Source organism: Mustela putorius, unplaced genomic scaffold (genome assembly GCF_011764305.1).
Source record: "Mustela putorius furo isolate JIRA1106 unplaced genomic scaffold, ASM1176430v1.1 tig00000129_pilon_pilon_pilon, whole genome shotgun sequence".
NCBI classification, from domain to species: Eukaryota; Metazoa; Chordata; class Mammalia; order Carnivora; family Mustelidae; genus Mustela; species Mustela putorius.
The window spans coordinates 5,525,804-5,652,332 of record NW_025421290.1 but is presented as its reverse complement, the minus strand read 5'-3'; the positions used below and the strand labels follow the sequence as shown (position 1 = coordinate 5,652,332).

At 36.3% G+C, this 126,529-nt stretch overlaps 2 protein-coding genes across 6 annotated transcripts; one reads left to right on the top strand and one right to left on the bottom strand.

The window, feature by feature from the left end:
- Positions 1-7,652: 7,652 nt before the first annotated feature.
- Positions 7,653-116,916, top strand: MAP4K5 (mitogen-activated protein kinase kinase kinase kinase 5). 5 transcript variants are annotated; one of them, XM_045069292.1, is made up of 34 exons: positions 7,653-7,808; positions 8,905-9,121; positions 33,263-33,320; positions 50,766-50,856; positions 51,277-51,341; positions 55,819-55,874; positions 61,663-61,710; positions 61,805-61,847; positions 62,908-62,980; positions 67,379-67,510; positions 69,587-69,649; positions 71,880-71,961; positions 72,888-73,004; positions 78,705-78,783; positions 84,274-84,332; positions 85,352-85,419; positions 87,075-87,117; positions 87,968-88,178; positions 89,086-89,183; positions 89,375-89,416; positions 90,304-90,388; positions 93,859-93,938; positions 94,237-94,297; positions 96,691-96,693; positions 97,461-97,575; positions 98,166-98,224; positions 100,686-100,789; positions 101,751-101,928; positions 105,393-105,461; positions 107,369-107,461; positions 108,254-108,291; positions 110,453-110,523; positions 113,878-113,933; positions 115,296-116,916. In XM_045069292.1, the coding sequence occupies exons 2-34, from the start codon at positions 9,014-9,016 to the stop codon at positions 115,430-115,432; spliced, it is 2,685 nt and encodes an 894-aa protein (XP_044925227.1). In that variant the 5' UTR covers positions 7,653-7,808; positions 8,905-9,013; the 3' UTR covers positions 115,433-116,916. The 5 variants fall into 5 exon arrangements, with proteins under 5 accessions (XP_044925227.1, XP_044925242.1, XP_012911482.1 ...); XM_045069307.1 differs by having other exon boundaries at positions 7,654-7,808; positions 87,968-88,121; XM_045069302.1 differs by lacking the exon at positions 7,653-7,808 and adding an exon at positions 8,513-8,650.
- Positions 47,489-49,069, bottom strand: LOC101678398 (voltage-dependent anion-selective channel protein 1-like). The gene has a single exon (XM_045069321.1). The coding sequence runs from the start codon at positions 49,016-49,018 to the stop codon at positions 48,167-48,169; it is 852 nt and encodes a 283-aa protein (XP_044925256.1). The 5' UTR covers positions 49,019-49,069; the 3' UTR covers positions 47,489-48,166.
- Positions 116,917-126,529: the final 9,613 nt, after the last annotated feature.

The window sequence follows — 126,529 nt, the reverse complement described above, 5'->3', positions numbered from 1 at the left end:
TCAAATACCATTCACCAGTAAATGTGCAACCTATTTGATAAATATGTATATGTGTATCCAACTAAAATTTAAGAGATCTCGTACTAAAGAAAGAAGTGAAAGAGCTACCTGGCTAGCTCAGTTAGAAGAGCATGATCTTGATCTTGGGATCGATGAACTTCATGTTGGATACAGATATTACTGAAATAAATATTTTTTTTAAAGAAGGGAAATGGATTTTTGAGAATACCAGAAGACTTTGCGACAAGGTCTAAGGTTGAATTTTATCATCCTTAGTGTGTAGACTTATTTTGTAATGTGGGCTCTTATCATCGTGCCAAAATGGCATCTGCCATTCCAGTCACCAGAAGCAATTAGCCATGTCTAGAAACAAAAAAGTCATGCCTACGCCTTGTGTACCTTGTTAAAAGCAAAGAAGATCTTCCAGAAGCACTCCCACAGACTTTACCTATGTGGTATTATCTAGAATTGCCAGTCCCTTAGTAAGAGAAAAGAAGATAGGCCAATTGAGATTTATCCCCTAGCATGGGGAGGGGTGAATCTGATGGATACAGACACTCAGAAAAGGTTAAAAAAAAAGTGGTTCTGATAATAAGGAAAGAGAAGATAGTTTTTGAACACAAGGCCCAAAGTGATAGTCAGAGCTTCCATTTTCTCCTTATCCTCCATTTGTATCTCCTTGATGGGGTGACCTAAAACTTACTTCCATAGGTCCATGACCTTAGTGGCCTTATCTTTACTGGGTTGCTGCAGTTTTGTATTGTTCAATAATGTTAGACATGTGAATTCCAAGAGGTATCTTAGTACATCCTGGGGTCTCAGTCATAGGCCTTGTTTCTCTGTGGAGCAATAATCAATTCCCCTTGGTAAGGAGGACCAGTTGCCCCAATCAGTACAATGATCCCCCCCTAACTGTTGCCCCAATGGTTCGAAGGCCCCATATGGGCCACGTGACAGTTTCAGTTTCCTGTTTAATGAAATTGTGACTGGTTTATCTGGGGGTAGTATCTGTCCCCTCAGCCTTCAGATCCACCAAGCCCAGTGATTTAAAGACAAAGTTGTAGAGACGATAATTCTTCAAGTGAATTGTTAGGAATAGAAGAGCCACTACTCCACACTTTGGTTCCTCGGCCCATGTACTCTAAATGTGAGGAAGATAGCAACATATATTGTCTATTGGGTTAAGTCCTATCTCATATCCTCACTGGGTAATCGCCCAGCCAGCATCACAACTGATCCTTCAGTAGGCTTTTCCTCCATTCCCTCAAACTAGCTGTTCCTATGTTATGGGTTTGAGGTAAGACCAGCTAATTCCATGATCATGCTTTCATTGCTCTATTTTCCTCAAAGTAAATGAATTTCTTGCCTAAATCTTATAATACATGATGATGGAAAAAGGCATTCTGTAAATTCATGAATTGTGGCACTAGTACGGAAAAAACTTTCCAGGCAAGCAACATAAACCTGTATCCCTGAGGATGAATCCTTCTTCTCTCCATAATGGAAGGGACCTAGTATATAAACTGCCACCAACCAGGTGGTTGACTGGTCTGTCTAGGAAATACTGTCATACTGGGGCCCAGGCCCAATAGCCCTGTTATTGGCAGGTTAAAAACTCCATAGTGGCAGTAACTATTATCCTTGGCAAGTAGAAGTCCATGATATTAAATCCACATTTGGCCTCCATTCCTTCTGTACATGGGCCCATTGAACTAGTAACAGGGTGATTAGGTAGAGGCTAACATCTGTAGGATAGATCATCTTGTAAACCTGATTATTGGAATGAATTCCCTCTTGTGGGCAGATATGTGGTTCACAGATATTTTCACATTCTGAGTTCCTTTTGAGAATCTATCTGTATTATCTCTCCCACTGACTTCCTTGTCTCAGATATTCCTCCTTCCAAGTTAATTGCCCACCTCCTGGCCACTTTACATTCAGACAGATCTATACTTCAGGCCACCTCTCCTTCCTAGCAAAGAGGACAACCAGATGATCTATTCAATGTTATGCCAATGGGGAGAATTTCTCAAAACCACCTCATTATGGGTAGGGCCATAATTCAGAGGCTGAATTCAACTAGGATGCTTCTAGTTGGTGTTAGTATATATCATGAAGACTATTAACAAATCGGGTGCAAGCTTTTCCTTCCTTTGCTAAATGATCACGAGCCCATAGAATATGTTTAAAAAAAAAAAGTGGCAAAGAAGTAGGGACAGGTATAGAGAAAGTCGGTTCATGTAATTTATACATGCCTTCCATATCAGCTCAGGTCACCCCAGTATATGACTTTTCATTTGACAATGAAATTCTGCTGCCCATGTTCAATTTAGATAACACCCAGTTCCTAAAGAGTAATTCCCATCACACAGTCACTTAGTATCCCACAGTCAAGTGTTTAGTTTCTGCTAAGGCTTGGTAGCAAGCCAAGGGTTACCTTTCAAATGGAGAATAGCTGTCAGGAGATGAGGGCATGTTCTTATTCCAAAACCCCATCAGGGCAGCTTGTGCCAATAACCTGGACCATCTGTAGGGCATTCTGTTTCTCCAAGTCAGAGGAAAATCTGGCAGTCATATAGTTTACATGGTAGATGGGTCAGAGAGCAGCACATGCAGTTGGCGGCTTTGAAATCCAAACAGGCCAAGCAAGCACTGTGTATTGTTCTTTAAGGTGGGTGATGGAAGGTAGAGCACAATAACTCCACTGTCAGAAATTTTACTATTGCACAGGTCCCTGAACTGGGTTTATTTCTGATCCTCTGATAGAAGGGTCTTTTTAAGGTATCCAGGGCAATTGCTACTTCCTGCTCACCTGTCAGTTTGTACCACATCATCAAGGTTATAGAGTAACAGGATGTTCTATTGGGTAACAAGAAAACAAAGATCCCTCTGGGATGATACTATATTATAACTGAAGTGTTTACAAAGACCTGAGATAAGACAATGACAGTGCTATCCCAGTCATGTGAAGGCAAGCTGCTTCTGATCATTTCTTTTGAAGGGAACTTAAATCTGCATTCTAGGTTTCAAGTCAATAGCTACATTCTAGGTGCCATGGCCATGTTGATTTGCTCTAGTGAAGACTCCACATGGAGAAATACAACTATGAGGCTTCTCCCTCAATTAAGGTTACAGTTTAAGAATTGGGTGATATATATTGAATCGTCATTACAGTGACTTGAGTTACTGCTCATCAGACCTAAAATCTTCCTGCTTACATATATCAAGTAGCACTTCAATGGACTGTTGGTTTCATGCATTCCTTGACATTGATGATCGTACAGAACCATCAAAGATCCTTGTAGTCAAACACCCTGAATATCGCTTCCTCTTGAGGTTTATCACGGTAATTACACTGAACGTGTCTTTTGACAGTTAAGTCTTACCCGGTCTCTACCAGGATTTCAATATTCCCACCAAAATCATGGATCCTGATATCATTTGGGCATCTCCATTATCAATTCCAACCAATAAGGACAGCCACCAAAAATTTTTTCAAAGGATATCTGTGGCTCTTTACTCAATGCCTTGATAAGGTAAATTTTATGGGCCGAGATAGGGATGGTATGGAGAGCATTCCTAAGCAGGATACACATAATAGGGCAAGTCCACCATTCCCATCTCCCTGAATCTTCAGATTCCTTCCTCTACAGTATACCCTGGAAGTTCTGTCATTTCAGTGTATAGACTATCAGCTTCAAGTAAGCAAATCAGAAAGACCACCAGCTGCTCAAGCCAACCTGAAGCACAGGTAAGTATTTGGCAAGATCCCGTAATTCCTTCAGTGCATAAGTTTTCTTCTCAAGAACAGGTCCTGTCTTTCTCCATCAGCGCTACGCTAAAATCTCTCTCTTTTTTAAAGTTTTAATTTAAATTCCAGTTAGTTAACATATGGTATAATACTAGTTTCAGGTGAACAATATAGTGATTCATTACTTCCGTACATCTGGTGCTCATCTCAAGTGCTCTCCTTAATGCCCATCACCTTTTTGGAACGTAACTCTTGTTCAAAGTTCTCAGCCTCATTTATAGCTACCCAAATGATCCATTCTCTGTTGCAGGGTCCCAGTACTTCTCTACCAGGGCTCTTACCTTAGCATAACAGATCTAGGTCTCCCATTTAATTAATGCTGCAGCTTGATAGCCTTTACTGTTCTGTCATGGGCTTGATTCTCAGCCATTATCTTCCCTGCAGCTAGATGATAAATGTTTCTTCAAAGCTGTCAAAGAAGCTTCTACTCATGTCTTAAGTTTAGAATTCAGGCCATTTGTCTTTTTTCCCCATGTATTCTCTCAGAGGCAATCAGAGCAAATGACCCCATGATTTTAGTAATCATCACTATCAAAGCTGCTAAGTGCAAGAGATTGGTCTCCCAATGCTGTGCCCTTCATCAGCACTCCATCTCTTGCCACTACCAATGGTTATTTCAGTAATCGTGGTGTCATTGTTTCATTTTCCGTGGCAAGAGATTTATGCATGTAATCATCAGATTATGTGAGTAATACCATCCCACAAAGCAAGGGTTTCTTTCCTGAGGCTTCTTCCAATTCCCGTAATTATCAATCAGGGTTCTGGCAAGAAAGATAGAGTGCAGAAAGAGAATCTAATGAAAGGACTATTTATAAAAATGAGGACAGGGTTAAAGGAACCAATAAGGGAGAATGAAACACCATGAGACTAGCAACAGGGGGATGCCCTTATCATACACATCTTAAAGGGGCAAGGGAAAAGAGAGCTAGTTAGATAAGAGTGATACAGCTGTAGGATCGGGCCACAACCATGCAAGGTAGTCTCTTCTATACATTAGGGCTTCTTGGAAAACTAGTTTATATGACATGCAAGCAAACTTGAAGCATCTCTTCTGAATGTTATTTTACTGTGAGGAAATCAACAAGGAACAACAGGATTATTTATAACTTACATTCTTTCTTAGCTACTGAATACACAGGTAGAACCAAGTTGAGAACCGAATACGGGAACCCTGCTACCAGTCTTCATAAAAACCTAAAATCTACCCTGGGAATCAAGGTTAATAAAAAAAGCATTTTAACATATCAGATGATCATTTCAAGCTGGATAAAAAAAGGAATGCGCATTGCCTTCCTCAACTCTTTTTTTATTTAAAAAAAATCTTATTTACTCCTATATTTTTAAAAGATTTCATTTTTAAGTAATTCCCAAGTGGGGCTCAAACCTACAACCCTGAGATCAAATGTCACAAGCTCCATCGACGGAACTAGCCAGGGACCCCCAATTCTTCTTTTTTTAAAACTCTCATCATAATGACCTGATACTGATTCTGAATGAAATACATGTTCTACTGCTGTCCAGAATTCAAAATAGAATTCTTTTATACTTTGAAAACACAGCTCATCAATAGACAACTGACCCTAATTAGTAACAGAAAGAATAGCTGAACTATTTGAAAATCTAAATCATAATTGTGGCAGATGTCTCCCAAGATTTAATTAATTTCTATCTAACAAATCCATGGAGCAATAAACTCAATCACCCAGAGTAACATTTTGCAACTAGGTGATGCTGGGAGGTTCATCAGGAGATTATATAGATTAAGCCTATATGTTTCATACACAAAAGTTATTGTCCTCATGCTCTGTTCTGTCACACTTAAGAGTTTTAATTAGCCTTTCTATCTTAGCTAGTAACTTGTGAACCTTACCTAGGTAGAAGTTAAAAAATTTTATGTCCCTGTTTTTCTTTTGTTTATTTCAGTACCGGATAAAGTTGAAGCCAGAAACCACAGATTATAATTAGCATTTTACTGAAGAACCATTATAGGCTATTATATAGATAAGAATAAAATCTGGAAGATATTTACACATCAGGTATCATAAAGACAGAAAAAATACATGATATTGAAGCTGGGATGAAGGGCCTATCAGGCTATATTTATTCTTATTCCATACCTTGTTATAATATTGTGTAGTTTGTAAGAAACTCTCCTGTGAGCTACAATTTTTTAACTATTATTTTCTTTATATTACATTATTTTTCAAAGATTTTTAAAAAGCTTTTATTTATTTATTTGAGAGAGAGAGAGAGTGAGAGCAAAGGGAGAGGGAGAAGCAGACTCCCCACTGAGCAAAAAGCCCCCTTGGGACTCCATTCCAGGACCCTGAGATGCTGGCCTGAGCCAAAGGCAGACGCTTACCCGACTGAGCCATCCAGGTGCCCCACATTATTTCTTTTTATTATTGAAACTATGTGCTTGATTGTTTAGGCTGTAAAATTAAATTTATGTACCATATGTTTATTTTATGGAAACTGAACTTGAATTTCTCTGCCAACCATGTAATATTTAACTCACTAGCTATGAATTCACTGATCTTGTTTAAATGAACTCAACCAGTATTTTTAAATCCTTAAGATTCTTTTGGAGTTGGAATAAAGCAAATGTTTTCCTGTTTGCATCAATTGTGGTACAAGTAATGATTATAACAGACACATTTTTTTAAGTACCACGTAGAATTTCAACTTTTTACATGCTGTCCACCTCCGGGTTGATGGTCAAAGCATATGGATCTGCCATTGCTGGCAACATAAAAACATCTGCACTCCGCTGTTGAAGCCTATGACCTCAAACTTTTTATTGCCCGATTCATATCAAACACTGTGTTTCAAGAATAGCATCCTTGAAGGATTATCAGATATTTATCCTTGTTTCAAACTGGGAATTCAGAGTTTCCAATTTATGCAGGCTCATGAGGTAAACACTTTTTTAAAGTCTTCGTATCAGAACAAGATGTGGCTGTCTTGATCAATTGCTTCATTGTGATCTCAAAACCACTATAAAACCCTCTGCTTTGACCAATTTGCTGCATTGTTCTGGTATCCTATTTTCCCTCTCTTTAGCAGCATACCTATTTCTTCATTTATTTACTTTTACCTTGTAGTATAGTATGTATTTTCTGTATGCTGCCTCAAATTCTCTGGAATAACTCAAGTATAAATAAGTAAGAATAAATTTCAGACTAGAGAAAGGATCAATGCTTATAGGGTCAAAGGAAGAAAGAAAGAATCTACGACAGTAAACAAGTACTAGGATACCAATAGAACATTTGAAAAGATTTTGAGTCATTGAAGCCAAAAGTATGTGCCCACCAAAACAAGTGCCAAGAAGCTTTGAAAGAAGGAACTGTTCTTCAACAATTTTTTCAATGCAGCAAACACATAGGCTTTGTCCATAGAGCATGTAAGTCTGAGCTTACTTATGTTCCCTAAATAAGTGCCCTTTGTGCGCAAAGCACAAGAAAATACATAATTCCTTGTCCTGTTAAGGTATAAATTTAATTTCTACATTATACAGTTAATTACAATGGTCACCAACAAGGAGTGTATTGCCCAAGGACAGAATTGAATTGGATGTTCTAAACCACAAGCCCACCATCTGCAACCTGCTCTTCTGTGATTTTTCAGTTACTAAATGCATTGGCTGAGTGTTTCTCTGGCTTTTCTGTTCAAAGCCTCTACTGAACTCTAAAAATACCTTTGCCAGTATACATAAATCTGGCAACTTTCTTTCTACTTTCAGAACAGGGCTGGACCCGAAACTGCAAAAGAGCTTGTGAAACACCAGCCAAATTACTTCCTCGAACTCCTGTTCCATATTCTGGGCACTGTGAAGCATAATCTCTTCCACTTGACAACCTTTTTTATAATCCTGTAAAATGCCTTATAAACACTCTCTTGGATGTCAGATGCAAAACCTTATCCTCTTCAAGCTGCAGATAACGATACTGAGATACCACCAAATATGATGTCTTGTCCCAGATCACATACTGAGAAGGTAAGTAGATTCAGAATCCCTTTGCGGTCTCTGCTTTTGTTTTCGCTTCTGCAGAACACCCGGTCTCATTCAAGGAGCAATCCCCGCGGTGAGGCACCGCGCGGGGCCCAACAGGGATAAAGGCCACTGAGACTTTCTGGGAATTCAGGCTTGCAGAAATGTCGTGGAAAAAACTCGGCAGAAGACAGGTTGTGCAGGTGTGCAGGGAAGCCTCAAACTGGTACCACTGGGAATGATTTGCAAAACAGGAAGGTACAGTAGGGTGTGCCGCGGCTTAGTTCACCCGGCACTCCCCCACCTCCTTCCCTGGCGCCCCACGGCCAGGTTACTTCTGGCCCAGTGCCCTCAGCGTACCTTTTCCGTGTTGAACTGGAAAGGCTGCCCTCGTGCCCACCCTTGTCCCTGTACCCGTCACCCTCCAGATTTACCTGACGCAGCTGGGGGCGGCTTAGCGGAGGCCCGTCGGTTCAAGAATGCCCGCGGGCGTCCGTAATCTCCGCGGGTAGCACAGCCCGGGCCCCGAAAGGACGCGCCCGGCCGGGGGGCACGGCGGCCTGGCGGCCGGGAGGGTGTCGTGTCCCGACCAGGCCTCAGGGCGGCACTCTGGTCCCGCGGCCGGCACGCTCGGGCGGGCCGCTGGGCGCCGACCCACGCTGGCCGGGAACGTTTCACCCGGTGACGCAGCCCCGGGTGGGGGACGTGGTGCGGCGGCGGCGGCGGCGGCGACGGTACGCGCCTCCGCCGCCTGCGAGAGGACGTGCGGTGCGGCGGGAGGCGGCGGCCCGGAGACCTGGAGTGGCCGGCGGGCGCCGGGAAAGCGGGACGCGGGCGCCGGCGAGGAAGTAGGTCCCAGACTCGGCGCTCAACAAAGAGCGGGGCCGCCCCCCTCGGATACCGAGCGGGCCCCCGGCTCCCGGCGGGCGGGGAGACCGGCCGGGCTGTTCGCGGGCGGCCAGGAGGGGGAAGGGCCGCGACCGGGCCGCGACTGCGGGGCGCCGGGGACCCTCCTAGGCCCGCTTGTCCGCGGCCCCCGGCGGGGCGGAAGGGAAGGGGCTGGGCCGTTCGGGGTTGTAGTGGTTGCTTGTCCCTCGTGCAGGCGGAGCTGCGGGCAGAGGCTCCATGTTGGAAAGCGGCGCCGCTCGTCCTCGTTAGCGGGAATCGGGGCGCCGCGGGCTGAGCCGGCGGGGGCCGGGCCCTGAGCGAAGATGGAGGCCCCGCTGCGGCCTGCCGCGGACATCCTGAGGCGGAACCCGCAGCAGGACTACGAGCTCGTCCAGAGGGTCGGCAGCGGCACCTACGGGGACGTCTACAAGGTGAGGCAGGCCGGGCCCGGAGCCGGGCTCCTTTCCTGAGGTCGGCTGGCTCTCGGGAATAGGGCCACTTTCTGGCGGAGTATGAGACGTGGGGAAGATGCCTTTATTGTTGCATCTTGGGGATGTAGCGGCCTGGGTTCCTTTTTTACTGCGCTCAGAGCACTCTGTGTTCATTGCTTGCTCTGATCGCCACCAACACGCAAAACTAACCACACCTTTGCAAACCACGGTGGTACTGTGTGTGTGTGTGTGTGTGGTATAAAGGCTTTTTATGTCTTTTTTGTGGCATTGAGGGAAGTTCGAATCTGCTTTTAGAGTTGCACATGAGGATGTGCTAGTCTTAGCATGGAAAAATGCTTCATGGAAGACAGTAGATGAGAAGAATATTGACATTAGGCATTTGCATTTAAAGAAAAAATTCTTAAGTGGATGAGCTTGATTTAAAAGTCATTATGAAACCAGGTCTGTCAATTTTAATTGTAAGCAGTGTAATACCAATTAAAATGATGTGTGCACGGATATTATTCTGTGGAGAATTCAGCTTTTCCTGGCAGATGTTTCATCATTTGTATTTGGTTGATTTTCCCCCCCTACTTTAGCAGTTCCTCTCTCAGGGATTTAGAACATTCAATGACCAAGAAGGGGTAGGAGCTGTTGTCTTCTTAATTGTGCTCTTTTGCATTATTTGAGATAAATGGGGAAGGGAAGGTACTTTTAATTTGGGATTAAAGAAAAATTATGGAGAAGCAAACTGAATTCTGTAAATCCATTGAGTTCTTGAAGGATTAAAAAGAAAGAAGATTGTTTCAGATTGTTTTATGGTTTTGTTTTCTATTTTAAAAGAAGCGTTAATGCAATTCATGTGGCTATATTAAAGGACATTTCCTTTGATTTTTGCAACAGTTTGTTTATTGGGTTTAATCATGATATATGTTCCATTATTCCAAACAACACTCCTGCATATAGCTGAAATGGCCTCCTTTCATATGGGTAATTTACTGTCCACTCCTCTGGGGTATGTTATTGTATTGCACAGATGGTAAAATGTAAAGAAAACATCCTTTTTTTCCCTCCTTTTCTGCTTTTATTATTCCATTAATAATAATGATGCCGAGTGGTATATGACAGCTCTAGTACTGTGTCATTTTACTGAAATGGACTGTGATGGATAGACTTTTTATTCGTTAAAAGGGCATTTGAATCTTCTGTGTAGGCACTGTTCTAGGTATGGGGTGGTGAACTATAAGGAAAGTCCCAGTTCTTGCCCTATGAATGCCTTTGAATTCAAAGTGGATAATAATGACAGGATCCTCTTTATGTAGAATTAGAGGTAATTAACTCTTCATTGTTTAGGTATGGATTAGCCATTTTGTGGAATGCTCTTGAAAAAGTTGAAATTCCTCTTTTGCCTTCTTAGTCCTATTTTTTAGCCATTTTCATCTTATGATTCACTATGAATTAGATCAGTTCAGTTCATGTTAGTGAAATAGTCTAAATTCCAGTTCTTGTATATTTTATCTTCTCCATCTATAAGAAAATTTAAAGTGTCTTCCCCACAAAAGTCTCAAGATTTCCACTTTAAAAAAAAAGTATAGGGACGCCTGGGTGGCTCAGTTGGTTGGGCAGCTGCCTTCGGCTCAGGTCATGATCCCAGCGTCCTGGGATCGAGCCCCACAAGGGGCTCCTTGCTCTGCAGGGAGCCTGCTTCTCCCTCTGCCTCTGCCTTCCACTCTGTCTGCCTGTGCTCGCTCTCACTCTCTCTCTCTCTGACAAATAAATGAATAAAATCTTTAAAAAATAAATAAATAAAAAATAAAAATAAAGTATAATAACTATAGCAATTCTCTGGAGAATGATTTTATTCTTGCCAGGAAAAGCAAAGGGTTACAACCCTTAAAGGGAAAACTAATGCTTGTCTTTGACCCTGGAACTTCCCTGCCTTGTGTCTCTCTTCCACAGCTCCTAAATGGAGGATCAGTGACTGAATATTTATCATACATCATCTTCCCCTCCCCACCCCCAGCCCCATCTCCTTCCTCACCACATTCATGCCCTCTCACAGTCATATATATATATATTCTTGGCCAGCCTCTGATTCCTAAATATCCTCAAAATCCTGGTTCCTTATCTTTTGTTTTCCTTTTTTCTAATTACCTGGAATCACCTGCAACCCTACCTTCAAATGTTGCTATCTTTCCTGTCCTCAAAAGCACTTAATGCTTTGTTTATCTGCAGTGCCTATTATGATATCCTGCTATGTATTTTTTGTACAAATTTTAATTATTTGAATTCTCTAGGAAAACTGTGGAAAACTATTTCATAGCATACCCATTTTCAGCTAAATACCCATTTTCTCTAAATCCTACAGATTGTGTCAGCTGTATTTACTTCCTTTTATATACCTGAAAACGTGTAACATTCAGAATGTAGTGCTGAAGTTTTGAAGCTCAGAGTGGTTGGAGTAATTTTGCTATTTATCGCTGTTTCTGATTAGCTAAAAATCTTTGGAAGCTTTAGAAGTATTTTCAGTCAGTGATACAAACTAGTAAAATACTAATGGTAGAAAATAATGAAGGCAAATTAGTTGCTCTTCTAGTCAGGTACCACCTATTTTTCTTTATAAATACTACAACTACAGCAACTATTTGGAGCAGGATTTTATTCTTGCCAGGAAAAGCAAGTATCTTATGAAACAGGAGCTTTAAAAGGACTGCAGCTTTGAGACTCTTTGTGAATTATGTGTATGCTCTTCAAAAACACAGGTCTCCTCTGAAGCTCCAGTCTTCGCTGAGAATCTCCAGTAGGGGAGGGCTAGGCTATTCCCTGGTTGAAACGATAAGAATTCTTTTAGATAAATAGAGAAGAGCAGGAAATGGTAGAGGGGAAAGAAACAAAAGAGAAAAGAAATGTGGTAGAAGATGGGAGAAGGATTAGATTTCAGCTGAGCAAACTTTATTTGTAATTAATGTTAATATTCAAAATCTGCCAACAGGAAGAGGAAGTCTGGAGATTTAGTGTTTTCACTACATTCTGTCCACAGAAGAATTAGACATGTCAAATGATCTAGACAATTATAGTACCATGTTACAGTTTATAATTAACAGTACAAGCCATTGAAGTAGTCTTTATCAAAATGTTTGTATCAAAATTTTTCCCAACTTCTATTCCAGAGAAGGTCTTGAAATCTTTTTTGTTTGTTTGTTTTTTAACCTTTTGTGGGCTATAAATTCAGAGTGGGCAAACCCATGCATTTTTTTTTCTAATTTTCATGCTTTTTCTGATAGATTATACAAGTATGATTATACAAGTATGACATGTCTAGCTACAAGAGGGAAGGAATAGATGCCTCTTGCTCATCACTGTGTAATAGCAGAGAGATAGATGCTCAATAAGTATTTGTTGAATGATGTTAGTTATAGAAAATTACCCAGAGCTAATACAGTTAATAATTCAATGTAGTTTATTTCAGGCTTTTTTTCCCTAATATTTTTAAACCAGTATGTTTCTAAAAATGGCTCTTATAAAATAAGGGTCACATTATATATCTTTTTCCTACTTGAATTGGAATGGCTAGCATTTTCGCTGGTCATTAAATATTCTTCAAAAATAACATTTTTAGGGGTGCCTGGGTGGCTTAGTGGGTTGAGCCTCTGCCTTTGGCTCAGATCATGATCTCAGGGTCCTGGAATTGAGCGCCACATTGGCTCTCTGCTCAGCGGGGAGTCTGCTTCCCCTCCACCCCCCTACCCCCCCCCCCACTATTTGTGATCTCTATCTGTCAAATAAAAACAAACAAACAAATAAACATTTTTAAAGGATCTGTTAAACACTCATTTAGTGAATCTAAGGTTCATATTTGCTTTCAATTAGGAAATTTTTTTTGCAATTATAAATAATGTATAATTTGTATTCAAATCTTTGTCATGTAGTTTTATAATTTCCTTGGTTTCTTCTGGATGCTGGATGAACTGGGTTCACTGGGGCAAATCCCTCTTATATATACCCTCCTTTTTTCTCCTTTACACCAGAAATCACGATTCTGGAATGACTTGAGGCATTTGAATCATGTTTCAGGATCCCTTGTATAGATTCATTTATTCTGGAAATATTTATTGAGTACCAACTAGATGTTAGGGTATGGGATAGAGATGCAAGAAAGAGAAAGTACACTATCAATAAGGAATACGTAATTTAGTCAGGAAAACAGATGTGAACACTTGTAATAGTGGAAGCGCCATAGTAGAAGTAAAGTCAAAGAAATACCTAATTCTGTCTTTCTTGGGAATAGGGGAAGGGAGGAGAGGAGAAAGAACTATGATGTGAACCAGGGAGGATTAACAGAGGAGGGGGCATTAACTGGATTGTAAAAGAATGCAGAGTGATTTTTCAGGTGGACACAAGGGGAAAGATATTTCAGGCTATGGGAATAGTGAGTGCAAACACCTGGCATCTTGGGAAACCATGATGAATTTTGAGGGATCTGCATCTCCAGATTTGGTTTGACCAAGGATGGCAGAGATGTCATCAATAGAGAACACAGGCGATTTAGGGGCAGAAAAGGACCAGGTAGTGGACCTTATACATCATGTCAAGGAATGTGGACTTCTTTCTGTAAACTGAAGAAATACTGAAGAAGACAATCTTTCATGTTGTAGAGGATGGATTAGGTAAAGTTGCTGGAAGTATAAAGACCAGTTGTTGAATTATCCAAACGGGAGTTCGTGCAACCTAAATTTAGGCTCTGGAACTGAAGATAAAAGGAAGGGATAGATCTGAGTCATATATAGAAGATGATCAAAATTACCTGGTAATTAATGGGGGGGGCAAGTAATCAGTGGCATTTAAAATTCTGACATGGGTGATGATATTGCTGCCATCAACAAAATTAGAAAATACTAAATGTGTGGGTCTGGATCTTGTGTCTGGTTTTGGACATATGGCATTGCATTAGTGGGTATGTAGTATAATAGATGGTAGGAAATGTAGCTCTGGCCTTGAGAGATGAACTGAGGATACAGGTTTGGGAGTTATCATCACTTTATGGGGTGATACCTATGAAGTATAGGTGAGGTCATCTAAGAGAGTTTATAGGAGAATTGAGGAAATGCTGCAGTGTTAGAGTGGTGGCAGAAGAAAATGATATATTGAAGGTGTCTGAGAAGCAACAAAGATGGATGAGGAAGTTCTTTTCATAGAAATCAAGATTTTAAGAGTTCATGTCTGTCATCTCCTGCATCCATTCTTTCTCCCTTCTGCTCTGACTGCAATGAGGAAAATATATTGATCTTCAAAAATTATAAATCTGAAGTTTTGTGTAATTTCTCCTTTATTCTCCATGTCCATGGAATAAAACCTTAGAATAATATACACTTTAATGCCCTGCCTATCCTGATGTTCTAACCATACGGAACTTTATTCAGTTCCTTATATGTTCTGTACTCTCCATCCTTCAGGTTTTTACTTTTCCTTTTATTAGAATTTTCATCCTCTTCTTTCTCCTCTATCTTCTATTCTTCAAGTGTTTTGTTTTTGTTTGTTTTTTTAGATCTGCCTGTTTGTTTATTTGAGAGAAAGAAAGCATACAAGTGGGGTGGTGGGCAAAGGGAGAGGGAGAGAGAATATCTCAAATAGACTCCCCGTGAGCATGGAGCCCAAAGAGGGGCTCAGTCTCACCACCATGAGATCATGACTTGAGCCAAAATCAAGAGTTGGCCACTTAACTGACTGAGCCACCCATGCGCCCCTGGGTTTGTTTTTAAACATTACATTTTCAGGGAGGCCTTTTGTGTCCTTTAAATGCAATCATATCTCTTTGCTGTATAATTTCTTACCCTAATACTTATCATTCATCACATATCATTGTTGCTGTCAGTCTTCCTGTTCTGTTTGAACTGCATGAGAACAGAGATCTTGTGTTTACCATTGAATCAGCTAGCCTAGCATAGTGCCTACCAGATATATGTGCTCAATAAATACGTTTTGAAGGACTGAGCAACATATTCGTCATACAAATAAGGAGTTGAAAGGGTTCATTAAGAGCAAAAGATTCAACATCTGTAATCATCAGGAAAATGCAAATCAAAAGTGCAATGAAGTATCACCTTACACCAGTCAGAATGGCTGGTATCAAAAAGACAGAAATAACCAGCGAGGATGTGGAGAAAAAGGAATCCTTTCACACTGTTGGTGAGAATATAAATTGATATAGCCACTATATAAAACAGTATGGAGGTTCCTCAAAAAATCAAAAATAGAAATGCCATATGATCCAAAAATTTCTGGGTATTTACCCAAAGAAAATGAAAACACTAATTCAAAATAATATATGCATCCCTGTGTTTATTGCAACATTATTTGTGTAGCCAAGATATGGGAGCATCTCAAGTGTCCATCAATGGATAACGAAGATGTGGTATAGGTATACACAATGGAATATTAGTCAAAAAAAGAATGAAATTTTACTATTTGTGATGACATTGATGGACCTAGAAGGTATTATGCTAAGTGAAATAAATCAGACAGAAGGACAAATACTGGGTGCCTGGGTGGCTCAGTTGGTTAAGCCACTGCCTTCAGCTCAGGTCATGATCCTGGAGTCCTGGGATCGAGTCCTGCATCAGGCTCCCAGCTCCACAGGGAGTCTGCTTCTCCCTCTGATCTTCTCCCATCTCATGTTCTCTCTACTCTCTATCCCAAATAAATAAATAAATAAAATCTTAAAAAAAAAAAGGACAAATACTATATGATTTCACTTATATGTGGAATCTAAAAAACAAAACAAAAATGAATAAACAAACCCAAAAAGCAGAAACAGAGCCATAAGCACAGAGAACAACTGGTGGTTGCCCCAGGGAGGGGGCATGGGGCAGGAGATGGACAGAATGGGTAAAGGGAAGTAGGAGGTACAGGCATCAAGTTATGAAATGAACAAGTCATAGGGATGAAAGGTATAGCATAGGGAATATAGTCAGTGGTATTATAATAGTGTTGTGTGGTGACAGATGTATTCCTGTGAGCAAAGCATCATGATAGGATTGTTGAATCGCTATGTTGTATACTTGAAACTAATGTAACACTTTGTCAGCTATCCTTGAATTAAAAATAGAATAAGTTTTTAAAAAGCAAAATTGTTGAGGTAAATGGAAGGAAGTAGAGGGAATGTAGACCCCACCTTGAAGCAGTGTAGCTATGAAAGGAAGAAGCAATGAGACACACAGAAGTTTTTTCCACTGTTTTTTTCCTTCCATTGAGACTGATTACAGCTTTTCAGTTATTATTCTTCGGGATTGTTTTATTATTCAAATAGCCAGGAGTGTAGCTCAATTTAGAGAAGGAATTCCACAGGGAATGAAATCAAGACAAAGGATTTGGGAGTAATTGAAAATTGAGAAAGATTAAAGGCAAAAACTTAAGATGGAATTGTTAGGGACTTAGATAGGAAATACTTTTAAAGATTATTTCCCTCCCTTTTTTCTACCTTCACTCCTTTTTTCTCTCCCTCTTCCTCTAAAGTAGAGCCTCCATTGATTTCCAGCCCCAGTTGTTTCCCTACAAGTGTGGTTAGGATGAGGCACATTGATGTATGGGGAACTGGGATGGAGCAGGGTGATGACAGGGTGGAAAGGGGTATTTAACATTCAACCAGTATTTAGAGAGGACCTTTTATGTGCCAGACACTGTCCTGGGGCCTTGAGAAACATAGGTGAACAAAGTAGACAAAGATTCGTGTTCTCATGGAACTTACATTCTAGTAGGGGGAGAGAGAGACGATAAACATAGTAGATAAGCTGTGTATATGTTAGAAGGTGATTACAGATATGGAAAGAAGGAAAAGTTGAACAGATTAAGGGATTGCCAGGGTGTGATGGGGAAGGTTGAGGGTTGTCAGGGTATGCCTCATTGAGGTTAGATTTGAGTGAAAACTTAAAGCAAATGAGGGACTTAGCTATGTGGATATCTATGTAATCAGAAGAAGTCTTAAATATCTTTCTTACTGAATCACCTGACCCTATCACTGCAGTTAAATTGTAAGCTTAGGGTCAGGAATTAGAACTAAGACATGATCATTGACATTATCCCATCTTATTGGCGGGTGCAAAAGTACGGGTCATTATGATTTTAATTAGATGAGGTTCATCTGTTGGATGTGTTACCCATTCCTCTGTTTTGTTTTGTTTTTTTAAGATTTTATTTATTTGACAGAGAGAGACACAGTGAGAGAAGGAACACAAGCAGGGAAAGTGGGAGAGGGAGAAGCAGGCTTCCCACTGAGCAGAGAGCCTGATGCAGGGCTCGATCCCAGGACCTTGGGATCATGACCTGAGCCAAGGGCAGACGCTTAATGACTGAGCCACCCAGGTGCCCCCCTCTGTTATCTTTTAAAAGCATGATTTTGTAAACAAATTTGTAGCTGCTTCTACTGTGTCTCGACCAGTATTCTCTAATCTTTGAACTCTAAAAGTAGGCATGCCTAATGGCCCCAAATATGAAGGTGATAGAATATAGATGCATGTGCTGTTTATTTTCTCTCTGACATTTGATATCAAAACATTACCTATTTTCTCTCTTTTTTGATATTAATACCATTTGTTTGAATATACTGTCGTTTCTGTGCCATGGTAGTCTGGCATAAGAGATTATTGGGTTTTCATGTTAGGGTGAGAGAGGGTGAATAACTTGCAAAAATGGGTTAACTGCAAAAAATAAGGACTGTGCTTCAAAAATCTTATTTAAAATTACATGTTTTATTAAGCTAGTGGATATCTTATTAAAAGCTGTTTAATTAGATGTTATGTTAAATATTGTGTAAGGTTACTGTGAAATAAAGTGTGTTATTAGGATGAAGTGTACTATTATGGATGTTTACTATTTTATAAATCATCTAGTTAAATCTTTTTCTTCTTTAAATATTTTATTTATTTATTTGTCAGAAAGTAGAAGCCGGGGAACAGGAGGGAGAGGGAGAAGCAGGCTCCCTGCTGAGCAATGAGCCCAATGTGGGGCCTGAGCTAAAGACAGACACTTACCTGACTGAGCCACCCAGGCGCCCCCAGTTAAATCTTTATTTAGTATTTCTTACTCTGCAGAAGTAGGCTTATTTTATGACTGCCTTAAAAAAGAAATATGGCTCTAGTTATAGATATGAAGCTCTGGGCCATGACTGGAGGCAAATTATTTAAAAACTCTTCTACCTTCATAGAAATGTGAAAACTATAGAAGTCTTTAAAATATTTTCATCTTGGTGAAGATAGACATGAAACAGTGTCATCACTGCTGCAGCTGTACAAATTATAGTTCCAGAATTAACTTGTGGATATAGCCTTCATGTTAGGCTTATAATACATTTTAATGTTTTTGTTGTTTTTATTACTTAGGTTCAGCATTTTTACTTTAACCATCATTTCCAGTGTTCTTGGTAAAGACAAATGGGATAGATTGCAGATTGACTTAGATTTCTTATTCTGCTTTTGCTTTCAAAATTTATAAAAGTTTCACTTCTCAACTTTAAATTGTGGTTTCAGACCAAATATACAGGAAGAGAAATATGAAGGTTATTAACAAGTGATAACCTGTATTTTCAGGGCAATTTTTTTGTCAGTTGTCAAATTGTTAATTTGAGAAATGTCAGTTGTCAAAATTGTCAATTTGAGAACTTAATCCAAGTTCATATTAATTGGAGCAGGCACTTTCACCTGGCTGTGCTGGACTAATTGTACATTGGCTATTGCTCTCCAATTATGTGAGGTACTATTTAAGTTAATGTAGATAACTCTCCGTAGAAGGGCAAGATGAACTTACGTCGAACGTATCTTTATTTCTGTTAAATGTCATCATCTTCCACTGAGATTTTGATAAATGAATTCGGAAGCCAGGCAAATAGCCTGATCTATCCTTGGAGGTGTTTGGGCCCATGAATCATACCGGCCCCCACCTTCCAACATTTTTACAGAAATGAAATCGGATTAAAATGACTAAGAGTGACTAATGTTAGTTTAGCTCTTTCATAATCAGTATATTATTTGTTTCTGACAATAATCCTATGAAGTAGGGAGAGATTTATTATCATCACTGATTTACCCCAAAAAAAAAAAAACCCTTACTATTTGTCCTAGATCTTACTGTGAGTAAGTGGCAGTATGAGGATTTGAATTCAGATTATCTGACTCTGTTCTTTCCACTATTCTCAGCTGCCTAGCTGCCTGGGGACTGTATCTTTAAATTCACTGGGGGCACACAGAGCCCTTAACACGTTATTTACCGCATAATAAGCTCTTAACAAATTATGGTCAGATGAAACTTTGGTGGCCTCACTCCTCTGCTGAGAGATGAGGGATTTTTTTAGATAGATTTGAATATGCACATCAGCTTCAGTTTGTGGTACTAATTTTAAGAGACACCTTTTCTTGGTTACCCCTTCTGGTCATTACTCTTATCTTCATATTTTCCAAGTTGGAACCCAACTTGCCTTTACTATGGAGATGACTCGGCTCATAGTCACCCCACATTGTAAATAACTAAAAAGAGAATCTGTCCTTTTTCTTAGTTTGGGACACTCTTCCTGCTGTGCTTCTCTTGCCCTCATTTTGTCTGGACTTTAAACTTACGGGTATTGTTATCTGGATTAACTGAGTCCCATAGATGGTACTGTGTAATGCTATTATGAATTAAAATAAAATACTAATTATTTCAGGCAGTTATCATTAATTAGTTACTTCTGTGTGCTATCTAATTTAAGGTAAATAGGACTGCCTGAGAAGGATTTGACTTTTAGCATTGTCTTGTGAACCACTGTGTTACTTCTCCTACACATGCACCTCCTTTATTAGATGAGCTGTGCCTTCTTCCTCTCTTTTTTTAAAGATGTATTTATTTTGGGGGCGCCTGAGTGGCTCAGTTGCTTAAGTGTCTGCTTTCACCTCAGGTGATGATCCCAGAGTCTTGGGATTGAGCCCCCACATCAGGCTTCCTGCTCAGTGGGGAGCCTGCTTCTGCTTCTCCCTCAGTTCATTTCTGTTTCTCTCTCTCTCTCTCAAATAAATAAATAAAACCTTTTTTAAAAAAGGGATTTATTTATTATTTTGAGAGAAGGAGAGGGAGCATGTGTACAGTAGGGGAGAGCAGAGGAAGAGAAAGAATCTCAAGCAGACTCCCCGCTAAGGGAAGAGCCCGAGTGGGGCTTGTTCCTAGGACCCTAAGATCATGACCAGAGGCAAAATCAAGAGTCAGCTGCTCAACCAACTGAGTCCCCTAGGTGCCCCACAACTTATACATTTTAAGTTTTTTTGCTACTAATTGTATTATATGATGGAGTTGATTGGTTCCCTACCAGTTTTTTTTTTTTTCTAGGAAAATTTCCCATTATACATTAGTCATAATAAATATAACACATATATAATATACAATATATTCTATATGGTATATATATGATAATACAAGTTTTTTTTCACTTTAACAATATATTACAAACAACTTTTTATGTTAGTAATTATGTACATTTTATATTTGAGTGTTATTTCTTGTATTATTTTACAATTTAAAAAAAAATTTTGACATAGTTTTCGCTTAGAGCTTTGACTTCATCGTACAATTTTTAATCCATTATCGTTGGATTATCTCCAGGAGTTCCTTATTATAAGCAATGCTGTGATCAGTGTCCTTGAACAAATTCTTAACACAAAAATAAAACTGTTTCTTTAAGTTTTCTGAGCTTTTTGAAATTTTAGTGAATTTTGACTATAACTTCAAAAATGTGTCACCTATCAACAGTGGTTCCCTTTCATCTTAAATCCTTTCTTCCTTTTACTTTGCCATTAGGACATCCAAATAATTCAATTTAAGTACTCTTCTGGATGGAACTCTCCTTTTAAAAAAATCAATCTGTTCTAAGAAAGGGTTAAGAAAATGCTTTTCACAGGCAAGTAAGTGTCCTAACAGGCCAAGGCTTTAGTGTGTCCTGAGATGTTAGTCATGTGGACAGATTTAGAGTAACCCTAACAGGAAGGCCCCAGGCTCGGACTATGTCTGCCTGGGAGTATGTCTGCTGGGGAATGCTGCAGTGCAGTCTCCTATGGCAGTAGGAGCACCTGTCTAGACCTGTGTAACTGTGTGGAAGGCAGCTTGGAAATACTCCACAAAAATTAAGGAATTTATGAGTTGGCAGGGGCCTCTCACACAGTGCAAAAATCCCAAACCCTGTCCTTGACAAGTGGCCATTTAACTTATTTAAACAATAAGGACTTACTCTTTTAAAAGCAGTCAGTTCCTTTTTTAGGTGCTATCTGTAATCTGTCCCATTGAAACTCAGACAGGGCAGGTACATCTTTGTAATTCTTTGCTCCTATTCCAGCAATACTACCTTCACATCTGAAGTATCTGGTGCATAGGTGGTGCTCAATGAAAAAAAAATTAAAATAATGAATGACTAATCTTTATTTTAAATTTTCATGTGAATGTTATGCTATAAGTGACTCTACCCTTATTGTATTTTGTTCCCATAAACTTAATAGTCTTACTGGAAGTATTTTCCTTGAAATTTATGTAACAATTTGTATATGTATACTATGCCTAGTGTTTATAACCTACCTTTTTCCTTAAAGGATTTATAAGAGGAGTAAAATGAAGCACTTTACTTTGCTATTGTCAGAGGATAAAATATTCCGTTTGGTTTTGAATATAACACTTTTAACATTTATTTTTCAATTTTAAAAATATCATAACTTTATAGAAATTCAAAAAAAGAAGTCTCCTTTATTGCCATGAATCTATTGTTATAAGTGCTATCAAACTTTGAGCACTTAGTCAAAGTACATAGTAACCAGAATAGCAGGAAGGGTCTGGAAACTGTATGTAGTATTTTGAAGGGATTGGATGTTTGTAGTTAGAAAGGAGCCCATGTGTGTGTATATGTGTGTGTGTGTGTGTGTGTGTACACATGTATACATATATGTGTGTATATACACATATATACATATGTATGCTTACATACAATATGTATATATTATACACACATATATACATATATATATAGACATATACATACATACATACATATATATTTTAAGGGTTTTATTTATTTGAGAGAGAGAATGCGAGCGGGAGAAAGAATAGGAGTAGAGTAGTGGGGAGAGGGATAAGCAGAATCTGCACCAAACATAGAATCCGACACGGGGCTCTATTCCAGGACCCTGAGATCACGACCTGAGCCAAAACCAAGAATCCAGTGCCTAACTGAGTGAGCCACTCAGGCATCCCAGCTTTTATATTTTTTAATCTTAGCAGGGTTAAAAGTAGAACTAGCCCCTGACTGCCATAGGCTCTCAATAAATACTTAATAAATTAATAAATTTAGTTACCTGAAATTTGTCACAGTAGGAGGAATATGCTAAATCAGTATTACCTCACAGTCCAAAACTAGGGACTCTGAGGAGAAATTATAGGAAAGTAGATTTTGCTTATCATAGAAAAGCCTTCATTCAACTAAAGTTATCCTAAAGAATTAATATATCAGATTGGCCAAATTACCGCTGCAAAGTAGAAGAGAATTGTTTTTTTAGAACAAAGTTGAATTAGATGATTTCCAACAGTTTCTCTGAACTGGGTTTCTAATAGAACAGTATCTCTGGAGTGGTTTTGGTTTTGTCTGTTTTCACTATTCCTTAATATGGGTGATTTTTTAATATCCCATTCTTGACTTTCTTTTCTTATTCTCCACATTCTTCCTAAGTAATCTCATCTACCTGGCTTGGATTCAGTAATGTTGATGGTGCCCAAATCTATCTCCAATCCAGGTTAGCTCTTGAGCTTGAGGAGCTATTAAGTGGCTTACAGGGTATCACTAGTAGGTTTTCCATCGGAACCTAAAATTTAAATATGTTCAAATTTGAGCCATTCATCTATGTCCCTTCACTACCTTCCTGTCTCGAGCCATAAGGTGTGTTCATCTTCTTTGTCATTGTAGTGAATGGGACCACACTGTCCACTCAGTTGCGCAGTCCACAAACTAGGGGTTATGCTAGGCTTGCTGTTTCTTTGCATCTTACATTAAATAGCTTACCAGTTTCTAATGGAGACAAGCTTGAACTAAAGTAGAACAGAGGAGGTGAAGGGACGTGAATGGATTTGATCTATATTTTTAAGTCATCAGGATTTGCTTATACATCAGGTGTAAAAGTAAAAGGAAAGAAATGAAGAATGAAGTTGGGTTTGGATTTAAGCAACAACTGAATGCATGCAATTAATTTTATTTAGATTGGGAAGATATGGGAATGAATGGGTTTATGGAGTAGGGATAATCGAATGTTCTATGTTAGACATGTTAACATTGAGATGCCTTTTAGGTTTCCATGGATTTAGGAATGTGAAGCTGAGTAAGGAGAGATTTGTCCTGGAGATGGTTGTTAAAGCCATAAGACTACATAGGAGAATGTCAGATAAAGAAAAACTGAAATTTCGTCATTACTCAGGATAGGTAAGAAAAGAGGGAGTAATAAAGAGGCTGAAGCATTATTGAAGGTTTGAAGAGGAGAGTAAAATAGTCCTAATGAAGAGTGGGAAATAGCTTCTCCTCGTGGAAAAGTTGTAGTTTGAAATTTGTGTTGTGATTTCAAAATAAGATCAGTTAACATAATTTTAAATTTGTTTCCAGCAGCATTAGCTGGCTAGCTATTTAATACCAGCATGGAATGAGTGGATTATGTTTAATCAGATTAGGATTTTGTAAAGCTAGTGTGATACAGGGCAGGATGGGACAGGAGTTAAGGGAGTTTGTGAGAGAGTGACTGGAAATGGAGTGATGGACTATGGAACCCTAAAAATTGAGGGAATGTGAGGAATTGAGATATAATTGGTAGCCATAAGAAACTGCTCTGATAAGAATGGAAGGACTGGGACTGAAAGGGTAGATCATCAGCAGGAAGTACAGTGTTTGAAATCAAGATTCAGATAGGAGGTCAAGGAATGAAAAGTCAGGAAGTAGGTCTGGAGGCAAGAGAAGGAATGGAGAAGAAGACTGACCCAGAGACCATAAAGTCTTGAATGAACAAGGAGGGGGGGTGACCAAGAAGTTAGTAGGTGGTAGCTCCAAGAGAACAGTGGTTGATATAGTCTGTCTTGAGCTGCAGAGGAATCTCGATGTGTCACCCTTCCCTTATTTACACTATTAAGTTCCCTTACCACAAGATAGTTCTTCTTTGAGATGCCCGTGTTTTCTCCTGTCTTTACCATGTTGTCTGGAATTCTGCCATAATCATCACCACCACTACCACCACCATCATGCTTCTTCTGCAGCCCCAACATCTCTTTTCAGGTCTCAGGTTAGATTTACTTTCTCTTGGAAGCTTTCTCCAGCCAGCTTTGAATGGGGTCAGAACCTCCTATGTTGTCTTATGTCACCTTTGAGGGCACTTGTGACACTGTATGGTATTTACTGTTCACTTCTCTCTCTCTCTCTCCAACTGATAAAAGCCTTGGAAGACAGGAACTTTTTTGTTTCATTAATTCCCCAATATCAACAACAGTACGTGATGCATAGTCAGTAATATTGGTTCAATGAGCCAGTCAAAAACAGTGTTCTAAAACAGTATACCAAAAACAGGTATAGAGGTTTTATAGCCTATGACATAGTTTACTTTTTTTTTTGGATGAACCAGTACTTCACATTCTTCAAACCTTACAGATGCTGTGTTGCTACTTTTGTATTGTAGTTCATATTCTTAAATCTGGGATGCATAATCCTGACTGAAAATAGTCACTGGCCACTAGAGATAGCTTGTTACATACAGGGATATCTCAATTTTCTGTAGTTATGTTAAATAATATTTTTGGAAGAAGGGGGCATATTTAAAACTGGTGCCCCCAGTTGGCTTTCCAGAAAAGTTTTTGTGACCCTAAAATTATGCTGGAAAGAAGTTAATTGGAGATAGGATGAGGGGCCTAATGTGAAGAACAATAAAGTTGTGTATAAAGGCTGAGCTCACTTACCTTCATGGTGACTGTCTTGGTTGCCATAGGTTTTAAATGACTGTCATTAGTTACCAGTTTTATTTTAGATCTAATTTTTAAAAATTCTCTTCTAAAAAATTCTAACTTCATGGCCACAGAGGTGTAATATTTATTATTAAGTATTCTCTCTCTTGTTCTTTCTTGAAAACTTGCAGGTAAATGTGTAGACACAAGACTTTTCCTTTAATTATTTTTAATCACCTTAAAATTTTCACAGCATGTGAAGAAGTTCATGGCTGAAAAAACTGGCAGCTGCATGGTATTATTGAAATAGAAATGGCTTGGTCAGCATTTTTTTTTTTTTTAACCTTTGTGCAAGTGGAACTCTAAGGATAACTTTTCACTGTGAATTTAAAAATCAAAGACTGGACAATTTGAGTTAAAACACTTCTCTGATAGTAAATTGACTTGGAAATATTAAGATGTTAAAGGGAAATGCATTAGCAATGAGAATAGAAAATTTAACTGGAAAGGCTCTTTCATGGATTTTATTATTACATTGATCCCATTTATTATTAGTTTATCTTTCCCTACCCAGTGATTTCAATTCCTAATTAATAAGAGTTAAATAATAGATAAGCAGGACTCCTGGGTGGCTCAGTCTGTGTTACATGTCTGCCTTGGGCTCAGGTCATGATCTTGGGGTCCAGAGATCGAGCCATGCCAGGCTCCCTGCTCAGGGGGAGTCTTCTCCCTCTCCTTCTGCCCCTCCCTCCTGCTTGTGCTCACGTGCATACTCTCTCACTCAAATAAGTAAAATCTTAAAAAAAAGAGATTAGCTGTAGTGACATTTTCTTAGAGTTCTGGGTGTTTATTATACTTTTAAGTCTGATTAGTGAATACCAGTAACCTACTAAAATACACAGGAATCAGAAATATATTTAGATCCTTTTTGTAGAGGTGCTTTAGTACATTCCATTATTTCCTACTGCAGGATTTTCGAATTCTTGTGTGTTAAAAACAAAAATACTTGAGAATATTGCATTGAACTTGTTGGAGAGAATAGTTGGGTTTCAAAAACCAGTACTATGTATGACTCTTCTGGGTTATAGTGTGAAAGTATATAGTTAAATTTCTGAAAGATCTCTTTAGCAAATTGAATCTGTAAAGTCTCTGTTTAGATCTTTTTTTTCTGAAAGCCTCTTTGCATTTTATTATAAAAGAGCCTGGTACTGCTTTCTGTTTTAAAAATTCCAGCTGGAAAATTACAGAGTACGAAAGTTTGCCCATCGTTGCTTCATTTGGAGAGAACAGAAGTATGTCTTCAAAATGGAGAATGACATTTAAGATATCTGTTAGTGGGAGTTTTAGCTTATATTATTTTTCTTTACTTTTTACTTCTGTTAATCATATATTTTGGCTTCTGCCTGGTACAGCTGAATACCATTTTTATTTTATGTGGTTCTATAATTATTGTTCATATCCTCCAATGAGCTGTTTCTTTCTGAGCCCCTGAGAATCTAAAAAACAAAACAAAACAAAATACCCAAAAAGGTGTTCTCTGTCCTTGTGTCTTTATTTTGGTTCTATTAAATTGAAACAACATATCTGTGTTGATTGTAATCATGAAAATTGACTCTTAAATGTGTCTGAAAGTATCCTATACTTAAAAAAATAGTTTTATATGTATTCTTTTAAAAATAATCAGTAGAGTTAATTTTAAGTATTTTAGTTTTAGATTTACAGAATAATTGAGCCAATAGGATGTAGTTACATTCATCTACCCCCCAACCACCTACCTACCCATGGTTTCCCCTTTTATTAACATCTTTCATTGGTGGGGCACATTTATTACAATTATTGAACCAGTATTGATATATTGTTATTATTATTATAGTCCATACTTGACATTAAGAGTCACTTGTGTTGTACAGTTTTATGGGTTTTGACAGATACATAATGATATGTATCCATCATTACAGTTTCATGCAGAAGAGTTTCACCACCCTAAAACCTCCTATGCTTTAGGTATTCATCAGTCTCCACCTAAACCCTTGGCAACCATCATTCTTTTTATTCTCTATAGTTTTACTGTTTCCAGAATGTCACATACTTGGAATCATATGGTATTAGACTGATGGCTTTCACTTAGCAGTAGGCATTTAAGTTTCCTAACTTTTCATGGCTTGATAGCTCATTTTTTTCATTGTTTTTTTATTTATTTGACAGAGAGAGATCACAAGTAGGCAGACGGCAGGTAGAGAAGGGGGGGAGGGAGCAAGCTCAATGCAGAGCTCTATCCCAGGATCCTGAGATCATGACCTGAGCCAAAGAGAGAGGCTTGACCCACTGAGCCACCTAGGCGCCCCTCATTTTTTAAAATCACTAAATAATATTTAGTATGGATGTACCACAATTTGTTTATCATTACCTATTGAAAGACATCTTAATCATTTCCAGTTTGGGTGATTATGATTAAAGTCTGCTATAAGCATTCTTGTACAGGTTTTTGTGTGGATGTAAGTTTTTAACTTAATTGGGTAAATGCCAAAAGTGGGGATTGCTAGATCATATGTTAAGACTGTGTGTTTAGCTTTGTAAGAAACTGTCAAACTGTCAGTATATGTGTTCCTTTTTTCTTTTTTTGTTTTTTTTTTTAAGATTTTATTTATTTATTTGACAGAGAGAAAAAGCACACAAGTAGGTAGAGGGCAGATGGAAGAGAGAAAGAAGCAGGCTCTCCACCAATCAGGGATCCAGATGCGGGGCTCAGTCCCGGAACCCTGAGACCACGACCTTAGCTGAAGGCAGACGTCCAATCAGCTGAGCCACCCAGCTCAGTATATGTGTTCTTAAGAATCAACTGAACAAACCGAGGCGCCTGGGTGGCTCAGTTGGTTAAGCCTCCGCCTTTGGCTCGAGTCATGGTCTCAAGGTCCTGGGATTGACCCTCCATCGGGCTTTCTACTCAGTAGGGAGCCTGCTTCCCCCTCTCTGTCTGCCTACTTGTAATCTCTCTCTCTCTCTGTCAAATAAATAAAATCATTAAAAAATATATTTAAAAAATCAACTGAATTGGGGCATGTGGGTGGCTTAGTCAGTTGAGCCACTGACTCTTGGTTTCAGGTCAGGTCATGATCTCAGGGTTGTGAGATCTGCTGAGGATTCACATTCCCTTCTCCCTCTGCCCCTCCTCCCCACTTGATCTCTCTTTCTCTCTCTAAAATAATTAATTAAAAAAAAAGAAAGAATCAACCTACTTAAAAACCTGGAAGGATATACTCTAAACTATTAACAGTAGTTACCTCAAGGGGATGAAAGTGGGGAGATGGGAGGGACTGTCATCTTATTTTATAGTATTTGAATTTTTTAAACAAAATACTATTTTGTAGTAATTTTTTACAATAAAATTTTTCTCTAAAATATTTAATGCATGGTAATAAAAATTGAAATGAGGGGCACCTGGGTGGCTGTCTGTTAAAGTGTCCGACTCTTGGTTTCAGTTCAGGTCGTGATCTCATGGGTCATGAGACTGAGTGTCCCGAGTCAGGTTCTGCGCTCAGTGGGGAATCTGCTTGAAGATTTTCTTCCTCTGCTCCTCCCCACTGGTTTACACCCTCTCTTTCTCAAGTAAATAAGTAAATCTTTTTTAAAAAATTAAAAAATGAGTTAACATAAATAAAAGAAGACCATTTAAAGCAGTATATTATCAGTTTCATAGCACTTCCTAGTTGTGGAGAATTTTAATATTCTCAACCTTTAAGTAAAGAGGATAATTACTCCAATCGTAATTGTCCGTTCAACAAATTTATAGAACCATCTACCCATAGCATAGTCCTTCATAGAATCCTCCTCAGAGCTAAGAAGAGAACACACTTCATCCAGCCTTGGGATGTTAGGCAAGACTTCCTGGAGGAGGTGATACCTAAATTGCATTCTGAGGGAGAAATCTGAATTAATGAGACTAATGTGGAGGGTAGGGGAAGGAGAATGTACCAGAATGAGGGCAGTGTTTTCAAACTAGAGACCAAGTCATTTGCTTCTGGTTAATCTGATTAAATCAGAATTAATTGTTTCACAGTCTCAGAGAAGCATATTAGATCTTTTCATGCTCTTGGCACTTGTTTGATAAACTGTAATTGGGAGGTGTGGGCTCATATTTTCTTTTGGTTTCTAGTGACTGGCAGGGTTTATTGCCCTAATCCTGTTTTGCTTGGAAAACTGGAATAATGAATACCCTGAAGATATTTTGTTGCTAGAGATGTGTCAGCATCTATCACTGTTGCATGAGTTAAACATTGTACTCTCTTGAGTTTTAGAACCTTGAATGGTTCAACTGTCACTGTTTGTGAGTGTATATACATATTACTTTCTTGGGCCATCTATGTCTCTTATAGTTAAATCTTTCTTCCCATATGTAAATCTCCACTATATACACATAGATATTTTATGTTTTCTATATTCCAGGGAAACTTTAAAAATTATCACTTAGAGAAATGCAGAAAGAGGGGAAAACCGGGAATGTAACAACGTGAAAAGATCGTAGTGGATTATGTTTGCTAGATTATGATGCAGGAGCCTTAAAAGAAGAATTAGTTGAGTCTTGTCAGTTGATAATTTTCCGAATCCTGTAAGTTAAGAGTTTAAACATTTTGGAAAGCTACTGACTTTTATTTGGTATCTTTTTCCAAATTATTTAAAATAATAGGGGCACCTGGGTGGCTCAGTGGGTTAAGCCGCTGCCTTTGGCTCGGGTCAAGATCTCAGGGTCCTGGGATCGAGTCCCGCATCGGGCTCTCTGCTCAGCGGGGAGCCTGCTTCCCTCTCTCTCTCTCTGCCTGCCTTTCCATCTACTTGTGATTTCTCTCTGTCAAATAAATAAATAAAATCTTTAAAAAATAATAATAATAATATTTTTTCTTGGTTCAAATTCAACTCTCAAATTATTTAGGACCTTAAATATGAAAGAATTTACGATCTCTAATGTTGAAAATCATCATAGGAAATAGTTTAATATAAAATATGAATAGTACATTACCCTATTTTCAACAAAAGTCACCCCTGAGGTGTGTTAAATATTATGAAATTAATACTTTTCTTTGGTACCTGTTGCATTTAAAAAAGGAAAACAGAATTCTCATCTGTTGAAAAAGCAGTGGAACATTGACATCAGAATACATTTACTGGGTTCTTACACTGTCTCTTGCCCCTGGCCAGCAGAATAGCCTTGGGCAAGTCCCCTAACTTGACCTAGCTAAGTCTTTGTGTTTAAATAAATAAAGTAATGAATATGAGAGTTCCCCCAAACTATAAAGCAATTATAGATATAATTTGCATCATTATCATGGAATTTATCTTCCAATACACATTTATAACCCACTGAACAGCATTCCCAAGAAGTCAGTTATTACTGCTTATTTTATAACTTCTGGCCATGTTCTTTTTTTTTTTTTAATTATCATGTAATGTATTATTTGCCTCAGGGGTGCAGGTCTGTGAATCATTAGACTTACACATTTCACAGCACTTACCATAGCACATATCCTTCTCTAGTGTCCATAACTTAGCCACCCTCTAGCAATCCTCAGTTTGTTTTATGAGATTAAGAGTTTTTTATGGTTTGTCTCCTTCCCAATACCATCTTGTTTCATTTTCCCCCCAATCCTCCTCAACCCCCTGCCCTGCCTTTCAAATTCCTCATATCAGAGAGATCATATGATAATTGTCTTTCTCTGACTTATTTCACTTAGCATAATACCCTCTAGTTCCATCCATGTCATTGCAAGTGGCAAGATTTCTTTTCTTTTGATGGCTGCATAGTATTCCATTGTGTGTATATATATACCACATCTTCTTTATCCATTCATCTCTTGATGGACATTTAGGTTCTTTCATAGTTTGGCTATTATGAACATTGCTGCTATACACATTTGGGGTGCATGTGCCACTTTGGATCTTTAGGGTAAATACCCAGTAGAGCGATTGCTGGGTCATAGGATAGCTCTATTTTCAACTTTTTGAGGAACCTCCATCCTGTTTTCCAGAGTGGCTGCACCAGTTTGCATTCCCACCAACAGTATAGGAGGGTTCCCCTTTCTCTGTATCCTCGCCAATATCTGCTGTTTCCTGACTTGTTAATTTTAACCATTCTTTTGGTATGGTAGTATCTGATTGGTGTATGGTAGTATCTCACTGTGGTTTTGATTTGTATATTTCCCTGATACTGAGTGATGTTGAGCACTTTTTCGTGTGTCTGTTCTGTCCATGTCTTATATACCAAAATCTCACTGGCATGTAAAATGTTGAGCAGTGGACAGCCTAATCTGTGTACACATAATTTTCTATAACCCATGGCAGGACTGAAATGCTGAAAGATCTTAGGAACTGGGACAACACCTAAGGCTAACAGATAGTTCTTTTGTCCAAGTGCAAGAAAGCAGAAAGGATAGTTGTGGTGTGAAGCTTTTGGTTGACCTGTTCCATGTCTTTGAATGTGTTTGCATTTGGTTTAGGGATAATTTGGGGGGGGGGTTGGTTAAAATGTCTTTTTTCCTCCCCAGACCACTCCTTATGCTAATTTACCATGATAGATGAGGAAAATATGAACTTCTTACTGTATTTGAGACTTGTGTAGAAAATCCTTTTTTTCTTCCTGTTTGTGTTTCTTTCTGTATCCCTCTCCCCCATTCGATTCATTTTTCGCACCTTCTATATGTCTTTTCTAAAAGTATTCCTTTGAAGGTTGTATTCCCTATATTCTTTGTCATTCTTTATTCTTTTCCCTTTTTTCCTCTTGTAACATTACTTATTTAATCCAGCAAATTGGTATAATTTTACTTTCTTGTTATTTTATATGCTTATTTTTTTATGCCAAGTATGAAAGTTTATATTTGATTCTAATAGAGTAAGTGAAAGCCTTGTGAATTACTAAATTGCATTTCCACATATGGCGTACCACTTGATGTAAGGGAAATGAGCACTCATATTAGCAATGATAATGTAATAGTACAATGCTTTTAGATCATTTTGATAGTATGTGCTAATGGCCTTAAATGCTCATATTCATACCCTTGGGCCTAGTTAATTTCAAACCTTAGAATCCATTTGAACAAAATAATCTTAAATAATGAAAAGACTATGTGTAGCATCCTTAACGTCTAATGATAAGGGAGAATGATTTTTTGGACTATTATGTAGCCATTTAAAATTATGTATAACATGAAGAAAGTTCATAATTTTAAAAACAATTAAAATTTGGACCAACAAGAGAAGTTAGCAAATATAGATTTCACATCCAAGGTTGGTAAGAATATAAATTCACACAGTTTTGTTAAAGGGCACTATGGCAGTGTTTTCATTTAAAATCCACGTACTTTTTGACCTAACAAATATACTTGTAGGTTGCCATACCGTTAAACTGTGGTATGTGCCAAAATATTTGCAGTTATAATCATTGTAGCACTAATTATAAGTCTGTCCAGGGCACTTGGGTGGTACAGTTGTTTGTGTCAGCCTCTTGGTTTCTGCTCAGGTGGTGAACTCATGGGTCAGGGGATCCAGCCCCATCTTGGGCTCCTTGCTCAGCTGGGAGTCTGCTTGAAGAGTCTCTCCCTCTGCCCCTGCCCCAACTTGGGTGTGTGCGGCGCTCCTGGGCGTGCTCTCAAATAAATAAATCTTTTCAAAAAAATCAGTCGGCCCAGTATTATAAACAACATTGTAGAAGACCACATATGATGGCACATATACATGTAAGCACTTACACATCTACACAGGGGAAAAAAAAACCATGCTCTATTTGTTAACTTTTTTCCTCTGGGTAGTAAGATACAGATGACTTATTTTTCTAAATTTTCCTTTAATGATCTATTATTATTCTTATAAAATATATAAAAACCATGAGTATTTTTTAATTAGTAAGAATATTAACTTTATTGCAAAAAAAAAAGACTTAGCAAAGTATAACAAAAATTGTAAACAATAGCTAGTTTTGAGTGGTAGGATGGAAGGTAACATGAGTGTGTGTTCGTGTGTATGTGCCTTTTCTATATTTTTCTTTAGTGAGAAAATGAATATATTCATTTATTGGAAATAAAGGTTTTTTTTTGTTGTTCTGTTAAAAGCATGGTTGATAAGCAACTAATTAACTTAGTGCCAAATAATTTTTATATAACTAACAAAATAACATTTTTATTTTCATTTTAGGCTAGAAATATTCATACAGGAGAGTTGGCTGCAGTAAAAATTATCAAATTGGAGCCTGGTATGTATTAAAACTCTCAAGATGGTTTTTGAATACTTTTCTTGTGTAGTTTATAAATATAGGGCTTAACAAGCATTTTCCGTATTTTTTTCCTTATTTTCCGTCTTCCAAAAGGAAATCTTTGTTGTCAGGGCAGTAGGATATCCAATATGGTTATAATTAAATTCCACCGGAGGTTTTTAGTTTAAGATGAGTTTTGTGTAATAGGTTTGTTGCTAAATAAAGTTTGAAATGTGCACATTCAAAAATTGGAAAGGATAATGAGGGGCGCCTGGGTGGCTCAGTAGGTTGGATGGCTGCCTTTGGCTGGGGTCATGGTCCCAGGTCCTGGGATTGAGCCCTGCATCAGGCTCCCTGCTTAGCGGGAAGCCTGCTTCTCCCTCTCCCTCTGCCTGCTTGTGCTCTCTGTCTCTCTCTCTCTGTCAAATAAATAAAATCTTAAAAAAAAAAAATTGAAAGGGATAATGACAGTGCTCATTTTCTTTTAAGGTTGTAGTGAAATATTTGAACTTCGGTTTTAGCTTTTACGAGAATTCAATTAGGAAAGTATTCATTGGGACACCTGGGTGGCTCAGTCGTTGAGCGTCTGCTTTCGGCTCAGGTCATGATCCTTGGGGTCCTGGGATTGAGCCCCCCGCATTGGGCTCCCTGCTTGGCGGGAAGCTTACGTCTCTCTCTCCCACTCCTCCTGCTGTGTTCCCTCTCTTGCTGTGTCTCTCTTTAAAATAAATAAATAATAATCTTTTTTTTTTTTAAAAAAAAGGGAAGTATTCATTGATCAGGCAAGATATTTGGTAATATTTGGGATAATAGTATTTTATATGTCAGATGTAACCTGGCTGCTTGACTTTGATTTAATAATTCTGGTCTTAGCCTAGTGCCTTTTTTTTCCTTTTTTTTTTTAAACACAGTTAAGTGTAACAGAAAGCTGTTTGTTTTAAAACAGCCAGGGATACCCGGGTGGCTCAGTCAGTAGAGCATGCAGCTCTTGATCTTGGGGTTGTGAGTTTGAGCCCCATGTTGGGTGTAGAGATTACTTAAAACCAAAACAAAACAAAAATACTGAGAAATTTGCTTTGAAAACAAAACAACTGTGTAAAACCTGAAACAATTTTGTTATTTTGATAACCTGAGTCTTCTAAAAGAAGTAGTAGTAGCTTTTTCTCTTCAGTCTTTTTAAAGTGATATGTGATAAAGTACTTTTATGTACTTTTCAAGTACTTTATGTGATAAGTACATATAACAGAAAATTTAGCATCAAAACCATTTTTAAGTGTACAGTTGAGTGGTATAAAATACACTGATGATGTTGGCCACCATCTTCAGGACTCTACATCTTATAAATAAACTCTATGCCCATTATATGGTAACTTCCCATTCCAGTCTTCCTCCTAGCCCCTGGCAACCACCATTTTACTTTTTGTGTCTGATTTTTACTACTCTGGGTACTTGATGTAAGTAGTCTTTTTGTGACTGGCTGGTTTATGTCACTTAGCATAATGTCTTCAAGGCTCATCCAGTTGTCATGTATATCTGAATATTCTTCCTTTTCAAGACCAAATAACATTCTGTTGAATGAATAGATCACATTTTACTTACCATTCATTTGTTGGTGGACACTTGGGTTGCTTCCACGTTTTAGCTCTTGTGAATAATACTACTATATGAGGATGAGCATACAAATATTTCTTTCAGACTTGCTTTTATTCTTTTTATATAACCAGAAGTGGAATTGCTAGATCATATGGTAATTCTATTTTTAATTTTTTAGGGACCACTATACTGTTTTCTGCAGTGGCTGTACAGTGTTGCATTTCTACCAGTAGTGTTCAAGTATTCCAGTTTCTCCACACCCTCATCAACACGTTCTTTCTGTTTTGTTTTGTTTGTTACAGCAGCCATCCTAATGGCTATGAGGGGCTCTCTCACTGGAGCTTTTGTTTGCATTTCTCTAGTGACTAGAGATGCTGAGCATCTTTTCATGTGCTTATTTTTATATCATTTTTGGAGAAATGTCCTTTGCCCATTTTTTAATTAGGTTGCAAACAATTGTTTCTTTGGTTTGGTTTGGGTTGTTTCTTTGTTATTAAGTTTTTTGGAGTTCTTTGTTATAATCTGGATAGTAATCCCATATCAGATATATGATTTACAGATATTTTTTCCCATTCCATGGGCTTTTTACTGTGTTGATATAGTCTTTTGGTTCATAAAATTTTTAAATTTTCATGATGTCCAGTTTGCCTATTTTTTCTTTTGTTGCTTGTGCCTTTGGCATCATCCTCAAGAAATCATTGCCAGGATGCCTGGGTGGCTCAGATGGTTAAGCATCTGCCTTTGGCTCGGGTCATGATCTCCAGGTCCTGGGATCAAGCCCCACGTTGGGCTTTCAGCTCATCAGGGAATCTGCTTCTCCCTCTCCCTTTGCCTCTTCCTCCACTGTGCTCTCTCCCTCTCTACAAATAAAGTCTTAAAAAACAAAAAAAGAAATCATTGCCAAATCTAGCCAATAAGCTTTGCTGTATTATAAGAGTTTGTAGTTTTAGGTCTTACAAAGTCTTGAGTTAATTTTTGTATATGGTGTTGGGTGAGGGTCTGGCTTTTTTTTTTTTTTTTTTGCTTGTGGATATCCATTTTCCCAGCACCATTTATTGAAAAGATGGTCCTTTCCCCATTGAATAGTCTTAGCAGCGTGTCAGAAATCTTTTTGGTTGAAGGTCAGAAAAAACCTTTGACCATATATGCAAGGGCTTACTTCTAGATTTTCTTTTCTATTCTGTTGGTCCATGTGTCTGTCTTTATATTAGTATCACACTACTTTGAATACCATAGCTTTGTAAGAAGTTTTGAAATCAGAATGTGTGAATCATCCAATTTTGATCTTTTTCAACATTGTTTTGGCTATCTGAGGTCCCTTGAGATTTCATATAAATTTTAGGTTAAGTTTTTCTAATTCTGCAAAAAAATGAAAAAGGAGTTGTAATTTTTGACCAGGTAGGTGAATATTTGGTGATTTGTTCATTTAAAAAATAGAGCATTTTGAGAGTAGAAATTCAGGTCTTCAGCCAAGTATTATAACTTGCCAAATAATTTGTTTATGATATTTCTTGTTGTTATGAATGGCATTTCCCTCCTTACTCTTTCTAGTTGGTAACTGTTGATCTTTATGTAAGTCATTGATATATTAGACTTATTTTCTCTCAGAAAGTTGGCTTTTCATAGATAGCATTTCATTAGATAGCTTTTCATGCCCTTTTGCCCTTAGTTTAATTTTGTCAAACATTGATCTTGCCAAGTCCACTTTTTTATTCTATTTGTGTGGCATATTAATAGGTAGATAGAGCTTCTATACTTGGGCCTGTCATTTTACTTTAATCCCTTCTGGGTCATTGGTTTTTAGGTGTTTCTCTTAATCATATTTGAGTTTTATTTTATGACCCAATCTTAATCTTTCTCCTTTTGATACATGAGTCTATTACTGTATTATTTAGTGAGATGTTTGATCCTTTGTCCTGGTTTTTTTTTTAATGTTTTTTGAAGCTTTAAAAAATTATGTCTAAATGTTTCTTTTATTTTTACTGCTGATAATTGGAAAGGTACACAGTCTCGTTTTAACAGAGGATGGTTTACAAGACTTTGATTAATATGCTTAAATATGTGTTTTTGGTTTATTGATTTAAGCAATAAAAGTCATTGACTTCTAGGGTTAAAGATATTGAATTTCACGTTTATACCCTCCTGCCTCTTCATCTTCCTGTTTTCAGACATTGGTTAGTTTATTTGGAGGTTTTTGCCCGAGAATTCTTTTATTATACTGGGGCATTGAGTGTGTGTTAGTCTGCATATCTTTTAAGAATTATACCAATTATTTGAACTTTGTTTTATATATTAAGTGGATTCAGTGCTCACTGTTGGTCTTTTCATGCCATGGGCCTGCCATTCTGACCAGCTTATTTTGTATCAGCTATTAATAGAATGAATTATATCATCACATACATTTTGCTCTATGTATTAGCAATAGTATTATTTGAATCCACAAATTGATTATTCATCCCAAACTTGCCCTTTCCTCAGTCTTCCCCATTTTGAGAAGCAGTCAGCTAAGCAAATATCTAGGTGTTGTCCTTGGGATGTCTTTCTTTTATTTGTATTCCGAGTCAGTCTGTTAACAGGTTTCTTCAGCTCTACCTCTAAATGTGTCCTGCATCTGTCTACTTCTCTTTATTGCCTTTTCTACCCTCCTAGTCTCCCTATTTCCTCTCCCACACCTCCCATCTGCTACCATCTAGTTGTCACAAAGCCACCAGACTGATCTTTATAAAACGCAAATCAGATCATAGTGCTCTCCTGCTTCAAGCCTCCCTGAAGCTTTCAAGTCACTTAGAATAATACTCACACTTTTAACATTGCTTATAAAACCCTACATGATTTGCTTTGTCTGCATCTCTAAACTCATCATGTAACTTTTTCCCTTCTCTCCTCTGCTTTCATTTTCTTTTTATTTCAACAGTCCAAGATTAAACTAACCCTTCATTCTACCTGAAGTACTATTTTGCATTATCTTTTGAACAAAAGGCTTCTGGTCATTCACATCTCAGCTTAAAAGTTATGTCCTCAGAGAGACTGATTTCTGACTACCTAATTTAAAGTAGCTATTTAAGCGCTTGTTATTTTAGTTCTCTGAAATAAAATGTATATGTTTATGTATGTATATGTATTTGTATAATATAAATTTGTAATGGTTTCTCTTGACTGTTATATTTCAGCATCTGAAACAGTATATTTTAAATTTTTTTTTATTTTTTATAAACATATATTTTTATCCCCAGGGGTACAGGTCTGTGAATCACCAGGTTTACACACTTCACAGCACTCACCAAAGCACATACCCTCCCCAATGTCCATAATCCCACCCCCTTCTCCCAAACCCCCTCCCCCCAGCAACCCTCAGTTTGTTTTGTGAGATTAAGAGTCACTTATGGTTTGTCAGCATCTGAAACAGTATAATACAGCACAGTAGACACTCAATAAATAGTCTTTGTACAAATGAATATTATAAATGTCTTTCTTTTGCCATTGAATAAGAATGACCATTTGACTAAATCTACAACTATTTGTATCACACATTCTTCCACCCTCAAAAATCTATAGACATTTTCTCCTTGTATAGTATTAGGGAAGACTGTAAGGCCGTCTTGGCATTTTTCCTCTGCAGGTTTTGCTGCTTCTGCCTGATTGTGGCACTAATACTACTTACCTACTATAAGCTGTGATATTGAGAAAATAATACCTTAATATTTATTATATCTTCAGATTTCAATTCATTGTTAATAGTAATTGTAATTTTAGTAAATTTATGAAGTAGCAACTATAAGTTTTTCTTATACTATAAATATATATACTTTTTTCCATTTTATTTTATTTCTTTTTGGTGTTCCAGTATTCACTGTTTAAGCACCACACACAGTGCTCCATGCAATACATGCCGTCCATAATACCCACCACCAGACTCATGAAATCCCCCACTCCCCTCCCCTCCAAAACCCTCAGTATACTTTTCATTTTAGTAAATACTTTGATTTATTTTTATTATCTCTCCTTTAGAATTTGAGGAATTGATCTGGCTGTGACAGTGATTTAATTCCTTTGGGTTGTTTCATTACATCTTATTCATGGATTTTTCCTTTTGTATTTTGCCTCTTTAAAAAAAAAAATGTTTTTCTGTTGACCATAGATTTTTATATCTTTTTTTTTTTTTTAAGCATTTTCAGTAAAGCCAAAGTAGGTGGTGTTTTTCACATTTTTGGAACAGGCTTAAGGGAATGATTAGGTAAAAAAAAAATATGGTATGCTAATGAATTTTCCCAAAATTCAGTTCAACTTCAAATAATTCTGGAGACAGCTGTATTTCAGAAATGAATTCTTAACTGTACTCAGCAGCTTTTAAAAAAAATCATGCTAAAGCCAGTATAATACAAAGTGCTTCCTTGTATCGATTTAACAGATGAGCTGGTTTAGAATTATATTTAGACATGAAAAGATAATTATTTGCCAATATGACTTAGAAAAAGCCTTGTGTCTGGTAAAACATAAACAAGACTTTTTTAAGTAAATGTTTTCCCAGCTGTAAACTCAATAATCCTTTTCCCCAGGTAAAAATAGATTATTGAAGTTTATACTAATTGTACAGTCCTGAATTTTATTATAGACTTACCTCACAATTTAATCTTAAAGATTATTGTATTTATAAAATATTATATTTATGTAATAATATATTTAAAATTTTGCTAAAACAGATTGCTTTTGCAACTCTAATACTCATAAAAATTCTAAATGAAACTTAGAGTTAAAAATAAAAATAAATTAGCACAGAGAATTTTTTTTAATTAGCCACAAAAATAAAAGAAAAAGAAAATGTCAGCATTCTTTCCTGTGTCTCTGTATTTTTGCTGCCCTTCATATACACAGGCAAATAATTATTTTTAAGAATGATTAAGTCCTTTCCATATCTTGTTTTTATACTAGATACTTATTAAATATGCATACCATCTTACAAATGGTGACATTCAAATGAAGTTGGGCTTCCTAGTGATTAGTATTAAAAATAAATAATACTGATGATACCATTTTGATATTTTAGTTTCATTTTCCATCTCTTTGTTCAGACATAAGGACTGCCCTAGAAAAGCAGGCAGATAGTATGATGATGCATGTCACCATCTTTTCCTGTCTGTGCCTGAATTGCAGCCTTCCCTCTAACTCATTTTACAGATGCTCATTTTGCTCAACAAGTCTGTAGCTAGTGGCAGCCAACAGCCAGAACAGAAGCAAGATTCTTGGGAAAGCTGATCCTCAGAATCCTACTTTCCTTACCCATTTTCTTCTCCCATTATAACCCCTCTTTCCTGGCAAAACTAAGGATAGTATTTTCAAGTTATGCACATGCTAGTTTGTTTAAAACTGTAAAGAACTCACACTAGCGAAAAGAAACCCAAACAGTCTGATTTAAAAATGGGCATAGGTTCCGAGTAGACATTTTTCCAAAGACGACATCCTGATGGCCAGTAGACACATGAAAAGATGCTCAGCATCACTCATCATCAGGGAAATGCAGATCAAAACTACAATGAACCATAAGAATGGCTCTTATTTAAAAAAAAAAAAAAAGTATGGCTCTTATCAAAAAGAGAAGAAGTAAGTGGGGACGTGGGGAAAATTTTTACAATAGCCAAGATACATATATATGAAGTGTCTGTCCATGGATGAGTGGATAGAGATGTGTGTATATGTAAAAAAAGAATGCAGCCCTGCCGTTTGTGACAACATGGATGGATTTAGAGGACATTATGCTAAGTGAAATAAGTCAGAGAAAGACAAATGCCATATGATTTCACTTACATGTGGACTCTAAATAAAAATAAAAACCAAGTTCATAGATACAGAGAACAAATTGGTGGTTGCCAGAAGGTGTTGGGTGGGGGTAGGTGAAATGGGTAAAGGGAGTCAAAAGATACAAAATTCCAGGTATAAAATAAATCATGGGGATGTAATGTACAACATGGTGACTCTTGTTAGCAATACTTTATTGCATATGTGAAAGTTGCTGAGAGAATAAATCTTAAAAATTCTCATCACAAGAAAAAAAATTTTGTAATTACTGACAAACTGTAACTAGACGTATTGTGGTGATCATTTTACAATATAGACAAATATCAAATCATTATGTCCTACATCTGAAACTAATACAATGTTGTATGTCAGTTACACCTCAATTAAAAACAAAACCATGGGGGCACCTGGGTGGCTCAGAGGGTTAAAGCCTCTGCCTTCGGCTCAGGTCATGATCCCAGGATCCTGGGATCAAGTCCCACATCGGGCTCTCAGCTCAGCGGGGAGCCTGCTTCCTCCTCTCTCTCTGCCTGACTCTGCCTACTTGTGATCTCTGTCAAATAAATAAATAAAATCTTAAAAAAAAAAAAAAAAAAAAAAACCAAAACCATGAGCTTTGCTTATAAGGATGGGATTTAATAAAATCATTACCCATGGTGATTAATGTGGTATACCTTGTGTCCTTGTTTTTTAAAATGCTGAATTAGAAATGTTCATGAAATAATTCAGCATTTTTAAGTAAAATAACAAATTAAATGTACTTCATTGATTTAGACAGTTTTCAAAATGAATAGGAATCTGTATCTTTGGATGTTTAAAGCTTTTCTCAGTTACTTCCATTTTATTTTATTTTATTTATTTGAGAGAGAGAATTATAAGGGAGGGTACAGGGAGAGGGAGAAGCAGACTCCCTGCTGAGCGTCAGGAAGCAGGTCAGATATGTGGGTCTTAGTCCCAGGACCTAGAGATCATTGACAAGAGCCAAAGGCAGGTGCTTAACTGACTGAGCCACCCCTCAGTTTTGTTTTATAATACTTCATCTTATTTGCTGGAAGTATAAACAGAGAAAGTAAATTTTTAAAAAGCCAAAATGTATATAAAGATTTAAGCAACCATTAATTTGCCTTGTTAATGTTCTTGAAAGAAATCCCAAAGTAGGAGCTTTGGCCAAATAGGTCACATGTCAGGTATTCTGGGTAAGTGCTTGTTCTTGCTTTTTTAGTATTTAACTTCTATTTTAAAATCTGAGAATTTTGATTTTTCAAAATAATCTGTGAAATAAAGTATAAAGTTAATATTACTTAGGTAAAAATAAGTATCCTGCCTTCATTATTTGGAAGGTTCACAGCTGAATTGGAAAAGTTAAGTTAGGGTCACACAAGTGCCCACCAGTGTTTTTTTTTTTTTTTTTTTTTTTAAATAGGCTTTAAATAATAGGTACAGAAAGCTAATAAAGCCTAAATAGACTTTTTCTGACATTTTATAGGTAAAAATCACTTTGTTTTTCTAAGGTACTCAATTTCAGTTAGATCCCAGTTTGCTTCTTGAACACAAGATAACACTGAAATGAAGATATTTTTGTTTCTGTGTAATTTAAAAGGTGAACTTCAATGTCTGATTCTAAATTAGTGAGCTTAAAACTGATAGGATTTTCTCTGTAGATAAATTTTCAGAATCTAAGCGAGGCATCCCAAAGAAAATGTTTTGTTAGAAATGACTGTTCTATTTACATTCTGTGTTCATTTTGCTCAGTGGAAAAAACTCATATTTCCTTATTAGCAACAAAAACAATCAAATCAACAAGACATTTGAAAATTATCTGACAGAATTTTAGCATTGAGTTAATTGGTTTTCTGGAAATGATACTGTTAATGTATTATCTGTATAGTAAAATGAGTTTTTCCCTTTGTTATCTCTCTTTAATGTTGATTTCATTTCACTTCAGAAATATATTCAGTACCAAAAGTACTAGTACCAAAAAAAAGTGCTCTTCCTTTTATTTTTTTTAAAAAAAGAAAGCTCTTCCTGTCACTAAGTTGTTACAAATATCAATTAAAAGTGCTACTTTTTGCATTGTAATTTTACTGTAAATGATACCACAATTTTTAGGTTACTGGATTCTTATTTTCAAAACATATGTTTGAAAACAGTAATTTGTAAAACTTGAATATCCACCCATAGTGAAATGGTTAAATAAATTAGGCTATATTCACAGAACTTTAAATTATTTTTATTATGGTAAAAGTTAGTTACCTGTTATTAAGCTTTACTGTCTTAACCATTTTTAAGCTTATAGTTTAGTGATGTTAAACATATTTACATTGTTGTGAAACAGATCTCTGGAACTTTTTCATCTTGGAGAACTGAAAGTCCATATCTATTAAACAGCAATTCCCTTGCTCCCTTTCCCTCAGCCCTTGGTAACCACCATCTACTTTTTATATATATGTATATACTTGATTGCTTAAGTTACCTCCTATAATTTGTCCTTTTGTGAGTGGTTTATTTCACTCAGCATAATATCCTCAAGGTTTATCCATGTTTTGGATATATACCTAGATAAAGGATTAGTAGTTCATATGGTAGTAAATTTTTAATTTTTTGAGGAACTGCCTTACTGTTTTCCATAATGATTGTACCATTCTACAGTGCAGAAGGGTTTCAACTTCTCCATGTCTCCATTAGCACTTGTTATTCTGGTTTTCTTTATAACAGCTTTCCTAATGGGTGTAAGGTGATAGCTTGCGGTTTTGTTTTGCATTTCTTGGATGGTTAGTGATGTGGAGCATCTTTTTATATGCTTCTTGCCATTTGCATATCCTATTTGGAGATATACCTACTCAAGTCTTGGCTATGTTTTAATTGGTTTTTTATCTTTTGTTGTTGGGTTGAGGAATTCTTTATATATTTTGGATATTGACCACTTAACAGATACATAGTTTGCACATATTTTCTCCCATTCCACATGTTGTCATTTCACTCTGTTGATTATATCTTTTTTTTTTTAAGATTTTATTTATTTATTTGGCAGAGAGAAATCACAAGTAGGCAGAGAGGCAGGCAGAGAGAGAGGGGGAAGCAGGGTCCCTGCTGAGCAGAGAGCCAGATGCGGGGCTCGATCCTGGGACCCTGAGATTATGACCTGAGCCGAAGGCATATGTTTAACCCACTGAGCCACCCAGGTGCCCCTATTTATGTCCCTTGATTGAAAAAAAAATTTGTTTGACATAGTCCCAGTTATCTATTTTTGCCTTCATTGGCTTGTACGTTTGGTGCCATATCTAAGAAATCATTGCCAAATCCAAAGTTAGGAAGTTTTTATCTAAGAGTTTTATAATTTTGAGTCTTACATTTAGATCTTTAATTCATTTTGAGTTAATTTTTGTACATATATAGTGTAAGATAAGGGTACATCTCCATTCTTTTATATGAAAATATTCAGTTTTCCTAAGATTTATTGTTGAAATGACTGTCTTTTCCTTGTTGAGCTGTCTTGACACCCTGGTCAAAGATAATTTGATCATAATTTTGTGGGTTTATTTTTGGGCTCTCTATACTATTGATATATGTGTTTTTATAGAAATAGCATGCTGTTTTGATTACTATGGCTTTGTGATGTGTTTTGAAATCTGGGAGTATGAATCTTCCAAATCTGTTTTTTGTTTTGTTTTGTTTTGTTTTTTCCCAAAATTATTTGGGGTTCTTTGAGGTTCCAAATGAGTTTTGGGATGATTTTTTTCTATTTCTCCAGAAGATGCTATTGGGATTTTGGTACATAAAGGTTATGTTGAGTCAGTAGATTGCTTTGGGTATTTTATTGACATCTTAACAATAGTAAATCATCTTATTCCTGAACATGGGATGTGCCACCCAGGCGTTTCCCTCCTGCCTTTTAATTTTAAGTAGGCTTCATGCCCAGTGTGGAACCCTATGCGGGGCTTGAACTCATGACTCTGAGATTAAGACCTCAGCTGAAATTATCACATGCTCAACTGACTAGCCACCCAGTCACCAAGAAAAGGCTATTTCTGATCTGGGCTTCTAATTCCTGGCTCATCCAGTCTTTTAACCACTGTTCTGGTTCACTTTACAAACACTGGGCTTCTCTCTGTTTTCTAATGTGCCAGACACACTCTTGCTGTAAAGCTTTTATATTTGCTGTTCCTTGTGCCTAGAATGCTATTCCCTTGGGGATCCATTTGACCTACTCCCTCACTACATTCATCTGTTTGCTCAGACATCACCTTATCAGGAAGACTTTTTTGACCCTTCAGTCTATGTAAAAATAGCGCTTAGCTCCATCATTCTCTGTTCCCAAACCCTGGTTAATTAACTTTTCTTCTTAGCACTTATAGCACTTCACATGTATGTTCATTTGTTTTACTTTCTGTTGCCCACCCAGAGAGCAAGTGCTTTGTCTGTTTTTGTTTGTTTTTTCTACTAATACTTCCCCAGTGCCTGACAGGATCAGCACCCAGTAAATGTGACCTGCCTGCCTCACTTCATAGTGCTAGTATTACTTTCATACCAAAACCAAAGGCAGACCAGTGTCTCTCATAAACAGATGCAAAAACTCTCCACAAGATACTAGACAACTAGATCTTAAGGACATTTTGAAGAGGATATCCAGGGGGCTTGTTGGTCTAATTTAACTTGAGGACTTTGGCTTTCCTTTTCTTGAGTAGATGTTACAGTAGTGGTTTCTAAATTTACTGTGTTTAGTGTTGTTTTTTGTTCCATGCATAAAGCAAAGACAATAGAGAATAAGATTCTTCTGTAGTAAATGTAAATGACCAGCAATTAGATGACAGATGACAGAGAGAAATGAGTAAGAAGATTAAGGAAAATAGATGTATTTATGAAAAAGATTGCCTGATATGGAATTAACTGTCAGGATGAGACAAATTATATATATGCATGTTCCTTGCCCTCTTTCCTTCCTGCCATCCAAAGGGGTGAAGGAAGGGAATGTAAAAGAGATATATTTCGATATCTATATAGATAAAGATATCAATATATATAATATATATAAAATATATATATATTTTTTAAATCAAACCATTAAGTATATCAGTAGCCAAGAGTTAAATCTGTTTTGACAGGTTTGTTCTCCAAAACAAAGAATGGAGATGCATAATCCTAAAGTGGAATGGTTATGTCAATATAAATAGCTGTTGTTACAAACTGTTTATAAACCAGGTACTTATAACTCGGAAAATACTTATCCAAACAGAAGTATTTAAAACAGTGTTTCTGAAACTTGCCTGATCTTAGGAATCCCCTGAAGATTCTGATTCAGAAAGCATAAAGTGGGACGCCTGGGTGGCTCAGTTGGTTGGACGACTGCCTTCGGCTCGGGTCGTGATCCTGGAGTCCTGGGATCGAGTCCCACATCGGGCTCCCAGCTCCATGGAGAGTCTGCTTCTCTCTCTGACCTTCTCCTCGCTCATGCTCTCTCTCACTGTCTCTCTCTCAAATAAATAAATAAAATCTTTAAAAAAAAAAAAAAAAAAAAGCATAAAGTGAGCCTAACGAAAGTGTCATTAACACAAATAGAAAGTTCAAAGAGAAAATTGGTTCTTAAGGAAAGATATTGGCGCTACAAGACATCTGGTTGGAAATAACAGGTACTTAGTCAAAACTGCAAATACGGGGTTCTGTATTTCTCAGCTAGTCTCATCCTTATATTGTGTAAGCATGAAGAATGAAAATTCTCTTTTTTGAGGAAATAAACTCAAAATCCATTGATACGTGAACAACAGAGCTGGAACCTGTAAGCCTGAGGCTTCTGAACCTAGTGGATTTTAAGCTTTTTCTCAAAAGAAAACAGTAGTCTGTCATCTCCCAACCAGAAGAATAAAGCGAACCCAAATTTAGATCATTTTGAAGAAGCTGATGAAACCCATCAAAGAATAGTTACATCTGTAATGAATAACTGTATTTAGCTTCTCTGCCTTTCAGGATAGAACAAAAATATTATCTTTATATAAGTCTGTTTCATGGTGCAGTTTCAATTCAAAGATGAGTCTACCCACTTTGGATTAAAGCTTAAGACAATGGTGAAACAGATATATAAAGAATATATTCAAAACTGGAATTTATTCACAAAGTAAAGGATATCGAAGAAGGTGCAGTCCCCAGACATCTGAGTTATTTAAGAGCTGTTCTTGTGAACTCTAGCTTCCAGCTACCACTGTAGAAAACTGTTGCTCAGTCTCACCAGGACCCCACCTTTTCTGGCAGAAACCTCATGTAGCTTCTGCTAGAACCACAGTTGTGGGGTGGGTCTCCACCTAAATTTACCCAGAAAGTAGTGGTTTGTTATTAGTATTAATTCAGCCATATTATTGGCTTTTAAAGGTCAGTTTAAGCATTTACATACCATTTGAAGTTAACATTATTTGTCAAGTTACTCCCGTGAGAAAGTCTGATTTGGAACAGACTAAATCCCAGACTTAACTGGAGCATTTTTCAGCACAGCTCTGATAGGACTTCTGTGTACATTTAAAAGTGAGAGTAGGCTAAAATCCAAAGAATAGCATAAATTAACAAAGTTAGGTAATTCTTTACTCTTCTTTTCCTTTGTAATTCAGGGCTTCCTGGTAAAGTGAAGGATAGGCTAGAATCTAGCCCCCTTGTTGGAGATTAACTGGATAAATCAGTTTTTTTTTTTTTGAGGTTTCAATATTTTATTCAAGTTTTACTTTAAGTGATGTTAATTATTAAAAAATAAACTGAGTGGCGAGAATATAATAAGTCCAATTTCGATTCCGAGTGTAGTCACAATGCGATTATAGTCACAGAGACTCTTCCCAGCTCAGAGCTGGGACTCTTAGAAGCTATTTCATACTCTGGTGCAAGGGCAGAAAACCACAACATGAGAGGGAATTAAGTCCTGAATTATTGGCTTCATCACATCCAACTTTTCCACCCCCAAAATGGCACAAAAGAAACAGCTACCACACCCTGCAGACTACTTTTGGTGTAAAAGAGGTGATGGACTGGAGTGGAAACAGGTCAGGAAAATCTGTCTAAAAAAGTCTCTTTCAGATGAGTGTGTACATTACCACCCATGAGTCTCTCCTTCCTTCAGACAGGAAACCCAGTTCAATTCTCAAGAAGTCATAATTTCATTCATGTACTCAATACCAATGAACAAAGTGCCTACAAATTATCAGCTTCCATTTGCAGCCATTTCTAGATAAAAAAGAAACCTGAACTCTGTAGAGGGGGTCCCAAGCTCCTCCAAGTCTACAGCTCAAAGGACTTTTCTTGGAACTGGGTTTCTTCTGTACCTCTGAAAGGGTAACACCTTAAAGCTGAATCATCTTTAACCTGGAGGTCTAACATGATATTTAGCAATACTTGCATCCCAGACATACAACATTAAAAGGTACACTAAATTCTGAAGGTAGCTATGCTCAAAATAGTTTAAAATTAAACGATTACACAGTATTCATTTATGCCTGAAATTCCAGTCCTAGACCAAGCTTGTGGCCGCCAGCATTGACATTCTTGCCATCCAGCAGAGCTGATAGTGTCAGTTTGATACCTGGCTTTAGGGTCTGAGTGTATCCTAAACCTATCAGGCTGGAGTTGTTCACTTTAGCCGAGAAGCAGGCATCAGGGTCGATCTGATATTTGGCTGCTATTCCAAAGCGAGTGTTACTATTTCCTGCAGTCCAGGTCAGATTGACAGCGGTCTCTAACTTCTTGTTCACCTTCTGATAAATGGAGCCACCAAACTCTGTCCCATCATTTACATTAGTGTGGAGCTGGAACTCGTCAGTCTTGTAGCCAACCGCGAAGTTGCTCTGGGTCACTCGAGACTTCGCAGTCTCAAAATTCATCTGGTAGCCAGCCAGGCAGCCTTCATAGCCCAGCACCATGGCACCCTGGACTGAAGGACCGGCAATGTCGAAATCCACATCGCAGCCCAGGTTGATGTGCTCCCGCTTATACCCTGTCTTGATTTTTGCATTTTTTTCCCCTGTGTTTGGTGAGAAGGATGAATCAAAGGTCAGCTTCAGTCCACGTGCAAGCTGATCTTCCACAGTGATCTCTGTGCCTAGCGTGTTGTCAGTGTTCCATTTCTCTGTAAACGTCAGACCATATTCGGTCCACCTGTACTTGGTTTCCAGACTGCCCGTCACTTTGGTGGTCTCAGTGTTGGCTGAACCTGAGCTTGTAAATTCCAGTCCATTCTCAGATTTTGTTTTCAAGTCAAGTTTTATTAAGCCAAATCCATAACCCTTGGTGAAGACATCCCTGGCAGATTTGCCAAGATCAGCATACGTGGGAGGCACAGCCATCTTCTGCTTAGCGGCGGCAGCGGCGGGCTCAGCGGCTGCTACCGCGGGGGCTGCGTGGATAAATCAGTTTTAATGCCATAATGGAAAAGGGTCAGGTAGAGGAGTAAGATAAGGAGAAATGGTATTCTGGTATCCAGGACTGGACAAAGAAAGCCTCTATACCTAGGTGGGCAAGCCTTCTACTCTAACTTGCAGGAACTACTCCCTACTTGTGCATAAACTGATAATGGTACACATAGATCATCATCTTTTAGGATTATCTCCATTGAGCTCCTTCTGCTGGCAGACAGTTAAGAAATATTTTTTTACAAGTGAAATCTTGCCTTTTACAACAACATGAATGTATCTAGAGAGTATAATATTAAGCAAAATAAGTCAGAGAAAGATACCATATGATTTCACTCATATGTGGAATTTAAGAAACAAAACAAATGAACGAAGAAACAGAAAACCATACTCTTTAAACTACAGAGGATAAACTGGTGGCTACCAGAGCGGGGAGCGTGAGGGGATGGGTGAAATAGGTGAAGGGGGATTGAGGACACTTACAATGAGCACTGAGTAATGAGTAGAACTGTTGATTCACTGTTGTATTCCTAAAACTAATATAGACAGTAAACGTATGTTAACTAACTGGAATTAAAATAAAAACTGAATACCCCCCCCCAAAAAAAGACTGCTATACAAAATGAAGTTTGATGGTGACAGTACCTTTTTAGGTGGTATTCCTATAATAAACATGAAATTCCCATAACTAACAAGTATTTCATTTCAATATAACTTTTCCTAAAGAACTTTCAGACAGGTTTGTAATAAACAAAGTAGAAAATACAAACAAAAAGAAGTAAAATTACTTCTTAATTTTACCACCCAGACATAAACATTATATGTTTTCTGAGACATTTTTTCTGTATACATATGTACTTATATATAAAACATCCCTTTTTTACTCAATATGTCATGAACGTATTTTCATATAAAATGTTTTAACTATTATATGTATAACTGTACTATAAGTTATTTATGTATATTTTAAAGATTTTATTTATTTATTTGGGAAAGAGAACACGAGTGGTGGGGAGAGTCAGAGAGAGAAGGAGAAACCGACTCCCTTCTGAGCAGGGAGCCCGATGTAGGGCTCCTTCTGAGGACCCTGAGATAGATGATCTGTGCCAAAGGCAGGTGCTTTATTGACTGAGCCACCCAGGTGGCCCCCATCTTTTTTTTTTTTTTTAAGATTGTTTTTATTTATTTGAGACAGAGTGCAAGTGGGGAGAGGCAGAGGGACTATACGTTATTTAATCATTCATTATTAAGTCACATTGTATAAAACATTTATCTCTGCAATCTCCTTCAGAAAAAAAAATTTTTTTTTAATATTTTATTTATTTGACAGAGAGACAGTGAGAGAGGGAACACAAGCAGGGAGAGAGGAAGAAAGAAGAGCAGACTCCCCGCAGAGGAGAGAGCCCAACGCAGGGCTTGATCCCATGAGCCCAAGGCAGAGGCTTAATGACTGAGTGACTCAGGCGTTCCTAAGAAAAAAAAAATTAAATGACATTTTGAGTTAAAAGATTTTATTTTTAAGGCTTCTGTGTTTTAGAAAGAATGTATCAGTTTATATTCTCACTGAGATATTAAGAGCATCTAATTCCTCATCTCTAACATTTATTGTAAAGTTTTCCTTCCATTTTCCCATGACTTAAAATATAACGTGGTGTCTGAGTTTTATCATTTTGTTTTTCAGGTGATGATTTTTCTTTGATTCAACAAGAAATATTTATGGTTAAAGAATGTAAACACTGCAACATTGTTGCCTACTTTGGGAGCTATCTCAGGTAAAGAAAAAAAATCTGTTCTCCTTGTATTTTATAAGTCTTTACTACCGCTCTCCCTTCTTTTCATGTAACTGCTGTTACATAAAAATTTTTAAAGTTATATTAAGTTTTCTCGGGTTTTCTTACTGTCTCCCCAGCTGTATTAGTGATACCTCATTTATGCAGTTATATCTTATCTGGCAATAAATATTACAAATGATTACAAATAAGTGTTTTAGCTTATTAAAGTGATTTTATTCCAAACCATTTAAGACGGTAAGTTACTATGCTTTTCTGTATCTGGAAGACTCCGCCAGGGCAATTTCCTGTAGACCCTGTAATCCGTTCTAAACCTTGGTGTACTGAAGAGGGGAAGCCTTCAAAGTATTCAGTGATTAAGAATTAACTAGCTAATATAATTTTCTTTCTCTTTCATATTAGTCGAGAAAAACTGTGGATTTGTATGGAATACTGTGGTGGTGGATCACTTCAAGATATTTACCATGGTACTGTCAATTTGACTTTATATTTTAAAACTGACTTTGACTTTAATATTGTTGTTTTTATTATTTGTGGTTAACCACAGATATTGATAGGTAGATAAACTGTTTTATATTCTTCCATTCTGCTCCTATAGTATTATTGTGTAAAAGAAATCTAAACTTTATTTTTATTGGTAATCCAATTAAATTTGCTGAAACCTGAACTGAGAAATCTAAGAGTTCTTGTACAATCCAACAAATTTTACTTTTTAGATACAGTTTCTAACCTACCTAAGAAAGCAGTATAATTGTTGCTATATTTTTGTGTTAAAAATATATAATTTTTAAACATTTGAAGTATTTTTTATTGAGCATTCTGTTAGGTGGTTAGGTCATTTTCTGTGTTGAATTAGATTTTACTATTTAGAAATAATCTTCATTTTGGCTGTACAATTTAGCTTCCAATTTGTTTTGTTGTTGACAATTTCCTGGTTTTCTAGAGTTTATGAGACTAAATAGAGATCCTTATAATAAAAGTTTTTCTTTTCTTTATTTAACTGAATATGGAATAGTAAAACTCCCATTCCAGCTTTGCTTTGCATCATTTATTAAGAATTATGTGAAATACTTTCAAACATTTCTGTGCGGAAATCTTTATATTGATAGCCTTATCAAATTTCAATCATCAAGTTTATAAATACAACCATAGTAAATGTAAAAATAAGTGCTAATCAAGTTCAAATAATATTTGTAGCTTGCAAGATCAGATTTTTAAAATAACCGATAGAGGGGCAGCTGGGTGGCTCAGTCATTAAGCGTCTGACTTTGGCTCAGGTCATGATCCCATTGTCCTGGGATCAAGCTCCACGTCAGGCTCCCTACTTGGTGGGAAGCCTGCTTCTTTCTCTCCCGCTTCCCCTGCTTGTGTTCCCTCTCTTGCTGTGTCTCTCTGTCAAATAAATAAACAAAAATCTTTAAAATAACCGATAGAGCAATTGTTAAATAAACTATGTTGCACCTGTAATATGGAATACTATGCAGTGTTTAAAAAGATGAAGTAGCTCCATTTATACTGACCTGAATATATCTCTCCAAGGCTTCTTTTTTTTTTTTTTTTTAAGATTTTATTTATTTATTTGACAGAGATCACAAGTAGACAGAGAGGTAGGCAGAGAGAGAGGAGGAAGCGGGCTCTCTGCTCAGCAGGGATGTGGGGCTTGATCCCAGGACCCTGGGATCGTGACCTGAGCCGAAAGCAGAGGCTTTAACCCACTGAGCCACCCAGGCACCCCCCAAGGCCTCTTTTTAAATGGAAAAAGTGGATCAAGAAAAAATATGTATAGCATAATCAGTCACACTTAGACTTTTAAAAATATAATTTTTTTATGTTAACTTTTTTTTTTTTTTTTAGATTTTACTTATTTATTTGACGCAGAGAGAGAGAGAGAGCAGAAATAGGCCGAGCAGCAGGCAGAGAGAGAAGGAGAAGCAGGCTCTCTGCTGAGCAGGAAGCCCGATGTGGGGCTCAATCCCAGGACTCTGGGATCATGATCTGAGCCGAAGGCAGCCACTTAACCAGCTGAGCCACCCAGGCATCCTAAAAATATAATTTTTTATATTCACATTACATATGATTCAATGCACAGCAAAATGAAAGGATATGTACCAAATTGATAAGTCATTACTTCTAGGGGAGGGTAAGGTGAGACTCATAAGTAAAATTTTGAATTATAATAAAAATGTACTGATGTATTATTTAATCATAAATTAATAAGTATAATAATAATCTAATTTTGTCACATAACCATGACAGAAAAATAGTTGTGACTGATATCTAAACTCTGGACACTGCCTTTTTTAATTTAAATAATATTACACCACATAAATATTAAAAATATATAAAATATTACAAAGAGTTTTTAAAATGAGACTGAGCGGCACCTGGGTGGCTCAGTCGGTTAAGTGTCTGCCTTCAGCTCAAGTCATGATCCCTGAATCCTGGGATCGAGGCCTGAGCTGGGCTCCCTACTCAGGAGAGAGTCTGCTTCTCCCTCTCTTTCTACTCCTTTCCCCTGCTTACTGCTTGTGCTTGCACACACACTCTCTCTCTCAAATAAATAAATAAAATCTTTAAAAAGCAAGAGTAAATCCCATTTTTTTAAAAAAAAAAGTTTTTTTTTTAAAGGGTTTTATTTTCTTGGGCACCTGGGTGGCTCAGTGGGTTAAGCCTCTGCTTTTAGCTCAGGTCGTAATCTCAGGGTCCCGGGATCGAGTACCACATTGGGCTCTCTGCTCCACAGGGAGCCTGCTTCCTCCTATCTCTCTGCCTACTTGTGATCTCTGTCTGTCAAATAAATAAATAAAATCTTTAAAAAAAAAAAGTTTTATTTTCTTAAATACTAGTCATTTTCTTATGTATCCTATCATACTAGAATTAGTCTTCTCTTTTATCCTATTGTTGATTTTAAAGAGTTATTGGCGAAAACTCTATGCCATTCAATTTAAAATTCCTTTCTGTGATTTTGTGAAGAATTATGATTATTTATATGAAAAGTTTTCATACCATTATAATTTTTATTCACACTTTTACAGATAGAACTCAAGAATATGGATAAATAAAACTATAGCTTGCATTTTTACATAAATTTTTTAAATTAATTAAAACAATTGTTTTAAGATATGAATCTTATTTATTAAATTTTTCCTTTCCATTTTTTAACCTGATATTTGTTCAATCAAATTGAATACAAGAAGTATCCATCCCTGTATATTGTATACAAGATAGCATAGTAAACAAGAATATCTATACTTACTATAAACTGTTAATAAGATGGCTTCCCTTATTTTATTATTCCATCAAGTTGCTAAATATCAAAATTTTATGTTCCTGTGTAGATGTAGACATCCAGTGATTAAAATATGCAGTAAAATATTTCTTTTAAGGGAAGGTTATGTATAAGTACCTAATTCGGTTTCACTGTCACCAAATACCACCCCAGATTTCAAATATTCTCATGGTATTGCAAAACTTTTTTTTAAGAGAGAGAGAGAGAGAGAGAGAATGAGGAGGGGGCAGAGGGAGAGAGCTCCATGGAGCCCAACACAGGGCTTAATCTCAGACCCTAAGTTCATGACCTAAACCAAAACCAAGAGTCCCATGCTTAACCAACTGAGCCACCCAGTCATCCCTGAAAGGCATATTTTTTGTGTCTGGTACTTAACAAAAGGATTTTATATTTCATAATAGAGACCTGGTTGTCAGAAATGACCTTGGGGTGCCTTGGTGACTCAGTCAGTTAATCATCTGACTCTTGATTTCTGCTCAGGTCATGATCTCATGGTCATGGGATCAAGGTTGCCTCCCCCAACTCTCCGCCCCATGGGGCTCCAGGAGTCTGCTTCAGAGTCTCCCTCCCTGTCCCTCTGCCCCTCCTCCCAAGAACACATGAGCTCGATCTCTCTTTCAAATAAATTTTAAAAAGAAGGGGCACCTGGGTGGTGCAGTTGGTTAAGCCTCTGACTCTTGGTTTCAACTCAGGTCATGATCTCAGGGTTGTGAGATTGAGACCCACATTGGGCTCTGCACTCAGTGCAGAGTATGCTTGAGATTTTCTCTCCCTTTGGCCCTCCTGTTCATGCTCTCTCTCTCTCTCTCTCTCTCTCTCTGTCTCTCTAAAATAAATAAATCTTAAAAAAATTAAAAAAAGATAGGGCACCTGGGTAGCTCATTGGGTTGAGGTGCGTTGACCACCTCTTGGTCATGATCTCTCAGGGTCTTGATCTCTCAGGGTCTTGAGATTATGCCTCGCCTTGGGCACTGTCCTCAGCAAGGAGTCTGCTGGAGATTCTGTCTCTTTCTACCCTTCCCCTGCTCACACACTCTTTCTCTCTCTCTCCCTAAAATAAAAATAAATAAAATCTTAAAAAAAAAAAAAAAAGAAGAAGAAGAAGAAGAAAAAGTTGTTACCTGGATACTTAGGTAAGGTTCTAGATCAAGCCTTCCTCTTTTGAAAAATATAGCAAAGAATTATTCTAAAGAAATAATATCTTGACTTTTAATAAAGTATATATTGCCTTTCAATACATTTCAACAATTGATCTCTTTATGGTTCTCTACTTCTTCATATAACTGTAATTAATTATGTATGTTTATCTCATTTCTTGGCTTTATTTTAGAAAAATTGTTCAGAATTAAGATCATGTCTACTGTTTTCTATAGAAAGTCCTGTGATGCCTAGTATTACGCTTTGCACATAGTGAATCCCTATCTTTTCAGTGACCGAAGTTGTTATAGAGTAAATCTTCCATTTTTAAAGTAAATTTTGAAGTTCTCAACTTTACTTTCTTTTTGTTTCCTAATTACAAGAATAATATATGCTTGTGTGAGAAGTCACCCAATGATATGTACAGAAGTTTTATAATAGTTTGTCATTTTTAAGGTAGACTGTTTTTAATCTGTTATATTGAAATGTATTACAATGTGTTCTCTCTTTTTTCCTAGTTACTGGGCCATTATCGGAATTGCAAATAGCCTATGTATGCAGAGAAACTTTACAGGTAATACATTTGCTTATGTGGATAGAAAGGCAGTTCTAGTTTCACGATTGAAAACTATAAAATGATGATCTGCCCTAAAGAAAAAGAGTAAGCCAAATGATTTTTTGTTAACCTTTCATATTGTAATTTTGTAAGCCTGGTTCTTTATTCCTGAATGAGTCATAAGAATTCATTTAAACTGATGCTGGTTTAAACAGTGGTGATGTCTGGGGTTCCATTTTGTCAAGCTTGGTCCTTAGTTGCTGCAGAGCTAAGGAAAGCCACAGGTGTGAATTGGTTTTTGTGAATGAATCACCAAACTTCTTAATCGTAACAAGTTGTCTTTCCCTTTAAGTTTTATGACAGTAGAAGGAATCCTTTTGCATAAAACATGAAGTCTTTTTTACTGTTTCTCCCAAAATGAGAATAAATTAGCAAACCATAACCCAGAATGTTATCTGGAACTTCTAGTTCTATTATTAATCCTTAATAAGTATTATTGATAGCAGAACCCCATTTTATAGTTTTGGTCAACATTGTATTAAACCAGAAGTTTCTTTACTTCTTTCAGAACCTGTGAGAGCTTTTAGTGTGTTTAACCAGATTGTAACCCTTTAATAAAGTGTAGAGTATGCAGCATTTCTCCCAATGTAGTTATTTTTTAGTGCCTCAGAAAACTAGCAAATAATAATTTTGTTCATATCCTTTAAAGCATTTAAATTCAGAATTAAGTAGTAGTGATTACATTTTTTATTTTGGTAATTTACAACTGATAATTGTTAATTAATGCTTCTATCCCTACATTTCCTAGGTCTTGTACTTTGTTTACAAGTGAAATTGATGTTCTGTATGTTCTTTTTCCATATTTTGGAAACTGGGAGATTGACTTAAGAGAAAACTCTAATTTCTAAGAGTTGGTTTCCTCATGCTTTAGAAGACATACATGTCAAATCTGAGTGTTAAATACACAAAAGTAAATTCGTCATACATATATATATTTCTGTAATAGTCCCGTAACTTAGATATCTAATCTACTTTTTGAATTCAGATAAAATACAAAACTAATCAGACATCATAGCAGAGAATTGTTCACAGATTCTTTTTTTAATTTTAATTTCCTGAAGTCATTGCTTTAAGTAATGGATAGAGTACTAAATGGTAGTAAAAAAGAAAACGAAAACTTGAATTTGCATTGTCCCTAGTATATGACTAACAATCTTTTTATGGTTCTATTCCCCAAGTATATAAATGATCATTGGTAAGGATGCCCTCCTAATGCCCATCTAATTAGTAAGATGCCCTTACTAATCTACCAAGATTAGTTCCAATTTTGAAATTCTATTATGCTGACAAACTTCCACCTTTGGTGTCTGTTGACAGATGAATGGAGAAGGCATAGTGTATATATACAGTGGAATATTATTCAATCATAAGAAAGAAGGAAATCTTGTCATTTGTGACAACATATTTGAATGTAGGACATTGTACTGAGTGAAATAAGCCAGAAATAAGCCAGGCACTAGAGACAAAGACTGCATAAGTCACTTATATGTAGAATTAAAACAGTTGAACTTACAAATGTAGAGAGTGGAATGAATGATGGCTACCAGGAACTTGGGGGTCAGGGATGAGAAATGCAGAGATGTTGGTCAGACTATAAAGCCGCAGCCAGATAGATTGACTGATGACTAATGTACAGCATGACAATAGTTAATAATACTGTACTGAATACTGGAAATATGTTGAGAGTAAATTTCAGGTGCTCTTGTTACAAAAAGACCCAAACCGTAACTATGAAGAGATGATATGTTAACTAGCTTGACTCAAATAATCACTTCACTATATATGTCCATATCAAATCATCATGCTGTACATCCTATTACAAATAATTGTTATTACATAAAATTTTTTTAAAAAAATAAATAAGGGCAGAAATTGTCAGAATGGAAAAATGTAAGACCCAACTAGATGCTGCCTGTACTTTTATAAAAACACAAATAGTCAAAAGTAAAGAAAAAGATGTATCATACTAACTATTAAAGAGGAACTTGGAGTGGCCATTATTATATCAGATAAAGTAGACTTCAGAGCAAAGACTAACACTTCTTTAGGGCCACTTCGTCAAAGATATAACAACCCTAAATGTTTAAGAAAACCCCAATAACACAGCTTCAAAATAAAAGAGCAAAAACTGAGAGAATTGTTAGGAAGATAGACATACAATTATAATCACATATACTCCTCTCACAATAATTTTGTGGAGCAAGTAGGCAGAAAATCAATACAACCAACCAGCTTGACCTAACTGACATTTCAGTCTAACAGTGTGATACATATACTTCTCAAGTACCCTTAGAGCATTTATCATGATAGACCATATTTTGAGCTATAAAATATGTCTTAATACATTTTAGAGGATTGAAGTAATACAAAGTATGTTCTCTGATCACATTGCATTAAATTAAAAATTAACAGAAGTATTTCTGGAATATCTCCCAATATGTGGAAACTAAATAAAGCACTGTTAAGTAACCCATGGCTCTAAAGAAGAAATCAGAAGAGAAACTAAAAAGTATTTTGAACCAAATGAAATGGAAATATAACACATGAAGATTTGGGGTATTCCTAAAGCAATACTTAGAAGGAAGTTTATAGCACTGAGCACTTCTATTAGAAAGGGAAAAAAGGTCTGAAATTAGTATCTTCAAATTCCACCTTAAGAAAATTTTTTAAAAAATCAAATTAAATCCAAGGTAAACAGAGAAAGGAAATAATAAAGAATAGAAGTCAATGAAATAGCAAAAATATGAAAAAATCAATAAAACCAAATACTGATTCTTTGAGAAGATCAATAATCAATAAAATTGATCATCTTCTAGGAGAAAATTAAAAATAATATTAGGAATGAACGTAAAGATATTACGACAGAATGTTTATATATATTCCCACAAAGAAAACTCCCAAATCAGATCATGTAGATACATAAATTCTACCAAACATTTAAGAAAGAAATAATGTCAATTCTACGCAAACTTATCTAGAAAATATAGTGTAAAGAATGACTACTTCCCAAATGATTTTATGAACCAGGATTTCTCCAAAACCAAAATCAAATAATACTGCAAGAGAACAAAACTACAGACTAATGATATCCTACATAACACAGATACAAAACTTTAAAAGGAAAATAAGAGGTTAGCAGGGGTAATACAACAACATATATGAAAGGATAATACATCACCAATAAGTAGGGTTTATCCTAGAATGCAATTTGATGTAATGCTCAAAAATTATTTCAAGTAATTGACCATAATAGCAAACAAAATGAGAAAACTGTATGATCATCATAAATAAAAAAAAAACATTTAGCAAAGTCCAGCATTTATGCCTCATAAAGATTCTGAGCATACCAGGAGTAGAAAGGAACTTGTTCAACCTGATAAAGAACACTTACGAAAACCTACCACTAAGTCATACTTAATGATAAAATGCTGTATGTTTTTCCACCAAGATCAATCAAACAGTGCAAGAATGTCTGCTCTCATCACTTCTTTTCAACATTGTACTGGAGGTTTCATCCAGGGCAATAAGAAAAAGATGAAATAAAAGGCATCCAGATGAGAAAGTAAGAAGTAAAACAATATTCACAGACCATATAATCATTTAAAAAATGATATAGAAATATATAAATAATACATATAATATATATTATAAATAATATATAAATATATAAATGATATAGAAATATGTATAAAAAATGGAATAGAATCTACAAAGTAGCTTCTAGAACTAATAAGTGAGGCTATAATGTTTGCAGGATTCAAGATGCATGTACAAGATCAATTGGATTTCTATACCCTAGCAGCAGACAATTAGAACTTTTATAATAACAAAAAATATGGCATTCTTAAGGAAATGTGTATGACAAAAGATATGTAAATCCATGCATACTAAAAACTACAAAACTGATAAGAAAAACTAACAAAGACCTAAGTAAATGGGGAACTATACCATATTCAGGGATCAGGAGATTAAACAGTAGTTGCGATGCCAGTTCTCCCCAAGTTGATCTATAGATTCAGTGCAATCCCAAACAAAATCCATGGAAGCACTTTTTTTTGTAGAAATTGAAAAGCTCATTCTGAAATCACTGTGGATGTACAAAGAACCTGGAATAGTCAAACAACTTTAAAAAAGGAACATAAAATTTGAGAGCCAACAGCAGTTCTAAGACTTATACAACTATATTAATCAAAACATAGTGGCATTGGCATAAGAGTAGAAAAATAGCTTACTGGAACAGAATAGAAAGACCAGAATTAAATCTGCACATATATGGGCTGCTGATTTTTAACAAAGTTGAAAAGACAAATCAGTGAAGAAAGTATAGACTTCTCAATAAATGGTATTGGAATAATTGGACATCCATATGCCAACACATGAACTTCTATACTTCATATCATATGTAAAAACCTAAAAGTAATCATAGATCTAAATGTTAAAACGTAAAACTAGAACTGCTAGAAGGAATCGAGAAACTTTTGTGGTCTTGAATTCAGCAAAGCATTTTCAGGTATAACACGGAAAACATGATCCATAAAAGAAAATCTTGGTAAAGTAGACTATTAAAATTGAAAACTTCCATTCTTCTAGAGACGCTGTTAAGAGAATGACAAGAGAAACTGCAGATTAGAGATATTTGTAAAGTGTATATCTGATCAAGAATACAATTGTATCGAGAGGACATAAATAACTCAAAAGTCAGTAATAATAAAAACATGAGCCCAATAGATAAATGGACAAAAGATTTGAACAGACACTTCTCTAATGCTGATCGGGAAATTCCTGACCAACATCAGTGAGGAATCTATCACACGGGCCCTCTCCATCCTCCCTAAGGGAAGGTGACCCTGCCTGAATCAATTTTTCTCTTGTTAATAACTTCTTGTCCCACCCTATTTCCTAGGAATTTTGTAAAACTCCTTGGAGCTCTCCTCTACTTGATAGATGGGATGCTGCCCAACCTGTGAATCTTGCTTAATAAAGTCACTTGGAGCTTCAAAAACAAACAAAAAACAAAAACCAGACACTTCACCAAAGAATGATGAAAATTCAAAAGACTGACTGTAAGAAGGGTGATGAGGATATGGATCACTGAAATTCTCATACCCTGCTGGTTTCAATATAAAATGGAACAGCTTCTTTGGAAAACAGTTTGGCAGTTACCTAAAAGTTTAAATTTATTACCACCATAGAATTCAGTCATTACACTGCTAGGTATTTATCTGAGGGGGGTGCAAATCATATCAATACTTGTATATGAACCTTAATGGCAACTTTATTTATAAAAGCCAAAAACTGTAAACAATCCAAATGTCTATTAACAGGTGGATGTGTAAACAAATTCTGATATATCTGTACAAAGGAATACTACTCTAAGAAGAATGAACTATAGATATACACATTAACAAGGAATCTCAAACTAATTATTGTGAATGAAAGGGATGAGACAAAAAAAAAACTATATAATTCAGTTTACATAAAACTATAGAAAATTTAAATCTGTAGTGATAGAAAACAGACCAGCATTTGTATGTAAGAGGGACTTTTTGGGAGTAATGGATATGTTCATTATCTTGATTGTGGTGATGGTATTACAGTAAAGTATTTATGATTTTTACCAGAAAATGAATTTGAAATACAATAAACATTGATTATTAGTAAAAAGTAAAAAGATTTACTAATAAATGTAGATGTTAAGTTTGCTTTTTTGCTAATGCATACTTTTTTTTTTTTTTTTTAACTTCAGGGTCTTGCCTATTTGCATACTAAGGGCAAAATGCATAGAGATATCAAAGTAAGTTCATTTAGTATGCTTAAATTAATAATTGTATTGGAAGGAGTTTTATGATGCTAATTCAATAGTATTTATATTTATATTTTTGTTTTAGGGTGCAAATATTTTATTGACAGATCATGGTGATGTAAAATTAGGTATGTTATTTCAAGTTCCTCAAATTTTTTCCCAAAAAGATTGAATAAAATTAATTTTAAATGAGAATTAACATTGTACAAGCTTAATATTCATATCAAGAACCTCAGTAATATTCATGTTTGAGCCACTAATTATACTGCTAAGACTCTTAAGGAAGTTAATCCTAAAGAAAAAAAAATCTATATTCATAGAATTATTAATTATACATTATAACAGAAAAAAGTACAAACGTAGGGCTAGCAATAGAAAAAACTTAAACTAGGGGACCTGGGTGGCTCAGTTGGTTAAGCATCTGACTCTTGATTTCGGCTCAGGTCATGATCTCAGGGTCCTGGGAAGTAGCCCCACAAAGGGGTTGGCACTCAACGTGGAGCCTCCTTGTCCATCTCCCTCTGTTCCTCTGTGTGCTTGCTGGCTCTCTCTCCTTCTGTCTCTCTTTGTGTCTCTCTCTCATAAGTAAATTATAAAAATCTTTAAAAAAAAAAAAAAAAAGAAAAGAAAAACTGTTAAACTATAATAAATCCACTTATGGAACATTATTCAGTCATCAACATTAATAGTTAAGGAGAATAATAGTTGATTCCCTGAGGTGTTAAATGATAAAAATGAACTATAAATATATTTAGTTTTTTACAGTCATGTGTAACAACGATTTAAAAATTATAGAGAAAAAAAAGACTTTCTTTAATAGCACCAAAATACTACCCTAGTTCTATTAGAGTAAAAGGCATCTAGGTGGGTGGTTTATTTTTTTATCTTTTTTTCCCTAATTAACTTCAGTGTGTTTATAATTAATTTTTTATTAATTTGGTTCTTTATAAAGTATGTTTCATTCTGGTAAAGTGCCAAAAAATGATTTTCCTTTAATGAATGTTATAAACCAAGCAAGAAAATATTTAGGTACTCAATTTACATAAATTTCCTTAGCATTACTACTGCCATGCCTAAGGGTAAAATTAATGCCATTTTCTTACAGTAATGCCATGCCTTAGGGTGAAATTTAGAAATGTGGGTAACTTTATTGAAAGAACTAAAATTTTTATTCAATCTTTTTCCTAGCTGACTTTGGCGTGGCTGCAAAAATAACAGCCACCATTGCAAAGAGAAAATCTTTCATTGGCACTCCCTACTGGTAAGATATTTTATGATTAGATTTTGTGGGTTTTCATTTCTTCAGAGTTGGTGATCAGCATAGATACTTAGTGATACAGTTGATAGTTTAAAGTCTGGAAATTTGCATGCTCCTTCATATTGTCATTCTTGTGATTGGGTTAGGGAACTTTGATACCCGTTTTTATTGTCCAGCTTTCCCTGTGTTAAAGTGCTAATAATTCCTTTTGTCCCTGGAGTTTTATATTAAGAGGACTCATAACTATGAGATTTAAAAAAAAAAAAGACTCTTATTTATAATCTCTTGTCATTTTATTAGCCTGCTTTTGGTATTGATTCTCTTTTAATCCAGGACTTCACTTTCTGGTTGTTTAAAATTCATGCATCTTACTAAGTACTGACAAAATGATCTTTCTAAAACACTGCTTTCATCAATGAAGATAGATAATTGAAATATAATGCAAAAGCTAGTAATAAGCCTTAATATATAAAATAATTTAGTGAACATTATAAAATGGTGACAGTTAAAATTTGTATGAAAGGTTGGATTTTTAAATATGCAGTGTTTGGGTAACTTACTATTTGGAAAGAAATTTAAAGTCGCTCCATACCTCTTACCTAATGCCAAAATAAATTGTATATGGAAATAGTTAAATATAAAAGTGAAACCAAATGAACTATCAGTGACTATCTCCTTTAAAAGTTGAGTAAGCCAGGGTAGGCTTACACCCACACAGGGTGCCTGTGTGGCTTAATCAGTTAAGCATCCAACTCCTGGTTTCAGCTCAGGTCATGATCTCTGGGTTGTGAGAGTGAGCCCTTCATAGGGCTCTGTGCTTAGCATAGAATTTGCTTCAGATTCTCTCCCTCTCCCTCTGTCCCTTTTCCTGCTCCCTCACTCTCTTGCTCTAAAATAAAATAAATAAAATCTTAAAAAAAAAAAAAAGAGTAAAGCTTTCTGGGCATAAAAGCATAAAACATTAAAGGGAAAAATTGATAGATTTAACTACATGAAAATTTAAAGTTGAACACTAGGTTGAACAAAAGTGAACGGCAAGTAACAAATCAGGAAATATCCACTAAAATATGACAAAATAGGGGCATCTGGCTGGCTCAATTGGTTAAGCCTCTGCCTTTGGCTCAGGTCATGATCCCAGGGTCCGGGGATCAAGCCCCACGTCTCACTCCCTGCTCAGTAGGAAGTCTGCTTCTCTCTCTCCCTCTGACCCCTCCCATCCCCCTGCTTGTGCTCTTTCTCACAAATAAATAAATCAAAAAAAAAATTTTTAATGACAAAATAGGTTCTAATATCTTTAATATGTAAGTTCTTAATAAATCAGTAGAATATTTCATTAGGAGCAGAGTTATTAAAATAATACATATGTCATGAAGTACGAAAATTGTTTCCCCTAATGATGACCAAAAATGTGAATTAATCAAACAACACCATTCTTTTCCACTGAATTGGAAAATATTTGGAATCACAGGTAATGCCTGTCACTGTCACTAAATATTTGACAGTGAAAGTGGAAATTGTTAGAACAATTTTGAAGGATAATTTGGCAATAATGTTTTTTCAGAAACCTTTAACAGTGTTAATGTTTTTTAGTCTGAATCCTGCTTATAGTAATTTATCAGAGAGACACAGATTATTATATGAAGAACTTTATCACTGTACTTTAATAATGAAAAACTGAGGGAAAGTATGCATGTGTAAGAAGAATTAGTTAAGGAAATTATGTACGTTTATTCAGATCTATGGAGTAAATTGCTGGTATTAAAAATCCTATTGTAAAAGGTGAATGGTCAGTGGATAAGTTCATGATATATTATTATTCAAAAAAGCAAGATTAAAAATAACATGTAAGAGGGGCACCTGGGTGGCTCAGTGGGTTAAGCCTCTGCCTTCGGCTCAGGTCATGATCTCAGGGTTCTGGGATTGAGCCCCACATCGGGCTCTCTGCTCAGCAGGGAGCCTGCTTCCCCCTCTCTCTCTCTGCCTGCCTCTCTGCCTACTTGTAATCTCTGTCTGTCAAATAAATACATAAAATCTTTAAAAAAAAATAACATGTAAGATTAAAAGTCGCATAGTGCCATGTTATAGAAGATACATGTGTGAGTAAAACTTATGGATGTAAATAAGTGAAAGGGTGGCTGTCTTTGAGTAGGATAATGTGTGACTTGTTTTCTTCCATATAGTCTAAATTCTCTTTGTCAACACATACCAATTATAACAACAGGAAAAATAAAGGCCCACTAAATATCACTTAAGTGAAAATTGAAAGAAAACATAGTGAAGTTAGATTATGCCTATTTCCTTCCTCAGACTCTTTCTGTGATTGTCCTTCCCTGTGAACATTCTTCTCTAGTCAAAATTTGTTTTTTGTACCCTGATTATATTAAGTATTATTACCTCCCTAGTATATCCATCTGCTCTGTTTATCTTTAAGTCCTGCCCTGTCTTAAAAGTGGTGCATACTGTGCCTTTCTTCACACATGGTAGACCGAGCAGTCATAGCTTGGCTTCCCACTGCGCCAGGAAGTGCAACACTCCTGGTCGACTTGGTGCTACACTTAACCTACCACTACTGATTCTGCTGGGCAGAAGAGCTGAAACCCATATGCTTTCTTAGGGTTCCAGCTCAACTTCTGTGATACTTGCATTTCGTCATTTTGTTCCACAGTAGTCATTATTTTCTTCTCTTTACTTCTATATCCATTCTTATGTACATAGTACTTCATACAGCAGGTACATCTACATATTAACATTTTTAGTGTATGTATTTTATATCCCTAAACCCCTTTAAGTTGAGAGACATTGTTCTATGTAACTTTTTGTAATCTAAATACATGTAGAGGGAACTTCCAGGGGCACCTGGGTGGCTCAGTCAGTTAAGTGTCTGCCTTCAACTAAGGTCATGATCTCAGGGTCCTGGGATCATGCCCTACATTGGGCCCCCTGCTTGGCAGAAAGTCTGCTTCTCCCTCTCCCTCTGCTCCTCTCCCTACTCATGCTCTCTCTCTCAAATAAATAAATAAACTCTTTTAAAAATAAATAAAAAATACAAGCAACTTCTACCTTGTGGATATTTAACATAAATTAGTTTTAAAATAGTAAAGAGTAAAAAAAGAGTATTTCTCCTGCTTAATATTTATACTTTATAACTTCAAATGCCATCATTATATATCACTGAATCCCAAACAATAACTACAACTCAGCTACTAAGTTCTATCTTAGATACATTCACAGTTATTTGATAATAGCTCTACTCCAATACCCACAAGCATTTCATACTCAGATCAATCTCTTCTGTCAACCATTTCATTCAGTCCCCTCTGCCCCTGCATTTGGAAAGCCCTTTATCTTTTTTCCCTTGTATTTTTTTTTTTAAAGATTTTATTTATTTGACAGAGAGAAACCACAAGTAGACGGAGAAGCAGGCAGAGAGAGAGGAAAGCAGACTCCCCCTGAGCAGAGAGCCTGATGCGGGACTTGATCCCAGGACACTGGGATCATGACCTGAGCCTAAGGCAGTGGCTCAACCCAATGAGCCACCCAGGCGCCCCTCCCTTGTATTTTTTAAGTAGGCTTCGAACTCATTCATCTGACTCTGTTTTTATCTCCCCTCGTGTCCTTCACATTGCCATGAATTTTAGATCAAGTTTACCCCCCAGAATTACCCTGTTTTCACAATAAAGTCTAAGCTTCCTTATATAATCAGTTAGGCCATTCATTATCTAGCTCCTCCCTCTGAGGTTTGTTTTACAAATACTTTTGAGACCCTCTCAAACTAGCTGTGGTGAACAACCAATTTTCTAAAATTCCCTGCTCATGATAGACTGAAGAAATTTTTTAAAAATAAGAAATGTATTACTAAAAAATGATCATGTTATTTGGACAAAAGTTAATACTCTCAATTTCTGTGCTTAACATAAACTCGTAACAAGCAGTTTATGGCTCCATGTAGGGCTGTAGATCATTGAATAGCACTGTCCTATCACCTTTCCAGGTGTTCTGTGCTATCTCCCTGCATTTGCACTTGTTTCCTCTGACTAAAATGTTGAGGCTCTTTACCCTGCCTTAGCTCCCTGCTGATTCATTCTCACCTCCTTTGGGAACATTTCTGACCATTATAGAGATTTAGGTATTCTTTTCCTGTATTATATGACAAGATTCACAAAACAGAAGCTAAAGACCAACACAAATTTTCCTCAGAGCACGATTCTTCAGAGAAGACCCCAAGATTTTTAAATACTGAATTTTAAAAGAGTATACCTATATATATACTTTCTTTACTAAGTCTTTCCTAGTAAACATCTGTCAGCCTCTTTCCCTCTAGTTCAGTGAATCTAACAAAAAATAGCAGATTTCCTATCACTTTTAAAAACTAAAGATGTTATATTCACTGATTCCCTCTAGGATGGCCCCAGAAGTTGCAGCAGTAGAAAAGAATGGTGGCTACAACCAGCTCTGTGATATCTGGGCAGTGGGAATAACAGCGATTGAACTTGGAGAACTCCAACCACCTATGTTTGATCTCCATCCAATGAGGTGTTCTTACTGTCTGCAATTATATAGTTATTAATAAAGTCTTTGAGGAGAATGAAATATTGATAACCTGGGTGTTCCCAGCTCATTTTCAAATATGTCAAAAATAGTAAAGGTGTTGTAAGGGACCTAGGGGTAATAATTGCACCTAACATTTGCTCTCTTTTATTGCTGTTCCTAAGGCAGCATGGGGTGAATTGTCAGTACTATTTGAAGATTTTTCGTAAAACAAATCTTTAATAATCATACTAGAACATGGCAGTTATCATTCAAAAAGCTATTTTAAGTCTTTACATTCATTCTTCCATCAGTTGAACCTGTTTCTTTTTCTGTTCTAAGCTGAATTATAGCCAAATGATAAAGGATGCAGATGAGATTTTTTTTCTATTCTTTTTTTATTTTGTTTACTTTTCTTTTGTCAAGGGATAATGAAGAGGTAGCTTTGCTTAGCATAATTAGTATTTACATTATAGGACATATTGTCTCTCAGAAAAAATATTTGAGAGCGTTTGAAAGGATTTTTAGTACTTTGAAGGAAAATATAAATTGTGATAAAATTTGAACTGTTATATAGTATAAAATTGAAAAGAAAACAGAGTGGGGAAAGTGTTCTTCTAGCATGATGGATAGTAGATTAGTATATATTACATAAAGAATTCATTTAGTGACTCTATGGGCAAAAGATAGATTGTTTATGATGCAAAAGATACAAAGAAACTTGAAAAACTATTTGACCTCATAAGTAACTAAAGACACAAGGTAAAAGATATCTACTTTCAGCTGGAATGCCATTAAGTAGAGACCTTCAGGAAAATAATTTGATATTGTTGTTATGGACAATACAAATGTTTCATTGATTCTACTACTTGGAAAATTATACTTGGGAGATAATTCAAGAAAAGGAAAAGCTAAGAATTACCCATTTCAGGTTAATAAGGGAAGAAAACCTAAATGTCTAATAGCTGGTAAATTATGTGGTTTAAAAAAAATATTTTTTTTAGTTGGTGAATTATTAAGCAAATTCTTTTAGCTGTTAGTGGCAGCTATTACATATGTATAAACAAAAGCAACATGAAAAATTATTAGTGAAAAAGCAATGTAAAATTACCTAATATAATTATAATAATTGGTTAAATAAAAACTAAAGAACAGGATTTGAAATAATGTCTCAGGGTAGTAGTAATATAATCTTTATATAAGAATCATTTCATTTAAAAAAATAAAATATCTCTGATATTTAAAAAAGGACTAAGGAGTTTGCTTAGAAACCTGTAAAGGGTTTTGTAGAAAATATTGAAATAGAGCATTTTAGAATTTCCTTCTTAAATCTTCCATCCTTCTGCCCCCACAGCCCTAGAAAATGAGTCAAAGGTGAATTCATAGAGAAAGTCCTCTTGCATGTTGACTTCTACATCATTCATAATGAGAAAATGTGGAAAATTATTATCTGAAAGAGGGGAAAAGACTAGGAAATTCATATAATTTGCCTGTATGCCCAAAATAATTATAGAGACAAATCTTCCATTAAGCATACAACCTAATGTTAGAGTAATATATCATCTCTGTGTTACAGAATGATACATAATTATATATACATGTGTGCATAAGATACAATGCTAGTTATATACACTAACAGTATTATAATAAAACCCTTCTCTAACATTTGGTAGCTTTACCTTGTGAATAAGAGCTTGTTTGAAATTTAAATATCCTCTCTATACCTAGGAGAAATTTTCTATAAGATATCTGAAATATAAAAAATTTGATTTCCAGGGGTTCCTGGCTAGGTCAGTTGGTAGAGTATGGATTCTACATCTCGGGGTTGTAAATTAAAGCCCTGTGTTGGGTACAGAGATTACATACATACATACATACATACATATTTAAAACCACATTATTGGTAAACTTTAAAAAAATATCTTTTTTTAAAAAATTAATTTTCATATTCCATACCAGTTTTCATCAGTGCCTACATATTTAATAATTTGTATAAATGCATTACAGAATATTCATTCTGATTATTAGATGAAGTAATAAAAGTATTTCAGTATTGCTCTTTAACTGAAAATTTTATTCCAGGGCCCTCTTCTTAATGTCAAAAAGTAATTTTCAGCCTCCAAAACTAAAGGACAAAACAAAATGGTAAGTTAATGAATGTATAGATAGATTTATAGAATTTTATAGATGAAAAGGAGACAGGTTCAGTTCCCTTATCTTATAGACAATGAAACTGAAGCCCAGAGATATTAAACAGTTTTCCTGAAGTTATGTATCTCATTTACTTGCAGAGCTGTGGCAAGGATATAGGTTTATTTTCTTGATAATTCCAGTTCCTTAGAAACTTAGAGTAATAAGAAATAGGAACAAATCCACATCACCGTGTCAATGCAAAAGATTTTATGATCATCTCTGGTAAAACTCTAATCATTTTTTTAGTTTTTTAGAAGCTTGGGTAAGAAGTGTGGTGAGGAAACCATTAGAGATGAATAGATTAAAATTTTGGAGATTCGGGGTGCTTGGGTGGCTCAGTCATTAAGCATCTGCTTTCGGTTCAGGTCATGATCCCAACTTCCTGGGATCAAGCCCCGCATCAGGCTCCTTGCTTGACAGGAAGTCTTCTTCTCCCTCTCTCACTCCCCCTGCTTGTGTTCCCTCTTTTGCTGTCTCTCTCTGTCAAATAAATAAAATCTTTACAAAAAAATAAAAAATTAAAATAAAATTTTGGAGATTCATATCTTTGCCTTGGATCCTATTCTGTTAATGAATGACATGTTGACTTTTATGGAAGGTAATATGAAAAGGTTTCTCAAGTACCACGACATTTATCACTGTTGACTTTTTCTGCCTTCCTTACCTAATATTCAAAAACATTATTATTTATTTTCTAATTTATTTTCCTAATTTCTTTTTTCTCTTACTAGTAAAGCAGTTTGCCTCTTTTTTTAAATTTAATTTTATTTTTTCAGTGTTCCAAGATTCATTGTTTATGTACCACACCCAGTGCTCCATGCAATTCATGCCCTCCTTAATACCCACCACCAGACTCACCCATCCCCCCACCACCCTCCCCTCCAAAACCCTCAGTTTGTTTCTCCAGAGTCCACAGTCTCTCATGCTTCATCTCCCCCTCCAATTTACCCCAATTCACTTTTCCTTTCCTTCTCCTAATGTCCTCCTTGTTATCCCTAATGCTCCACAAGTGAGTGAAACCATATGATAATTGACTTTGTCTGTTTGCCTCTTCTTAAAGTCCATCAAGACATCTTTAATTGGATGATAAAAATTGAAAATTATTTTCTGGTAATGTTTTTGCCATGCATGTAATAAAAGAGACCATGCAAATAAAAGTTTCCAAGTTCCTAAATTCAGAATTCTTCATCTAGATTTAATGGATCTCTTATTGGGAGAGGCCCATGGGCTCCCCAAATTCTGTGTGTATATTCATTCTTCTAGGAAGACAGTCCATATCTTGTTTCAGATTCTAAGAGGCCTATCCCCAAAAGAGGTTCTAAGCTACTGTTTTGTGTTTTATTGGCCCGTCTATGTACATAAAGTATTACTTAGAATCCAGGCCATTCTGGGGATGATGCCAGGAGCAAAGGGAAAATTCCACTGGAAATAAAGGAGTTTATATCCTACTGTAGCTCTATTCTTTTGTGGTGATAAGGGTTTCTTCCTAATCCTTTTTACCCTAGGCTCCTAAGCAACTGGAACTGGAGGACTTTATGGCAGTTATGACTGGATATTCATTCAGGAATGAATGACTACTAGCTCTCACAGCTGAATTCAGTCAAATTCCAGAGCAGTTGCTGCCTTTGGAGTACCTTTGCCAGTCTCAGGGTACTCTCTGATTAAGTTATTCCTACCACAAGTCACCAAATATAATGCAGTGGTTTGATTTCTTGGCTAGAGAACTGCTACGTAGTTCTTCTTATTCCCAAGAAATTCAGTGACCCTATAAGGGTTTAGATAATCTTTTACATTACCCCCATATCTCCATGCCATTCTTTTGGTATAGGAAAATTTATATATGAGATAAATTTAACCAATGAGAAAATGCCATTTTGATTCCTAAGTGGCACCTAGATACAAGACATAGCTGCCCATTTCTAATTTTTTGTGTATTTTTTAGAGGTTATGTGTTACTGTTTTGCTAACTAATTTCATTTTACTTATAGAGGAACCTGATACCTGTTTTCAAGGAATATACTGTGCTTTGGGTTTTGTCTTTTGTCTTATATTGAGCTAAGAGGCCTAAGAGAAAAATCATGTGTTTCAGACTTTCAAACTTCTTATAAATTAGTTTTATGTAGTAATACCAAAAAACTAATATTAGTGAAATATTTTTGTACATGTCTTTTTTTGTTTGAAGGTCATCAACATTCCATAATTTTGTCAAAATAGCACTAACCAAAAACCCCAAAAAAAGACCAACTGCCGAAAGACTTCTGACTGTAAGTCAATTTAAATTGTAGAAGAATTTTCTGTAGTCATGCAGTAAGTAGGCATATCACTTGAATAAAAGTATTTAGGATTTTTAATATAAAAATTTAGTGATCTCTTACTGCAGGGTTAGCAAACTTTCTGAGAAAAGTTAGATAGTAAATGTCTTAGGCTTTGGGATCACAGTCTCTGTTGCAACTTCTAAATTTTGTCATTGAAGCACAAAAGCAACCATAAACAGTATACTCGAATGGGTTTGGCTTTAATACTCAACACTTGATTTACAAAAAGAGTCAGTGCCCCAGATTTTGCCCATTGGCTTTAGTTTGCCAACCCCTGCCTTTAAAAAAAAAAAACTCTTTAAAATGTTGCTGTTGTCTTCCTTGGTTTTTTATGTAAATTTATAGAATGCTCTGTGTGTATTTGTAAAATACTTTTATATTAGAAAAAGTCAATGATTACAGCTGTTTAAGGAAACTATTTAAATGTCAAAATTGAATTGTGTATCTTTGTACATTTATACAACGTTACTGAATTAAATGTTTGCAAATTCAGAATAGATATGCTTTTTTCTTACTGTGATAGGGACTGTATCTCAGTATTCATTTGCATATATATCACCATAGTGATATGAGTAATGTCTAGTTGTTATAGCCAAGGTTGTACTTTTGCAACCTAATGTAGGTTAGATAACTTTATTTAGAAAATTATTCATGTTATAAACTTACTCCACAAGGGTGCTTTAGTTTGATAATATATAATTATGGTTTCTCTGATTAATGTTTTTACTAATACGTTCTCTAATTTATTTGTATTAGTAGGCTCCCATATGCTTGTTTCTGATAGTTACTGAATGAAAAATTACAAGTAATATTTTCTATAAACAATGATGTAAAAGCATACTCATGAAATTCTGTTTTGTTTTGTTTTGACTTAGCATACCTTTGTAGGGCAGCCAGGTCTCTCTAGGGCCCTAGCAGTCGAACTGTTGGACAAAGTGAATAATCCAGACAACCATGCACATTACACTGAGGGAGATGATGATGACTTTGAGGTAAAGAGTGTTTGCATTTTGATATCTGAAAATACATGTTTAATATGGTCTGAGAGTTTATTTTCTAATTTACTCTTTTAGTTATAACAGATTTAGCCACAAAGAAATGTAAACTAAACTTATCCTGCATATAATTACCAGTTAATACTTTAAAAAATTTTGCAATATAACATAACTGGTTGACACTTTTTCTGGAAAGAACGAGGATTACTAGTCTAATTAAAACTACTTATATCGGGCGCCTGGGTGGCTCAGTGGGTTAAGCCGCTGCCTTCAGCTCAGGTCATGATCTCGGGGTCCTGGGATCGAGTCCCGCATCGGGCTCTCCCCTCAGCAGGGAGCCTGCTTCCCTCTTACCTCTATCTCCCTCTCTGCCTGCCTCTCCATCTGCTTGTGATATCTCTCTGTCAAATAAATAAATAAAATCTTTAAAAAAAAAAAAAAAAACTACTTATATCATTTTATTTTCCTAGTTGATTTGCCCAAGGTTATTAAGAGGTTTCCAAGATTAGAATCAGGTCTTTTTCCTCTCCCAGAAATCCAGAATGGCTTTCCCTTCTCCTTAGACCTCAGATTCTGGTGAGAGTCTGATCTCTCCCTGATGAGAAAGGACATCTGTAGAAGGAAATAAAAGGTTTTAGGAACAGTGCTCTGAACCAAAAGAACAAAAAGTTAGCCAGAGCACATGCACATGTGAATTTTCACAAAAGAAGCTCTCTAGAAATTCAGTTGGTCATTTTTTAGTTTCTCTGTTATACAGGTTATTAACAGAATACAAATGATTTTTAAAAATTAAATTGAGGTTCCCATAGAAATTTTATCCTTTCCAATACTTGTTGAAGACTGTTATGTTTTCTATTATTACATTTAGAGCTAGTCCTATGTTTTCTTTCTCCGAAAATACTGTAAAACCTTTTTGAATATATTCTATTTAACAAGAAAACTTGTAAATCAGGAATGTGGGACTTCCTGCCCATTGGCAGGAACCTACTTAAGCTTGTATAAAACAGACCTGTGGGGGCACCTGGGTGGCTCAGTGGGTTAAGCCTCTGCAATTGGCTCAGGTCATGGGTCATGATCTCAGGGTCCTGGGATCAAGCCCCGCATCGGGCTCCTTGCTCAGCAGGGAGCCTCCTCCCCCGACCCCACCCCTCTGTCTGCCTCTCTGCCTACTTGTAATCTTTCTCTTTCTCTCTCTCTCTGTCAAATAAATAAATAAAATCTTAAAAAAAAAAAAAAACAGCTTTAAAAACAGAGCTGTGTTTTTTTCACCAGAGTTTCTTCCTCTCCTTTTAGGATTTCTTTTTATTTCTGTGCTTCTCTGAATTTATCAGATATCTCTTTATGCCTTTATTTCCTTTTATATCTCTACCTTCACTCTGGCAAGACTATAGAACCAAACATTTTGTTTTTATTTATTGAAGTAAATGTTCTGCTTTATGTTCTTAAGTTTTGAATTATTCCATGTAAGTATCATAATAACTACTAGCACTCTTTGGGTAGTCATTGTGTGCCAAGTATTAGACCAGATAATTTTCACGTTAATTCATCTAATACTCAGAACAGTCCTTTGCAACAGATTCTATTACTGCCCACATTTTATAAATGAGGGAATAAAGGAGAAAGAATAGAAGTAATTTGCCCAAGATCAAGCCTATCATTTAATTAATATGACACTATTTCTATGTATGTATTTAATAGAAATACTCAATTAAATAATATTTGAAAATTAATCTTTAAAAATTAATCATTGCCTAGTGTATAGCATAGTCTTACCCTTGTCATTAGGTAACTGATGAATATTTTGTTGAGTGTTAAATGAACTTTTAGTTGAAAATATTGAATAAGCTGGCCATTCATAGATTTTTTTTTACGTTAACCATCATTTGCAGACTTGTAATAATTAATATATTAATCCCTTAAAAATTAAAAATTATTAAAATTGTTGCAGCTTAAATGTGGTATTGGTATTACTTGATTCCCCAATTTGTCTTTCATTTGTTATATAAATTACCAGACACTCTTTTTATTCCCCACATTATTTTGCTGGACTTCCCAGATCCACTCTACCTCCTGGGTTCTCCATTTCTGTTTAATGATAAAACCTTATTTTTCAGTTCATGAAATCTCTGTGCCAGGTAGTTCGGAACACTATGGTGTATGAGATTCACCGTATCCCTGCCTTCAAAGAACTTATGGTCCAGTCTTAAAGGAAACTCAGAAATGCCAACAAATAATTTACAAGTATGGTAGCAGTTATGGAATGGGAAATACAGTGTGCCGTGGAGGCAAATTTTAGGAACAGGAAAGGACTTGCTGTAGAAGTGATATGTAAGTTGAAAGCTGAAGGAGAAATCAGAATTAGAGGAAGAGAACAGGCAGAATTGTTCTGAGCAGAGGGAATAATAGCATGCTAGAAAGCCCGGTGATAAAAACAAAGGCTACATACTTGAGGAGCTACAGAAAGGTTAGTCTGATTTGTGTAGGAAATAAGGAAGAAGAATGGTGGGAGGTGAAATTATGGAGCTAAACACGGCCATTTCAAACCATGTTAAAAATTCGGGGCTTTATCTAGTGGTAGAAACCATTTAATGGTGAGGGAGTGACCTAATTGTATGTGCGTTTTTAGAAGATCTCTATGACCTCAGAATGGTGATTCCATTTCTGAAAATCCTTTAAGAGGCTGCTGAGGTCATCCAGGATGGAGATGGTGGTGTTTTAGACTAGGAATGTAGAGCAAGAATGAAGAAAAGTAGACTAATTCAGGAATTCTTTGTGAGAGTTGAAAATTGGATGAAGACATGAGGGTAGAGGATGAATAAAGATTACTGCTAGGTTTTGATTTGAATGCCTAAAGAGGTATAAAAGTGCCTCATTTATTGAGGTAGGAACACTAGAGTAAAATCTGGTATGGGAAGAAAAGGAGCTCGATTTTATATATAATAATTTTGATGTTGCACAAAACTTCCAAATGGAGAGATCTCATAAGGAATTAGATATGTGGTTGTACCTTGGGGAGAAAAGTTTGGACTACAGATATAAATTTGAAAGTCATTAAGTATAGAAGTAGGGGCGCCCGGGTGGCTCAGTGTGTTAAGTGTTTGCCTTTGGTTCAGGTCATGATCCCAGGGTCCTAGGATCAAGCCCCGCATTGGGCTCTCTACTTAGCGGGGAGCCTGCTTCCCTCTCCCCCTCTGCCTGCCTCTCTGCCTACTTGTGATCTCTCTCTGTCAAATAAATGAATAAAATTTTTTAAAAAGTATAGAAGTAGTTAGTACCTTAAGGAGTAAATGTGAATACTCAAGGGAAGCATGTAGAATGAGAAAAGAAGAGGGCCTAAGATAGCATCCTGAGATTTATTCCAAAATTTAAGAATCAAGTAGGCGAGGAGACACGTGGATGGCAGTCAGTTAAGTGTCTGACTCTTGGTTTCAGTCAAGCCCTGTGTCAGGCTCTACACTCAGCGTGGAGTCTGCTTAAGATTCTCATTCTCTCTCTTTCTGTCCCTACCCCCTGTGCCCTCTCTCTCCTCTCACCTCCCTCTCTAAAATAAATAAATAAATCTTAAAAAAAAAAAAAAAAAGAATCAAGTAGGCTAGGAGGAATGGCAAAGGATTGATTAAGATCGTTAAAAGAAGGAAGGAAAGTTTTAATAAGAATATTGCCTAGAAGATAAGTTAACTCTTTGGATTTTAGGTGGTGATATGCTTGGTTACTTTTTTAAAAGGATAATACTCAAATTATCAAGGTAAAGATAGATTGGAGTGGTTTGGAAGATAAGTATAGCAATACATTTATGCAATTTAGTTGTGAAAGGGAGAGGTAAGATGAACAGTAGCTAGAGGAGATTGAGTTGGTAGGGATTTATTTAATTAGTTATTGTTTAAGTGGGGAAGGTAATTTTTAATAGCATTAAATGCTTATGAAAAGGGTCCAATAGATAGAGATGAGAAAGATTTAAGAGGAACAAGATGAATAGGCAAAGTCTCTGAGAAAGGAGGAGAGGCTGGGATCTACATTATGAGACACTTGATCTTAGGTATGAAGCACTTCTTCGCCTGCATAAGAGGAGGAGGATAGTTGAGATTATTGCCAGAAGATATTTTTTCTTTTATGAATCCAGTTTTTTCTGTGAGGTAAATGGCAAGGTCATCTTTTGAAAGTCTGAGGGAAAGTGATTGGGTTTGGAGAGTATGGAGAAAAGGTGTGAAATAGTAATTAAGGAGAAGGGTTGGGTTAAATGATTAGGCAAGTATTTGTGGGCAAAGTTGAAGCCTCAGATGAGATAAATTTTCAGTGTGGTTTGCTCAGTGACTTTCCTCCAGAAAGAAAACACAAAGGTAGCTTAATTCATCCAAAGTTGTCATTCTGGCATGCCAGAGTACTGAAGGGCAGTGGGGCAAAGGGCATTTAGGATATTGGCAAGAAATTGCTTGAAATTGTAGACCACCAGATAAAACTGGATAGGAAGAAGAGTGAAGATAAGAGAAACGCTGATCGGGGATAACAAGGTAATGAGTCAAATGGACTTGGAATTCCAATGTGAACATGAAATAGCATAATGGGAGTAAATGAGAGTGAGCTCAAAGGCTGAAAAGTTTGGAGCATAGCATGAGTTTGAGTATCAGAGCTGATGGCAAGGTCCAGGTGGTGATCTTAGGACTTGAGAGTGTATTGAAGTCTGGAAGAGTGAGATGAGGTCAGAAAACATAAGTCCCAAACAGTGGGCTGTTGAAGTCCCTTGGTATGACGGTGGGTCTTGAAGTAGAGGAGAAAACATATGAGCCACTGGCCTTCATCAGTGAATGAGAATGAGTCATTAGAAATTTGATAGTTGGCAGTTGAGCTGAAGGCATAGTTTCAGAGGATCAGGAGTTTATGCAAAAGGGTATAAAGTAGCAATCTTCTCACTTGATTTACTACAGTATTCTTAATCTTCCTGCATCCAGTTATTTCTCCCCTCCGTACCTTCTTACATGCTTATCCAATTACCCTTAAATCTGACTCTGAAATACCACTCCTCTTTTGTAAAATCTCCAAAAAATTCCTTTGCCAAGAAAATAAAATTGAGAGCCTCAGCTGATATTTGGAGCCTTGCATGATCTGGCTCATTCCCAGTCTGTCTGTCTAGCTTTGTAATCTCTTCATTTAATCTTCACTGAAGCCAAATAATAACCAACTTCAGTTCCCCTGAATACAATTTCTTTTTCTTCTGCATTACTTGGTTGGTCTTGGCTCTGCTGTCTAGAATGCTTCCCACACTGCTGCACATTCAACGCCTACTATCCTTCAGGCCCAGATCAGATCACAGCTCTGTCATGAGGAACTCCTCTACCCTTGCAAGTGAAAGTCATTTCTTTTTCATCTGGGCATGAATAGTAGTCATCTTAACGAATGGCATTGACCATTTTCTAATCATATTATTTGTGCATCCTAACTGCCTCGATTACAAACTCCTTGAAGATAAGATTTCTCTCTTTATTTGCATCTTTTCAGTATTTTACACAGTATAAACATGGAATAAGTGAATAACTTTTAGAGTATCTTAGTGTTCATTTTATTATGTTTATCCTGTAATTTACTCTATTAGTAGGTAGTCATGTTTGTTAGTAGATGATCATTCAGTTAAAAAGAAAAATTTGACCTTTAACTTTATCACTGAAATTTTTTAAAGTGTGTGTATTATGCTTCTCTTCACAGCCCCATGCCATCATTCGTCATACAATTAGATCTACAAACAGGAATGCCAGAGCTGAACGGACAGCTTCAGAAATAAATTGTATGTGTTTGGTATACATTTTCAGTTGGTGGTTTTGGTGGGTTGAGCTGGGTATTTTTGTGGGTCCTTTTGGAACAATAAAATTTCAGACTAATGGAAAGTACATGCTTTAACATAATCAGAATAAACAACTAAAATAGAGGTTGTTTCTCTGTTTTATAATGGAATTCTCTTGTTTTTTCATTAAATGGTTTTTATTTACTAATTACAAAGGCAATGTATATTCATTGTAGAAAATGTATAAGAGGAAAAAATAGAAAATTAACATTGCCCATCTCATCACCCAGTACCAACCCATAGATAATATTTTTGCTAAATTGCCTTCATGTTTTTCCATGACTAAATTTACTTAACATACAAGCATTTTTTTTTAAATGCTTCTTTAAATTTTCACTTCCTAGCCTAGCCTTTATAACCAGTAAAGGTTGTGTCCTTTTTCACTGAGGTCATATATTGTAACTGAATAATTTCCTGTTGTTGGACATTTGGGTTGGTTTTGGGTTTTTTAGTCAAGTTAATAGGGGAGATTAATCTTTTCTAAAATATATACTTAAAAGGGGAAATTGATGTTTATTTAATAAATTAATCATTGACAAATATTTTGTATAAAGGATATTTGTCACTTTAGCCAGATTAATTTAGAAGAACAGATTTGCAAAGAAATTTTAGGTATGAGTATATTGACTTAAATGCATACTTTTTCAAAAGAGATTTTTAAAAGTTTACAGTAAAATAAGATAAAAATGTAATGAAGAGAATATATTAAGTATTTAGGCTAATTAAAGTTATTGCAGACGTGCATTTAGTTGAAGTTCTAGCTTTCTGGATACAGCTTTGGAAATATCTAGGTCAGTGGAGAGTTAGAATGTCCTTCCCATATCCATCAATTCAGTCAGGCCTTTTCTTAGTTAAACTGGTAATTTGAGATTTTATCTCTTTGTTAGCCTCAGATTGCTGATATTTCTAATGCTGTCTTCTTATATAATCCCAAGGGAGCTCTCTAGACTTCAAATACCATACAAAAAAGAAGCAAATTTGTTATTCCATTATAAAGCTATCTTCTTTATTTTTTGCATGTCTATAAATATTCAATTAATATTGTCTTACTTCTATATTTTCTTCTATAGCTTTTGAATTTTGTGTCATATTTAGCAAAGCCTTCCTGATTTTAAGATCACAATAGAATTCTATTTTTTTCTTCCATTTTTACAGTTTCACTTTTTTAATATTTAAATCTTTGATACAAGATATTAATTTATTTGGTAAGAGGTATGAAGTATGGATTCAACTTCAGCTTCTTTTTAAATGACTACCCATTTGTCTAAATGCTAATTATTAAAAACTTAGTATTTTCACTAGTGGATTTGATATATCACCTTTATGATGTATTAAATGACCATTTAGATTTTTGGTTTCTTTCCAGAAATTCTGTCATTGCATTAGTATGTCTAGTCATGTGCCAATAGCATAATTTGATTATTTAGTCTTTGTAATACCTTTTAAAATATGTTCGGGCTAATCCTCCTCCTACTCCCCTCACTCCTCCCACCAAATATATGTTGTTGCTGTTCTTTGTTATGGTATTTGGCTATTGTATTTTTCCACATAAACTTAAGAATCAGCTTATCTAGTTAAGGAAAATTCTTAGTATTTTTACCAAGATTTCATAAAAGTTCATGTATTAACTTAGGGAGAGTTGACCCCTTTATGATAGTCTGTCTTCTTAACTAAAATAGGCTTTTTGCAGAGGTAAGTTCAAGACTTAGTTCTTCCTGAACACCACAGTACTAATATCTTCACCGAGTAAGCTTTTTGTGCTTCAGTACCAGAAAAAAAATTGGTATAGTTGAAGGTCATTTTACTGGTGATTTATCTTTATATTTTCTCAAGTCTTCTTTTGTGTCTATCAAGAGCATTTTATAACTTTGTTTTTATGTGTTTACTAGGTTTTGTATAGACCTAGTTAGTTTTAATCTTATTTTTTTTGTTTCATTTTTTAAAATTTGAGCTGGTAACTTACATATAGTAAAATGCTTAGGTGTACTGTATGATGAATTTTTAAAAATGTATACACTCATGAAACTGCCATCCAGATCAAACAGAATCCCTGAAGTCCCTTCCCTTGTGCTCCTTCACAGTTAGAACCCTTCTATCTTCCTATATACCCCCGCCCTTTTCATTGCCCAGGCTAATCACCGTTCTGTTCTCTTGTCACCACAGATTGGTTTTTACCTTGATCTGGATCTCAGATAAATTTGCACCCTTTTTGCTTGGTTTCTTTTGCTCAGCATTATGTCTGTGAGAAGCATTCATTTCATGTATAGCAATAGTTCATTGTCTTCACAGTAATAAAATATTTTATTATAGGATTATAATACAATTTATCCATTCCTTGGTTGATGGGCATTTGATTTGTTACCAGCTTTTGGATTTTGCAACTATAGAATAAACATACATGTGTTTTTAGTGGAGATAAGTAATTTTTAGGGTCTTGGCGTAGTCTAAGACCACCAAGGATGAATGTGATTGTGTAGTCCAGCAAAGTCAGGTTTGTTGACTCTGTGCAATGAAGGAAAACACACAATAGAGGAACTATGGAACATCCCATTAAACAAAGGAAAAGAGTGGGTTTTGGAGAGTAGAGTTCAAGTGAAATGTGGTAACACACAAAAAAAGAGATGTATATGATTGGGTGACTATCAGGTCTAACACTGTGAAAATTGACCGACGCTTGTTTTCTTGGAAATTTGGAATGCTTTATTTGAAGCCCCTTTATTTGAAGTTCTGTATCTATTTTTCAACTGGTTTCTAGTCTCCTGCTTCTTCTCTGGTTATTTTATTATTATTATATCTTGGACATTACAGTGAAACACTGAGTGTCTGGTTATGTCCTCTTTATTCTGCAGGTGTTTAAAGAGTTAATTAACTGGCATATCAGCTTGCTCCTCTTAAGGCTAGTGTGAGGTTTTACCAGAGTATTCAGCAAGCTCCTTCCTCTGGTTAGAAACTCAGCTATCTTTCCCGCCACTCTGTGATCACCAGAATCTACATTTAGCTCACAGCACTCTGTTAGCTGTTTGTACAGTCTTGGGTGTTTGTTTGTTTGCTTATGGACAATTTAGTATTCAACCAAAGACAAAGAGATCTCTTGGCATATTTCTAGAGCTCCTTCATGTAACTTTCTCATTTCTGGCACTCTGCCCTTCAAATTCCCACCACCTAAGCAGTGCCAATCTCCAGTCTCCTGCACCCAGTAAGGCTGTTACTCTCTCTTTAGATTCCACTTTCTTGTGTCCTAGTTTGGAAAGTGACTCCAGGCAGAAAGCCAGAGTGAATATGGATCTTACCACTATGGATTCCCTTCTCTCAAGGATTACAGCCTTGTGGGGTCTGTTATCCATGACCCCAAAATAATTACTTCATACCATTTGTATACACATTGGTATTACATGTATGTAGTTGTTTAAAGTAGAAAGATAATTCCAATTCCTGTTACTCATTGTGGCTAGAACCTACATCATCTTACAGAAATAAATAAGTATGTATAATAGAAGACCTCCCCATCTTTGGATTTTCATAGGCCAAAGATGCACCCAAAGTTACTGTCAGTATTTTCTTTAAAACAAAATAATTTGAGGTCCCATCTACCACATAAGCCAATGATATTGGAGGCTCAGGCTGGCATTTCTGTGCCATAAGTTAATGGCTGTAATAATTTAGAATAGTCATAAGGAATTTGATTTTGTTTTTTAAGGAGTACTTTTCTTGTGTTTTAAAACATCTTAAATGTTTATGAAACTCATTTTTTTCTTGGAATTTCTTGTAAGTCTTGAAATTTGCTTGATCTATAATTCTTATTGTTGAAGATAATAATGACATTTCCTCTTTCTCTGCTCAGCAGGGAGCCTGCTTCCCTTCCTCTCTGCCTGCCTCTCTGCCTACTTGTGAACCCTCTCTCTCTCTGTCAAATAAATAAATAAAATCTTTAAAAAAAAATAGTGGTTTTGAGTTAAGGTATTTTTCAATAATATCAAGAAATAAGTTATTAATAATGTACAATTTGCACCCTTTTTGCTTGGTTTCTTTGTTTTTTTTTATTTTAGGTTATTTTTGAAAAGTAGATACAATTTTTATGACAATGTTTTTGTTTAATGAATTATATAAGTACTTTGTATTACTTTAAAAATCTTGTTTTAGAGATAAGAACAACTGGATCCTTTTTGAAAATGATTTAAAAAAAATTTTTTTTTTTTTGGGCGCCTGGGTGGCTCAGTGGGTTAAGCCGCTGCCTTCGGCTCAGGTCATGATCTCAGGGTCCTGGGATCGAGTCCCGCATTGGGCTCTCTGCTCAGCAGGGAGCCTGCTTCCTCCTCTCTCTCTGCCTGCCTCTCTGCCTACTTGTGATCTCTCTCTGTCAAATAAATAAATAAAATCTTAAAAAAAAAAAAATTATTTATTTATTTATTTATTTATTTTTTTTGCCAAGGTTGTATGTGGGGATCTTGCATCTCCATGATACAAGTATGAATTTTATTTGTTTGGTTTTTAGTCACATTAGCTTTTATAATAAATTTTTTTATGGAGCACCTGGGTGGCTAACTTTGTTAAGCGTCTGCATTTTTATTTCAGTTCAGGTCTTGATCTCAGGGTCATGAGTTCAAGCCCTGTGTTGGGCTCCATCCTATGTAAAAAAATCCCAAAAAACAGCTGTAAGTAAATAATAAGCCATCCTTTATGGTAGATAATAAGCCATCCTTTTCTCTGTCTTAGGATGTTTCACATAAGAGAAGTTTGAGCAGATCAAGTATAATACACAATGAGCGAAATATATTAAATTTATAAATACTATTATATTTAATTTAATTTATTTTTTTCAAAGATTTTATTTATTTATTTGACAGACAGAGATCACAAGTAGGCAGAGAGGCAGGCAGAGAGAAAGGAAGGGAAGCAGGCTCCCTGCTAAGCAGAGAGCCCGATGTGGGGCTCCATCCCAGGACTCTAGGATCATGACCTGAACCGACGGCAGAGGCTTAACCCACTGAGCCACAGGCACCCCTATTATATGTAATTTAAATACTATTTGTTGTTTTTAGATAGTTACGGGTAATTTGGGGAGGTTCATCCCTGCCATAAAATTGTAGCCTTAGAACAGAGTGTGCAGCCTAAACAGAGAAAATCCTCAGTGTTTTTTCTTAGTCCAAATAGATATTTTGATTAATTTTTTGAAATTTCTTAAACACAAAAAGTGCTAAATATTTAATTTCCTGACTCCAACCAAGAATTAAATAGAGTTGTTAGAAAGATACCAAATTGTTATCTTCTTTCGGTAAATATGAAAAAAGGGGACACTCTTGCAGTAAACAATCAAAAGGTTTTGACTTTTCTTCTTTCTCCCTTCCCGTCTCCCCAGTACATGTGCTACTTGTTACATTTCTGAGACTAACCCTTTAAGATAGAGTTTGTGAATATCTGTTATATATTTTGCAGTTGACAAATTACAGTTTGAACCTCCTCTGAGAAAAGAAACAGAAGCACGGGATGAAATGGTAGGAATTACTACTTTTGAAATGCTTTATAAATTAAAATTTGAGAAAACTTAAGAGTTAGGTATACTTTGACTAAGGAACAAAGTTATATAGTCTTCTAAGCTATAATTTAGATACTGCATTTCACACATTAAAGTTTGAAAAAGCTTATAGTTATGTATATTTTGACCAAGGTATAATGTGTAATATACCATTTTAACTATTCATTTTGAGCCTTCTGAGTCTTCAGCAGGATTTACATGAAGTTATTAAATATATGAATTTGATGCTCAGCTTTACACTCTCAGGATCTTTTTTCTTATCAACTCTTTAGGTTTAGAGTATATTTTTGCATTACCTTACTGGTTTTAATATTTTTTTGTTAGTATAGCTTCTTTTTTAACCATTGCTCTTATTTTGAGGTTACTATTTAATTAAACCTTTCCTTATCTAAAAAGAAATAAGTAATAGAGCAAGGTATTATTAGAATTGCCTAGATGTTATTTTAATATTTACTTTATTTTTCAGCTTTGGCAAAGTATAATTTTTAGAGGAATTGTCTTCTATTAATGGATCTCTTCATTCTTAACATTTGGCAGTAGTGCTTTTCTTACTGTATATATTGCTATATATATAATTCTCAACTTCCATGCCATTGGGAAAAAATAGCACCAGTAAGTTCATGATAGTTCATGATTGTTTAATAATATAATGATTAGTTTTCTACACTAATAGATTAGTGATCCAGATAATTCAGAGTTACGTTTTTCTGTTTTATTTGGAATATATTAGCAATGGTAAAGACGGCTTGTCGTTTGAAACTTTATTTAGTATGTTTATGGAACTTCTTAAGTATAAGTCAGCTGATAATGAATCATTGACCTAAATATGTCAAGTAACAGCAAATCTAGCTGGAGATTAAAAAATTGATGAAAGCCAAGATGATTAATAATCATGACACTGAATATTTTCTTGACTCAAATAAGATGATTTATGTCTATTATAAGGGAAGAGTTTAAACTATTTTTTCACCTTCACAGGGAGTGTCATCAGACCCAAATTTTGTATTACAGTGGAATCCTTTTGTTGATGGTGCAAATACTGGCAAGTAAGTTGTTTTTTAACTATATATATTTTTTTAAAATTTTGTTTATTTATTTATTTGACAGAGAGAGAGAGAGATCACAAGTAGGGAGAGAGGCAGGCAGAAAGAGAGAGGGAAAGCAGGCTTTCTGCAGAACAGAGAGCCCGATGCGGTGCTCGATCCCAGGACCCCGAGATCATGATCCGAGCCAAAGGCAGGGGCTAAACCCATTGAGCCACTCAGGCACCCCTTTTTAACTATATTTTACTTGATTATATTAGAACACTGAAAAGAAATAAAATGAAAAAAGAAAACAGTATTGGGAGAGATTATTCTAATAAGTTTTAATTTTCATTCTTAAATTGTGCTATGCCTTTTATCAGTATAAATAAAGCTTCTGATTTTTTAATTACCAAAAGGCATCATGTGTTAATCCTTAAGGTTTCTTGAGTTTTCTTCTTTAAATCAGAACTTAGTATGTGTAATGTTAATTTACTAAAGGATGAGTTACATAAAGTCATGGGAAGAAATACTATAGGAGGAGTCGAAAAACCCCAGTTCCATCTCTGCAGTATAGTTTCTTCATATTCTAGACCTTCCCTCAACAATCAGGTTACAGGGCCAGCCTAGGTGTTCCAAACCTGTTTGTGCATTACAGTGCCTCGAGAGGTCTTTAGAAATCGATTCCTGAGTCCTCCACATTCAGCTGATAGATCTGGGGTTGGGAAACTATGACCTGTAAGCCACATCTGACCAACTGCATATTTTTTGTACAGTTCACAAACTAGAATGGTATTTAGATTTTTTTAATAGTTGAAAAAAAATCCAAAGAAGAGTGATATTTTGTTACATGTGAAAATTATATGAACATTTCAGTTCATAAACAGTTGTTGGAACACGACGATGCTTTCATTCTATAACATGAAAAAAGCTGTGGCTTTTATTTTTTTTAAATATGACTTTTATGACATGAAAAAGCTATAACATTATAACAAGAGAGTTCAGTAGTTGTGACCACTGTATAGGCTAAAGTCTATAATATTTACTATCTGACCCTTAAAAGAAAGTAAAGGTGATGCAGATGTTGCTGATACGCTATCCCACTTGGGATAGCTAAAGGGTTTGATGATACAACCATCTGAATCTAGGATTTGCAGTGGCTTCCAGCTCTAAAATTCTGAATCTGTTTTTTACTACTCTGTTTACTTCATTTTTTTTAAAGATTTTATTTATTTATTTGACAGAGATCACAAGTAGGCAGAGGGGCAGGCAGAGAGAGGAGGAAGCAGGCTCACTACTGAGCAGAGAGCCCGATGTGGGACTCAGTCCCAGAACCCTGGGATCGTGACCTGAGCCAAAGGCAGAGGCTTAACTCACTGAGCCACGCAGGCGCCCCTCTGTTTATTTCATTTTAATTACATACTAAATATGCAAAGCAAAACCGTAAAGTTAAAAAGAGTTTGTATTCATTTTATAAAAATTGATTTTATAGTTCTACTAATGTAGTTTGACACATTGAGGTCTTAAGTTTTCCTATAGGTTTTAAAAAATTCTGCAGCATGATCTAATTGTCTTTTATATCCCCTGAATATAAATAGTTTTTAATACACATTTAATGGAGTCTCTGTTTTATGTTATCATTTACCACCATCTGAATTGCATGTTTCTCTTTGTGTTAGATCAACCTCAAAACGTGCAATACCACCTCCCCTACCTCCTAAGGTGAGCTACTTAAAATTTCTGAATAAATCCTTTTTTAAGTAATATAATAATTAAATTTAAAAAATAATTTTATTAAATTTGTTCAATATTCTCTTAAATATATTTTATTTATTTATTTATTTATTTAAAGATTTTATTTATTTATTTGACAAAGATCACAAGTAGGCAGACAGGCAGGCAGAGAGAGAAGGAAGCAAGCTCCCCGCTGAGCAGAGAGTCCGATGTGGGCCTCGATCCCCAGACCCTGGGATCATGATCTGAGCCAAAGGCAGAGGCTTTAACCCACTGAGCCACCCAGGCGCCCCTTAAATATATTTTAGATATAGTTTTCTTTAAGCAGGGATTACGAAGATATAAAATATATATTAAAAAAGGGCTTCTTGAGAAATAGAGTATTTGGATAGCTATAAGAAAAAGATAAAAATCAGTTACACTCATCTGAGGGAAAACTCCTGGAGAAGAAATAGAAAGTGTTCATCATTTATAATCCTCATTTACTACTCTAATTTGCTATTTCATTGGAGTCATACATACTTCATTAAGTCCTTGCTTGTTTCTACTAATTAAATACTTTGTTAATTGTTTATATTATTTTATCAGTTGAAATTATATCAGTTTGACTTAGGGATGATTAAAAGAAAAAGCCACATGGCAGGTTCTTTGTTGTGTTGGGACAGTAATTTCAGCTCTTGTTTAGTTTGCTTACTTAGTGCAGTGATTGAATTATATAGAAGAAAGGAAAAAAAGACATATCCCCATTCCCCTAAAGTCTTTGATGCATAATGATAATAGAGTGTTACTGTTTTATATCCAAATTTATTAAAGCACTTTTGTATCTTATTATCACTAGCCAAGGATAAACAGCTACCCTGAAGACAGCCTCCTAGATGAAGAAAAGTCATCAACTATAAAACGTTGTCCTGATTCAGAGAACAGAGCTCCCCAGTTTCTCAGAAGACAGAGTAGCCCGAGTTGTGGTCCTGTAACTGAGACTTCCTCTATGGGTATGGCTAGCAGTATCAGCAGTCCTGGAGTGCATACAGCTAGATACTGTGATCTGGGTAAATAAAAGTGAAAACCGAAAAGGAAGCCATTTCCATATTTTATTTTTTTTATTTTTTTTATTTATTTTTTTTTTTTGGTAGCCATTTCCATATTTTAAAGAATGTCTTCAGTCAATCTTATAATTGTTTAAAGCTTTTGGAAGTTGTTTTTTAAAGTTCCATATGGATGGGCTATACGAGATTCTGTCCAGATCAATCCTAATTTGATCCGTTACTAAATATGGTAGGATCTTAGAATGACGAATGGATGTTCCTACCCTCCAGTTCAGGATTGGTAGCAGAAGGTACACCTGTGTACCCATAACATTAGATAAGACTGTTTGTATAAATGTCTCATACAATAATTACATGTAATAAAAATGAAAGATTTTTAGGAAGAAAAGAATAGGGAATAGAGGGGGTGGGCCCTTGCAGAGTTATTAAAGGACTTGGTTGAGCCTTCATTAGGGGGAGCCAGTGCTAACAGGCATTCCTGATGAGCAAGAAGTAATAAACAAATGTACTGAACCATGAAAATCTGGATTGTGTTTTAAGTATAGTCTAGTATAAGAAAAGTGTGAGCTTTAGAAGATATATACTGGGAGATAGGACTAGAAGATAGATTGAAGTCCACTTTTGAAAGGCCTTGACTATCAGCATAGCATTCATATAGCATTTCTTTTTCTCACAATATGGGAAGATATTTGGTGTTTTCATGATGTAAGACCACTGCTAACTATGCAGTGCTACCTCTGTAGAATCTAGAGGAAGGCACCAAAGATACTTTTACTCATCTGCCAGTAGAGAATATTTCCCAGTAAATGATCACCCAAATGGTATATAAGTATTGGGGGAAAGGGAAAATTATTTTTCATGGAAAGTACTTATTATATGTTCATTCGGCTTTTAACCATGATTCTTTTAGGAAATGGTGATGGTATTTCAAAACTGATTAGTGAAAATACAGAAGGATCAGCACAAGCACCACAGTTACCAAGGAAAAAGGACAAGCGAGATTTCCCGGTAGGTATAATAGGTGTTTGGTGATTAGTTGTAACTATTACCATGTTCATCATAAAAGAGGCTGTGTCTGTTTGGTGGGCAGGGGGCATAGTCTGTTTAAATCAAGAATTTGAATAACTGAAATTCCAAATGTGTAGGTTTTTTTAAGGTTTAAGAGATCTTTTAGCATTCAAAATATTTTTTTTCCACAGAAACCTGCCATCAATGGCCTTCCACCCACCCCAAAAGTGCTGGTAAGGAATATTTCTATGTAAACCACTTGCCAGTTTCCATCTCTTTAGTTACAGCAGCAGATTTTTAAATTTGCCGTCAAGTACCTTGAGCTATTGAAAGGAAGGATTCACAAAATACAAAAGCATTAAATGCATTTTGATATGCCATGGATTAAATCATGTACCCTAATTTGAGTGACTTCGTTAGAATTTGGAGAGTTTCACTTTTTGTAAATAGGGCATTTGGGTTGTCAGATTCAGTTGGCCTTCAAAGGCCAATTTGACTTTAATGTGGTATCAGTAGTACTGTGTTCTCTTCATAATGTGAGTTAAATATCTTTCTATCCCTGAAGCCATTTTCATTTTGAACTATACATAGTGAACAGGAACAGGGAAGCTTATGTTAATGCTGGTTATGTGGCTCTTCAGGGTGCTTCAGCCAATCATAAGAAGGGGATGCTTTATAAATTATACCTTCTTATTCAGTAAATGTCTAATACATAATATAAATATTAGTCTTTTTGTCTGTTTCACTATTATGGAGTTATATTGTAATTATAATTACTATTATATTGCTCAGAAATATCATCCATTGTTTCACATTCTTAAACCTTAGTCCTAAAGGCAAGTGATAACTTAAAATTCCTAAAATGTATCACAGACATATGTAGATGTTTTGATAAATTTTATATTTTTGCTCTGAAGTACCAGATTATACAAGAGAGGATTGGGAGACTGTCTTGGTAGAAGGAGTTAAATGATATCAAAATAGGAATGTTGTTTTGTAATGAGACCATAAACATATGCAGTAAGAGTCAGTTTACCATTTTGTAATAATCTTAGCTATTTCTAAGACTATATAAAATTATCTAACCAGATAAGTCAATATTTCTTTCTTTATAAATAAGATGGGAGCATGTTTTTCCAAAGTTTTTGATGGCTGCCCTTTGAAAATTAATTGTGCAACATCCTGGATACATCCTGATACAAAAGGTAAAATTTCTGAACTTTTAGTACATCTCTAATAAAATATTTGTTATGGAAAAGGATCTTTACGATCAGTGAACTGAGGTTGTTTGCTTTAAAAATATGACTTTAGAGAATAAATAGGGCAGGTACCTGCAACAACGTAAATAGAGTTTTGGTTTAAGGTACTAGAATTTAGAGTATACAGGAAATGTTCTGATTAAATGAGACTGAATAGTCATCACAAGTGATTAAAACCATGATTAGGGATTTTCTGTTCTATAAAAGGATAATACTGGGACAATTGATAATTTCAATCAATAAAATCATTAGATTAAGTTAATAGTATTGTTTCAGTGTTTACTTCCTGATTTTGATTATTGTACTAAGATTATGTAAAACCTTTCTTTTTCTTTTCTTTTTTTAAGAGATGCATACTGAAATGGGAATAAAGGGACGTTGTGTTTTTATCTTAAATAGTTCAAAAAACAAAAAACCGTGTATATGGAGAGTGAAAAAAAGGATAAAGCAAAAGTAGTAAATGTTAATATTTGTGAAATCTGTGTGAAGGAGGATATTCAGGAGTTATTTGTACTCTTAGAGCTTTTCTGTAAATCTGAAGTGATAACAAAATAACACTTTATTTTTAAAAATTTATGTTGTATATTTTTAAAGTTAGAAAGCCTAATTAATACATAGAGGTAAAAATTTGGCATCAAATAGATCTGGGTTTGAATTCCTGCTCTGTCATTATTATATGACTTTGGAAAGATACTTAAAACCTCTAGTTCTCAGTATGATCCTTTATAACAGAAATACTCTTTTTTTTTTTTTTAAGATTTATTTATTTATTTTAGAGAGAGGGAGAAAGTGAATGGGGTGAGGGACAGATGGAGAGGGAGAGAGAATCCTTAAGCACACTTGGGCTGAGCAGGGAGCCAGATCTGGGGCTCCATCCCAGGACCCTGAGGTCATGACTTGAGCTGAAGGCAGACATTTAACCAAGTGAGCCATCCAGGTGCCCCTAAGAGAATACTCTTAATATTCATCTTTTTGCAAGGAAGGAAGAAGCCTACCTACCTGAGTGTCTGGCAATTAGTAAATAGAGATTAGGCAGTAAAGGGTGTTCAGAAAATGTTTGTTCAACTTTAACACGGTATTAAAGACAAGTCATATAATGATCTGTTTTAAATACTACTATTAGAAAGTGTAACGGAGAAAATATTTTTATCGGTAAGGAGATGGGTTTTTTTGTGTGTTTGTAATTTTTTATTTTGGTATAATTTAAGATTTACAGAAAAGTTAGAAGAATAATGCAGTGTAAGAAACTCCTCTATACTCAGAATCATCAGTTGTTTCTATTATCTATCTACCTATAGGTGCATTTTTTTCTGAGTTACTTGTGAGTGCTTCCCTATACTTGATTTTGTATTTCCTAGGAACAACAATTGTCTCTTACATACCCTTGGTACATTTGGGAAGATCAGGAAATTTATCATTGATGTAATCCCTGTACAGTCCATATTTATATATGTTTTTTGGTTGAAGTATAATCGACATCACATTTTGAAATTATTGTTTCTTTTTTTTTTTTTAAGTTTTTTGTTGTTGTTGTTTATTTATTTGACAGAGATCACAAGCAGGGGAAGTGGCAGGCAGAGGGAGAGGGAGAAGCAGGCTCCCCGCTGATCAGGGAACCCGATGCAGGGCTCAACCCCAGGACCCTGGGATCATGACCTGAGCCAAAGGCAGACGCTTAACTGACTGAGCCATCCAGGCGTCCCTAATTGTTTCAGTGATATTCTTTATTGGTTCCCATTCCTTTTTTCCCCAATCCAACAATATCCAGTTCAAGATCACATGATTCATTTAGCTACCACATCTTTTTAATCTCCTCTAGCCTGGAACAGCCCCTCAACCCTTTTTTATCTCTCTAAATCTTGACATTTTTGAGGCTGTTTATTTTGTAGAATGTCCCTTAATTTGGGGTGTCTGTTGAGTCCTCATGGTGAGGTCAGGCAATGTATTTTTGGTGGAAATATGAAAGAAATGCTATTATGCTCTTCTCAGTGCATCCTGTCAGAAAGCACATTCTATGAGCTTATCCAAATACTAGGATATCAACATTGACCAGCTAGTTAAGATGGTATTTGCTCATTTTCTCCACTGTCAAGTTACTATTTTTCCGTTTCTAGTTAATTAATAATTATTTAATTTCCTAAGCTGGTTTAATAAGTACATTGGAATAAATAGAGACTATATAAATATTCTCTGTTCATTAGACTTTCACCAGCTTGTTTTAGCATTTATTGATAGTCCATTGACAATCCATTGAGATCTATGGACATTTCCCTTCTTTCCATTTATTTATGTATTTGTATTAGTTTAAACTTCTGAATTACTTTTTTATTCAGTGAGATATAATCTACTACTATTATTATTCACTTTAGCACTTAAATTGTCCCGGAATTTTTGAGCAGTGGGAGTTCCTATGTTCTTTTATTTAACATTTGATCACTTCCTTACTTTCTGGCACAGCAAGATTTCTAGGCACATCTTACACTTTCTTTGCCCCAGTATTGGAATCAGTCTTTTCCAACAGCTCTGGTTCTTTTTAGTGGAAGGTGGTATTTAGGAACCAAGATCTGGACACTAGGTGTGCTCATCATTTCTGATGTGTCATGAATTATAATTTCTTTTAATTTATAGTTTCCTTTTGCCAAGAGTATTTGGGGTATCTGGCAAAAATATACAGCTGTAATGAAAAATTGTAAGACATAATTATGTTGGAAGGAAGGATTATATAAGTTAAGTAACATAAAGCCAGGGGACGCCTGGGTGGCTCACTTGGTTAAGCATCTGCCTTCAGCTCAGGGCATGATCCCAGCATTCTGGGATCGAGTCCCACCTCGGACTCCTTGCTCAGTGGGAAGCCTTCTGCTCCCTCTGCCTGCTGCTTCCCCTGCTTGTGCACTCGTACTCTCTCTGACAAATAAATAAAATCTTAAAAAAAAAAAAAAGTTAAAGCCAGAGTGAATGAGTAATAGAAAATACATAGAAATGAGTAACAGAAATACATAGAATGAAATACATAGAATGAGTAATAGAAAATACATCTACTTTTTTAAAAATGAGATCAGAATTGGAGAAAGAGGTAAAGAATATGGCATGAATTTCAGAAAGTAATTTTTCTTTGGCTGGGTGGATGGCTATCTAATTTTCAACACCATTAAAGGAGCACCTGGGTGGCTCAGTCTGTTAAGTGTTCGACTCTTGATTTTGGCTCAGGTCATGATCTCAGGTTTGTGGGATTGAGCCCTTCATCAGGATCCATACTCCATGCTGAATCTGCTCCTCCTCCCACTCCTGCACTCTGTAAATAAATACATACATATATACATACAATATTTTTTTAAAAAATGAAAGTATTAAGCAATTTTACTAAATTATTTCAGAAAATGATAGTAAATTCTGGTAATTTATTTCAACTATTTTAGATCAGTACATTATTTTTGGAACTGAAGATGGTATTTACACATTGAATCTCAATGAGCTACATGAGGCAACAATGGAACAGGTAATTTAGGAGTTTTAACTCAAATAATTAGTTTGGGTACATTGAATAAAAGAAATCTTTTAAATAAATTTTTACGGGCCTCAGTTTTAATTTTTATGATTTAAATATTTAAGGAGGTGAAATTTTACTCTTTACATGTTCATGCTACAAGATTTTTTTTTTTCCTGTAAGGTTTTGGTAATTTACTAAAGGGTGGAAAATAGTAATTTTTATACTATTTCAGACTGTTGGAATTTGGAAGTTAAAGCATTAAGGGAATGAAAATTGGAGAATTTTAATTACCTTTTTTTCTTTATAGTTATTTCCACGAAAATGTACTTGGCTCTATGTTATCAATAATACTTTAATGTCATTATCAGGTATGTATCTAATAAAAATAATATGAAAGGTAAACTATAGACAAGCAGAGAAATAAATTTTTTTTAATTGAACTATAATTGACACAAGAGAAATGTAATTTTAGTATACAGTGTTTTTAAATGTTAATGTTTAATGTTAATGTTAACATTTTTAAATGTTAAATGTTTTTAAATGTTGGGTAACTATAGTATAGTAACTTTGAGACTTGCAGATGTTTTCTACCAACTTAGAATGGAAAGAAACCTTGAAAAAAGGACCTGTGTTCAGTTAAGGCACTTGCCAAATCTGCCCAGGATCTAAGCACCCAAGAAGTAGTATCACAGTGATTGTCGCCTGAGGCCACCCCTTTTCACTCAGGAACCCCCCGCCCCCCTCCCAACTATCCTAGTACCATTTGCCTTCCTTTGAGAATTAACAGTTGAAGGGAAAGTATCAAAAGATTTAGCCGCTTCCTTTCTCTGTGATTTGAGCAAGTCACCCTCTCTGAGCCTTTGTTTTCTTAACTGTAAAATGAGGATGATGGAAACAATACCAGCCTCATGAAGCTGCTGTGAGGATTAAATGAGATGATCGCACAAACACTTCACTTACATAGTGAGGGCTTACACAGGTGTTTGCTGACAGCATTCATGTTATTATGGACCAGATGGTATAACCATTTTGGACTGATGTTTTAAACTCTTAGAAACAGGTGCATTCCAGAGCAGCCTCTTCGGTGATTTTTGTGTTTTCCTTTTTGGTGGTTGTTGGGAGGCAGGTAGGTGGTATTTGGGGTGCTTTTTTTTTCCCCAATTCTTACCTACCAAAACCTATTTTTTTGTGCATTTTAGATTTAAGTGACTACCCAGAGGTTTGCTGCTCACTTTCATTCTGATAGTAGAGTACAAGAGAGTTAATTATTTCTCTCTGTCTCTTAATAAACTTAATGTTATCAGTTACTAAAATAGCATTCACCCCTCTCTCTACTTAGAATAATTAATTATTTTAGTATTTCTTAAGTTTTTTTTTTTTCCAGTTTTTCTCTATATGTATTATATCCTGGCTCTTATTTACTGTACTGTCAGGCTTTTTAGTACCTTTCAGCTACTTATGCTTTAAAGCATCAGTGCTAATACACAGCCTTACTGTGATCATTATGAATTATGGCCTAATTTAAGAAATGTCATTTTCATAATTTTAAGTATGTCTTTATAACTTGAACTCTTCCACTAACCATTGCCTAATAGAGATTCTTCAGAAATTTATGTATCTGAGCTGATGACACTGTTTACAAAGAACATATTATTTGATTGTGCATAAATGACTTCCATAAAGCTGGGGTCCTTGAAAAAGTACTTAATTGCTTTGATTTTAATTATGTTTCCCCCAGTTTTTTAACTTTGTTCACCAAAATATTAATATATACTGTTATAAAAATAAACTTAAACCTGGTTCTGTTTAACAATTCTGATTTGCATACATATAATATCACTTTCCTCTTACTCTCATAGCTGTTTTTATCCCTCCTCATACCTGCCTTTGGCTGTAAGCTTAAAAACCACACAGAATACTATATATATATATATATATATATATATACTATATATATAAGTATATATATACTATATAAGCTTAAAAACCACACAGAATACTATATATATATATATATATATATATATATAGTATATATATATATATATATATATATATATATAGTATTCTGTGTGGTTTTTAAGCTTACATATATATATGTATATATATATATACCACTCAGAATACATTATATATATAAAATATTATATATATATATACATATATATGTATATATATATATAAAATCACTTGGAAAATGGGGAAAAGTTAGCCTGTAAATTAGTTATTTCCATATCTAGTTAAAATGGGCAATACTACTGAATGCAGGTAAGTAGCAGAACTCAGTAGGGCAAGACATCATTCTGCCTAAGTGTCTTTGTTTGTGTGGACATGCACACATACATATACATGTGTTTTTGACTACCTAGCTAGCTACTAGCAGAGAATGGAGATAGGAAGGCTATGGTATGGTGTCAGGCAGAATGTTTGCATTCTAAGAAAACACGGAATTTTGTTGAGGGTAAGACTCAATACTGTATCATAAGACTATATCATACACAGTTAACCCTTGAATAATACAGAGGTTAGGGTTGCGGACCCCCCGAGCACTTGAAAATCCCTCTAACTTATAAGTCTCCAAAAACTTAAGTACTTTCAGCCTCTTGCTGACTGCAAGTCTTACCAATAACATAAACAGTTGATTACCACATGTTTATATGTTATATGTGTCTTATACTGTATTCTTATAATAAAGTAAGAATCTTATTAAGAAAATCATGAGAAAATACATTAACAGTACTGTACTCTACTTATTTTTAAGAAGGTTCACTTAACCTAAGAAGGTTCGCTATAACCAGACCCAGAGTTCAAACTCATGTTTAAGTGTCAACTGTATATTTATGTTTTCTAGTAGTAAACTGATAAACACTTGTTCTGTGTTGTTGTAGTACCATACTGTATATAATAAGGAGGCAGTAGGTGTTTTCTTTATCTTTGCCTGCTTAACATACCTGTGGTTTTGATTATATGGAAATTGTAACCTTATTATCCTGGTATTATGTCACATAATATTAGTTTGCTTTGCTTTTCTTAGTATTTTAATCTGTTGTTATATTTAAGACCTCATTCATAATTTTAAACCAAAGTAATTTGATAAATTCTTGATCAATAGGTCTATCCCAGAAAGATAGCGTAATATAGTTTTACAGAATTTCCCGTGTTATATACTCACATGCACATCAGTATAACTCAGTCCCCTATACAACAATGTTTAACAGTTTTTTCTTTCTGTGCTGGCTTAATTAAGGCTTATATATATTCTGCCCTGATCACCTGTTAGTCAAAATATACTTAATTCATGTATTAGGAAACATAATTATCTACTTTCTTAAAACTCTGTTATCTTTCAAAATATACTAACTGTGTTTTTGTTTTTTGTTTGTGTGTATGTGTGTTTCTGTTTTACTTGGCTCTTTGAACATTTCTGGACTACCTCATTATAGAAGGTAATTATGTTTTCTTTTGCTTGAAAATTCTTGTTTTTCTGCTGTAAAAAGATTCTAATGAAAGTAACATGTTTCTCTTTTATAGGAAAAACCTTTCAACTCTATTCTCATAACCTTATAGCTTTGTTTGAACAAGCCAAAAAACCAGGATTAGCTGCCCATATTCAGACTCACAGGTTTCCAGATCGCATACTACCAAGGTACAAAATATTTTAATTCTGTTGGGAGTGAGGGGTATTAATATCTTTTTTTAAAAAAATAGCCAGTTTTTGGGGCATCTGGGTGGCTTAGTGGGTAAAAGCCTCTGCCTTCGGCTCAGGTCATGATCCCAGAGTCCTAGGATCGAGCCCTGCATCAGGCTCTCTGCTCAGCGGGGAACCTGCTTCCCCCTTTCTCTCTCTGCCTGCTTCTCTGCCTACTTGTATTCTGTCTGTCAAATAAATAAATAAAATCTTTTAAAAAATAAATAAATAAAGTAAAATAGCCAGTTTTCCTTTCTAAAAAACTTCCTTTGTTTAATTCTGAAAGGTAGTTTATACTAAAGTGCACTTCATGTAGAATTCAAAAGATCAGTGTTTCCTTAGCTTGACTGTGCAGGAGGACCACTTACAGAAGTTTTATAAATATAGATTCCCAGGTCCTATCAGTTCTGGAGAATCAGGTAGTTTGGGGGCTGGAGTCTACGATTGGTTTTGTAAAGCTCCTTGACTGGCTCTGGTGCAGCCAAGTCACAAATCACTGTCTGGGAGCCGCTGCAGGAGAGTCCCATTTATATTGTCCTGTGTTTCAGAAAGTTTGCTTTAACAACAAAGATTCCTGATACAAAAGGCTGCCACAAGTGTTGCATAGGTAAGTAAACGCTATTTCTCAAACTGGATGATTAGAATTTTGAACATTTTTAAAAATCTTTAAGACCACAGAGAGTCTTAGGAAATAGGAAGGAAGGTAGGCTTTATATTTGTTTTTAATAAGTAGTTAAGGACAAGTCTGAAGCACAAGACTGTGTGGCAGGACATGGCTTAAAAATGTTTGGAGATAATAGTCCTAATGCTTTCTCAGAGCATATTGTTCCTAGTGTTTTTTAACCAAACTCCCTGAGTCTCCCAAATCTCTCCTAGCTTACCATTTATTAAATGGTAAGTACATTTATTTAACACCTCCATTTATGTAACCATTACAGGTTAGTGCTCTACAAGCATTATTATAGGACTTTAGCTAACTATGAAGTTAGAAGGAACAGTCCACGTAAGACCACCCTCACTTCTGACACCAATTGCAAGTTTGGGGGGTTTCCAAAACCACCCTAATGTTAAAAAATTCTCTAGAAGGGGGCACGTGGGTGGCTCAGTGGGTTAAGCCTCTGCCTTCAGCTCAGGTCATGATCTCAGGGTCCTGGGATTGAGCCCCACATTGGGCTCTCTGCTTGGCGGGGAGCCTGCTTCTCCCTCTCTGTCTGTCTGTATGCCTACTTGTGATCTCTCTCTGTCAAACAAATAAATAAAATCTTTAAAAAAAATTCTCTAGAAGGACTCAACTCACTGAAAGTGGTTATACTCATAGTTACAATTTATTACAGGGAAGGAATAGAAATTAAAATCAGCCAAGAGAGAATGGGCATAGGGCAGAGTCTGGGAATAGCACCAAACATAGAGCTTCTGTTGTCCTTTCCCCCTGGGGTAATAAACAGTGTTGCTTTTCTGGCAGTGATGTGATACAATACACATGGAGCATACTCCAGCCTCAATACTCAAGAGTTTTTATTAGGGCTCCCTCACACAGGCTTGGTTGTCCACATGGCCGATCTCAGCATCCAATCCCTCGGAAGGTCATTTGATACTGCATGACACAGACCCCAATCCTAAATCACATTGTTGCTCTTTTTGGCATGACTGTCCCTCCCCCAAAAATGTCCAGTGTTGCAAGCCCCCACTCTAAATCATATTGTTAGACTATTCAGTGACCCAAGGTCCCAGGCAAAGACACTCCTATCAGACATGACATTCCTGAGGCTTTGAGATTACCTCCTACAAGGAGGGCAAACACCAGACTTCCTTTGGAGCAAGGTTGAATTTTTTAATATATAATTATTTTACCTCATGTAACCCTCAGACAATACCATGACATTTGTTATGTTGCTAGTAAGAAACAGAACCTGGGGTCAGACCTGGTCCATGACTTCAGATCCTGGCTCTTAACCTCCCATTTAATTCTGTTTGTTGAAGCAGTGAGGTTTTTCATTGATCTTCATGCTGCATAGTTCCATGGGATACTTTCTTAGTTATAAACAAATTTCTTAAGCATTTTTCTAAGTAGAGTCAGGTCTATGTCTGTTATCAGATTCCCAAGATCTAAGACTCAAGAAGGGTCTAGAAACTTACAATCTAAGGTGTAAACTCATAAATATATTAAGATAGAGCTTATTTGCAAATAACTACTTTTACAATCAGTATTCATAGTTGTTGATGGGAGTCAAATTGGGGAGAAAGAAAGACCAATTATGAGTTTCTGTAGATTTGAATCAAGTTAAGTTACATCTTTAGTAAATATAAAAGTTATTTTCAGGGGGCGCCTGGGTGGCTCAGTGGGTTAAGCCGCTGCTTTCGGCTCAGGTCATGATCTCAGGGTCCTGGGATCGAGTCCTGCATCGGGCTCTCTGCTCAGCGGGGAGCTTGCTTCCTCCTCTCTCTCTCTGCCCGCCTCTCTGCCTATTTGTGATCTCTGTCTGTCGCATAAATAAATAAAATCTTTAAAAATAAATAAATAAATAAATAAAAGTTATTTTCATCTTGCCTTAAGCAAACTACTATGCCAAAGGTGAATCATTGATTTCAGTTGCTTCCTAGACTTTGTTTCAGTCAGTTTACTTAAACAGCTCCTTAGGTTGCATACTAGTTTAAGTGTTTTACTGTTTAAAACAGTCGCTTTTAGAAGGTTCCTGTGTTTAACAAACTAGTCTATTAAAGATGTTTAGAAGCAATTATACATAATTTAAAATTTGAGATAAGAGAGTGAAAAGGAAAGGGTAACAAAGCCAAAAAAAAAAAGATTTCATTTTTCTTTACTTATTTTTATCATCCTTGTGAACATAAACAGTCATTTTTCTTTATCAGCTACGTAATCACTTCAGATCATTTCTTCCATCCATATTTTGATATCAGTGGCAAGCCACATTTCATTGTTTTTCCCATGTATCAGCATTGCTTAGATGAGCATTACTCAGCTGTTGCTTTTAATGAACTCAACTAATTGTGTTTTCATATCAAGGTACTCAGTGTTTTGGTTGTGTCTGTTTTGCTTTGTTTTTTTCCAGTCAGAAACCCTTACACAGGACATAAATACCTCTGTGGAGCTTTACAGTCTGGAATTGTTTTACTTCAGTGGTATGAGCCAATGCAGAAGTTCATGTTGATAAAGGTATATATTTGTTTATAGTTTTCTTCTTTAGAAAACACTAGTATATAACTGAAGCTAAAATTATATGATCTCAGGGTGCCTGGGTGGCTCAATCAGTTGAGTATCAGACTTAATTTTGGTTCAGGTCATCAGCTCAGGGTTGTGAGATTGCTCCCATGTTAGGCTCCACGCTGAGCATAGAGCCTGCTTAAGATTCTCTCTCTCCCTCTCGGGTATTATGCTTCGTGAAATAAGTCAATCAGAGAAAGACAATTATCATATGATCTCCCTGATTTGAGGAAGTTGAGAGGCAATGTAGGGGGTGTGGGGGGTAGGAAAAAGAATAAATGAAACAAGAGGGGATCAGGAGGGAGACAAACCATAAGAGACTCTTAATCTCACAAAACAAACTGAGGTGGGGAGCGGGATAGGGAGAGGGTGGTGGGGTTATGGACATTGGGGAGGGTATGTGCTATGGTGAATGCTGTGAAGTGTGTAAACCTGGCGATTCACAGACCTGTACCCCTGGGGCTAATAATACATTATATGTTAATTAAAAAATAAAAAATTAAAAAAAAAAAGATTCTCTCCCTCTCCACCTACCCCTCCTCCCCTTCTCAAAAAAAAATACAAATAAAATGTTTAAAATTATATGGTCTCAATGCTACTATCTGGGATCTACACATTTATAGTTATTTATGGGTGTTTACTTGGTTTAGGGGTTTTTGTATTAAGTTTTTGTATTAAGTTTCCTCTTTAACTTCTGTTAATAAACTTATAGAAGCATTACAGCCATAAAGATGAATCTGGCCAATTCTCTAAAACATATTGTTACGGAAAATTCAACCTTATCATGGTCATTTTAGAGGCAGTCCTTTATTAGAAGTAGATCAATCAAGAAAGCCTTTCTGTTGGCTTTATTCAACATTATGAATGGGGGAGATTATTTCTAAATTATACTTCTGTTGTTTATTTTTTGCAGCACTTTGATTTTCCTTTGCCAAGTCCTTTGAATGTTTTTGAAATGCTAGTAATACCAGAACAGGAGTACCCTATGGTCTGTGTAGCTATTAGCAAGGGTACTGAATCAAATCAGGTTGTTCAGTTTGAGACAATCAATTTGAACTCTGCATCTTCATGGTTTACAGAAATTGGTGCAGGTAAGTGTTTTTAACCTTAGGTTAAAATATTGATACTTTTACATATTTTAAAAGAATCAGAGGGTGCCTGGGTGACTCAGTGGGTTAAAGCCTCTGCCTTCAGCTCAGGTCATAATCTCAGGGTCCTGGGATCAAACCCCACATCGGGCTCTCTGCTCACAGAGGAGCCGGGAGCCTGCTTCAGCTGGGAGCCTGCTTCCTCCTCTCTTTCTGCTGCCTCTCTGTCTGTTTGTGATCTCTCTCTCTGTCAAATAAATAAGTAAAACCTTTAAAAAAAAAAAAAAAAAGAAGAAGAAGAAGCAGAGTAAGCTCAATTAGCATGGGCTGGTTCAAAGAGTTAGTCAACATAGGTTTCCAAGTAAGTCCAGAAGAACATGTACATATTGTTTATGATCTCTAAATGCCTGAGGCAATTGATACAAATAATTTTACCAAGAAAAATTTTAATGATTCCTGACATAAAAAGACCTTAGTTGTTAACAGTTAATTTTTGAACTTACTAAATACTTAAATTTTCTTTTTTTTTTTTTTTTTAAAGATTTTATTTATTTATTTGACAGAGAGAAATCACAAGTAGTCGGAGAGGCAGGCAGAGAGAGAGAGACGGAAGCAGGCTCTCTGCTGAGCAGAGAGCCTGATGCGGGACTCGATCCCAGGACCCTGAGATCATGACCCGAGCCGAAGGCAGCGGCTTAACCCACTGAGCCACCCAGGCGCCCCTAAATACTTAAATTTTCTAAGACATTTTTCAGATTTTATCAGCTTCTCAAGCAAAGAGAAGATCTATCATTTTTCCCCCCACACTTCCTAGAATCATTAGGTTCAGGTGCTTTTCAGACTTGACTAGAAGCTTAGTGTGACCTCCAAGCTTTACCATTGAAAGATACTGGAAAATAGCCCTTGTGCTTTTTAAGAATGGTTTGCTAGCCTAGGATTTTATCAAATGTGTCTCATTGAAAGCTCTGGAAAGGTTGGGAAGTTTATTCTTAAACTTTAAAATTGAAACAAATTAACCAAGAATTTTTAAAAACCTACAAATTAAGTGAGATGAAGGGGATCTTTTACTGTTTGGTTTGCTAGTGTATTAAACAATACATCATTTGTAACCCTATATTTATCCTTTTTTTACATCTGAAGTCCAGCAAGGTTCAGTTAGAACTATTTCATTACTTACCACTGTTATATTTCCTTATTACCTTGTGAAGAAATTTGTTACAAGCATCAAATTTGATCGCTCTTATTAAATATCTTATTAAATATCTTTTGCTCATTTATAAGCTAAATTATAAGAACTCTTTATACAACCCAGCTATTGAAGTTGATGTAGAACCACACCAAGGTCACTTTGGGAATAAGATTCAATATGAACCAGTGGTGTTCTGATATTTAACAACAGGCACTTGGGGTACAGAGAAGCCTGTCTTATAGCAGTTTTCAATTTCTGTGGTATAAATACTCCCATCAAGGGAATCTTTTAAACTACCAACCTGATGTCATGTGGCTCACAAAATTCCTGAAGATGCAGATAACATTGTTTTATTATCATGAAATATAAACAGCCCAAACAAACATGTTTCTTTTATGTAGTTACAGCTAAAAAGAAGAGTTATACATCAGTTTATTTAAAAACAAAGATCATTTTTGGTAGACCCAACTTTTTTTTTTTTTTAAACTGGTTAGTATATAATAGTAGTATAGAGCAAGGCATTTCATATAGTTATCTGTATTTGCACCCACTTTCCTCTGTTTGATATAGTAAGAGGTTACATTGCTCAAAGGTAAACATTTAGTAAGTCTTTTTTTTAATTTGTGAGTTGAGAGCTTTGTGGTTTTTTTGTTTCTGTTTTTGTTTTTAAGATATTTATTTATTTATTTATTTGATAGAGAGAGAGAGAGATGACAAGTAGGCAGAGAGGCAGGCAGAGAGAGAGAGGAGGAAGCAAGTTCCCCACTGAGGGGCTCAATCCCAGGATCCTGAGATCTTGACCCAAGCCGAAGACAGAAGATCAACCCACTGAGCCACCCAGGTGCCCCTGGTGGGGGTGGGGGGGTTGCTTTGTTTTTTAATGCCAGAGGGTACTATTCTACCCATTTTGAACATTGTCTAGGCTAAAATTAAGGCAGACCCAAAATTACTTTCTGAGGAGAACCAGGACTCTGTTTAAGGGTAATCATTCATATCACCCTCAAGCAGAGGTTGTCCTTATTAGGCTTCTCCATTTTTGCAGATGATTGTTAATCCACCTCCCATCTGTGTTCATTGTTGAGGTCAGGCCTTGAGTTGGCAACAGTTTTAACAGTTAAAATGAACTCCTATTCCAAGACTCTTTCAATCTTAGTTTGATTTATTACTGTAGTATCGTTATCTCCAAGGGTGATGCTTAGCAAATTATCAGCACTCAGTAAATATTTGTTGAATAAATGCATGTATGTAGATTTAGTGAGAAAAACTATATTTTGGGGTGTTGCCTGAGGGACCAATGGTTGATCAGTTCTGTAGATCTAAATGCTTCACTTTGCACTTTTTGAAAGGTCCACAAACCCCCAAAGTAATATATAAAACTTGTGTTTATGTTCAAATGTGCAGTTTCTAAGGGAGAGGGCTTCCCAAAGAGATACAATTAAAAACAACTGCTATATGGGAGCCTGGGTACTCAGTCAGTTGGGTATCTGCCCTTGGCTCATGTCTTGCTTGATACCAGAGTCCTGGGATCGAGTCCTGCCTCAGGCTCCCTCCTCTGAGGCGAGTCTCCTTCTGCCTCTTCCTCTGCTTCTCTCCCCTGCTGAGTGCTTGCTAGACCATTCACGCAAACTGAAATGCCTAAAATGAGTTGTTTACCAAAATGTCATCACACCTGTTAGAGGAGCCCCATGAATATCAGCAAAGTTATGAGAGTTGCTTCCTGGAAAAATGTCATTGACAGTATTGTCCATTATATTACTCTCTGGCCTCTTAATAGAGGTCCCACTTATGCATACACACATATACACCAACACCAAGAAAGTTTGTCTCTGATCATAATTTCATTACTCTTTTTGCCTTTTCTGAATTACTGGCTTATTTCTATCTCAGATGCTATGATTCACCTAACTGACCTTGGCTACTATAAAATACACAGCAAAATCTAGTTATTGTATAGCACGTATTTACTTTCTTCACCATATTTACCTGTGGCTTCATTTTAAGTTTATAACTCGCCTTTCTATAACTAGCTGAGGTATTAATTAAATGCAAAGTTGAGTTTTTCTCAGCTCTTTTAGCTATGCTTAGGACTTAGGTCTGTTCTAAGTTGACCTACATACATTTTTTGAAAGGAAACATAATTACAAAGTATAATTTTTCTTTTAAATTTTAAAGACTAGTTTTAAGTAACAGAAAAAATTCAGAATTTGAGTTTCTTTTCTAAGTTCTGTTTTTTAAAGCATGTCATATAACGGTAACCCTGTTTTTTTCCCCTTCCAAGGCAGCCAACAGTTAGATTCCATTCATGTAACACAGTTGGAGAGAGATACCGTTTTAGTGTGTTTAGATAGTAAGTACTATTTTAAATTTTATTCCGAGTATACTACTTGATATAACAGATCTTTTAATGGAATTAATTCTACTATACTATAATTCAAGATTTTCACTTTTCTACTTTAAAGGTGACTTTTTTTAATTGATGAAAAACCTAAATTGGCTATGGATATAGTAATTAATTGATCTGTTTGTTAATACTATTCTCTGTTAACTTTTTCTTTATTTTGTTGGACCTACTTGGAAACATATTAGGACAGCTTGCCATAACCCTTGGGTAAAATTTTGTATAAAACTATTCTTTATAAAATTCTGTATAAAACCGAGGGTTTTTTCCAACCTCACTGTAATTAATGGAAAAAATAGAAGGTTATACTAGTATAGTCACTTTGTCGTATGACATGAACTTTGAGAGTCCTATAGAAGTGAGTCTAACATACAGATTTGACACCTTCACCTGCTGCTCGTGATTCTTTTGATGCAGGGAGAGATGTTAGTGATAGAAGTATGTTATACTAAAGCAGTTGAGAAGCAGAAAAAACTTCAACAACAGGCATTATTTCAATTTTCAAAGAAGTCTGCTTCTTCAAACCCACTTATTTTTATACAGTAAATCATGCAAGGTAAAATTCACCCAGACTTAAAATTATACTTGAAACTTGGCAGTATTCCAATATTTTTAAATTAGGACCTGTACATAGGTGTTCAGGGCAATTTTGAAAATTTTAAAATTTGTTCTGTTACTGAATTTGCCTGTATTTTTGTCCTAATTTCTATTCTCCAAAGACTTCCGTAGTGAATTTGCCTTATAGAATCATAAAGATCTAATATTATAGAGAAGTAAACCAAAGCCTAAGTTGTTTCATTCACCCATCATCAATTCTTTAAGTACTTTTGATTCTTTAAGTACTGGTAAGATTGAAGTGTTACTCTGTTACTTTTAAGTGAATTTGATAAATTCTTTTTTATCCAAATAAGTAGGAAGTTCAGTAGTGATTAAGTAAATCATCAAAATTTAATATTAATAATGTTGAACATTTAGTGCTGAAATCCCTAAACTTTCTGATAAATCTAAGGAAAATAAATTGTGCTTAGTTTTCATTTTGTTAATTTATGTATTTTATCTAAAAATGTCAAAAACCTTTGATTGGCTGAGCCCTCCATTTCCCAGTTATTGTAGGTAAATGGAAAGGTGACCTCTTTGAGCTTTGGGGTTTTTTTAAGGAAATAGAATACTTTAAAATTGAGTTGTCAGCTATACAGTATAAATCAGTTTTAGTAAGCAGCAGTAGAGATAGGCCTATAATCACAAATCATGGTAGATAAGAAAGTAATGCAGGGAAAGGGTGTGTTCTAAGTCAGAGTTAAAGATGGTTAAATTAAAAACAAATAGGTGAAAAATAGAATTGTGTATACACACCATCCCGAGTTTAATTATAAGAAATTATGACCCTTGAGAAGTACTGTTTGTTGCTCCTGTGTACCTCTATACAATATTATTCATATACTACAGTTATGGATTACTACAAATATTACTTATCATATGTTATATAATTGGTAAGGGAAAAAAATCAACCCCATTTGCTAAGTACTTGGGCACTAAGTTTGCCACTTTGAAATATCATGCTTTTTAAAAAAATGAGAATGTAAGTGTTCAGTATATCCTAAAGAGAAAGAAAAAAAGAAAAAAAAATAGTATGTACTAAAGAAGGCACTTTTATGTCTTATAAAACAGTTTTACTGTTTACAGTTTTACACATATTAATGACAGTTCTTCAGTGGGCATACTTGAATCATGACAATAAATAGTTGAACTTTATTAAAAATATTTGTTCTGTATCCATATAAAATCCACATAACAAGTTCCATTTATTTTTAGAAGATCTGCATTTCCAGTTTTGACTTGCTTTTTCTTTTTTTAAGAATTTGTAAAAATTGTAAATCTACAAGGAAGACTAAAATCAAGTAAGAAACTGGCCTCCGAGCTAAGTTTTGATTTTCGCATTGAATCTGTAGGTAAGTCTGCTTTTTTAGAAATTTCAGTATATTGACATACAGTATCCTGTTTGAGATATATATCATAGTCATTTGATATTTTATACATTATGGAATGATCCCCACAGTAAGTCTAGTTAGTATCTGTCACCATACAGAGTTGCTACAGTGATGTTGACTTTATTCCCTATATTGTACTTTACATCCCATTGACTTGTCTTATAACTGGAAGTTTACCTCTTCATCCCCTTCACCTATTTTGCCTAGGTCTCTGTTTTTTTAATAATGTGTTTAGAATACTTGATTTTTTTGTTGATTCCATACTTAGGGTTGTCCACAAGTTTCAATGATGTGGAAATGTTTTGTGTGCTTTTAAATATAGTAGTCATTAATCACACCTGTTAAGTACTTGAAACGTGGCTACTGATAATTTTAATTTTTTTATTTTGATGTAATTTGGGGTGCCTGGGTGGCTCGGTTGGTTAAGCAACTGCCTTTGGCTCAGGTCATAATCCTGGTGTCTCAGGATCGAGTCCCGCATCAGGCTTCCAGCTCTGCGGGGAGTCTGCTTCTTCCTCTGACCCACCTCCCTTTTGTGCTCTCTCTCGCTCTCTCTCTCAAATAAATAAATAAATAATCTTTTAAAAATAAAATAAATTTCAATGTAATTTTAATGTTAATAGCCACATGTGGCCAATTGCTGTATCAGTGCAGGTCTAGATCTTAATAAATCTTCTATTATTGTTTCCTGGGTATTTAATACTTGAAATCATTTTTTAAATTTCTGTTCATTGTTCCCTTTGCTGCATGAAGTGAATTATGTTCTTCCAGTTTTTTTCCAAATCATAAAGGTATTTGTGTGATGTGATTAATGTTATTAGATATGCTTTAATTCTTTGCCATGTGAAGTTCTGGTTGGTGTGTTGATGGTAATTGCTTTTAGGTCCACTTATGTATAAATAACTAGTTTCCCATAGGACTTGGAAACTAATGCCATTTTAATTTGCTTCCTTGTCAATGAGTATTTTACTCTGGATACTCATTGGTTTTATGATAAAAATTATTATATTTTATTGTTGTTTGCATCCTCATTGGTTATATGTCAGTAAATATTTTCCCAGGGATGATAGAACTTATGAAAAAATACCATAATGAAGTATTTTGAACAATATATGATATGACTCTACTATAAGTCAAAAATAGTTAAAAACTAAGTTGGCAATTTTCATTTGGGCCATAAAAAATACATGTATTTCATAATTAAATGCATATTCTTAAAAAATGTGTTTCTCAACATTTAGAAAGTTTGTTTTATCTATTAAATATTTTAATGATTTATCAACTGGAATTTTGCCCTTTTACAAAGTACATTCATCCCTCTGTGTAAAACATTTTAAATAAAAGTAATTTGCTTGCAACTGGAAAATTTAATTTATTGAAGCAGGAAACTTAAACATTCTGTAGATGACCAGACAAAATGGATTTTGAAACTAGTTTCTTCTTTTACTCATTTATGTGCTGGATATTGCATACCAATTTCCAAGATTTAATATTTTCAGTAGGGATTCTGACATATAGATCTTTAGTTCCTTTTCATTTTAACTGAAACATACTGGTACCTAAACTTTTTCATATGTGTCACATTTTTCAAGGAATTTTAATTGTTACACAGAAGTTTGTTCCTCTTAAGCTACCATCTCTCTTGCTAGTGAACTTGGAAATAATTACGAAGATCCTCCTGGGTAAAAAAAAAAAAAAAGAGTCCCTTTAAATCACCTTTTAAAAATGAAACTAGTAACTAAGTCTTTTTATTTGTCACAGTAAAGCATGTGATTTGTTACTGTAATATACTTTTATTTTTATTGAGCTAACTTACATTCCCAGAACATTCTTATATTAACTTTTTACAGAGTCCGTATTCTAGTAAGAAACAAAATGCTTCGGTCACTTTCTCTCTTTACCTTTACTGTGTAGGGTATGTGGCTAGCTCTCCAAAATCAAATGGGCTCTCTCCCTCACTGTCTGCACTTCAATGACTGAAGCCCCCTGCCAGGAAGGGCCTGTCTCTTCCCCGAAAATTGTGTGGCCTGCCTACTCTAGTTCTAAACCTCTGAGTTACCCCATAAGGGTGTCTCAGTGGCCCCAAGCCTGCTTGAAACCAAGCAGAAGATAGAGATGGACAAGGCACAAGAACAGGTTTCCCTCCAAGACCTTCAGGCCATACCAGGAGAACAGGGGAGATGGGTAGGGAGTCAGAGGGGCTGTGGCATGTTATACAGTGGCCATATAGATCTTTGGGGTCATGGTCACTCCTGAACCCAAAGCCCCAAAGCCATTGGGAAGGTGAGCAAGCTTGGCAGTGAACCATCCTGTGGACAATGGGGCCTCCCAAGTCCAGGGCAAATGCCCAGGGGGCTCCAGAGGCCTGAGATGGGTGGGGGTTGGGGGACTGAAGGCCGCAGCTGTGAGAACTATAACTGGGTGCCCCTCTGAATAAGAACTGGCTTGCCAGATCATAAATACTCAGTGTGTGGTTACACTTTGGATTGCAAGACAGGTTTATGTTTTAAAACAAAATTTGCAGTAGGGAAATGTAAGTATAAATAAAAGATGCTTCCTTAATAGCTACTTGTAATTGTGTGACAGTACTTAAATAACCATGTTTTTGATCCAAAACCCCAATTATATGTTTTATTTTTTTATTCATCTAAGACAAAAGGTAACATATGAAAGAGAAATCAGTGTTGATATCCAGCTCAGTAGAAGTTAGCCCATGTTTAAATGAATGCCTGTTATATATATCTTTGAAAACTTGCATGACCCTGCCTCAATAAATTATTTGGGCTTAGGCATGGCTTAGCCACAAAAATGCTGGGAACTGATGGTCTAGACGGTGGAATTTTGCACCAAGCACTTGGAGAGCTTTACATTAGTATTTATTTAAAACAGTGAAGGAAATGTATAATGAATTACTCCATGCTTTTAGTTTCAGTTCTCTCTAATCTTTTTTAGTATGCCTTCAAGATAGTGTGTTGGCTTTCTGGAAACACGGAATGCAGGGTAAAAGCTTCAAATCAGATGAGGTAAGGCTTCTCATTTCACTTCCCGTGATTTCCACAAAAGATTTTAAATGTCGAAACATTTTATGCATTTTATGCATTTTCTTTCTGAACCCACATTACTCTGTTTAGTGCCTTTAGTGCTATGAATTGGTAGAGCAAAATTGCCAGTATTTCCCCTTCAGATAATTTTCTTTTGTATTCATTGTATGATTCTCAGTGGCCACAAGGGATTGTCAAACTTGAGTTTGTACAGTTATAGTTCTCTACTTTGTAGTTTATAAATATGATTGCTAAGGTTACTAAACTTCTCTTAAGTTGGTAAGTCTTTCCATAACCAATAAATGTATAGCTTCTTTTTAAATATTATATTTAAAATTCTAAGTTACTATGTATTAGATCACAGGACTAAGGAAAAATCTATTAACTCATTTAGTAAATTATTGAGTACAACAACATGTAAGACACTATTATTATAGCACTGTAAGGCCTAATGAGGTATAATTATAAATAATAAGCATTTAGAACATCTGTGTTATAGGAATTTTATAAGTATTAGCTTATTTAAAACCGATAATCCAGTGGGGTTAGGTACTATTCATATTCCCATTTTTTTTAAAAGATATTTTTATTCATTTGAGAGAGAGAGAGAGAGTAAGCAAGCAAGAAGCACAAGCAGCAGAGGGAGAGGGAGAAACTGGGGGAGCCAGATGCGGGGCTCAATCCCGGGACCCTGGGATCATCACCTGAGTTGAAAGCAGACACTGAACCGACTGAGCCCTCATTTTTCCATTTTTTGTAGGCACATAGTGGTTAAGTTATCTTGCTCAAAGTTACGTGACTAGATAAATGGCAAAGTCTGGATTTGAAAGCAGTGTCTTCAAAAATCACTTCTAGTTGAGATAATCAGGCTACATTTCATGCAGGAGAGGGACTTGGCATCCAGCCTTGGGAAAGGAATCCTAATAGTTAAGATGATACTAATGTAGACATTTCCTACTCATATGAGTACCTCTGTAATTCTTTTACACCATTGTCTCACACATTTGGGATTTATTTTAAAACTGAAAGTCTTCAATTTGAATTACCTTTATTTTTATGCATGCTCATATTTATATGTGACGGATTATTTGTACCTCTTACATGAATTTGGAGTTAGAATGCTTCCATGAGAAAACAGCATAAATCAGCTGACTTGGGTATGTCAGTTTTATCTAGTTATCATGTCACTAAATGTCACCAGGTCCCTGCATTTAATGAAACCTGCAGTCCTACTTACTGCCATAAAATTAATTGTCCTTACATGCTTTTCTCAGTGTGTCACTCCTGTGGTTAGAAATCTATAGAAAATACCTGTTTCTCACTGTATCACATACAAATTCTATTTCCTGTTTTTAACTCTTCTTGCTTAAGTGGGGGGCTTAGTGGGTAGGGATGGGATCAGGAGAGAGACAAACCATAAGAGACTCTTTTTTTTTTTTTTAAAGATTTTATTTATTTATTTGACAGAGAATGACCACAAGTAGGCAGAGAGACAGACAGAGAGAGATGAGGAGAAGCAGGCTCCCTGCTGAGCAGAGAGCCAGATGCAGGACTCGATCCCAGGCCCCTGGGATCATGACCTGAGCCGAAGGCAGAGGCTTAACCCACTGAGTCACCCAGGCGCCCCCATAAGAGACTCTTAATCTCACAAACAAACTGAGGGTTGCTGGGGGGAGGGGGTGTGGAGAGGGTGGTAGGGTTATGGACATTGGGGAAGGTATGTGCTATGGTGAGTTGTGTGAAGTGTGTAAATTTGGCAATTCACAGACCTGTACCCCTGGGGCTAATAATACATTATATGTTAGTAAAAATTTTAAGAAAAAAACTCATCTTGCTTACCTCTTTCTTTTGTTTCCTCATCCTTCATTTGGGCCTATGATATTCATCAAGTAATGCTCAACCATTCAACGACAATGATTGGAACATTTCTGAACTTAATACTCCGAGAATCAGTTCCATGTAGTATAGCACTATTAACTTCCTGCTTCAAGGTTATTAGTTCTGTCCTCCCAACTAGACTGCAAAGTCATTGATAACGGAGTATTTTTATACCTGTTTAGATCCACACTGTTGTTGCTTGGACTCCTCCAAATGCTGACCTTGGCCTAAGACAAGGAATCAAGTGTGGGTAGTTTATTGGGAGTAGATCCCAAAAATCAAGTGATGGAATGAGGATTATAAGAAAGATAGGGGATGGGGCACCTGGGTGGATCAGTGGGTTAAAGCCTCTGCCTTTGGCTCGGGTCATGATCCTGGGATCCTGGGATTGAGCCCCACGTCGGGCTCTGTGCTCAGCAGGGAGCCTGCTTCCACCTCTCTCTCTCTCTGCCTGCCTCTCTGCCTGCTTGTGATCTCTGTCTGTCAAATAAATAAATAAATCTTAAAAAAAAAAAAAAAGATAAGAGAGGGGCAAAAAACAACAAATAGTATATTAATAAACTGGTTCCCACTCTGGGCGCCAGGGCTTAGAGCAGGGTATAGAGCACATTTCAGAATAGACTCATTTGAAGGTGGGAAGCTAGTGCATTTATATACCAACTGCTGTCTCTTTTGATTAAGTGTTATTCCCAGGAGTATAAACTCCCCACACTTCGGAATAATGTGTGCACCTGAGTTTGTACCTTCTACAGCTTTGGAGAAAATAGAGCAGAGGAACACCATAGGTAACACTACAGTCAGACACGAGGATTTGGGAGTGCCCAGCACAGCTCTGTGGAAGTCAGGGGGGATCTGGGTGCCACCTCAAGCATCTGCACTGAGGAAAAGGAAGTTAGAGTCGAGGCTCCGCAGTTCAGCAAACTGGAATTCAAATCCTGGGTCTACCAGTTATATGATCCTTAAGCAAGTTACTCAACTTCTCTGAGCCTTAGATTTTTGTTTGTTTGTTTGTTTGTTTTAAATAATATGGGAATTATAATATATATCACAAAGAGTTCTAAGGAAAGTACCTAATATCAGATGTTCTATAAATGTTGATTTATTTCTTACCAATAAGTCAGTCAAAAAACAAAACCTACTGAAATTTATTTCATTTGAGGAACTGAGCCTATCAAAAATTACCATGGGGTGCCTCTGCCTTCAGCTCAGGTCATGATCCCAGGGTGTTGGGATTGAGCCCTGCATCGGGCTCTGCTCAGTGCGGAGCCTGCTTCCCCCCTCTCTCTGCCTGCCTCTCTGCCTGCCCCTCTGCCTACATGTGATCTCTGTCTGTCAAATAAATAAAATCTTTAAAAAAAAAATTACCTTCATGTTTAATAATTGCTCTAAGTAGTTTTTAAATTATGATTTAAATAATATGGGGACGAAGGTATGACTATAGATATTTTCTTTTCATAGGTTACCCAGGAAATTTCAGATGAAACAAGAGTTTTCCGCTTATTGGGATCAGACAGGTAATAGTTTGGTTGTTTAATTTCATTACCAAAGGAGTTCAGTAGTTGTGTTCTTAATTATATTATCACCCTGTAACTGTTTCAAATAGGATTCTTAGAGGGCTCGGCAACTGAGAGAAATTTCCTTGTGTCTTTATTGAGACAGAGAAGAAAAATTTAAATATTCGGTGAAGCAGTCTTTTCACCAGTGTGAGGATCCTGATTCTAGAGATGGTTATAGTCCGCCAAGACAAAGTGTGTTAATAGAGTTGTTCATGTCCCTAGTACCATGATATATTTCAGGTCCCTTCATTTTTATCATTTGTTCCTAGTTTGTTATCTTCTATTAACTATCACAACATAAACCCAAAAGTATATGCACCTCCTGACATTTTTTATCATTTTGTATCAGAAAACATTTGACTCCATTTCTGAAGTCAGTCTCAATTAAAAGGAATTACATCGTCTCTGTGATCAAAATGAAAGACAAATTCTAAAACTGTGCCATCTTAGGGAAAAAATTGACTAGTTTTTGTTCTCCAAAGTCTGTATTATCTACCTCTACAACTAATAAAATACCTTTCCTTTCCTGTTTTCCCACCAAAAATTGTTACTGCAGCAAAACTGGCTACAGTAGTAGGCATCAGTTGTGAGACGAGGATGACAAACCTCTGGTCTTCCAGTGTTGGCTGCTCATAGAATCACTGTTCGGATGGGTGTCTCTTAGATCCTATTTTCTTCTCTAAGTTCTTCTTTCACCCCCTTCTTGATAGTGTATATTGTTGACCCTTGAGCAGCACAGTTTTGAACTGCATGGGTGCACTTATATGCAGATTTTTTCAATAAATACAGTACAGTACTGTAAATGTTTTTGCTCTTGGAATTTTTAAAATAACTATTTTCTCTAGCTTACTTTATCGTAAGAATACAGTATGGAAATGCATAAAGCATACAGACTTCATGTTATCTGTAAGTCTTTCAGTCAGCAGTAGGCCATTCATCGTTAAGTTTGCAGGGAGTTAAAAGTTACACAGGATTTTCAACTGTGCAGGAGGTCAGCGCCCCAACCTTCATGTTGTTCTAGAATCAATTGTGTTCTAAAGCTTTATTTTACTTCCTGTTGGCATATATGAGTAGGCAAATTTGGTTTTAGTTGGAGTAAGATAATGAGACTATCCTCAAATGTTTTCGGTATTTTATACTCATAAATTTATCAGTTGTTTTTGAGCTATAAAGTGTAAAGCTGAATTTGACAGTGCACTTGTGATCTTTATGAGAATATGAACAATGATACTCTTTCCTTGTTTGATATTAGTATTTGAGTGAAGCATGCAATCTCTATTTTTGCTCTTAAACAAGCCTTTTGTTTTGGTTTAATTGCAGGGTTGTCGTTTTGGAAAGTAGGCCAACAGAAAATCCTACTGCACACAGCAATCTTTACATCTTGGCTGGACATGAAAATAGTTACTAAACAACAAAAACTGATCTCAAATGACAGGAAAATGACCATACTCCATTGAAAGCAAAAATTTCTTAAGTTCAGTACAAACTACACTATGATTTACTTTAACTTTTATGGGTTATATCTCAAATGATCTGTACCTTAAGGTAGAATTCAATATTTTCTGTAGCTGGAAACAGCTGTTCTATCTCTTGCCACTGTGTGGTGGTTATATCAAGTTTGCTTAATAAAAGCTATGAGACAAATAGTCCTCTAGTTCCAGGAAACACAGTCTTTTAAAAAAATAATGTTTGTAACAAGGGTGCCATGATATTTTTAGATAACTCATGTGATTATCTTCAGAGAGATAAATTTAGTGATAGTTTTCTTATTTTATACCATGTTTTATTCCTTCTTAATGAGCATAATTTGATAAAAAAAATTGTCAAGTAAGCCTTTCACTTTTACATTGGCCATTCTGTATGTTTTTGTAAAATAGAATATTTAATCCTTATTTATTAATCTCTCGCTGGAGTGGTGTGATATATGTAACTTTTAGCAGAGGAGGGTTTCAGAGCAGCTTAAATTTTTTTGTAATGTATAAAAATTTTGTTTACCTTTTAAGAGTAGTACTTTGAAGGGTTAAAGGCAGTGTGTTTGGGTTAGTACATACACACGGTTTTGCTTAACACAAGTATTTTATAATACAGGATCATCCAGAATTGCCTTAAGAGGGAGTTTTGAGTTTTTGATTATAATATAGGGGGTCATACAGAAGATATTGATAATGGTTGAAATATTGTTAGAGGGGTGTGTATGTCTAGATGTGACTACCATGTGTATGTATTCTTGACAAGCAGTATAATATACCTGTGATTTTTTTTATATTAGGGATCATGCATAATAAATTAATATTCATATATATTATCATCCCTGATGTAGGGGGGGATGTATTTAACTGCCCATGATATGTATTTTACTTATACTATACCAGAGGGGAACTTTAAAGCAGCTACATGTGTAATCTTGGTTTTTTTTCACATATGTAGGTATTCATTTTGAGTAGGTTTAAGAAAAAAAAATATTTAAATAAAATTCAATTCCTAATGGGATAGTATAAATAAGTATTATAAAAACCAGTATTCTAAAAATAAGAAGGGATAGGGCCATTATGAGTTTGCTTCTCTTTTGCTATTGTTAGTATTCAAAATTAAAGTGTCACATTTGGTACCTATTGTCTTAATGCACTTACTGAGAACAGTTAGCATTGAGATGATGAACAAGAGGTTAGCAATAGTGAAGTATAGATTATTTTCAGCAGTTACTTGAGAGGAAAACAGTGTAACAATCTTTCAGTCTTTAGCAATTCTGTAAGATAGTATTATCATCTCCATTTTTCAGATGAGGAAATAAGGGTTTAGCCAGGTTAAGAGAGTCACCCCGTTCACACAGCAAGTTGGTGGTTGAGCCAGACTATGAGTCTTGTGACTCTGTTCTTTTCACTATGCAAACAATAAAATGTTATGCAAATAAAATATAAAGTAAATTTTCTTTACAAATGCACATATGATCTGATTTTAGTAAGTGTGTGCTTATTTCTTTTGAGTATGTTAAAGGGGGCCTCTGAACTGAAGGACACTGGATACACTCCATGGCAGGGACCGTACTCGAAAATGAAATATGTACATACTAGATACAAAGATCAATGTCCTCCTCCTTTTCACTGAATCCTGGCAGCCCGACCTTCCTATTCCAACAATATGTGAAATCTCTGTGCAATCTGGCCAGTTCAAGTGGAAAGACCTAAAGAGATCCTGACATGAAAATCCTAGTTAACACACCCACCGCTCCATGCATCCAGAGCCTGCAGGTCATCTTATAGTCGTATGCTGTTAATAATGATAAAACAACCAAGACAAAATATCTGAGGGAAACCTATCACATAAGAGGGAGAGCTTTTAAAATAAAACATAATATCTTCACAAACTTGGGGTAAGCAAAGACTTCCCAAACAGAACATTAAGGCTTTGACCATAAAAGAAAATGTTTATATAAAATGGGCTTAGGGGCGCCTGGGTGACTCAGTGGGTTAAAGCGTCTGCCTTCGGCTCAGGTCATGATCCCAGGCTCCTGGGATCGAGCCCCGCATCGGGCTCTCTGCTCAGCGGAGAGCCTGCTTCCTCCTCTCTCTCTCTGCCTGCCTCTCTGCCTACTTGTAATCTCTGCCTGTCAAATAAATAAATAAATAAATAATCTTTTAAAAAAATAAAAAATAAATAAAATGGGCTTAATTAAAATTAAGATACTCCATTATCTAAGGACACCCTTATAAGAAGGAAAGGACAAGCCACAAAATAGAGAAGAGACTTGCATTACTTGTGTCCACATATACCCAAAAGATACAAGATCTTCCACAAATCCTTAAGAAAAAAGGCAGACGGGGACCTTGCTGGCTGAGTCAATAGAGCACGTGACTCTTGGTCTCGGGTTTGGGAGTTTGAGCCCCACACTGGGTATAGAGGTTACTTTAAATAATAATAATAATAATAATAGGATCTTTAAAAACAAAAAAGGCAGACAACTCAATAGAAAAATGGGCAAAAGATTTAGAATAAACACTCCACAAAAGGTAAAATCTGGGTAGCAATAAATATATGGAAATGTATTCTACTACCTTGATGATCAGAGGAATGCAAATTAAAACGCAGTACTTTCACACATCCACCAAAATGGCTACAATAAAAAGGACAGACAAATACAAACCCTGGTGAGGTTGTGGGGAAGCCAGAGCACTTACAAACTGATAGTAGGAATGTAAAATGGCACAATACTTTGGAAGACAGTTTGGCAGTTTCTTAAAACAGTAAATATAGATTTACCATATGACCTGGCAATTTTACTCCTACGTATCTGCCCAAGAGAAAACATGTCCACATAAAGGCTTGAATGCAAATGCCCAAAGGTGTATTATCCATAATAGCCAACAAGTAGAAGCAACCCAAATATCCACCAGCTGGTAAATGGATAAACAATATGTGTTCTCTTCATGCAATGGAATATTCAGCAATGAAAAGGAACAACATATGATAAATGCTTCAGTGCAGATGAGCCTCAAAAACATGTTAAGTCAAAGAAACTAGTTCTAAAAGATGCCATACTGTAATGATTATCTGAAATGCCCAGAAAGGTAATTCTGTGGAAACAGAAGGTAGACTAGGAGCAGGGGTTGAGAAGGGAGAGTGACTGTGAGCATGAGGTTTCTGTTTGAGATGATGAAAATGTTTTAAAATGAGATGGGGGGCACCTAGGTGGCTCAGTCAGTTGAGTAATAAGTCTCTTGTCTTCGGCTCAGGTCCTGATCTTGGGGTCGTGAGATCGAGCCCTACCCCAGACTCTGCACTTAGCAGGGAGTCTACTGAAGATTCTCTCTCCCTCTCTGTGTCGCTCCCCCTGCCCCAAATAAATAAATAAATCTTTAAAAAAATAAATACAATGATGGGACGCCTGAGTGGCTCAGGCAGTTAAGCATCTGCCTTTGGTCGTGATCCCAGGGTCCTGGGATCAAGCCTCACATCCGGCTCCCTTCTCCCTCTGCCCCTCCCCCTGCTCACATGAGCCCTCGCTTGCTCTCTCTCTCTCTCTCTCTCAAATTTAAAAAAAAAAGACTTTTAAAAAAATGAGACTGATGATAGCTGCACAACTGTAAACTTACTAAAAAAACATTTATCTGCACAGTTAAAATGACTACATCGTATGGTATTTTAAATACACCTGAATAAAGCTAAATAGAAAAAGAACATCCAAGAGGTCAATAAATACTGATAAAAGTATTCAAATTCATTAGTTACCAGAGAAACACAAATTGAAACAATGATCCCACTACAAAATAATACCACATCCTACCAGCATGACTAAATGACAAAAGAGGGCAATAGGAAAAGTGTTGATGAGGATGTAGGACAGCTGGAACTCACGCCCTGTTGGCAGGAGTGGGAACTGGTACAGTCACTTTGAAAAACAGCCTCAGTGGACACATCTCAGCACCCAGCATTTCCAGTCCTAGGTGAACGCCTCAAAAACATGTTTACCAAAAGACCAAGAAGACTGTTCATAACCGCATTATCCATAGTTTACCAAAACTGGAAACAACCCAAATGTCCATGTACAGTTGAAAGGATAAGTTGTGAGATGTTCACAAGTCAGATACCGCGATGCAAGAACGAACTACCAACAACAAGCCTTTCCACACCTCTCCCCCCCAAATAAGTATAAGGTTCCAGGTAAGAATCCAGAAGACATTTAAAAACATTAAAAGTAGACTGTCAGATCTCACGTAAACGGAGTTCCAAAACACGGAAAGTAATCGGTAGTGTTAGAAATCACTACAGGATAGTGGTTACTTTTGAGCAGGAGTGAGGGAATCTTGAGATGGGGCCCGAGGGGATGCTTTTGAGGTGCTGGAGATGTTCCATTTTTCACTTCTCAACAAGCTCTACATTGATGACCGATGCATTCTTTTTGCATGTATGTCAATAAAAAATTTTCATCAGAGTCTCTGCCAAGACCTGTCCTGGGAAGAATATTCTCTAATTTTCAACATTAACCCAATGATACCAAAAGTGGGACTCTTATTTATAAATGAGAAAACCAGAGAGGTGAGTCATTGGCATGGATTTTTCCACAGAAGCAGGAATGAGACTTACTTGGGGAACCAGCTGTGTGGAAAATAAGAGTGAGTGGGAGTAAGCGGAAAGGCTCTGGCAGATCTCACACACGTGAAATGAGAAGTGGAGGAAGAAGGATTTGCTGAGCCTCAAACTGGCAGTGCGGCTCTGTGAGCGGAGCATCCTGGCCAGTCAGTGGGGAGCCCCAGAGCAAAGACTGCCCACGAGAGGGTTTTCGTGTTAGAAAAGATGGGCTCTGCTTTTAAAACCAAAGGGAAGGGGTGCCTGGGTGGCTCGGTGGGTTAAAGCCTCTGCCTTAGGCTCAGGTCATGATCCCAGGGTCCTGGGATCAAGACCCACATCGGGCTCCCTGCTCAGCAGTGAGCCTGCTTCCCTCTCTCACTCTCTGCCTGCTTCTCTGCCTACTTGTGATCTCTGTCAGATAAATAAATAAGATCTTTAAAAAAAAAAAAAAAAAAAAAAGAGTGGCCATACGATTAAAAAAAATAGGGAACTCAGTCATTAGCAGGGAGCAGCCAAGCCAAAGCTTGGACAAAGCTGAGCTGAATTCTGAAGATGAACTCATTTCTTGCAGCAGTTTCTCTCTGGGAGATCTGATTGGCACCAACCTATAGCCGCCACACTCAAACACAGTTATTTGGAAAGTTAGGGTGAATCTCAGACCCATCTGTCTGAATCCAGACAATCCCTTTAGGACCATATGGAGACCTACCAAGTATAGTTCAAATATCTACGAAAGCCATTAAACTAGTCGATATCTCTGACGGAAATGCAGTATTTGGAAATAGAAAGATGGCAGCAAAAAGCATTCCAGGCAGAGGAAACTATCTGAAATATACATAAGTGACAAGTTGCTGAATCTGGCTTCTTCTGCTGTTCTTTGGTGGTTACAGATTCGAGAAAAAGCAGCAGAACTGGGCTCACAGAAGACCTAGTTGCAGGAGCCAGGCCGTGCCCCCTTGGGGCCTTGGGAGGAATCCACTTCGAGATTCCGGTCCTAAGGGAAGAGAACCTGCTCAGCCTGGGGGTGGCTATTCCTTGGCCAGGGAGGGGAAGGTACCTTGAATGACAGTCATAGTGACACAGATAGTCAAAGGAGAAGACGGAAGGAAGGTTGGGCTTTAACAGAATAACCGGATGCTGAACTGGCAAAAGCAACAGATGTGCTATGTAGTTCTAAACCATCACTTGGGGAAGCTGAAAAAACCAAAGCTGCTCACCACGTGTGAGTGAAATGGTTCATTAAATCATTATGACCTTCAACCACAAGTTCAGTCCTCAGCAATTTTGGTGAGTGTAAGATTTCGCACACTCTAAATATGACATTCAATTTTGGATATATGACTTCATCCTGGTCATGTTTGTCAAGTCTAAATCTTCCTGGATTAGTTACTTCACTGTGGTTATTTGTGATTAACTACAGGACACAGAGAATCCAGTGATCGTTGGTTAGTCCTGGAGCCCCTGCCAAAGCATCCCAACCTTTTGACATGTAACTGCTCCATGTAAAGCACTGACTGAATCAAGCTTTCAAGTATAGGCTTCTGTTTACGGTGAATACCACTGTACACTTAAACTCCTTAAAGGACAGGGAGGTCTGGGTGGCTCAGTGGGTTAAGCATCTGCTTTCGGCTCAGGTCATGATCGCAGGGTCCTGGGACTCATGGGGCTCCTTGCTCAGTAGGGAGTCTGCTTCTCCCTCTGATCCCTGCCCCTGTCCTCTCTATCACTCTCTCTCTCAAATAAATACTATCTTAAAAAAAAAAAAAAAAAGAATAAGGAACAATGAGGGGGGCCAGGTGGCTCAGTTGGTGAAGCGTCTGCCTTCGGCTCATGATCCCAGAGTCCTGGGATTGTGTCCTGCATTGGGCTCTCCACTCAGTGGGGAGACTGCTTCTCCCCCTCCCTCTGCCACTCCTCACTACACCTGTGGGCTCTCTCTATCAAATAAATAAAATCTATTTTTAAAAAATAGAATAAGGAACAATGACACTTATATTTGCATCCCCAGCACCAAATAGTTCCTGACATGTAGTACATCATTAATAAACATTTGTTGTATTAAACTACAATCAAATGAATGTTGAGTAGGTAATGCAGTAACCCAGTCATGTATAAATAGTAAAAATTTTCTGTGACTCAAGAGTCTTGCTCCTATAAAATGCAATTACGTTCTAAATACCTTCCAGTTTTCTGAAAATGAGGAAAGTATTGGGAGTAAATCAATTAAAATTATTTATTCTAAGAATATTAGTCAGGATCTAGGCAACAGAACAAGAAACCACACAGGTATTTTACCAGAGAATTAATATGTGGAGTTGTTTCACAGATGTTAGCAGAAACAGGACATGAGGAGAACAATCACTGCAGGAAGCAGTTACCACCAGCAGGGTGGGAGGAACCAACGGGCCCCATTTGGGATTACTAGAAGCTGGTGACTCAGAGGATCAAATCCCACTTCTTGGTGTACCCAAAAGACTGAAGTCAGGGTCTCAAAGAGATCTTTGTATTCCGATATCCATAGCAGCATTTTTCACAATAGCTAAATATGAAACATGAAATATGAAAATAGAATGCCAATTGTCAGAGGCTGGGACGGGGGCAATGGGAAGTTACCGTACACTGGGTACAGTGCTGCCGTTTTACAAGATGGCAGAGCTCTCAGATGGTGAAGACGGCCGCGCAACCCCATGAAATCTCTGGATACCATTGGGCTGTCCAGTTGAAATGGTAAAGATAGTACATTTCATGTTACTTGCCTCTTACCACAATTTAAAAACAAAGAAAAGACTGACAATACCAAGCTTACAATGATGTGGAGTACCTGAGACTCTCTTTATTTTGTTGAGGAGCATGCAAATGGTACAGCCATTGTGAGAAACCATAAGGCACTGCCTTGGAAGGTTACACATGCATTTGCCATGTAATCCCACCATCCCAGCTCTAGGAATTTACCCACCTAGGTGTGCCAGCCAAGGAACTTCTTGATAAGCAGGGCTCAGGGATGGGGGTAAGGGTAACGTGAGATGTACTTGTGGTGTAGGTTGACTTCATCGATGTGAATACCCAGTTGTGATACTGTACCGTAGTTTGGCAAGATGTTACCATCAGTGGAAATTGGGCAGTTTACAGGATCTTTACAGCAGCATGTGAATTGACAATTACCTAAAAACAAAAAACAAAAACAAAAAACAAAAACCCAAAAATTAAAAGAAAGAAAAAAATTCCCGATCAGTATAAGAAATAATTTTCCTGGTTTCACACAGACCAAAAAGGGTAAAACTCAGATCTGAGTCCGACTGGCCCTCCATTTCATGCTGTCTCCATCCTCTGAGACCACCATTGGGTGGCTGCACCCTGTGGTGGGAAGAGGGCTGCTCTGGCAGTGGGAAGCCTGGCTCCCTGAGGAGGACCCTCCAAGCGTTGTTTAGGGCTCTGAGTGACTCAAAGGATGTGCTTTCACTGAGAAGCTTTGAGTGAACCTATAAATTTACATGTTTTCAGTATGGAAAACCTTTTAGTAGGGAAATGAAGTTCCCATCTGAAAAGAAAGTAGTCTGCAGGTTATCAGTAGCATGGTGATAAGAACGGTAAAGACTGATATGGAACACTCAGCCCTCACAATGACTTGGGAGGTCGCTAAGCATAAAGAGGTTGAGTCACTTGCCCAAGTCCTCGCAGATGGCTCATAGCAGAGCTGGAGGCCCCATCCGGCTCCAGAGTTCACGGTCTTAGTAGGATAACCAGGTTGGATGATATCGAAGAAAAATAAAGATGTTGCTGTGTGAAGTGCAGGATTTCTTATTGTTTGGGGGAAATATTGTTTAAATGTGTATTTTTTAAAATGACCGTGTGCATTCATTTTAGATGCCTCCCGGTGCCTCACTGCTAATACTTGATAAGCCATTCCTTTGAAACCTGCTTACAATAATAGGATTTCCTCCTGTGGTTGTAACTGTTGACCTTCACTCAATCCTCGGCATGTATGCTGCTTAAAGATGACCTTACGAAGCTAGATCTCTTGGGTCAACAGATGCTTAAAAATTCAATGGTTGACATGGGAGATGTATCCAAGGGTCCAGTGGTTTCTGTTTGTACAGAGTTACTTAGACAGCAGTGAATAAGCACCACAAAGTTGAGAGGACTTGAAGTATTAACTCCATTCAAGAAATGAATGCAGTTTTATAACAATCTATCTGAAAAGAAATCTCGCTTTAAGCAAAGAGTATTTTTAAAATGCAATTAATTCACGCTCCCTGTCCTCTCCCCCACCTTGTCACACCCATGAATATTTCTGTTTCAATACTGGGTTTTCTTAAGGTGGATTTCTATTTCTTTTGCCAGGGAACTGGAGTTCCTAATTTGAAGCTACAGTGGGGTGTGGCAGGTGGAAAGAATAGAAATCAGAATTGGGACCCAGGTTCTTAGCCTGTTGGCTGCCCAGAGCAAAAAAAAAAAAAAATTTTTTTTTTTTTACTCTGAATGCCTCACATACATTTTTTAAGGATTTTATTGATTTATTTGTCAGAAAGAGAGACACCAAGAGCAGGAACACAAGTAAGGGGAGTGGAAGAGGGAGAAGCAGGCTTCCCACGCACCGAGCAGAGAACCCGACACGGGGCTGGATCCCAGGACCAGAGGCAAAGGCAGACACTTAACAACTGAGCCATTCAGGTGCCTCTCATTACACATTTTCTGGGTCTGTTTCCTCAAATGCCAGGTGTGCCTTCTCGTCTTCCCAGACCTATTAGAAGTATTTTGAAAAGGCCTCCATGTTCTCCTATCTAGTTACCTTCTTGTTTTAAGTGGGTTGGGAAGGAAAATCATTTCATGGGCACACACAGAAAATAGTTAATAACTATCACTTAGGAACACTTACGTTTTAGGATCAATAACCATATGATCTCCAATCTTTATAATAATCATACATGGTTGGATATATTAACTGGCTGGAATTATTAACGGCCCCATTTTATAATAGAAGTTGAGTGTGGGGAGGCAGGAGCCCTGGCCATGCACACTGACATGGTGTTTGATGTCAGGGAAAGTCACTTCCTGGTCCCCTGTGCCCAGCATGGTGGCTGACGTGCACCAGCTCTCAGGAAAAGCCTGCTTTCCAAACAGCTGTGTTTGTGTCACAGCTTTAAGCTGGAGTTCAGAAAGTTATTAATATGCTTTCCTATTTCTTTAGTCATAAATTTACCTCTGGAAAATTTAACCTTTTTTCTGGCATATAAGGACTCAAAATCATAAAGCACAGAAATGTGCATAGATTGCCTTATTTAAGATAAGTATGGTGGGCACTCAACTGTTCAAGGTGGCAAAGAGATGTCCACTTTGAGGTTTTGAAACTCTGTTTCCTGATGAAGTATCATGTATACACTGACTCATCCGCTGGTAGCTCAGAGCCAGCCACAGAACTACCCCAAGGTTTTAATGTTAATATTGCTGAGCTCTTAAGGCATTTGGGTCCAAGGGTGAAAGTACTGGGTCCTTGCTTTAAAATCTGGAAATGCAAAAAAGGGACTGGGGTTGTTGAAGGAAGATTCAGAAACAAAGAAGACTTCTAGAAGAGGAGGTGCTTTAAAAGGATGGCTTGCCATATGTAAAATGCAGTTAAGTATTTACTTTATTTTTTTTAGAGAGAAAGTACATGCACGAGTGGGGGTGGAGAGGAGGAGGGGGAAAGGGAGAGAGAGAATCTCAAGCAGGCTCCATGCTCAACACGGAGCCCAGACACAGGACTGGATCTTATGACCCTGAGATCATGACCTGAGCCGAAATCAAGAGTCAGACCCTTGACCCATTGAGCCACCCAGGTGCCCCTGCAGTAAGTATTTAAAGGGAAAAACACAAAAAAATAACTAAGGTTATATTAATTGGGGATGAAAATACTTATTTCACTATTGGCTGGGCTCACATGTAAAGTCCAGGATGAGAGCCCTTATTTAATTTACAGTTATTTTCCCATACTTACATTAATTCACCAGTCTTGGGATAAGGGGAACGGTTACTTACATGCCTGGTTCTGGAACGTTTGGCAGTGATCTGTCACTTCAGGTTGTTCACAGATGGTCTTTATTATAGCCATTCCCTGTAGTGCGGTCAAAGCACGGGCTCTGCAAATCGGGGGGCCCGGGTTTAAAACCTGCCTTTGGACCGCCCTGGATACCCCCAAACAACCCTGGAAGGCTTGTTTCCTTGGACCAACTTCTCCGAACCTCAGGTTCTTCTTACATAAAATGGGGCCTTTAATAACTCCAACCAGTTCATCTATCCAACCATGTAGGATTATTATAAAGCTTGGAGATAGTGTGGTTCCAGAGCTTGAAAAGTGAGTGTCCCTAAGTGGTAGTTATTTATTTTCTGTGTGTGCCCACGAAATGATTTCCTTTCCAAATCCACTTAAAGGAAGGAAGGGAGGGAGGGAGAAAAAGCTTCCAGCATTGCCCTGTGTTCAGTACTTGGAGGAGATGTCGGTGCCCAGCCTT

What these genes read in the sequence shown, in the direction of transcription:
- MAP4K5 (XM_045069292.1), top strand. Translation starts at nt 9,014, where the DNA reads ATGGAGGCCCCGCTGCGGCCTGCCGCGGACATCCTGAGGCGGAACCCG. An exon ending in AGGACAAGCGAGATTTCCCG is followed by an intron (nt 89,184 to 89,374) that starts GTAGGTATAATA and finishes TTTTTTCCACAG; the next exon opens with AAACCTGCCATCAATGGCCT. An exon ending in GATACATCCTGATACAAAAG is followed by an intron (nt 90,389 to 93,858) that starts GTAAAATTTCTG and finishes CAACTATTTTAG; the next exon opens with ATCAGTACATTATTTTTGGA.
- LOC101678398 (XM_045069321.1), bottom strand. Translation starts at nt 49,018, where the DNA reads ATGGCTGTGCCTCCCACGTATGCTGATCTTGGCAAATCTGCCAGGGAT.